This window comes from Plecotus auritus (assembly GCF_963455305.1).
Source record: "Plecotus auritus genome assembly, chromosome: 4".
Classification (NCBI taxonomy): domain Eukaryota; kingdom Metazoa; phylum Chordata; class Mammalia; order Chiroptera; family Vespertilionidae; genus Plecotus; species Plecotus auritus.
In genome coordinates this window covers 100,111,881-100,233,776 of record NC_137775.1, presented here as the reverse complement: position 1 = coordinate 100,233,776, position 121,896 = coordinate 100,111,881, and the positions used below count along the sequence as shown (strand labels likewise).

Sequence of the window (121,896 nt, the reverse complement as noted above, 5' to 3'; positions counted from 1 at the left end):
AACACCCTTACGGCTGAGATATCCCTACAGGACTTCAGCTACTGTGTGTGGGAGCCCAGCCAGCCCTTTCAAGACTCCGCACTTCCTACCAGTCTTTATGCTGTCTCCACTTTCCGTCCTTGGTTATCAGGGTTCTCTCCAGCTAGTCCTCAGTTGATTTTTCAGGGTAGTTTTTCTGTATTTTAGTTGTATTTCCAGTTTGGTCCTGGGACAGTGTCAGTGTAGCTTCCACTTACTCTGCTGCCATTTTGGAATCCCTTCCTTGGTTATTCTTGACCTGTGTTCATCCACATACATTTTGGAAACAGTTCATGGAGTCCAGAAGTAAAGTTACTGAGGATTTTTATTAAAATTGCATTAGGTGTATAGATGAAGTTGGGGAAAATTTGCTATCATTGTAATGACAGTCTTCTCATTCATGAACATGGTAAGTCTCTCTGTTTATTTAGTATATCCAGTAATATATCCAGTAACATATGTGAGCTTTCCTATCAATTCTGATGATGTGTTGGGTTTTCTATGTAGGCAATCAAATTCTTATAAACTATACAGTCATTATTTATGTGTTTTTTCCTTTTTCATTGTCAGATTAGCATTATACACACATATGCACATACATGCATGCACACACACATTGCTTAATTTGATTTCCATAAATTTTGTTGAGGATTTTTCTCATTTTGTCAATGAAATTAGCCTATAGGTTTTCTTTCTTGTTCTGTCTTGTTTAATGTCATTAAGGTTATATCAAATCTTTTAGATTGTTTGAAAGTATACTCTTTTATTTCTGAAAAAGTGTATGTTGCTGTTTTTCTTTTAAATGGATTTTTAGAGGGAGAGGAAGAGAAAGAGAAACATGGATGTGAGAGTGAAACATCAAAACATCTTTTGGCTGCCTCCTGCTCGCCCCCTGCTGGGTATCAAGCCGAAAGCAGGGCATGTGCCCCAACCAGAATTGAACTGGCAACCTTCCAGTCAATGCCCAACCAACTGAGCCACACTGGTCAGGGCATATATATATATATATATATATATATATATATATATATATATTTTTTTTTTTAATGTTGGTTATAACTCTGTATCCAAGTAATATTAATTTTATGAAGTATTTTTCTATGACCAGAAGCAATTTATATAAAACAGTGAGCCCTGCCCACTGGTGTGTCTCAGTTGGTTGAGTGTCGCCTTGCACCAGGAGGTGTCAGATCAATTCCTAGTCAGGGCACATGCTTGGGTTTCGGGCATGATCCCCAGGAGGCAACCAATCAGTGATTCTCTCTAATCCATGTTTCTATCTCTCCCTCTCTCTTCCTCTCTCTAAAATCAATTTAAAAAAACATTTAAAAATAATAAAATAGGCCCCAATAACTGAGCCATGTGGAGGACTCAGCAACCTCCCCCTTGAGCCTGCCTGGCTTTCCTGTGCTACACCCCCCCCGCCCACCCTCTCCTGCCGCAGCCTTCTGCAGGCCGTGTCCACTGAGCAAAAGGAATTGTATGTCCGCTATCCAGAACCTCCACTCTTTCGACCCCTTTGCTGATGCAAGTCCATGTGATGATCTGTTTCCTGCTGGCACTGAGTATTGTATCCATGTAAAAATTCTACAGAGAAACGTCAGGGAGACCCTTACTACTGTCCAAGGGATTGCTGATGATTACGATAAAAAGAAACTAGTGAAGGCCTTTAAGAAGAAATGTGCCTACCATGGGACTGTAATTGAGCATCCAGAATATGGAGAAGTAATTCAGCGGCAGGGTGACCAGCACAAGAACACATGCCAAAAAAAAAAAAAAAAAAAGAACACATGCCAGTTCCTCCTAGAGACTGGACAGGCTAAGGACACCTGCTGAAGGTTCATGGTTTTTTTTGTGTGTTTTTTTTTTAATATATTTTATTGATATTTCACAGAGAGGAAGGGAGAGCGACAGAGAGTTAGAAACATCGATGAGAGAGAAACATCGATCAGCTGCCTCCTGCACACCTCCCACTGAGGATGTGCCCGCAACCAAGGTACATGCCCTTGACCGGAATCGAACCCGGGACCCTTCAGTCCGCAGGCCGACGCTCTATCCACTGAGCCAAACTGGTTTCGGCAAGGTTCATGGTTTTTAAGTGCTTTTGGCTCACTGAAGCCTAAGTGAGGATTTCTCTGCAATGGGTAGAATTTCCCTTCTGTCCCTTGTCACAAGTTTAAAAACTTAACAGCTTGTATAATGTAAACATTTGAGGTCTGCTTTTAACTTGGACCAAGTGTAACTCCTTCATGCAATAAACTGAAAAAATAAAATCCTATATAGTAAAAGCCTAATATGCAAATTGTCCCCTCTACCAGGAGTTCCACTGCTTGCTATGATGTGTGCTGACCACCAGGGGGTGGCATGGAACATGGCGGGCAACTGCAATGCGTGCTGGCAATGGGTGGCAGTGGAGGCATTGCCAGCCCTGATGAGCCCCAACAAGAGCAGGACCATGGCAGGATGGTGGAGCAGGTGAGCGGTGGCGCCAGGCCAAGGTGGATGCGAGCAGGGGCCCAATCGCCCCACTGATCGCTCCCCGCAGAGGCAGGGGGTGGGGGTCACTGCCCGGCTTCCAGGCACTGAGGGAGCCAGGCGAGGGGGGGGGGGGTTCGGCCCCAACCGATCACCCTGCAGACGGCAGCCAGACTGGCAGGCCCTGATCACCCCAATGGGGCCGGGCCCTGGGCTGGGACAGGGAACTGGGGGTGGGTGGCACCTGGGCGGGGGGCGGGGGGCAGGGATGGAGGTGCGGTGAGAATGTGGTGTGTCCACCGAGCTCGCTCTCACTCCCCCTGCTTCCCTTTCCCGGGGTGCCAGGGCTTGCGCGCTCAGGTGCCATGCGCCCATGAGGAGCTCGCCCTGTACCTGTGTGACCTCTTTCAGGTGAGCAGGGCTGCAGGGACCATAGGGGCCGGTTGGGCTCTCCATGGGTTCATGCAGGAGCCAGTCTGCGAGGCCAGCCGGGAGAGAGCATGCTGCCCAACTGGCTTCTGTGCGGCACCCCTGGGTGGCCCAGAGGCCCATGCTGCACCCCGGCCCGCAGCGTCTGGCCGCACTCACCGCAACTCTATGTGGGGACTCAGGCGCCGTGACTTAGGTGGAGGGGGCACGTGGGGAGCCCGGAGGCCTAGGTGCTGCCCAGTGCCCAGAGGTCAGCTGGGACCTGCCCTTCCATGCCAGATGCTTGCACTTTGATTACCGGCCAGGCCTAGGGACTGTACCCGTGCACCAATGTCATGCACCGGGCCTCTAGTAAATAAAATAAAATCTAGAATAATAAAAGGGTAATATGTTAATTAGACCGGATGGCATTCCAGACTTCCTTCCTGACGAAGCCGGGCTGGAGGGAAGCAGCCCGGGTTCCAGGTGCCTGCTGGCGGCCGGAGGAGGGAAGCCCAGGTCCCAGGTACTGGAGGGAAGCCGGTGCCGGCAACCGGAAGAAGGAAGGCCTACTCTTGCACGAATTTTCGTGCATCGGACCTATAATAAAATAAACAAAGTAAAATAAAATAGTGAGCCTCTCAGACCCCACTATTTTACTGGGCTAATTTCTACTTATTGTGAACTTCACATCCTTTGAAAGCTCTTTGCTGTCTCACACTAGATTAGGTGTCCCTGTTCCATACCTCTCACAGCACATTTTATTTCCTCTCCCCTAACTCACTTCACACTTCATTGTAGTGTCTCACTAGATGTTAGTATTCTCAGCTGGACCACAAGCTGCAGAGGCAGGGACTTACTTTTAGGTTGCCACTACTCCAGTGCTTAGCACATGGATGGCACAGAGTTGGCCATCAATGAATATTTGTTGACTGTTTGATTAAGCAAGTGAGTGTAAGAAACAGCCTCAAAATGAGGCATGAGTCAAGTTATCCCTGGATGTGGGTACACGTGAGCTCCCTGTGAATACCTTCTACTTCAGAACAAGGAGAGGACAAGAACCAAAAAAGACAACAGCCCCAGCCATCGAAGTGGAGGCCTGTGGAGGAGGTGGGTATACCATCCTGGTCCCTCTGTGCAGGAGCCCAGTATGAAAAGACAGTGATGGGTCAGAGATGTGTCAGCACCAGGGACCCTGTCATCCGATGTCACTGGAGGTGTGCCAGAGCTCCAGGGGTTCTATCAGGGGTGGCCCTGGACACGTAGAGATTCTGGGATGGTGATCATGCTACCTGAGAGCTAGGTGTTAAGCAGGGACCCGGGGAAGAGACAGAGACTGGGGCTCGCACAGGGCTAGATTTTTCTTTATACTGCAGGCAGAGTCCCCAGAATATGTTTAAGTTTTTGTTTTTGTTTTTTCACGCTGTGACCAAATTGTATCCAAATCTGAGAAATTAGATAACACCTTGAAAATTCCCAAATCCTCTCAAGGCAGAGATGGCTGGGTGGCTTCTGGGAGCCCCTAGAGAAGCACCCTTGCCATGTCCTCACCCCTCTGACTCTTGCTTAGTGACCACGTGTATTCTGCATCTGCACCTCAGTCCCAGGGATGGAGTATGGGACAGTCCCCCACTGGAGAGACATGATAGCCTGAGTATCCTAGCTTATCTGTGTCTTGTGACTTTGACTAGTATCAGTTCACCCCCGGAACTTCAATAATGAATACAGTGGCAAAGAAACCTTTAGCCTTGCAGTGAGGATCCGCAGGCCCTGATCCCCTGTCCATCATTTACTATACCCTGCCTGAACACCTCCTGTGTGGGAGACCATGGTCAGTCAGTCCCAGGCACCAACCATTATTTCAAAGAGAATAAATGGGAGATGGAAGGAGGTGGTTGAGAGGGCTTGTTTGAAGTGTGTATCTTGATTAAATTGAATATAAGGGATTTGGTCAGGGTGACCTGGATGGCCATAAACAATATGATGAACCCTATAAGCCATTCCTAAGTCATAGGTCCCAGTGGACAGTCACCCAACCCCAAATGTGGGCCATTCTAATTCACACTATTTCTGCAAATCAAAACCATTAACCGACGTCCCGTAGTCTCCTCCGTGCCGTTTGAAGTCCTGAAAATTCTTAAGTAAACATTGTAAGGGGGTAGACATAGACGACTGGCCCTGACCCATTTAACAAAGACAAGGACAACAAAGACAAGACAAACCAGACACGTGCACCCTAAGGTCACACGTAACAGGGACCCCAGTCGCCGTCACGCCCAGGTGTCCGGACTCGGAGGCTCCACTGCATCCAGCCCTCCTGCAGTCCACCAGGGGAACGTTCCACAAACAGAAACCAGGTGCTTACCTCCCCACTGGAGGTCCAGGTGGCTCTTACTTTTCGGATTGCGAATTTTGGAGGAGACACTCCGCCTCCCTGGAACCCGGGAAGGAGACTGGAGTGTCCTCACCTGGGGCGTCCAGTGGCAACGTGGCCGGAGTATCTCGCTGGGGCCTCCAAATGTTGTGAGGCAACCTGCAAGAGACGACCACCAGAGACTGAGATCAAAATTTATGAGCCTTTACTAAGCTGGCCAGCGACTACAGTTGCAGCACTTCACCGCGGTAAAGGCCGAACTGCAATGCAGACCACAGGTGTTACAGTAGATTTATACTCGGGAACCACAAGAGGGAGTTAGGACAGTTACAATGACAACCCAAAGGTTACAAAAGCTATTTCAGCCATTTCTAAGAAGCTCAGGGCACAGGTGCAACGCCTGGGCATGCTTGGCCGGAGCATGAACCACTACTTCCCTCCAAACTCCAACCGACCCATTGTTCGGTGACCTACTGCACCTCCCTCTGTCTTAAGGCATCCTGCCTCCTGGCAACGGAGGGGCTGTGCAATGTTTGTGGCCCAGAACACAGACCACTGAAATAAAGTATTGCAATAATGCAAGTCACATGAATGTTTTACTTTCCCAGGGTATATACAAGTTATGGTTACATTATACTGTAGTCTGTTAAGTGTGCAATAGTAATATATCTAAAAAGCAATGTACAGCCCAGGCTGGTTTTGCTCAGTGGATAGAGCATCAGCTTGCGGACTGAAAGGTCCCAGGTTCGATTCTGGTCAACGGCATGTACCTTGGTTGCGGGCACATCCCCAGTAGGGGGTGTGCAGGAGGCAGCTAATTGATGTTTCTCTCTCTTCAGTGTTTCTGACTCTCTATCTTTCTCCTTTCCTCTCTGTAAAAAAAATCAATAAAATATAAAATAAAATTAAAATAAAAAGCAATGTACAGCCCTAACCAGTTTGACTCAGTGGATAGAGCATCGGCCCGTGGACTAACGGGTTTGATTCTGGTCAAGGACATGTATCTAGGTTGCAAGCTCCATCCCTGGCCCTGGTCAGGGCGCCTGCGGAAGGCAAGCCATCGATGTGTCTCTCTCACATCGATGTTTTGCTCTTTCTGTCTCCCCCTCCCTTCCACTCTCTCTCTAAAAATCAATGGAAAATTATCCTCAGTTGAGGATTAACAAAAAAATAAATAAAATAGAAACATTTGTACATATTTTAATTTAAAAATACTTAATTGCTAAAAAAAATGCTCACCATCATCTGAGCCATCAATTAATTGTAATCTTTTGCTGGTGGAAGGTCTTGCCTCGATGGTGATGGCTGTCGACTGATCAGGATGGTGGAGTGACTGTGGCAATTTCTTAAAATAAGACAATGAAATTTGCCACATTGATTGACTTCCTTTCATGAAGTATTTCTCTATAGCACTGAATAGGCTAGTAAGCCAGGACAAGCAGAATAGGGAAACAGAAGGTTAAACAAGCAGTTTGGCTCGGCCAGCGTGGCTCAGTGGTTGAGCGTCAACCTATGAACCAGGAGGTCACGGTTCAATTCCCAATCAGGGCACATGCCGAGGTTGCTGGCTCAGTCCCCAGTGTGGGGCCTGTAGGAGGCAGCCGATTAATGATTCTCTCATTAATGTTTCTATCTCTCACTCCCCCTCCCTTCCTTTCTGAAATAAATAAAAATATTTTTTAAAAAGGCAACTTGCAGCCCTCTAGTAAATCCTAGCTTCCCTAACCAAGGAAGAGTAAATGGTTTGCACTCCTTCCCAACCAGAGGGTAAAGAGCTTAAATCACCCTATTCAGGGGGACAGCAGAAATCCAATTAGTGCCACTTACCAACCACACCCACGGACAGATAAAGCCAGGGAAGTAAATGTCATTCTTGCATACAGCATAAAGCTACAGTATTGAAAATCCTGAGATCCTCCCCCGAGACCTCCCCTAAATGCCCAGTCTTCAAAACCCCTCAAAATGAAGCTGCTCACTCCCTCTCAGGAGCATGCCTGTGCCTTCCCCTTCCCCACAGGCATGCACCTCCTAACCTCTAAGGGACCCACAAGGCTTACAACCAGGGCAGCAGTGGGCAGCGCAGCTCATCCCAGGCAACCCCCTGAGCCTGTCTCCAAGGCCCCTTTTGCTCTGACTTCTTAGTGAGCCAGCGCAGCCCTGCCTCGGCCCATTTCCCCACGTAGCCTTCCTGTTATCCTCGGCCCTTCCTTGTTTCACTGTCCCCAGCTTTGATAAACGTCCTCTAAAATTCATCTGGGCTCCTGTTGTGAAAATTTTCCTGCACAAAGTGGAGAACCCCGCTACGGCCAGACTCCCTTTCGGGAACAGCAGGAGATGCTGTTTGATAGCACTTTATCCACAGAAGAACTTTCAACATTGGAGTCAATCCTCTCAGACCTGCTGCTGCCTGATCAACTAAGGTTACGATGTCAGCATGTATGTTAAATCCTTTGTGGTCATTTCAACATCTTCACCAAAAATAGTTTCTGTGTCAAGAATCCGCTTTCTGCCCTGCCTGTGTGGCTCAGTTGATTGAGCGTTGCCCTGTGCACTAAAAGGTCTTGGTTTGATTCCCAGTCAGGGGCATGCAGGAGGCAGCCAATCGTTGTTTCTTTCCCCCTCCCCCTCTCTTTAAAAACATACTAAATCAATAAAAACATTTAAAAAAAAGAAACCACTTTCTTTGCTCATCCATGGGAAGCAACTCCTCATCCGTTGAAGTTCTATCACGAGATGCAGCCACTCAGTCACATCTTCAAGCGGCTCCATGTGTAACTCTGGTTCTCTTGCTATTTCCACCACATCTGCAGTTGCTTCCTCCACTGAAGTCTTGATCCACTCAAAGTCATGCAGGAGGGTTGGAATCAACTTCTTCCAAACTCCTGTTAATGTTGATATTTTGACCTCTTTCCATGAACCAAGAACGTTCTTCTTTTTTTTTTTTTTTTTTGGTGCCCTTGACTAGAATCGAACCCAGGACCCTTCCATCTGCAGGCTGACGCTTCATCCACTGAGCCAAACCGGCTAGGGCAAGAATGTTCTTAATGGCATTTAGAATGGTGAATACTTTCCAGAAGTTTTCAATTTACTTTCCCAGATCCATCAGAGGAATCACTACCTGTGGCAGGTAAGCCTATGAAATGTATTTCTTTGTTTATTTTTTTGTTAATCCTTACTCGAGGATATTTTTCCAGTGATTTTTAGGGTGAGTAAAAGAGAGAAGGAAAGACAGAGAGAAACATCAATGTGAGAGAAACACATCAATTGGTTGCTTCCTGCACGAGCCCTGACCAGGGCCTGGGCCGGGGAGGAGCCTGCAACTAAGGTATGTGCCCTTGACTGGAATAAGACTTGAAAGTTGAAATTACTCCTTAATCCCTGGACTACAGAATGGGTATGTTACCCACTGTTTGCTTGCATGCAACAAACCTAATAAAATGGGAATAGGAGTTTGCAGCAAAGAGTAAAGGTTTATTTAAGACACTAGCACTGCCCTGGCTGGTTTGGCTCAGTGGATAGAGTGTTAGCCAGTGGACTGAAGGGTCCCAGGTTCAATTTCGGTCAAGAGTACGCGCCTGGGTTGCGGGCTCGATCCCCAGTAGGGGGTGTGCAGGAGGCAGCGGATCAATGATTCTCTCTCATCATTGATGTTTCTATCTCTCTCTCCCTCTCCCTTCCTCTCTGAAATCAATAAAAATATATTTTTAAAAAAAGAGGTGTTGGTACTTTTAAGTTTCCTGAACTTCTAGGAAAGAATTACCAATTTATACTCCCAGTAATAATGTGTGAGAGCACCAATTTGACAGGAAAACGTATTTCATTCTTCTCATTTCCTTTCAATCCTATTTATCTTACTGTGTAATATATTCATATGGTTCAAAATGTGAAAACTACCCCATGCCCGGCACACTTTGAGTATGTGGTCATCATGCCATCTTGGCCTTCACTTTCTACTCAGCTTTTCTCATCCCAAATACATCTTTCCTTACAGAATAAAAGACTGATGGTGCACCTCAGGCCTAATGGTAGTCACGCACCTTCCACAAAAGTGGACAGGAGACGCTGTTGGAATGAGATGGAGGGATGAAGGGTTGGCATCCTTCAGCAACCAAGGTCTTCACTGTGCGCCTGGACATCTGTGGAGAAACCTGCAAAGGGCTGAGCAGCAGAAAAGGCATCTGCCAGAGAAGCCAGGAAGAAAAGCAGGGGAAGGAGGGGATGAAAGGTTCAGGAATATAACTTTCAAGGCAAGAAATTCTCCCTGGCGTGTAGGAGTGATCTCTGGGTTGTGGGAAAAGACTGCCAAGGGCTACCCAATTCAGCCTGCTCCTGAGATGGGCAGATGGGAGAGACTCTAGCAAGACCAGGCATCAAGGACTCTGTCATCCTCTTTAGCCCAATACTGAGACCTTTGGGAGAATTGACATCTCTGCAATATCAGTCTTTCCCTGCAAGTACATAGTCTATGTTTCTGTCCACTTAGATTTTCTTTAATATCTTCCAGTAAAGCTTTATCATTTTCTCCACAAAGGGCTTGCACGCCTATTATTACATTTATTACTATTTTATATTTTGTTGCTATTGCAAATTGTATATTAAAATTTTTATTGCAGTATAACATAAAGTACACAAATCAAGTGTACAGCTTCTTTTATATATGTACTAGAAGCCTGTTGCCCGAAGAGATTCATACAATAAGCCTTCCTTCCCTTGGCTTCCAGCACCTGGGACCCAGGCCTTTGCTCCGGCCAGAGTCTGCCTTCCTCATCTTTGCTCCATCTCATAGCAGGTGTCCTGCCCCGCCTGGCCACTGGTGCCTGGAGCAGCTAGGCAGCCGCCATCTTTGGCCTTCTAATTTGCATACTCACTCTGATTGGCTGTGGGCGTAGCAGAGGTACAGTCAATTTCCATGTTTGTCTATTATTAGGTAAGATATTCATGTAACCAAATGATATCTTTTTAAAAAAATATATTTTATTGATTTTTTACAGAGAGGAAGGGAGTGGGATAGAGAGTTAGAAACATCGATGAGAGAGAAACATCAATCAGCTGCCTCCTGCACACTCCCCACTGGGTATGTGCCCGCAACCAAGGTACATGCCCTGATTGGAATCGAACCTGGGACCTTTCAGTCCGCAGGCCGACGCTCTATCCACTGAGCCAAACCGGTTAGGGCCAAATGGTATCTTTTTTAAAGTTATCCTTTCTAACTGATAGGTACTGATGATAGAAATGCAATAGATTTGTCTACTGATTTTTTTATATTGATCTTGATAGGTGAGTTTAGAAATAACCTTGCTAAACTCACTTATCAATTCTATTGAATTTTCTTTTGGGGTTGCTACACATGCAATAGTTTCATCTGAAAATACCGACATTCTTGTTTCTTTCCAATCCTTATATATTTTTCTAAATATATTTTTAATTGATTTCAGAGAGGAAGGGAGAGGAAGAAATAGAAACATCAATGATGAGAGAGAATCATCAATTGGCTGCCTCCTGCACTCCTCCTACTGGGTATAGAGCCCACAACCTGGGCATGCACCCTGACCGGAAATTGAACTGTGACCTCCTGGTTCATAGGTCGCTGCTCATCCATGGAGCCACACTGGCTGGGCCAATTCTTATATATTTTTGTTGTCATTTAGTGGACTGGCTAAAACTTCCATTATTGTATTGATTAGGATTATTGAGAGCAGGTGTACTTGACTTGTTCTTCATTTTAAGAGGCATGCTTTCACAAGACAAGTAACAACAAGTGTTGGACAGGTTGTAGAGAAAAAAAATGAGTAATGCTTTCCACATTTCAGCATTATTGTGATGTGTGCTAAAAGATTTTTGAAGATGTCCTTTATAAGATTATGGGTTTTTCTTTAATATCAATGGATGTTGAATATGCTGAGTATTTTTCTACATTAATAGAGATGAATAAACTTTTCCCCTTTAATGTACTAAAGGGTCCATATTTCTCCTAACATGTGTGTGTTGTTGTTTTTAACTTTTTAAATGCCTTTTGCTATACATTCCTTTTCAGGTTTCCTTTCTCAGTTCTCCCTCCCTACCCATCCATTAAGTGTTGGGCTTCTCCAGTTTCCTTTTTCACTCCTCACTCCTCTTCACACAGTCAGCTCCCCTCCACAAGCAGGTTTGCATTCTAGTTAAAGCACTGGATTAGGAGGTTGGTGGCTTGAATTTTGGTTCTGTCAGTCTCCAATTATGTACCAAGTCCCCTGCCTTTCAGTCTTAAATCCCTGTTCTGACTACCGCCACTCAGATGACTAAACTAGTAGAACCACGCTGCAAAGTATTCACAGGTTGTTTTTGTTACCAAGATAGTTACAGGTGGCCGGAGAGAACAGATACAGCTTGTGTTTAAAGCTAATGGGATCTAGACCCACTCAGTTAGTGACCCTGTTCTTACTGTGAAAAGACACAAATGGAGCCCCTCCCCCCCCCTTCCTTTGGAGCCATTGTTCCTTGAAACTTTGGACTGGGCTAAACCACTACTGTTTTTTTTCCCTCTTTTTTCAGTTTTTTTTTTTTAATTTCAAGAAAATAAATCACTATTGTTTACAAACATAAAGTCAGCAGGAAATTGGACATCCTGATCACAAGGGACTGATGATTATACACCTTCTATATGAAGAGAGAATCAGTAACCTACCCTGTGTAGCCCAGAGTAGCGCAGCTTGTCAGCACCAACAGGACTTTTTTTCATCTCATGTAATTATTCCGTTTCTCTCACGAAAACCGCTTGCTTTCACCCTGTAATTAGGACACTGTTTGGGTTTCTGCCTGAATCAGTCAGGAATTGCAATTCTTAGATTCCCGAGTGAACGCTCGACTCAACTGATTTTTTAGGCTGACATACTTAACCTTTCTAACCCTTCATCTAGCTTGCAGATAAGCTGTGCAAAGCACTTGACACGTAGTAAGAGCTCAGTGAACTCAGCGATTATTAAATGGAGACAATGCACGTGCAGATTACTCTGAAAAACATAAAATACCCCATAAACGAAAGCAGTGAACCCCGCTCTGGCGGCCCTAAATCCATTCTCCAGCACTAGTTAACGGCATCCAGGTACGGAGGAGGTCTGGTGAGGAGTCTGCAGAAAAAAATCCTCCTCTGAGCCTCGAATCCCCACTATCGAGTTTCCATGAAGCGTCAAGCTGCATCCCTTGTCCCTAAATTTGGTTAGAAATGCTAAGACCGGGGAATGGGCTGGCGCGGCCACTCTCACAGCCGCGTGAGGGCGCCGCTCCCACTCCCGGGGCCAGTGGCACTCTGCCGCCAACCAGCCGAATCCTCGGGCGCGAGTGCGCTCCCTACTTTAGTCGCTAGGGGCGCTCGTCCCGCCCGCGCCCCGCATTGGACCTAGTGTGCGCACGCGTGATTCCTGTCCACCAGCGTCCCGCCCCCAATTGCAGTGACGTCCGTGCGGCGTGTGCAGGCATCGTCTGACGTAGCGGGCGGCGGCGGGAGCAGCGCGACCGCAGCCAGAGGAGCCGGGGTTAGAGACGTGGGGCCGGAAGTGGGACTAATCCGCCGGCCAACCTGGCAGGAGAAGGCGCTGGCCCGACGGGTGTGGCCTCGGGAGGCGGAGGGCGCTGCGATTGGCCCTCGGTTGTGGCGGCGGCGACGATTGGCCCCTGCGTGCGGAGCGGGGTGAGTGGGGTAACAGCCGTTGGAATTCAAAAGTGGCGGGTGTGGCGCGGGTTTGGTGGCTGCCTGAACGCGGAGCGCCCGTGCTCTGCGTCGCGAGCGGGAGAGGGAACGCAGGTCCTGGGAGCCGCGGCGCCCTGTTCCCTTCATCGCGCCCCCTGGCACGTGTGGCAGGAGCTGGTCATGGAGCCGCAGGTGAGTAGGGCCGGCGTGGGTCTCCTGCCAGGGGCAGCGGGGCCGACGGACGGCCGCCCCCGGTGCTGACGAGCCCCCACCCTGGCCTACTTGGAGGACGAAGGTCAGTGCGTCCCTCAGTGATCGGGATGGCTTAGGAGAGAAATTGGGCACAGTGAGTACTAATAGGAAACACTTTTGAAGCGTTTTGCTGCAGAAGGCAACAAAAAAGGGAGTAGATGGCAGGAAAAGCAGAGTCAAGCTACGAGGCTGGAAGAAATAATAGCGTGTGTTGCATACTGATTGGAATTATTCAGGGGAGAACGAGAAGTTGATGTAGAGAAGGAAGGATCCTGAAGTTCGTGACTAGGCGAGGGGGTGGGATCTCATGCCTTAGGAGCCGAGTAGTGGGTATAGGAGGGGTTAGATGAATATCTGTTTTCGTTTGTCCGTTAATTTTTTTAATCCTCACCCAAGGATATTTTTTTCATTGATTTTTAGAGAGTGGAAGGGAGGGGGAGAGACAGAGAGAGAGAAACATCTATGTGAGAGAGACACATGATTCTTTGCCTCCCACCCCTGATTGAGGATGGAGCCTACAACCTATGTAGGTGCGCTTGAGTCCTTGGGCCACGTTCTAACCATTGAGCAAACTGGCTAGGGCTGAATATCTGTTTTTATAGGTTAAGTGCTCATGCTAATTGTACAAAGTTGAGAGTCATTGTGTCTAGCTTTATAGATGGGAGAAAAATAAATACTGTACTCTTGGAGTTGTCCTGAACGGAATAAACCTATGAACACATTTTCTGAACCCACACCAATTCCTGGATGGTAGGCCTTTGGTAGTAGAGAGACTGAAGGGCACAGGTTATAAAAAAAAATTACTATTTGAACTTGGAAAATTTAAAGAAATAAATATATTTTGTGTACATTTATGCAGGTGACGGGACCCTCCCCCCCCTTTATGTGTATGTAAGCCAATGATTTGGACATTGTGCAATTTAAGTATTCTCCTACTGATGGACATCTGATTTTATTCCTTTAAAAATGTACTGAGCCGTGCTACATAGCAGACATTGTACTCCACTCTGGTTATATAGTTGTGAACAAAACATATGTGTTCATGTTATGCTCACAATCTAATGTAAGGAAAGATAACAGACCAATAAACTAAAATGTAAGAAACCAGGGTATCAAGTGGTTTCAGACTTTTCTCTATAGTGATGCTCTGCTGTGAATATTGTGAATATATCTATTTATATCACAGGGAGTTCAAAGTCACTTTCCCAAAGCTGAACTTCCCAAACTAGCCCTTCAGATATTCTCAGATCTCTCCGTGTTATTTCTTACAACTGCATGTGAATCTACAATGACTTTATCATGAAAAGTTTAATTAAAAACAAAACCAGCTCTTCCTCTGGTGATCCTGATTAATGAAACCATGGCAGGTATCTTGGAGTCAGTCTGGACTCCTCCATCTCCCTCACTGCCTGCCCTCTATCTCTCTCCCCCAAGGCAACTCCCTGGTAGGTCAATATAGTGGTCCCTCTTATCTGAGATTTTGCTTTCCATGATTTCAGTTACCTATGGTCACCTGTGGTCCAAAAATATTAAATGGAAAATTCCAGAAACAAATAACTCATAAGTTTTAAATTGCATGCCATTCTGTCCATGCCTATCCTTTGGTCCTGCCCGGAACATGGATCATCCCTTTGTCCAGCATATAGTGCTGTGTAGGCCACCTGTCTGTTAGTCACTTAGTAGCCATCTTGGTTGTCAGGGTATCGCAGTGCTTGTGCTCAAGTTACCCTTATTTTACTTAGTAATGACTCCAAAGCCATTCACATACTTTCATTACAGTACTAGAGGCCCAGTGCACAAATTCATGCACCAGTGGGGTCCCTTGGCCTGGCCTGCGGGATCCAGCTGAAACTGGCTTTCCAACATCCCCCGAGGGGTCCCGGATTGCAAGAGGGCACAGGCCAGGCTGAGGGACCCCACCAGTGCATGATCAGGGCTGCATGATCAGGGATGGGGAGAGATGTGGGAGGTTGGCCAGGTGGGCATGGACTGCGGGAGGGCTCCAGGGCGTGTCTGGCCCTTCTCACTTAGTCCCGATCTGCCAGACCCCAGCAGCAAGCTAACCTGTCGGTCATAGTGTCTGCCCCCTGGTTGTCAGTGCACATCATAGCGAGTGGTTGAGCGGCCTTAGCATATCATTAGCATATTACACTTTGATTGGTTGAACAGCCGACCAGTCGACTGGACACTTAGCATATTAGGCTTTTATTATATAGGATGTTGTTAAAATTGTTCTGCTTGCTAGTTATAGTTATTAATCTCTAAATTAAACTTTACCATAGGTATGTGTGTGTATAGGAAAAACCATAGTATATATAGGATTCAGTACTGTCTGAGGTTTCAGGCATCCACTGGAGATCTTGGAAAGTATCTCCTGCAGATAAAAAGGGGCAAGGGGAACTACTGTGCTTGACTTTTATTTTTTATTTTTAAATATATTTTATTGATTTTTTACAGAGAGGAAGGGAGAGGGATAGAGAATTAGAAACATCGATGAGAGAGAAACATCGATCAGCTGCCTCCTGCATGCCCCCTACTGGGAATGTGCCCATAACCAAGGTATATGCCCTTGACCGGAATCGAACCCAGGACCCCTCAGTCCGCAGACCGATGCTCTATCCACTGAGCCAAACCGGTTAGAGCTGTGCTTGACTTTTAGTCAGCATGTAATGCAGTTCCTCTTTGGCCTTCTCGCAGATGGATTTCTACTTAGCACTTAGACCAAGCATGTCAAACTCAGCCTGGCAGGCCGCATTTGACATGCTTGACTTAGGCTCTTAGAACACTTGACTTAGACTCTTAGAACAGCCCCTCTCTATTGAGTTCCTTGAGAATTAAGCTCGAATGCCCTAATGCATCCTTTGTATCTAATGAGTTAACTTCTCTTTCAAGCAACTAAAATGTTCAGAGCTGTATACATTCTTGGGAGAACTGAGAAAATAGATCGTCTTCTGTAGAGTTTAGTTCTCTTGTGGTGCCCCAGTTTGGAAAGGCTGCCTTAGAAAATAGCTCTGGGAAGCAGAAACTTCATGTTCATTACTCGCCAGTACCTACAACAGCGCCTATTACAGAGCAGTCTGTCAACAATTCTTAGTGCAAAAATCCTTGTTGAGGCCAGCTGACGTGGCTCAGTGGTTGAGCATAGACCTATGAACCAGGAAATCACGGCTTGATTCCCAGTCGCATGCCCGTGTTGTGGGCTCGATCCCCAGTATGGGGCATGCAGGAGGCAGTCGATCAAAGATTCTCTCTCATCATTGATGTTTCTATCTCTTCCTCTCCCTTCCTCTCTGAAATCAATAAAAATATATATGTTTTTAAAAATCCTTGTTGAATGGGTGAATGAAGGAATGATGTAGTGTCTGCCTCTGATACCTCTCATATTCTAGTTCTATTCATTCTTCACTTTGTTCATAGTTCACTTCTTATGTACAAATCTAGTCATATTATTCTCCTGACTAAAAGTCAACAGGGTCCCTCTTTTTTTTTTTAAAAAAATACATTTTATTGATTTTTTACAGAGAGGAAGGGATAGGAATAGAGAATTAGAAACATTGATGAGAGAGAAACATCGATCAGCTGCCTCCTACACACCCCTACTGCGTATGTGCCTGCAACAAAGGTACATGCCCTTGATCGGAATTGAACCTGGGACCCTTGAGTCCGCAGGCCAACGCTCTATCCACTGATCCAAACCAGTTAGGGCAACAGGGTCCCTCTTGCCATCAGTAAACTCCAGGTTCTATTATGGAATACCAACCACCACAGTCTTTTCTCTTCTGCCTCTCTTCTCATCTCCCCACTTTTTGTTTGTTTGTTTTGTTTTTCATCTCCTCACTTTCTATGCAATTCCCTCTGTTCAGCTTAACAGAACAGCGTGTCACTTGTTGAATGCATTCTTCCTTGCTTTTTGCCTGGAATGCCCTTGGCCGAAACCCATCAAGCCAACTCTTTCTCACCCTCAAAGGCTCTGCCTAAAAATACTTTTTAGAAGTGTTCTCTGGCACATTTATACTAGATGCCCACCCCCCTCCTCTGGGATCCTTTTATGATAGCACTAAGTAAAGTTTTAATCATCTCTAAATGCTTCACTTCAACTGTCCCATGAGCTGCTTGAGGGCACAGACCACAGCTGTTACTCCAGAACCTAGATCATTTCCTGGCACTTAGAAGGCACATAGTAAACATTGAATGAATGAAGTAAACTGAAGGGGAGAGACTGGCCTTGGAATTAAGTTACCTCTAGTGAAAATCAAAAGTTGATCTATACACAGTGCTCTCCTGGTGGTGGGAATAGGAGTAGGGTGACTAATTTTCCCTGTTTGCATAGGAATGACCTAATTTTAGCACTGAAATTCCCATGTCCTCTAAGAAACCCCTCAGTTCTAGTCAAACCAGAATGGCTGGTAACCATGGGGTGAACATAATCCTCAGGCCCTAAATTGTGCTGCTTAAAGTGAGGTTCTTTCTTTCCCATTGCCCCCACCTCATGCCTCTATACTTCGGTGGTCTCCAAACTGGTCATGCTACTTGCTGGTCTTCCCTGCAAGTTGACAGCCTTCTTACAACTCATTCTTATTCTTTACAGTAGGCTCGTTTTAGCCCTAACTGGGTTGGCTCAGTGGATAGAGTATCAGCCTGTGCACTGAAAGGTCCCAGGTTCGATTCTGGTCAAGGGCATGCACCTTGGTTGCGGGCACATCCCCAGTAGGAGGTGTGCAGGAGGCAGCTGATCGAAGTTCCTAGCTCTCTATCCCTCTCCCTTCCTCTCTGTAAAAAATTAATAAAATACAGTAGGCTCGTTTGCATAGTTTTCAAATGCTTCATCAGAAAATGTGTCTGGATTTCCATGTATGCAGGGCTAAAGCCTAAACTCCTTAGCTTGGCATCAAAGCCCTAAAAGGCAGTGTTGCCTAGTGGTTAAAACATGGCCTTTAGAACAGACTGTCTAGATTCTAACCCTGGCTCTGCCTTCTATTGGCTGATGACCTTAGATAAGCTATTTTACCTCAGTACCACCTCTGGGCTGCTCTGAAGATTAAGTTGATACAGATACAGCATTTAAAACAGTTCCTAATAAATGTTACCTGCTCCTCCATCCCAGTTGGCAGCTTTATCTATCTTCCACTCTCTCCCTTACTTATCATTCTCAGCTCTAGCTAAAAGAGTGTGTTGGTTTCACAGTCATACCATGTGTGTGTTTGTTTTTGCCTTCTAAAAGAAGTGTCCATTTCTCTGCTTATTTAAGTACTACCCTTAGAGTTAGCTGAAGTCCAAAGTCCGCCTAGCTTCTCCCTTAAAGATTGTTCCCACTTCTCCATGCTTTTTAAAATTATTATTGACTAGAGGCCTGGTGCACAAAATTCGTGCATGGGTAGGGTCCTTAGGCCTGGCCAGCAATCAGGGCCGATCTGTGGGGTGACCGGCAGGGCAATCAGGGCCCCCACTTGCACCCGCCTTGGCCTGGCGCCGCCCACTCACCTCCTCTGCCGAGGTCTAGCGCCTCCACTGCCGCCCACAGCCAGCGCCACGTCGCTGATGCCCGCCATGTTCCACACCGCTCCCTAGTGGTCAGCGCAAGTCTAACTCCCAGTCAGTCGAACTCCCTCCCATGGGGACAATTGGCATATTAGCCTTTTATTATATAGAATTTCAGAGAGGAAGGGAGAGGGAGAGAGAGATAGAAACATCAATGAAGAGAGAGAGTCATTGATCGGCTGTTTCCTGCATGCCCCCTACGGGGGATCGAGCCTGCAACCAGGTATGTGCCCTTGACCAGAATTGAACCCAGGACCCTTCAGTCCTCTGGCCAATGCTCTTTCCACTGAGCCAAAACAGCTAGGGCCTCCATGCTTTTTGGCTGCCATATAATGTGGCACAAGAGGTCCAAAGTTAATGCTATTGGTGGTGATGTTGAGAATTAGGCTGGGGGGCCAAAAAGCAGAGGTCTTTGGACGTTTGGGTTCTTGGGTGATGTCTTAAGTGTCTTTCTTTTACCAGCAGAGGTCCCCTTTGTTGGAAGTGAAGGGTAACTTAGAGTTGAAGAGACCCCTGGTCAAGGCCCCTTCCCGGCTGCCTCTCTCAGGAAGCAGGTTTAAGAGGAGGCTTGACCAGATGGAGGATATCTTGGAGCCGGAGAAGGTGAGCTGGGTTTAGAAAGCTATACGTGTGTGTGTGTGTGTGTGTGTGTGTGTGTGTGTGAGACAGAAAGAGAGAGAGAGAGAATGTAAACCTATCAGGGAGGGTAACTATGGACCCTGTCCTTGTCTATTCCTAGAAAAGGACACGAGGCCTGGACACAACGACCAAATTTGCCACATCCCACCACAGAGCTCCGGTCATCACCACAGTGCCCCAGACACAAGGCCAGACTGCAGGTGGGCTCTGGGGGTGGACAGATCAGTGCTCTCCAACTCACTTTTCTTTTCTTTCAATTTTAGCTTAGTTTGAACAGGTAATATGTTTCACTTGTTCCAAAATTTCAAAGGCACAAAAGTTGTTATACTTCTGAAAAATCTCCCTCTTACTTCTGTCCCCTGGCCATCCATTTCCCCTTCCTAGGGACCACTGTGTGTACTTCAGGGATATTCTGTGGGTATTCAAGCAAATACATGTTCCCTAACATCTTTTTACATAGATGTAGCACACTTTTCATATGGTTCTGCCCCTGCTCTCTTTGCTTCTCCTGGTCCAGCTTGTTTCTTAGCATGTTCAGTAATTTCTGGTCCTGGGAAAGGAAATCTTTAGGAGCTGTCCAGACCTAGTGGAAGAGGAAAGTTTTCTAATTCCTAATCCTCAGTAAAAGCAACTGCTCTGCCCGTCGCCCAGCCAGAGTACATGCCGCCCTGAGAGTGATAGCTCTTTTCCTCTGTCCCGTTTCCCGACAGCTCCAAAAGTTCCCAAGAAGACAGGACCCCGATGTTCCACAGCTGTTGCCACAGGTAATTAGCCCTTAAGAGCCCTTACGGGCTGAGAAGGGGTTGGGGGTACATGTAAAGGGAGATGATGGAGGTGGAAGTTCACTGTGCTGGAATTCCTGATGTCAACTCCCCAATTCTCTAGTGTTGAAGAATCAGAAGGCGGGCCCCACTGCTCCTGCCCAGAAGCCTGGCAGTAGGTGACAAACATGACTGTTGGGTGAGAGGCTGGGATAGGAAAGGGGAGGTGGTGAGTACCCAGAAGAATCCATCTGGTCTCTTCCCTGTCTGGAGGAGAAGGAGATGTAGCATCAGGTGTGGAGGCCCTAAAGGTTAAGAGGGGGAGAGATAGGGAACCAAGACTTGACCTTTGTTTTTTCTGTGCCCATCTTAGCAGCAGCTGCTCCTCCTAAGCTGGGAGGGAAGAAACCCAGCAAACGTCCAGGCTGGGACTTAAAGGGTCAGTTATGTGACCTAAATGCAGAGCTGAAATGCTACCGTGAGAGGACTCAGACTTTGGACCAGGAGAACCAACAGCTGCGGGACCAGCTCAGGGAGGCCCAGCAGCAGGCTACGGCCCTGGGGGCAGAACGCAGGACACTAGAAGGGGAGTTGGCCAGGGTACAGGCCCAGGCCGAGCAGGGCCAACAGGAGCTGGAGAACCTGAGTGCCCGTGTCCTGGAGCTGGAAGAGCGGCTGGGCACGCAGGAAGGCTTGGTGCAAGAGCTCCAGAAAGAACAGTTGGGATTGCAGGCAGAGCGGAGGGAACTGGCCACTCGGCTGGAGGAGCAGGAGGTAAGGACCAACTTCTCACCAAATGCTGCTCCTGCTTTCCAGGTTTGGGCTTAGAATCCCTGATCACCTCTGTCAAGCAGCATACCTGTATCCTCTACCCTTCTTAAAAAAAAAAAAGCTTGTGTTTTTCCTACCAAAGATTATTTATTTATTTATTTATTATTATTTTTTTAATATATTTTATTGATTTTTTTTTTTACAGAGAGGAAGGGAGAGGGATAGAGAGTTAGAAACATCGATGGGAGAGAAACATCTATCAGCTGCCTCTTGCACACCTCCTACTGGGGATGTGCCCGCAACCAAGGTACATGCCCTTGACCGGAATCGAACCTGGGACCCTTCAGTCTGCAGGCTGACGCTCTATCCACTGAGCCAAACCGGTCAGGGCTTATTTTTTAGAGAGAGAGAAAGGGAGAGGGAGAGAGAGAAACATCTATTGACTGCCTCCTGCATGCCCCCTACCAGGAATTGAGCACACAACCCTGGCATGTGCTCTGACTGGGAATCGAACCGGCAAGCTTCAGCAAGGAATGGCGCCCAACCCACTGAGCCACACCAGCCAGGGCTGTCCTCTGTTTCCATAGCTCCTCCAATCTATATCTCCCCTATTCTTCCACCCCCCTCTCTTTCTGTGTCTTTCCTCATCAAAAATCCCCATGCACTTTTCTCCCTCTGCACATTTACTCCTTGGTGAGCATCCACTAGATTGAATTACTTGCAATCTCTTAAATGACTCCATTCTCGCCCAGGGGATTTTGCATATGCGCTTCCCTTTGTGGGATGCTCTTTCTGTACTCTCTCCTTCCCTTGGTTCACTCCTATACTTTTGGGTGTCAGCCTAGACATCATCTGCCTGTGCCTCTTCTGGATATGCCCATTGCTTCCTGTTTTACTACCGTGATTCCTATTTTTTATCTCGTTCTTTACCAGACTGTGAAGTCATAGTAGGCAAGGACCATCCCACCTCCACCCCCCACCCTATCATGACTTGTTCTGATTCTTGCTTTATCTTGCCCTCTCTATCTGTTTTGTTCTGGGCAGAGGAGGCTTCAGACATCAGAAGCAGCTCTGTCAGGTAGCCAAGCGGAGGTGGCATCTCTGCGCCAAGAGGCAGCAGCCCAGGCGACCTTACTGGCTGAGCGAGGAGAGCGTCTCCATGGGCTAGAGATGGAGCGCCGGAGACTGCACAACCAGCTACAGGAGCTCAAGGGCAACATCCGTGTGTTCTGTCGGGTCCGCCCTGTCCTTCCAGGAGAGCCCACCCCACCCCCTGGCTTCCTCCTGTTTCCCTCAGGCCCTGCTGGGTCTTCTGATCCTCCAACCCACCTCAGCCTCCTTCGGTGTGATGAGCGCCGTGGGACCCTGAGTGGGGTGCCAGCCCCCCCGACTCGCCACGACTTCTCCTTTGACCGGGTATTCCCGCCAGGGAGTGGACAGGACGAAGTGTTTGAGGAGATTGCCATGCTTGTCCAGTCAGCCCTGGATGGCTACCCAGTATGCATCTTTGCCTACGGCCAAACAGGAAGCGGCAAGACCTTCACAATGGAGGGTGGGCCTGCGGGAGACCCCCAGGTGGAGGGGCTAATCCCTAGGGCCCTGCGACACCTGTTCTCTGTAGCCCAAGAGCTGAGCGGCCAGGGCTGGACCTATAGCTTTGTGGCAAGCTATGTAGAGATCTACAATGAGACTGTCCGAGACCTCCTGGCCACCGGGACCCGGAAGGGCCAGGGGGGTGAGTGCGAGATTCGCCGGGCAGGGCCAGGGAGTGAGGAGCTTACTGTCACCAATGCCCGCTATGTTCCTGTCTCCTGTGAGAAAGAGGTGAGCGCTGGTGGACTGTGGCTGGAAAATGGGAGGAGTGGATGTGAGATGGAGGTGGATGAAGGGAAGGTGTGAGGATCAGTTGCCTATTGAGTGTGGGCTGGTCTGGGGTGGATCTGCCTTCATAACCACGGAGTGGGGAGGAGAGAGGCACTTGCTGAAGCAGGGCTATCGCTGGCACCCTGCCCACTGCCTCTCACCTCACTTATTGCTCTCCTTGCTCACTGTGCTGGAGCCATGTTCTAGCCCGTTCCTGAGCCCACAGGTCACACTGATCCTAGCAGGGTCGTGGTGCTTGCTGCTTCCTTTTGCCTCTGGAATGGCGTGCTCCCTCACTGCCTTAAGACCCGGCCATCCTGTCTAAAATTGCAACCCTCACCTCACTCTTACTCCTTATTTTTCTGTTTCATTTTACTCCTTAGTACTCTCAGACATGTTGTGTATTTTACTTACTTGTCTCTTCGCTGGCTAGAAAAAAAGCTCCCAGAGGGCAGGTGCTGACTCGTGTTCATTGCTATTCCTGACATTGCTCTGTACTAACTTCCTGCCTGCTTTTGCCCCTTGCTCTTCCCTCCCAGGTGGAGACTCTGCTCCTTCTCGCCCGCCAGAACCGGGCTGTAGCCCGCACAGCCCAGAATGAGCGGTCATCACGCAGCCATAGTGTGTTCCAGCTGCAGATCTCTGGGGAGCACGCTGGGCGAGGCTTACAGTGTGCGGCCCCCCTCAATCTTGTGGACCTGGCCGGGAGCGAGCGACTAGACCCTGGCTTAGCCCTCGGTCCTGGGGAGCGGGAGCGCCTTCGGGAAACACAGGCCATTAACAGCAGCCTGTCCACGCTGGGGCTCGTCATCATGGCCTTGAGCAACAAGGTGGGAATGGGGTTGGCGCAGGTGGGACCTGGGGCTGACGGCTGAACTCTGTCCAGTCCTAATCACTGCTCCCCCTCAACCTTCTAGGAGTCCCATGTACCATACCGGAACAGCAAGCTCACCTACCTGCTGCAGAACTCTCTGGGTGGCAGCGCTAAGATGTGAGTGGAAGGGGCCATGTGGGAACTGTAATGAGAGGGTCAGGTCGGAAAGGGGAAACAGTGGAGACCTGGTCCAGGCTCCACACGGCCACTAATGCTGGGATTTGGACCCCTCTCCTCTCTCCACAGGCTCATGTTTGTGAACATTTCTCCCCTAGAAGAGAACGTCTCCGAGTCCCTCAACTCCCTCCGCTTTGCCTCTAAGGTGTGGTTACCACCAAGCCCGGCCTTGTCAGGACCCCTGGCGACTGGGTTTCTGCATCCGCACCCTTTCTGTCCTTCAGGCCAGGGCACATTCATCCAGAAAGGACTTACAATGGCTAATCATCTGCAGCACACACCCATCTAGATAGATTTTTAACTCTTGGCTTTTGGGGATTTTTAATTAAGTTTTTAAAAATAGGTAAACTGCATAGGAAGCTATACACTACCCCATCCACCTTATTTTCCCCACCTGTCATTTTTATCATCTATCACTTTACTTATTCTAATGTCCCTTTTGCAAATACAAGCATGTGCTTATTCCCCTCCTCCTTATATAAAAGACATCTCTCTCCCTCTCTCTCTTATATGTTATTCTGCATTTTGTTTTGCTTAACAAGATAGCCTTAAGATTACTCCCCACCAGCACACAGAGATCATCCCATTGTTTTTACATCTGCCTAGGAACTGTGTAGATGGACTAAAGTTTATCCACCAGTTCCCTCTACTGGGCACTTGGATTGTTTCCACACTTTATTATAAACAAGGCCATGTTGACTAGTCTTTTATGTATTTCATTTCCTATTTGTTTAATTACATCTAATTATCTAGGGAAGGATGCCTTGAAATGCGATTGCTGGATCAAAAGAGACCTAAAGGTTTTTCAGACCATTCCAAATAGTGTGAGTTCAGGCTCCGAACCTCACGAGGGTCAGTGTGGCCGTGGCCATGAATTCTCTAGGACAGCAGTTGCCAACCTTCGGACCTCATGGACAACCGGTTGGCAACTGCTGCTCTAGGATACTTATACTCCCTCTACTAGAATTAAGTCAGAAAGTTTTTTTACTGCCTGCCTCTGAAGGGTAATTTTTTTTTCCTCTGGTCACTCATTTTCCTGAGGCTGTAGCCCTGTGGTGGGTTCTGGCTTTTTTCAGGGTCTCTGGTCAGGTGTGCCCTCCTGCTCCTTTGGGGCTTCAGCCTTTCTTGCTGCCATGGAAGTGGTCAGCCACCTTGGCACCCTTACCTGGTCTGCTTTGATCAGTATTTCTCTTGCTATCTGGTAATCCAATTAAAGTTATATCAACATCATTAACACCAAACAACATAAACTCTTTAATATCCTCTAATACCCAGTTTATATTACATTTCACCTGTCTCAGAAATGTCTTTTATACAGTAGGCTTGTTCCGATCAGGATTAAAGCAAGGGCCACTCAGATAATGTAGTTGAAATTATCTCTTAACTCTCTCTCTAACCTATAATAACCCCATCCCTTTTGATGGTATTTATTTGTTGAATAGGGTCATTTGTCCTACAGAATAACCATATTCTGGATTTTGGCTGATTGCTTCCTCTTTCCTTCATAATTTTTGTTGTCTTGTTTGTTGACTAGATTTGAATTGGGTTTAAATTTCTTAGAAAGTAAACTTCCATGAGGTGGTACGCTTTCTATCAAATCATATCAGGAAGCACCTAATATCTTTTAATGATACAAATATTGATCATTGGATTTGGGTGTTGTCAGCCTGATCTATCCAGTAAGAACTCCTGATCTACTTTTTCACCTAGTGATTTTATCAAACAGGGATCATATCCAGGTCCTATTTTATTAGGGAATGTTAAAATGGTGATTTTCTAATTTCCTCAGTTCTACATTTATTAGTCCAGAATCTTCTATAAAGTACTTCCCATTCCCATCTATTTGGTTACTCTGAAGTTCAGTCCATATAGGAAAGGCAGGATAAATGCTGGATTCTTTATCAATTTTCAGTATTATAAATTGATACCCCGGCAACTCCTAAAGGAGACCAGTGAGTTTTCATCAGGAGTTACAGATGGTTATGTATTTGATACGTGTTCTTTGCAGGTGTCATTCTTTCTGATGTGCAAATTGTACATCTTTTCCCATTGTGTGCTGCTTCGGTTTGGCTATGTCATTTAAAGGGTCCCCAATAGTCTTTATTCCAGGTTCATCTTGTACATTTTCTGCTCTAGACTTGAAATCACTGATTTTCCAAGGAGCCTTGGTTCCTAAGTGTTACTGTTCTATTTAGCTTATTAAACATTAGTGGTGGGAGGGCTAGAAATGAAAGCTCCTTCTGTCTCTGCATCTGTTCTTAGGCCTTTTCACCTCTTCCAGTCCCAGGCCTAGTGGAGAACTAACCATAACCGAGGCCAGCGTGAGCCTTATTTCAGTGTTCTCTGGGGCAGCCCTAATATTGGGGTTGGGGAATGATCTTCGGAAACCAGTTGCTCTGAAAACTTTTTTATTCTGTCTATAACCCTCTGCCCACAGGTGAACCAGTGTGTTATTGGTACTGCCCAGGCCAATAGGAAATGAAGACAGATCCAGATCTTCTGGGGGTGGAAGTAGGGCCAAGAGATGCTTTATTGGGGTAGGGGTGGTGCCCCATGTTACCCAGGCCTATCAAATAAAGAAAAGTTTTCTGTGTTGTTGCTTTTTCCCTTAAATAAAGGTTTTGTTAGCAGTTGCCCAAGAAGGATATTTTTCATATCTGTAAAAATGGGAACTGTGGATCTATCCACTCTACCCAGCATTTGTGTGTTTTTTAGGGCGAGAGCCACCTCTTTTCTCCTCGACAAGCCGTACCTTGGGGTCTGGGTGGCTTCAGCTCCCATACCCTTTACCCCCTTGTCCATATCTGGAGGTGTACCCACTAGTTCTCCACAGGCACCCTGAGAGGTGGGCACTGGAGCCCAAGGACGGGGCTGGTGCACCCTCCCACTCACTGCTGGCTCTTTCCTTCCGCCCTTTCCCGGTCCGCCCGTTCGAACGGCCTGGGCTGGCCCTGCCCGCTGCCCATTGGCCGGCTCTCGCGGCGTCACCGCCTCGGTACTAGCCTTCCTGCCCCGGGAGGGCAGGGCCCACGCAGGGCGGCTGACCCCTTGGCGCCAACTGACGACGGCCGCCGCCGCCCCAGAGAGGTGGGACTCGGCCCTCCCAGGTGCCGCGCGCGGGAGGGGTCACGCGTGCGCAGAAGCGCGGGGGAGGGGGAGAACTTGCACGGGGAGGGTGGGGCTGGGGCAAGGGCGGGCGCTGGAGGGAGGAGGGCGTGGTGGGGCCCAAGGGCAGGGTGAGTAGAGGGCGGGGTCCTGGACTGGAGGCGGGGCGGGACTTGGGGCGACCGGGGATTTGGGGGGGCAGTTAACCGATGTGGTATGGAACAGGGACCAGTCCAGAGACGGGCTGCCGGGAGGGGGGAGTCCCTCCTAACCCCAGGGCGGGTCTCCTTTCGGAGGCAGGGAGATTCGGGGCTTCGGGGATTCCCCTTCCCGCGGGTCCGCTTGTCCGCCAGCCCCAACCGCAGACAGGCCGCCGCAGGCTCCGCGCCCTCCGGGCCTGTCGGAGGTGAGGGAGGTGGGGTGAGGTGGTGCCCGTCCCCCGCCCCGGGCTCCTCCTCCCCCCAGTCCTCCCCTCCCACAGCCCTCCCCCTGAGCCGGCTCGTCCCTCTCTCTCCTCCCCTCCTTCCTCGGCCGCCTCCTCCTGCCGCTGCTTTGGCTGCTGCGTCATACGCCCCAGAGCCGCCGGGACGCAGGGGCTGGGCCTGGGGACCCCCCGGCCTCTGCCTGCACGCCCCCCGACGCCCAGACGTGCCCTCCCCGCGCGGGGCTTTTGCCTCGGTCTCCCGCGTCTGCCTCTGCCCGGCTCCCGGCGGCCCCAGCTGTCACTGGTGAGGAGGCGGCGGGAAGCGCTGGTGGGGTGGGGGAGGCGGCTGGGAGCCGGGGGTCGGCGCGCAGAGCGCGGGCGGGAGAACCTCGCCACCCTGGCGTCGGGTCGGGCTGGGCCGACTCCTGCCCCGGTTGGACTTGCGGTCATGGGTAGTGGAGCCCGGGACTGGGACACGCCCCCCTCCCGGGGCACTCAGGGAAGTTAACCCGAGGGTAGGGATCCCCGAATTTGAGGGTGACCTGACATAACCTGGTACCCGGATGATTATTCTAAATGAGACACGCGGGCCCGGGGAGCCAGCTGTTAATACTCTGGAAAAACATCTCCAAAAAAGCTCCCAAAATACATCTCTGGGTAACCCCAGTTATACCTCTAAACTGTAGGAGTGGTAACCTTTGCTTCTGCAATCATCGTTTCTGTTAAAATCTCAAGTCCAGGATAGAGTCCCAGGGGAGCTCTGGAAGCTGGGAAACTAGAGAACTAGGCTGGGGGTGGGCTGGTTAGGGAGAGAGACTAGTTGCAGAGCTGGAGTCCAGCTGAGGGGTTTCCTATCCAGCTGTCTCAGGGGTATGGAGACAGGGAGCGCAGTTGCTTGAGTCCTTGACAGAAAAATAGGCAAAGAAAGGAGTGTTTCTCAGCTTCCATAACCTCCTCACATTCTACTTCTGGCTAGGCCCCCCCCAAGGATGCAATGGCACAGCCCCCCCGGCTGAGCTGCTCCGGTGCCCCCCCACTTTGGGACCCAGCTTCCCCTGCTCCCACCTCAGGCCCCAGGCCTCGACTTTGGGAGGGTCAGGATGTGCTGGCCAGATGGACAGATGGGCTGCTATACTTGGGAACTATCAAGAAGGTAAGACCTTTGACCTCTGACCTGTCACCTTTCCCCCAGTCTCCTCATCTAGTTCTGATGCCCATTTTATCTTCTGTACTCACCCACTGCAGGTGGACAGTGCTCGGGAGGTGTGTCTGGTCCAGTTTGAGGATGACTCCCAGTTTCTGGTTCTATGGAAAGACATTAGCCCTGGTGAGACCCTAGAGGCCTGGGAGCGTGCATCCCATGGAAGACAGAAACCTGCCTAAAGGACAGGTCCATGACACTGTGTTCCCTCACAGCTGCCCTCCCTGGGGAGGAACTCCTCTGCTGTGTCTGTCGCTCAGAGGCTGTGGTCCCTGGGAACCGGTTGGTCAGCTGTGAGAAGTGTCGCCACGGTGAGAGCACAGGACACCTGAATGGTCTAGCTTGCCCTGGACATTCCAGGCTGCTCTGTCCCTTCCCACCAGCACTGGTCTTTATACCACCTGTTCTGGCCTGTCCCCCAGTCCTCCGCTCTAGCCAGTCTCTTCAACCCTGTAACCTCACTCCCTTCCCAACACAGGGAGAGGCAGCCATGGGGTGGGGATGTGTGAGCTTTGCAGGCAGAGGGTGGTTCAGATAATCTCTTAACCATATGGCCTTGGGCAAGTCTCAAAACTTCTAGGAGCCTCAGTTCCCTCACCTGTAAAATAAGGGTTAACCACCCTCCCCCCCAAACAGGACCATGGCCAAGAATTAAATGAGATAGATGACTCTTCCTCTCCCAGTACCTAGTACACAGAGGTTTACAATTCAGTAAGTGCTCTACCATCAATATCATTATTCAGCTTATCACCAGGACTGCCATGTTCCAAGGGCCCCAGCCCCTGGAGAGGGAGAGGGCACGTCCTGGGTCTGCCGCCAGTGCATCTTTGCCATCGCCACCAAGGTAAAGGCACCTTCCTTTTGGAGCTTCCCACCCACCGCCTCTCCCAAGCCTTTTCTTGCCCCACTTCTGAGGTGGCCTGTCCCTTCTGTCTCTGCAGAGGGGAGGAGCTCTGAAGAAGGGCCCCTATGCCCGGGCCATGCTGGGTATGAAGCTCTCTCTGCCGTACGGACTAAAGGGGCTGGACTGGGACGCTGGACATCTGAGCAACCGGCAGCAGAGCTACTGTTACTGTGGTGGTCCTGGGGAGTGAGTAATGAGGGGCAGGGGTTCAGGAACAAGTGATGCAGTGTGGTTGTGCAGGAATTCCCGGGGAATGGAGGAGAAAGAACAGGGTAAGCAGAGTGCTGAAGGGGAGGCAGTCGGTGGTGAGCAGGGTTTGGGGCAGTTAAGGGGGAGTGTCTGGAGGTCACTAGTCCTATGTGCCCCCTCAGGTGGAACCTGAAAATGCTGCAGTGCAGGAGCTGCTTGCAATGGTTCCATGAGGCCTGCACCCAGTGTCTGAGCAAGCCTCTCCTCTACGGGGACAGGTGAGACCAGGACAGACTCTCCGGGAGCCCAGAGAGCCCTCTTGATCTGCTCCACCCTCTCAGTTCCCCCACACCTGCCTGTCTCAGATCCATTCTCTTCACAGCCTCTGAAGTGTTGCTCACTAGTTCCCATCCTTGCTTTGTGAGCCCTACATAGCATGGTATAGTTTTCCCGTGTAAGTGTATTCTCTCTCTTGCCCACATCCAGGTTCTATGAGTTTGAATGCTGTGTGTGTCGGGGGGGCCCTGAGAAGGTCAGGAGGCTACAGCTTCGCTGGTGAGCTTGACCTCAGTGTAACTCCTCTCACCCTACCTGCCCCAACCTCCCACTCGGAACTCCCCTGGCTTTTGTAACGCTTCCACAACCATGACAACTCAATGTTTCTCCAGGGTGGATGTGGCCCATCTTGTCCTCTATCACCTCAGCGTTTGCTGTAAGAAGAAATACTTTGATTTTGACCGTGAGATCCTCCCCTTCACCTCTGAGAATTGGGACAGTTTGCTCCTTGGGGAGGTAAGGGGTGGTGGAGCTTTGAGGGTTATAGTGGAAGAGGAAGATGTGAAGAGAGGGGAGGAAGGGATCACTGCTTCCTTGACCCCATTTTCCCTCCTCTTCCCCAGCTCTCGGACACTCCCAAGGGAGAACGTTCTTCCAAGCTCCTCTCTGCACTCAACAGCCACAAGGACCGGTAAGTTGAAGGGAGGCTCCGAGAGACAATGTGGATATGGCAGCTTGGGAGGGAGGTGCTGCGATCCACCTGGACACCACCTCTGGAAAGGACGGAGGTCAGCAGAGGGGCCCTTTTCTATAACACTGACCTGTATCATTTCTCTCCTCACCCCAGTTTCATTTCAGGAAGGGAGATTAAGAAGAGGAAATGCTTGTTTGGTCTTCATGCTCGGATCCCTCCTCCTGTGGAGCCACCTACTGGAGATGGAGCCCCCACCAGGTCACTGGTCTAGGGAGGATGGGGAAATTCTCAGGGTATTAATCTGGGGGTAAATATATATGGAGGTGGGGGTCTTTGGGGTGTCCGGGAGGGGGCTGGGGGGATAAGGAGGCCTCTTACAGCTTCCCTTCAGGGCAGGGCCCTGGGGGAGGGGTTCCACGTCCCCTGGGGAAGCGCCGGAGGCCGGAGCCAGAGCCTCTGAGGCAGAAGGGGAAGATGGAGGAGCTGGGGCCATCCTCAGCAGTGCGCAGTCAGCCAGAGCTCCAGGAGCAGAGGCAGCGGGCCCCTCTGCAGAGGGCACTGCAGGTACAGAGGCAGAGGGAACCCCATGGGGCAAATGCTGGTATGGGGGATCAAGGGTTATCTCTCAGTCCTTTGCTCCTACTTCTAGGCCTCAGTGTCTCCACCACCCCCCAGCCCTAACCAGAGTTACCAGGGCAGCAGTGGCTACAACTTCCGGCCCACAGATGCCCGCTGCCTGCCCAGGTCAGTGCTTCTGCCCCCTCCAACCAGGTATGCTGCCCTAGAACCTCTCCTCTAATTGTCCACATCCTCTGGACTTTCTTACCCAGAATTCTCATTTGGCTACCCACTTTTTGTCCCAGAGAGACCTCTAGAACCAATGTCTTGTCCCCAGTATTGGTTGGGGATGGGGATTCCTCAGGGGTAGTGTTTAAGCTCTGCTGTTTTCAGGGGGAGAATGTCCTGTTCTGCTTCAGGTCCTGACTTTTCTCCCTCCCCAACCCTAGTAGTCCCATCCGGATGTTCGCTTCCTTCCACCCCTCTGCCAGTACTGCAGGGACCTCTGGGGATGGTGAACCCCCAGACAGGTGAGATTCTGCCCCTTTACCTGTGACACCCCTCTTTGCCTATGTGTTCTTAAGGTCCTCAGTCTCCAACCATTTCTTCATTCCCCTGATCTACTTGTGGTCTCCATTTCTGGTCAGTCCTTACCTGTCTAGCTGGACTCACAACTGCCTTCTCTCCCTAGGTCACCCCTGGAACTTCACATTGGTTTCCCCACAGACATCCCTAAAAGTGCCCCTCACTCGATGATTGCCTCATCACCCTCAGTCCCAGCGCCCTCCCCAGGTCTTCCTAGACGCTCAGCACTCTCTTCTTCCCTGTGCCGTAGTTTGTCTCCTGGGGCTGGGGGAGGAGTCCGAGGTGGGGTTGGCTATCTGTCCCGAGGGGACCCTGTCCGAGTCCTGGCTCGGAGAGTACGGCCTGATGGTTCTGTGCAGTACCTGGTGGAGTGGGGAGGTGGGGGCATCTTCTGAACAGCCTGCCTCTGCCCACCTCCCCATTCACACACACACACACCGGCACTTTTGTACCCTGACCTCAGACCTCACCTACAGCTGGGATGTACCTGGAGAGGTAGGGGGTAGTTTTCCTACTGCCCAGATGGAATCCAGGGGAGCGGGGGAGAAGAGGCTCTCTACTCCCTTCATGATTCCTGAGCTTTCCCCCACCCTGCTTCCCATTTCCTTTGATGTTATTTTGTTACAGCTTTTAAAATATTTTTAAAAATTATTTAACCCCTGGGGATGGAGACTGAGGAGGGGAAGGATGATAAAGGATACTGGGCTCTGTATGATTGAAATAAAGATAAACAAATCTGGCAGCTGAGTCATTCTGAAAGATGAGAACACAGGCACTAGAAGCACTTCAATCTTCCCAACCAAATTCACATACGTGACAAGAAAAGGCAAAGGCAGAAAGAACCAAAGGTAGGATTTATTAGGGGCCCAGTCATCTCTGCAAGTCAGAGGGCACTGACGTATATGAGGGGAACACGGCAGGAACAGGGCTCATCATGGTGGGACTGTGCTGGAGTCGGAAGCTGACTCTGTAACCTGGTGCACCCAATGCAGGTATGGGGAGTTCCCCTGCTCCACAGGCAGAGAGATCACCTCAGCCACTTCGTATGGGTGCACAGAGCTGTGAAATAGAGGGGGTGGGGTCATTCAAAGATTATCCAAAGGAGCCCAACGCCTCAGACTCCCCAGCAAGTCCAACCCCACATTACCCACCTTACCTCTGCCTGCCCCCCAGTTCAAAATTCTCACCGAACAAAATCTGTCAAAGCTGGAACCAAGGAACTTGGGGTTTTAATCATCTAAGGGGTGAAGACAAATGTGGTTGAATCCACCCATGGGGCTGATCTCAGGATCTCATGAAGGAGAGGGGTCAAAGAAGTCAGAGAATTGAGGTTTGGTGGGGTGGGGAAATGATTCTCACCATCAGCACCTCACTGTCCTCCTCAATCTTTCCTTTCCACTCATAGCTGAAAAGGTGAGAGCAAAGGTTTTCCCGCAAGGAAAAAGACCGCCAGTCAGCCCCTAGTGTTAGGTTAACCCCCAACTCCTCTGACTCACATGGATGTAATCTGAGGGATGAGGTTGACACAGGCTGCCAGGCGCTTCTCCACCACAGCCCTGAAGGTGAAGAGACACCCCATTCATAGCACACCACGACCCGGATTTTTGCACTGCCAGCCCAGGGTTTCCAAGCCCAGAGGCAGGAAGCGGCGGAGGGCGCCCTTCTTCAACAGCCCCAATTCTCCCTCATGGTCTTCCTCTTCCCACACTGGGGTCCCCACCTGGCGATCTCCTTGGCGACCTTCTCATTGGGGCAGGTAACAAAGGCTGCAGAGACCGAGCCAGGAACATAACCCGAATCCGAGGCCGGCGAGGGCTGGGCCGGGGGGCTTCCTGAAGCCATGGACAGCAGGGCTCGGGGTAGCGAGAGAAGGCGGGAGGCCACAGGCGGCAGCACCGGCATCCAAAGAAGCGACAGGAGCAGAGCGGCCTGGGAGCAGGCGGTGAATTCGGTGTCTCCCCACAAATACCACAGGCAACTGCACCCCAGAAACCCTTCGTTTGGACAGACACTCGGATTCTGCCCTCCCTCTTCTGCACCCCGAAGGAAAGGTCCCTGAAGCTGAGGGAGAAACGTGAAAAATTAACGCAAAGGCTCGGTTTATACTCTCTCCTTAGGGGCCAACCTCTGGGGTTTGGGTGCGGGTGGTGGTCCAGGCTTCCAGAACCGGAAGGGGCGGGGCCGGTCACTCACCCCTCCGCCGAGCAGGATCGCGGGAGCCCGCACCCCTCTCATGCAGCCTAAGCTAGTGGAGGAGGGTTGAATATCAAAGGCCACAAGTAACGCCGAGAAAGGGCCCCAAACCCAGGAAGAGTGGCCTCTACTTACCAGGGTGGTAGCCACGTGATAAGAAAACGTACACCACGTGACAGTGAGAGCTGCGCCTCCAGAGCCAGCCAATCCGGCCCTCGCATGACCCAATTTGCCCCGCCTCCTAGTGAGGGAGGAGCGAATGGGGAGCTGACCAATCCACAAAGGATCTGCAGCCGTGTACGGAAATGGCCCGCCCGTTTCCGGAACCGACCAATGGCAAGCTGAGGAGAGCCACGGCGGCGGTCCAATGTCATGTGAGGGGGGCGGTCCCCACGGACGGCGGTCTGTCAATGAGGTACATGAGGAAGCCATTCGCGGGCCAGCCCTGCAGGCCACGTGATGGAAGAGCTGGCGCTAGGAAAGCGGGGCTGGAGACCCCGCAGACTCGATGCGTCAAGTTGTAGAGTGGGGAGTCATCCTTAGTCCCCAGAGTGCACCTCACAACAGCCCCTACGCGGTTCCCGAGGCCTGAAGGTGGGAGGGTCTGAGAAGATTTACCCTCGGAGGGTGAAGAGAGCGCCCCCTGCCCTTTTGCTTAGGACTAACACTTGCCTGGGTTTGGGAATGAACAATGATAATCTGAGAAGAAGCCAGCTGTCCCTGGGTAGCGGGGAGTGATTAGGCCGGCACGGGCATGGCTAGACCATGGCTAGGTGAGGAAAGACGTCTTTTAGAAGGAGACCCTATAAATGGGATGGTGAAAATCGGGCTACAGGCGCCTCGGCCTTCTTAACTTGAAACCCCAAAGCTGGAGACAGACTGGTAAATCCGGGAAAAGTAGAGGTGAGGTTGGGGATATGGAGAGGACACCAAGAAGTAGTGATGGTCCCTTTGTCCCTATCCCCTTCCTATTTCACTCTCCAGGACTGGTCTACCTGTCAGCTTGGGTCTCCTTCCCTTAACTCATCCTCCTAGGAGCCAGGACCTGCCCTACATAACCTCCCTGGGGCGCAAGCACATCCTGTGACCCAAAAATGGAGAGGGGGGCCAATGAGAGGAGAGTGGTGGGAGGATGAAGCAGAGAAAAAGGCTCTTGCCACACCCTCTACCCAGAGACTCCCTCCAAGGTCCAGGGTCTCTGGCCAGCGGGGTGGGCATGACTGGCATTTCCCTGGCTGATACCAGAGTTCCTTCATGCCCACCTCTCTGGGGTTGGGTCTCCTTGAGAGCTGTCTCTGGTTTGGAGTTGTTTCTGAGATACATCTCTGTGGGGTCTTTTCCGTGTTTGCATTGGGGTTTCCTTTTGTTTTTATGTTTTAGGGATTTGTTTTCCTGGATCTGTAATCACTCTCTCTCCAAGGTTTTTCAAACTCTTCTTTATGAATCTGGGGTCGCCGAGTTCTCCATCTCTGCACTAGCTAAGTGTCTTCCTTCCTTCTTTCCTTCCTCCCTCCCTATCTCTAATCTCTTCCTTCCCCTTCTTCCCCGACTCCCACCCCAAGCCCGAGGTCTGCAGTTCTCTGTATCTGGGGTCTCTGATTGACATCTCTCTCTGCATCTGGGTCTAAGCCTCAGATCTTGGTCCCTGAAATAACCATTTGAGTCTACTGTCCAAGATTTCTGGGCTATGGAGAACTTTTTTGAGACTGGTTGCTCAGTTTTTGACCTTTCACCCCTTTCTCTAGGGGGTCTGTTTTTGCTTTTACAGAGGTTGAGGTCTGTTTTCCTCTAGATTTTGGACTTGTGTCTCAGATTAACACCTCCCCACACCTCACCTCCCTGGTGACAAGGTATCTTTCTCTGGGTCTGGGGTCTCTTGCTCTCAGGGTCTGGGATCTGCAGCTTTAAAACTGTTCTCTCTCCAGCGCGCGCGCTCTCTCTCTCTCTCTCTCTCTCAATCTCTCGTATTTCTGAGTCAGGGGTCTCTGTCTCTCTGATTCCCACTGGTAGGGGTGGGGGCTGCAGAGTCTCTCTCTCCTCCTCCTCCTGCTCTCTCCTCTCTCGCTCACTCCCCCGCCCCCCTCTCTCTCTCCCGGCTGCCGCTGCTGCCGTTGGCTCCCATTCTCCTCCTCCTCCTCCTCTCTCCTCCTCTCTGCTCCTCTCCGCTCCTCTCTCCTCCTCTCTCCTCCTCCTCTTCCACCTCCTCCTCCTTCTCCCCCTCTCTCTCCCCCTCTTTCTCTCTTCTCTTTCTCCCCCGTCCCCCGCCCCCTCCCTCCCAGGCCTGATGAGCAGGTCTCGCGCCTCCATCCATCGGGGGAGCATCCCCGCGATGTCCTATGCCCCCTTCAGAGGTATGGTGGTGAGGGGAAGGGGAGGGCCAGGGAGGGGAGGGGGAGGGCCAGTTAGGAGGGGTAAAGGGGGGAGGGGCAGGGGCAGGGCGGAGGAGGGGGCAGAGCCGAGGCCAAGGAGGGGAGCTGCTGAAATGGAGGGAGACAGGAGGACTAGGAAGACAGGATAGGAGCAGTGAGGAAGGAGGGATTGAAGGCCAGCGGACAGGGGAAATAGGGACCGGAGGGGCCAGGAAACAGGCCTTAGAGAGGGCTGAGGTGAAAATGAAGGGGAAAGAAGAGATCGCAAGAAAGGGTGGGAAGATAGGATAGGGTTGGATGAAGAGCTGCAGAAATAATTTTGAAGCTAAGAGATGAGGAAAATATCAAGGAAATAGAAGGGCAGAGTCAGGAGAGGGGCTGGGAGGGAGAAATGAAAACATAGGGTTGCAAAGAGGAGCCAAGAAGATGGGGGTCAGAATATGGTGGGGGTGGGGGGGGTCAGAGAATGGTATGGGATAGAAAAAGAGAGGAGGATGGAGGAAGAGAAGAAGGGGCCAGATGGAGAGAGAGGGAGGCAGTGTGTGTGGGGGGAGGAATAGAGGGTCCAGATGGAGGGAAGAGAGGAGAGGGAATGGGTTGGGGGAGGAGAGACCAGGGCAGGGGGAGGGCCAAATATGTGTGTGTTTTTGAGGGGGGAGGGGGAATACAAGTAAGATTGAGTGATGGGAGTAGTGGGGCAGGTTAGACTGCCCAAACCTCTTTAAGGCCCTTGACCAGGATAATGTAACCCCTGGGGTCTTATCTGCTTCATTCACTTCACCACTTTTACTCCCCTCCCCCATCTCCAATCCTTATTTCCATTTCCCCCTCCCTCCTCTGGTGTCCATCACCTATATCTTTCCCCCCATATGGTGTCCGTTCCTTATATGGGTCCCCCTTCTGTCCTTCCCCTTTATCAGTCACTTCTCTGGTGTCCTCTCTCTCCCTCTCTCCCACCTCTTCACCCCCTCCTTCTTGACCCCCTTGTTTTAGTACTCCTATTAGGTTCACTTCATTTCTTCTGCTCCAGGTCCAGTTGGGCCCTTCTGGTATATTTTCTTGCAGGGATTTGCCATCTTTCTACCTCCTCTTCTCCTCTATCCACCCGTGTTATTTGTCTCCCAGCCCATCCTCTATTGCCTACTCCGTTCCCCATCTTGTCACCACAAGCCTATGCCTACCCAAGTTCCCTTAACCTCTTATCATCCATTCTTTTTTACTTGTCTCCTCTACTTTTTGGAGTGTTGGAGATTTAGGGTGCAAAGACACAGGTTTTGATGGTTGGAACAGGGCCCACAAGCAACCCCCATCTGAGCCCTGTGGGATTTCTCATCCTAGTAAGCCTTTCCCCTTTCTCAGCTGTGTTCCTTTTGCATCTGCCTCCCAGACTCATCCTTACTTAAGTCCAGACAGTGTGTGTGTGTGTGTGTGTGTGTGTGTGTGTGTGTGTGTGTGTGTTTCCGGAGTTGCTCCTAAGCTAAGTTCCCTGTATCCTTCCCTGCTCCCAGGAAGAAGGTGCCCCCCTGAAGTCTAACCTGCCTCCCCGTGGCTGCAGTCCCTCCCATAATGACTATGTGTATCAACAGATTCCTCCTCTGGGGGTCCTCAGAGTCAGTGCAGTGGGCACGCTGCCTGCAGTGTCTGCAGCTCACAGCCTTGGTGATCTCTGGATCTAGAGGGGATCGCTTATAGAATCTCTGAGATGGCAGCGAGATAAGTGAGAGTTTCAAAGTGCTGGGGTTTCTAGATATCTATGTTCTGGGGATTCATCTCTGCCTCTGATCTGCAGGTTGGGTAAATTTGAAGACCATATTTGTAGACAGAAAGGGGCTAGATTTTTCAAAACTCTGCTATTCAGGGCATTCAGTTGGAATGAAGCTTAAAGATCAGATATTTTCCTGCAATATACCCATGAGTAATTACCCACAAGGTGACAGAATTTGATGTTTCTTCCTCTAAACTCTCTCACACTTGGATACCTTAAGCCTATTTTCTATCATTTTGATGTTACCAATTTGATTTTCCTCTTCCATTGGGCCTGTCCCCTGCGTCCCTGTGATGGTGTGCAGATGGGGGTTTAAAGAAGAGGCAGTTTGCAGGGATGGTAGCATGGGAAGAACATGGGCAACCCTTGGTCTGCTGTTCTTAGAAGTTTTGTCCCAGTTTTGGCCAGTCTTTGGAGCCCACTCTATGTCACAGGCCTGGATATTCCATTCTTTCCTCTCTTTCTTCTTCAAACTCCTCAACGTGCCTTGGGAAGGTTCCTAACCCTTGGGCTTGGCTTCCATCCTGTCCGTGGAGACTAGGTGGCGTGGCGGCAGGGCAGGGGGCCAGGGGCGCGTAATTAAATCTTTGATCTCTGAGCATGAAGTGGGGGAAGAGATCAATCCAGTTTCTATTCTCACTCCCCGGCCCCTTCACAGCCAGATGCTGACAAAACCCACTTAAAGAACCAGAACTTTTCCCAAATGTTGAGCAGGGTTGCGCTAGGAGAGGAGGGAGCAGAGCATAGAGGAAAGGCAGGAGGGGAGGCCTGCTCATGTCTCTGACTCTGAACAGGTAAGCTCTCTTTCTTCCCTTTCCAGATGTTTAGTTCTCAGAATCTTATGACCTACATGTTCCTACCCCCTCAGCTTTCCTCTTACTCTCTTGCAGGTGGGTCGTGCCACCTTTCAGGTTCTTGTCTTCTTTGGTTATTTGGTTGCACTCCCCCTTCCCAAACACCTGCCACCAACCTCTCTCTGTGTGTTTTTCTTCTGTCAGTTTAGCTGCCTCCACCTTTTTATTTTTTTGAAGTTGATGGAGAGTTCCTTCACTCTTTTCTGCCTTCAAATTTATACCCTTTGTCATGCTATAATTCCCCTCCTTGAACCACCCTTCCAATTTCTTTCTCCAAGTCGACAGAGCCCTGTGCTGATTCCCATTCCTCTTTTCCCCCAGACATAGAGGCTTATCTTCTGTTCTCTTACAGTTACCAGGTGCCTCACCCCCATCTGTGATCTCAAGGCAGGTGTGGTCCCCTTCTCCCACTTTGTGGACTCTCTTATTACCCATTTTAGGCCTCTGTCTCCCAAATGCTTAGAGCCTCCCTTACTGTTTCTGTGTGTCTCTGTCCCCCAGATGTACGGGGACCCCCTATGCACCGAACCCAATACGTTCATTCCCCATATGATCGTCCCGGTTGGAACCCTCGGTTCTGCATCATCTCTGGGAACCAGCTTCTCATGCTGGATGAGGACGAGGTGAGCAGGGTGGGAAGGTTGGAAAGACCACTGGGTAACATGGGGAATGTAGAGAGAAAGATGGGGAGAGCCCTCATTAGTGAAAGGGTGAGAGACACAGAGAAGACTGACAAAAGTGACATTGGCAAGCGGTGGAAGGAGGTTGGCCATTGAGATTTGGGCTGGGTTGTGAAAAGAGACAAGCATTCTCTCACCTTGGCTTGGGGGTCTTCGAGGGCCACATGAAGAGGAGACGAGGTTCTGAAGACTTGGGGGTGCCTCCTGTTTTCACCTGCCCACATTGTGGGATAGGTTAGGGTGGGAAAGAGAAACTGAAGGGTGAGGAAATGGGGATTGCTTTGGAGGGATCAGCTCCACAGTGATTCTCAGGAACCCTTCCTCTTCTACAATGAGCAAGACTCACTGCCTTCCAGTCCTTTTCCCATCATGGCGCAGCGTGCAGGGAGAGAGCCTTGAGGGACTCAGAGAAAAGGCAGGGGAGAGTGGGTTCTTTGGGAAACTGGGAGAGGCTGGAGGGTCCTGGGAGAGATGACAAAGGTCAGTGGATCTCGGTGGGGAGAGCGGTGAAGACTGGGAAGGCACCTGAGATCAGGGTTTAGAGAGGCACTGAGAGAGCTTTTGCCAGGGAATCAGGAAGGAACATAAGGGGGGGATGCCTGGAGACGAGGGGAACTGGGAGTAAGGGGAGTTGCCTAAAACAGTAAGTGAGATAGGGGCAGGGACTAGCCAGAGGGAAAGACATGACATGAAGAGAGGGTTCCTGTGGGAGGCGGTAGTCATGCAGGGTGATTAGAGAGCCAGGAGAGTGTGGGTTCAGATTTGGGAGCTGGGTCCACAGTGGAGGGTCCGTCAGAAGAAATGCCGGGGGGGGGGGGGCAAATGTGAAGGGTAGATGTCCAGATGTATGATTCAGGGAGTGGAGTGATTTGGGGGACCATCTTTAGAGAGTGAAAGGGTAGCTCACCAGACCAGAGAGGTGGTGAGAGATGTGCCCCAGAAGCTGTTGGGGAGGTTGTGTTTAGAACTGGAGTTGAAGTTAACCAGGGTTTCAAGGGATCTGTGGGGCAAGTGAGAGTGTAGAGAAATGGCTGGGTAGAAAGCTTTCAGGCCATGGAGTAAAGTCGAGGTATCGACTGGGGGAAGATGGTGACTTTAAAGGGAGCGGTGGTTTGGATAGTCGGTTTTAGGCATTGAGGGACATGAGTGACTCACTAGTGGTCACCAGTCTTGACCAAGGGTTTGGGGTCTGTAGGATGAATTGGAGAAACCAGAACCAATAATAGTGGGGACTATTGTGAGGTGTGAGGATGAAGAGGGAAGAAATGGATGGGGTAATGAAGGAATGAGAGGGGGGGACAGGTTGAGGGGACTTCGGGGACTGGTGGCCAGCAAGCTGAGGGGCAACAGGAGTGGCCAGAATCCAGTAGGAAGCGTGCGGGGGCAATGAACACGGTAGGGCCACAGGGTTGGGTTGTGGAACTGGGGCTGGGGCCTAGTGGGTGAGGAGGTTCCTTAGGGGCAGAGGAGATGGGAGGGTTGGAGAGGGGTAGGTTGGGAAGGAGGTGCAAGGGGGAGGTGGGGATGAGGTTCAGAGAGAAGAAAGGGAAGTGAGAGGTTGAGTTGGGGGTAATGGTAGAAGATGAAAGGTGGGGGGAGGTGACCAGGGCTTCCGGGGTGTGGAGAGGTTGGGTCCCAGCCTGGCCACAAGCCGGCCGTTCGGGCGTGGGAGGGAGACAAGCTGTGGATCCTGATTATAAATGCAGCTTCTGCTCCCCACCCGCTCCGTGACTGGCAGGGAGGGAGGGAAGGGAGTGCGGGAGGTGGGAGGTTGGGAGGAAAGCAGGGAGAATGGAGGACCTGAAGGTCAAGGGGAAAGTGCATGGAGTAGCAAAATCCGGAGAGCTAAGTGGGGTTTGGGAGAATTCCCTGGAGGATGTTTCAAAAGAAATGGAGGGAGAAGAGAGGAGAGTGGGACATGAGAGAGAGAGAGAGAGACTTGGGAGAGAAGGGAAGGAGAAGTTGGCTCACCCGGACACTTAAAGTGTCGTGGGGCAGGGGCAGAAGGTGAGCTGGCCTGAAGGCAGGGGAGGTGCAGCCTGCTTGGTGGGGGAGGGAAAGGGGGGGGGGACGGTCGGTGCCCGTGAGCTCTGACACATCCGCATCCCCTAGATACACCCGCTTCTGATCCGGGACCGGAGGAGCGACTCCAGCCGCAACAAACTGCTGAGACGCACAGTCTCCGTGCCGGTGGAGGGGCGGCCCCACGGCGAGCATGGTACGGCGGCCGAGCAGCTCTGGTGCCCCGGACAGTCGCGGGGAGAGAGCTGAAGGCAGACGGGGCTGCTGGGCGGAGGAAGTCGGGACCAAGGGAGCAGACTGGGGCTGGGAGGCAGCGGGGACAGTCTGGCGTCCAGCGAGTGGGAGCCTGGGCGGAAAAGGTGCCCTCCTCGGCTCGGGCGCGGGACGGGGCTGCGGGTGACAGTCCTTACTGTTTCGCTCCCTTTTTCCTCTCCAACTGCGAAGCATGACTTTTCCTGGTGCTTGTAAAAATAGTCTCCTTAGATCTTTAGCTTCCTGTTCGAGTGTGCCTGCCCCAGCCCCACCCAGGGCTCGGTCTGGGATCTTGGAGAGAATAACCCAGTTCCTGGCCTCCCCCACCTCTGCCCCACCCCCACGCTCCTGATTCTCTTTCCAGACCTTCTGGCCCGTAGGCCCTCCCTCTTTTCTTGCCCCCCCCCCTTCCTCTTCTCATCAACTGCTTCTATTTTCTGCAATTCTATCACCCCCTTTCTCTTTCCTCCTGATTTCTCTTATTTTCTCTACCCCTCTTAACTCCATCAGACCCCCATCTCATCTCCTGTCTGCCTGTCTGTCTGTCTGTAGAGCTCTCTGCTCAGTCTGTCTCTTCAACTCTCTCTCTCTCTCCATCTGTCTCTTCCCCTCCCTCTCTCTTTCTGCCCCCCTCCACCTCCCTCTTTAGTCATTTAAAAAAAGATTTTTGTCTTCCTGAGAAGTTAGCTTAAAAGGTTTCCATGGGAACAGTGAGGGGAGATGAAGGCAGAGAACAGAGATTTGCAGCCAAGGTGCAGAGAGACACCCCCAGCCCCGGAACCCCCCTTGTCACTGCCCCCTACCACTGCATTTCCCTTCCAGGACCAGGGATCCAGGTCCTCCATGTCCTCCCCACCCCCAACCCTAGGTGACTCCTTTCTTCCACCAGTTCCCCTTCCCTCGGGGATCCAGCTTCCAGTTTCTCTTCCTTAGAGAGAGCCAGTGGCCCATCTCCATCTCTTGGCTCCCTTCAGCCCTCTTCTGATAGGCTCAGAAGGCCCTTGGGGGTCAGCTCTGGGACCCTGGGTGGTTGGATGGCCAGGGATGTGTCATTGTCATGGAAACCTCTGACCATGGGTGGGTGTGGGTAGCACATATATGTGAGGCAAAGCCAGGTGGTGGTGTGTGTACAGAGAATGTGTGTGATTTCTGTTACATCTGTGTGTCATGTCCATGTCGGGGAAAGGTTTGTGTGTTTTTGTGCACGTGTGAGCACCTGTGTGTCCAGGCCAGCATGGGATATGTTTTTCATATGTCCGGTGGTTGATGTCTCTGCCCACTTATTCCCATCTTTCTCTTTACCCTGAGTCCTCAGGGTCTGGGGTCTCTGCTGTGGGTCTCCCGTGTGTCTCCTGTGTGCAGGCAGCCGAGTGTGTTTGGAGCTGGGAATGGCATGTGGAGGTTGAGTTGGAGGTTCAGTAGGGGTTGGGAGGGCGTCCAGAGGTATATATATTGGGGGAGGGTTTAGTGAAAGAGTTGATGACTGGTGGACGTGTGGGTTTTTCAGGGAGACGTGGACTGTGTAGAGGGCATGGAGGATGTGCAGGGGACATAAAGCCCGCGAAGGTGTGCTGAGGCCGTGGGTGTTCGAGCCCAGGAAGGGTCCCGACCTCTGAGGGCATTGGAATCCAGGGCTCCCCTCTGCTGGGTGGAGCCGCCGCCCCTCGTTCTCTCCGCGGTTTGGGGTAGGGGTTGTGCTTCGGAGGGCGATGGTGGGAGGCCCGGCCGGTTTAGGGGGTCCCCTCACCCCCCTCCCCCAGTCTCTCTCGCGCTGTCTCCGGGCGACGGGGCTCGTGACAGAGGCGGCCACGGCAGCAGCGGTCGCCTAGCAACGGCGGCGGGGCCCGGGCAACGGCGGCAGCGGCGGCAGCGGCGGCGGAAGGAGCCGTTCCCGCGGCCGTCACTGCGCGGCCGTCCGGGCCGTCCCGGGCCCGCCGCCGCCCCCACCGTTTCGGGCGGTGCGAGCCGGGCCGCACCGCCCCCTGTCCCGCCGCACCCCGCCCCTCCCCCGCGCCGGGGCGGAGCCCCTCCCTCACCGGGGACCCCCCAGGGGCTGTGCAAGGTAAGGGCGGGACCGCGCCGAAGAGGAGCGCGCGTGGGGGGCGCGTGGGGCGGGGGCGCGCGTGTGCGTGGGCTCGGGGAGGGGGTGGGGAAGCCGCGGCGGCGGCGGCAGCTGCTCCCTCTGCATGTTCTCGCTGCATCTTCCGAGTGGGGGGAGTTATGGTAACTGGAGAGGGGGCAGCGGAGGTCCGCGGGGTGGGGAGAGTGTCGGGGATCGGTCTTGGCCTCGTGGGGGACAGAGTCTCATGCGCGCGGGGGCGGCCGGTGTGGGGTGGTCGTGGAGCTCCTCTGTGGAGGCGGCAGCCTGTGTGTCCACGTTGGTGTTCGTGCTCATACCCGTGTCCCCTGTGTGTCGGTGCCATGTGCACACGGGGGCCCAGTTACTCCTGCACACATGTGCATCCAGCCAAGTGCAAACCTGTCAACCTGTCCTGTCTTATCCTGCCTCTGCCGCGTTCCTGGCTAGGGAGCCGCTGGGCTGGCCACTGGCTTGTGGGGCAGTCCGTGACCATACTGATACATGTCACCTCTGACCCTGAGCATGCATGTCTCTGGCTGGGACTCACCTTTAGTCTTTCTCCTGTGTGTGGGGATGTGTGGCTGCATGAACAGGATTTCTGTGTCCCTGCTGGCAGGTGTGTGTCTTTGCATGTGTGTTCTGTCATTGATCTAGGTATCTGTGTCAGTCCCAGCATGGGTGTCCAGGGTGTGTCTGGATGTAGGTGGTGTGCAAGGCGGGGAGGGAGTAAGTGTGTGTGTGCTCCTTGGAATCCTACTGTATATGAAACACCTTTGGGCTAGGCAGGTATGAGCCCCTACTTGTCAGGGCGTGGGGACAGAGAAGCTGAAAGTGGAGGAAAGAGGAAAAGTGGGGAGAAAGAGGGAGAGAAGGGGTGAGAGAGGCTTGGAGGGGAGGAAAGAGAGAAAGAGTAGCTAGAGAGACACGCAGATTTGGAAGAGAGAAGAGAGGGTAAGAGAGCTTAGGATGGGGAACTGGATGGAGACTTGGGAGAAGGGGCCTGGGAAATGAGGAGGAGAAGTCAGGCCTTTCAGTAAAGGGGTCTCTGGGAGAGAAAAGCAGGAGAGAGAAGATGGCACCTGTTCACGTGGGCCCTGTTGGATCAGGGAGGCCACTCAGGCTCAGAGGCTGGCTCATCGAGGCCTGTCATTCAGGGACCGTCATTAGAGGTTCCTGTCCTGGTGTAGAGTTTTGCACCCCATTTCTCTGCTCTCTGTCCAACTCTAATCCTCACCATGTTCTGCCAACCTCCCTCCCTTGGCGCCCCATGTGAGCTGCCAGCTGGGTGTGACAAGGAAGAAAGGGCACAGGCACAGTTCCTGGGTTAGGGGATTGCAAGGTGGGGAGATGGCAAGATTCCAGAGGCTGAAGAGGTGGGAGTTCAAGCTCTTGCTGTGTGCATGTGAGAGCAATTGTGTGTGGATACAGGGTGTACACATGTGTGGGTGTATGCACAATGCCTGGGTTACAGGCCTGTGTAGGTGGCTGTTATGTGTGTGCATGCATATATACGTCGTGCAAGAATGGGCCATGGAGACCCAGTAATCACAATATGAGGATCAGGTTTGCTGTGTGTGTGTACAGGGGTGTGTGCTGTGCTTTCTATACATGTCACTGCATGCAGCATTAATAATAGGATGTCCCAAGTTCCTGTCACTCTTCCCCCTTTTCCTAAGTGTTTCTGCTATTCTTAGCCTAGTGACTGTGAGTTTTTGTAAGCCTGTGTGTATGTGGCCAGCTCCGTACCTGTGACTTATGTGTGAGCTCCTGGATCTTAGTTTCTGGTGATATGTGTAAGGTTATATTACTTCCAAGAACCAAGCGAACCAATTAGCACATTAGTTCTCCTTCTGTTAATTCTTTAGTTCCAAAGCAAAATTTTAGTGGATTTCAAGTTAGGCTTTATGCCTTTATTAGAGGAGCCCACATTTGAAAATCATGGCTGAGCTAGGCTCCCTGGAATGAGAGGGAGGCAGCTATACCTGAGAAACGCAGAGACTCGGACAAAGGTATCCGGAGTCCTTAGGTGCGTTGAGTGTGTAACAGAAGGATAATGAACACATTTGCTCCTTGTTTTTTCTTTATCTTGGTAGCAGTCACGGAAGCCTTTGTTGGGGTCAGGGAAGGGCTGGGAGAGAGGAGTTGTCCTGAGATGTAATTGTTCTTTTCATGTGAATGAACGATGTTTGTGCTTGTGGGATTTGGGGGTACCTTGATGTGGTCGGAACCCTGGTGTACTCAAGCATGTATCATGGTCGTGTGTGTGTCTCAGGGTAAATGTCCACTTCTGTAATGTGCTGCCTACATGATTGCCCAAGGGACTCGAGCCACACGTCCACACCAGCAACTCTCATGTGAGTGTCGGTCCAAGTATGTCCGCCCCTGTTGTGGTGCTCACACGTGTCTAAGCATGCACCAGTGGGGTATGTGGGCCTGAGCATCTGATTGTGGGTCAGCAGCACCTCCCTGCTCACAGTTGTCTCTACACCTTCTAAGCACCTAGATCCCTGTGTAGCTTTGCATTGTGGTTCTCATATACATGTACCTCCACAGCTCAGCGTATGTTTCTGTGTTTACACATGTATTCCTGAGAGACTGACAAGGGCTCCTGTGTCATAGGATCCACATTTTTGTGTGCAGATCTCCGAACACTTGGGTTTTAGAGGCAAAGGGAACTTGGGGACTGGTTCTAGGACAATTTGCAATTCTGGAAGCAGACAGTGAAAATGTAGCTGTGGCACACCCTTGCTTTGGAATCTAGAGGGTTAACTGGCAGCTCTTCCGGTCCAACCCCCTCCATCCTGTAGCTTCTTGTTGCTGTGGAGATGATAGCCCCGCCCCTGATGCAGTACCTGCCCCCCCATTGGCTGCAGTGGTGACTGGGGCTGAGGGGGGAGCCCAGGCCTGAGCAGCCATTCTGGAGCTGGAGCCGGAGCTTGGCATCCCCCCACTTTCATTCTCCTCTAGCCCCTCGCCCCCCTAAATTCCCTGCTAGCAGAGCCTCAGCTTCCCTCCTCCAAGCTGCCACCTCTCTAAGACTCTTGGCAGTCCCAAGCTTCATCTGCAGTCACCTCCTTTCCTCCCTACCCTCACTTGGGAGTCCCCCAACCCCCACTGCCCCTTTCCCCACTCCCTTGCATTCTTCTCTCTTCCCTTTCCCTCCTTCCCTTCTGAGTCCCTGCCACTGCAGTGCACGTGGAACCAGCCCCTACTCCCCTCCCCCTACCTGGCCCTTCCTTGAATTTTCTGTCCCTGGGATTCTTCCCTTACCACTCCTCACAGGTCTCTTCCCAGACTTCCCCCTCCAGTCCAGGGAGGGGGTCATGGGAGGCAGCCCAGGCCCTCCTGATAGACCCAGCTTCCAGCAGGAGGGGGGCAGGTGGGAGATGCACCCAGCTGAGGGAAGAGTAAAGATTGCCTATGGGCAATGACCTTAACCCAGCTTCCCCCCCCCAGCTAGCCTCCTCCTGGGGGGGTGGGCACCAAGGACCTATCTTTTGTGGAACTGTGTCCTTTATTATTCGGGTTTTACTGACCCTCTCAGCCATGCCCCTTGGCTGATTGCCAGCCCCAGTCATGGGCCTAAGGCCTCCCACTCCGTCCCCCTCGGGGGGCTCCGGTTCGGGTTCCTTGCCCCCTTCTTCCCGCCGCCAGCCTCTCCGCCGCCGCTGCTCTTCCTGCTGCTTTCCAGGGGGTAGGTGAGGCTGGAGTGAGGGACGGAGGGAGGTGGGTGAGTGTGCTGGGGCCAGGGGTGGAAACCTGGGCTGACAGCGACCCCTCCCCAACTTCCCTCTGCCCTTTCCTTTCCTCCAGAGTACCACTTGGGTCGCTCGAGGAGGAAGAGTGTCCCTGGGGGAAAGCAATACAGCATGGAGGCCGCCCCCGCTGCGCCCTTCCGGCCCTCGGTGAGTGAAGGTGCTGCCAAATGTGGCTCAGCTGCCCCTCCCCCCACCGTCCCAGCTGGAGCCCAGGATTCTGAAAAAGGGACCAGAGCGGGAGGGATGGAGGAAAAAGAGAGACACTCCCCACCTCTTTGGTTTCCCCCTTCTTGGCTCTGCCCCCCTGCTTCTCAGACCAGCCCTCCCACCTTCTGCAAGCTGGTGTGTGTTTGTGTATGCGCTCGAACCCGTGGGAGCAAAGGAAGACAGACCAGTAGCAGGGTTTTTCTCCCCCTTTCCTCGCCTCTAAAGACTCCCCATCCTCCCCTTCCCACCTTCAGCTGAGGGCTGAGCTGGTGGAACTGACCCTGCCCCAACCACCCCATCCCCACTTCCCTCCCCCAGCAAGGCTTCCTGAGCCGGAGGCTAAAAAGCTCCATCAAACGCACGAAGTCCCAACCCAAACTTGACCGGACCAGCAGCTTTCGCCAGATCCTGCCTCGCTTCCGAAGTGCTGACCATGACCGGTATGGGCTGGGGCGGGGCGGGGAAGCCTTGATTGCCATATAGGGGGCCCTACAGTGAGATCCGAGAAGTGGGCGTCCTCTGATGCCGAGGTTGGAGGCCTCAGGGTGGCTGAGGGATGTTATGGGGTAGGGACAGGGAGAGGTCAAGCCAAGGAGGGACTGCTGGCTCCAGGATTGAAGGAGTGCTGGCGCTATTGGGGAAGCCAGGGGAGGGGGGTTCAGGGAGGAGCAGTGTGATCTAGGTAGAAGGGCTTGAGGGAAGGGCAGAGGGATGGAGTGGGGCTGGGTCTGGCAGATGCTAATGGATGAGGGAAGGGACAGCTGAGAGCATGGCTGCGAAGGGGGAGGGGAGCTACAGGGTTAATCCAGGGACTGAAGCTGAGGAGGAAGTCCAGAGTGCACTGTCACTGAGGCTGGGATTAAGGGACATGTCATGTCTGCTCCTATTGTCTGCTTCTTGGGGTTCCTCTTTGGGCTTCCCCCTCACCCAGTCACTCCCCAGGAAGAACCCTGTCCTTCCTCCCCGCCCCCCATCTGGCCTCCCTCAGGATTGGGCAGGTAGGGAGGTTGGGATAGGTGAGTCACACCTTCCCTTGCCCCCCTCCCATGTCACCGGAGCTGGATTTGGGGCTGGCAGTGGGGGGGTGAGGGCATGGTATTCCTGGCCGCGGGGGCGGTGGGCTGGGGGAGCATGGTGCTGACGACAATGGAGCCCAATGACGGGGCTGCTATAAATAGCTCTGTGGAGGCTCCCACACCCGAGCTCCCCCTCCTGCTTTCCTACTGCTCTCTACTCTTCATCCCTAGCCATCCTCATTCTGCTCACTCTCCTGTTCCTATTCCTGGGCCCGGGCCCCATCCCTGGCTCCCTCAGCCCCTTTCTCTTTTCTCCCTGGATTTCCTCCTGTCTTACTCCCATCTCTATTCCCATGTCCCTCGCTGCAGTTATACCTCCTCACCTTCTCCCATCCTCTTATTTCTGCACATGCCTTTGCCTCCCCCTTTTCTCCTTCCTGCTCCAGCTCCCCCTCTTCCCCAGTCCCCATTTCAGTCTCTCCATTCTCACGTTCTGCCCGCAGCTTCCTCCTATGTCTTGCGATTTCCCCTCTGAGTTTCCTCGGCTGCTGTAACAAATTACCATAAACCCTGATTCTGCTAGAGTGTCCTCCTACCTCATTCATTCATTCTCTGAATTATTGGATGTTTTGTAAGCACTAGCGTGTGCCAGGCCCAGATGTACATCTTTGCATTCTGGTTCTTCACCTCCACGTTTCCTCCCTTATTCCGAGGCTCTGGATGTTGGAGGTCACCTGGAGGTGTCCCAAGCCCACCTGTTCGCCTTTTTTCTCTGCCATGGTCCATTTCTGGGTTGAGATATTCCTCAGTGTCCCCAGTCCTCACAACCCCTTAGGTGTGAATTGAGGGCGAGGGGATTTCTTTAAGGAGTCTTGCTTCTCTCACATCCCTTGTGTCCTTCCCCAGGGATAGGCTGGTTTCTGTCTGTCTGTCTGCCTGTCTGTGTCCGTGTGGGAAGGGAGTTCAGGAGGCACTTTCCCCAAGTCTCCATCCTGGAGCCAGACTGATGACGCAGGCCCTGGTGTGTAAGAGGAGTGGGGCCCTGATCCTCTCTCCTGACCCTCCCGCCCTCTAGGGCCCGGCTGATGCAGAGCTTTAAGGAGTCACATTCTCACGAGTCCTTGCTGAGTCCTAGCAGTGCAGCTGAGGCCTTAGAGCTCAACTTGGATGAGGATTCCATTATCAAGCCCGTGCACAGCTCCATCCTGGGCCAGGAGTTCTGTTTTGAGGTATTGGGTCTAGTGTGCTGGGTGATGGAGGGTGAGAACAGAGAGGCCTCAAGAAAGTGGCACCGGTGGGGATGTCGAGAAAACCGAAACCTTGGGGGCTGGAGAAAGGCGGGGAAGGAGGAGATGGTGGTGGAGTCTCCGGTCCTCAGGAGTCATCTCCCCTCTTCAGCCCCATCTCAACTCCACACCCCTCTCCAGGTAACAACATCATCAGGAACAAAATGTTTTGCCTGTCGTTCTGCGGCCGAAAGGGACAAATGGATCGAGAATCTCCAGAGAGCAGTAAAACCCAACAAGGTATCAGGAGTACAGGGGGCAAGGTAGAGGTCAGGCCACCGGGTGTCTAGGGACCTAGTGGGGAAGGAGTTAAGGAGCGGAGGCTTGGGGGAAGAGGGAACTAAGGTGGAGGGGCCATGGATGAAAAGGAGGTGACCCCCATTTTTCTCCGAGTCCTTCATTTCTTTCCCCCTTTCTTTCTACCTCCTGATCTGTTTCCCTGCTATAGAAATCATAGACTTACGGAGTGGCTGGGGCTCCAAAGTGCTCTGGGCTATGTCTCCTGCAAGCAGAACTGCCCACCGATCCCCTGACAGGTGCTACCCAGCCCCTGCTTGCCGTGTTTCTGTAGGACACACACCACTGCCAGTTAGTGTAGTCTAGCCCTCAGTTTGCCCTCTTTGAAACTGGTGGCCGTGGAGTTGGACCACATGATCTCTAAGGTCCCTTGGCTCACAAGTTCTACGAGTTGGTTCTTCCCAAGACATATTTCCCAGGAGAAATGCTCCCGGTTCCATCAGCTGTTCTCTGTACCCCATTTTTCAGTGATTTCACAGGCTGGTGGCCCTCCTGAGGGAACCCTTGTTTCTCAGTGTCCTTCTTAAAGAATTAGACCCAAGAAGCTGATGCGCCTTGGCTGGTTAGCTCAGTGGTTAGAATGCCAGCCTGAGGAATGAAGAGTCACGGCCTCGATGCTGGTCAAGGGCATGTACCTCAGTTGTAGGCTCGATCCCTGGCCCCGGTCGGGGCACATTCAGGAGGCAACCAATTGATGTGTCTCTCTCACATCAGTGTTTCTCTCTGTCTCTCCCCATCCCTTCCACTCTCTCTAAAAATCACTGGAAAAGATATCCTCGGGTCCAGATTAACAACAAGAACAAAAAAAAAGATGCTGGATGTGGTCTAACCCTGCAGAGCACCCCCCCACCCCCCCAATGGTGCAGGTCACCTCAGCCTCCCAGGCTCAGGTGTCAGTTGTACCCTCAGGCCCTTTCACACAGCTGTGTTGCCTCCCCCATCCTGTACTTATGCAGTTCTTTTATTGTTTAAAAAATAAGTTCTGATTGTCTTTGAAGGACTTCCCAGTTCTTCCCTTCAAATTCTACTTTAATGTTTTTGGCTTATTATTCTAGCTTTTAAAATCTTTCCCGATACTGATGCCATTTCTTAGGTCTGCTGTAACAAATTACCACAAGTGGGCCGCTTAAAACAACACAACTTTATTCTCTCACAGTTCAGGAGGCTAAAAATCCAAAGTCAAGGTGTTGGCAGGGCCTTGCTCCCTCTGAAGTTCTAGAAAGAATCCTTCCTGGTCTCTTCTGAGCTCTGTGGTCACCGACGGCCTCTGCATTCCTTGACTTGAGCTGCATCTGTCCAGTTTCTGCTGCCACTGACCTCCCATGGCCATCTTCCCTCTGTGTGTCTCTGGTTTCCACGGCTCCCTCTCCATATGGACGCCAGTCTAGGGTCTAGGGCCCACTCTAACCCTGTGGGACACTTCTCAGTGTGGTCATATCTGCAAGGACCCCATTTCCAAATAAGGCCCCCTTCGCAGGTTCCAAGTGAACGTGAGCTCCTCAGCTTTACGATTGCTGCCTCACACAGACTCCCTCTCACTTCCTCACTGTATCTCCTCTTTCAATGTCTCTGTCCCTCTGCCCCTTCCCCTTTATCCGCCATGCCCACCCCACCTTGCCAGGACAACAGCCGCCGGGTGGACAATGTGTTGAAGCTGTGGATCATAGAGGCCCGGGAGCTGCCCCCCAAGAAACGGTATTACTGTGAGCTCTGCCTGGACGACATGCTGTATGCGCGCACGACCTCCAAGCCCCGCTCGGCGTCGGGGGACACCGTCTTCTGGGGCGAGCACTTCGAGTTTAACAACCTGCCAGCTGTCCGAGCCCTGCGGCTGCATCTGTACCGTGACTCAGACAAAAAGCGCAAGAAGGACAAGGCGGGCTATGTGGGCCTGGTGACTGTGCCCGTGGCCACCCTGGCTGGGCGCCACTTCACAGAGCAGTGGTACCCCGTAACCCTGCCGACAGGCAGTGGGGGCTCTGGGGGCATGGGGGGCTCAGGAGGGGGCGGGGGCTCAGGGGGTGGGTCAGGGGGCAAGGGCAAAGGAGGTTGCCCAGCTGTGCGGCTGAAAGCACGTTACCAGACAATGAGCATCCTGCCCATGGAGCTGTACAAGGAGTTTGCAGAGTATGTTACCAACCATTATCGCATGCTGTGTGCAGTCCTGGAGCCCGCCCTGAATGTCAAGGGCAAGGAGGAGGTAGCCAGTGCACTGGTTCACATCCTGCAGAGTACGGGCAAGGCCAAGGTGAGTGCTGTGCCGGCGGGAAAAGGTAACCTGGGAGCGGGCACTTCTGTCTTTGTGAGGCTGGTTGTACGGAGGCTGACCCTTGGATTTTCCCGGGCCCTAGGACTTCCTTTCAGACATGGCCATGTCTGAGGTGGACAGGTTCATGGAACGGGAGCACCTCATATTCCGCGAGAACACGCTCGCCACTAAAGCCATAGAAGAGTACATGAGACTGATTGGTCAGAAATACCTCAAGGATGCCATTGGTATGGCCCACCCTCAGGTCTCTTCTTCCTAACCCTACCAGATGTCCATCCAGCCCTAAAGCTCTCTACTCCAGACCCCAAGTCCACCCTTCCTCAGGCTTGATGCCTCTGAACCCAGAGTTTCTGGGTACCAGCATCCAACTGCCTGGTTCTGAGATTTCTCCACCCAGCAGCCCCTGTCCCTGCCCCGGAGTGTGACCCCGTTGTGCTCCGCAGGGGAATTTATCCGAGCTCTGTATGAGTCTGAGGAGAACTGTGAGGTGGACCCCATCAAGTGTACGGCGTCCAGTCTGGCAGAGCACCAGGCCAACCTGCGAATGTGCTGTGAGTTGGCCCTGTGCAAGGTGGTCAACTCGCATTGGTGAGACTGGGAACGCTGGGTTGGGGGGGCGGGGGAGCCGTGTGTTCATTTGTTCATCCATCTGTCCATCCTCAGGGAGGACTGAGGACCAGTTATGGGCAAAGCATTGGGCTGGGTGCTGTAAAAGCAGGCAGAGGAATGAGGCCTGGCCCCTGCCTTCAGAGGACCTCCCTGGGAGGAGTAGGGACAGATGAGATACATAAGAGCTGCAAAACAGTTGTAGGCTGTGTTAAGTGCCAAGTGAGGGTCCCCCCATGTAATATAAGGTCAGGAAGGCAGGGCTTTTAGATAAAGCAGGGAAGGATTCGTAGAGGAGGTGCCCCCGGGGCTGGGCTTTGAAAAGTGGGTCAAGTTCTGATGTTTGGATCTGGTGGGGAAAAGAAGACTTTTCAGGAGGGGCTGTGGATGAAGGTGCATGCATGGTGGGCAGGCCCAGGAGCTTCCAGAAGACAGCAGTTGGCACAGTTTGGTGGAGCACATGGCTCCTAATGGAGAGTGGTGGGACAGGTGTCTGGACAGAGGGATTGGAACTAGAATCTGGAAGACCTCGGTTGCCAGGTTAAGGAGTTTGAGTTCATTCGTAGTTGATGGGATGTTGTAGGTGATGGGATGCCGTTAATGTTGCTGGTGCCAAGAAGTATGGTGACTGAGAAGTAGGCAGAGTGGGGGTGGAGATGCCTTGAGCAGGAAGAAGGAAGTCCAGAGTAGTTGGGGCTACAGTTGACCGGTCAGGCATGGGGATCAGATCCCGATGGGGTGTGGCAGGATAGTGGAGAAGGGCTGCAGGAAAGACCCTCCGAGGAAAGGATCAGCAGCAGTTGTCAGCGATTGGAAAGGAGGCTCGTGTTTGGGAGACCTGTGGCCTCACTGACAGAAGCGTGGAAGTCGGGGGCCAGTCGGAGGTGTGGGAGTGATGGTGAGCCCTGCTTTACCAGAGGCAGAGTTCAAGGTGTTAGTGGGACATTAAAGTGGAGCATGGAGCAGGAGATGGGGGGCAGTGAGCTCTGAGCCATTGTAGGGGCTGGGATCATGCCTCATTTCCCTGGAATTCAGAGGAGTTGGGGGGTCCGAGCTCCCTGTACCTCAAGTGACCTCCATCTCTCTCCCATCTCTGTCTCTCCCTGGTGTCTGTTTTTCTTCTCCTCTGCTCGTCTCTCTCACATGACCCCTGTCTCCCATGTGTCTCTCTCCCCTTGCCTTTTCTGCCCCTCCGTTTCTCTCCCCTGATCTGTCTGTCCCCTCTGCCATAGCCCTCTTCTCCCAGCAGCCACCTGTCTTCTCGCTGCGGTCCCTCCCTGCCTGTCTCTCACCTGTTTCCACACCCGCACCTCCTGCCACCTCCTCGGCATGTTCCCTGGAAGCTGAGGGTCTCTGGGGCTCAGTCCTGGTCTCTCTCTTTCTTTCTCTTTCTCTCTGTCTCCCCACCCCTTCCCCCCAGCGTGTTCCCGAGGGAGCTGAAGGAGGTGTTTGCATCTTGGCGACTGCGCTGCGCAGAGCGGGGTCGGGAGGACATCGCTGACCGGCTGATTAGCGCCTCGCTCTTCCTGCGATTCCTCTGCCCAGCCATCATGTCGCCCAGTCTCTTCGGGCTCATGCAGGAGTATCCAGATGAGCAGACCTCACGAACCCTCACCCTCATCGCCAAGGTCATCCAGAACCTGGCCAACTTTTCCAAGTGAGGAGGGTTCGGGCTGGGGTGGGCAGCCAGGGTGTCCTGCGTGCCAGAGGCCTGAGACACAGTGGGTGTATGGCCTTCAGTGTGTGTGACCTCTGCCTGGATGCCTCGACAGGTTTACCTCAAAGGAGGACTTTCTGGGGTTCATGAACGAGTTTCTGGAGCTGGAGTGGGGTTCCATGCAGCAGTTCCTGTATGAGATCTCCAACCTGGACACGCTGACCAACAGCAGTAGCTTTGAGGGCTACATCGACTTGGGCCGCGAGCTCTCCACACTGCATGCCCTGCTCTGGGAGGTGCTGCCCCAACTCAGCAAGGTCAGCAGACGCCCCTCTGTCCTGTCCCAGTTGTCTGCAGAGGCTCCTGTGGCGTGAGAGCCCACCCCCTGCATAGCATGTCCCCCCTGCCTGCCCCCAGCTCAGCCCCCTCCTCCTCTGAGGCCCTTGGAGAGCTGGGCCCTTAGCCCCCAGGTAACAGCCTTCCCCTTCCAGGAAGCCCTCCTGAAGCTGGGCCCACTGCCCCGGCTCCTCAATGACATCAGCACAGCTCTGCGGAACCCCAATATCCAAAGGCAGCCGAGCCGCCAGAGCGAGCGGCCACGGCCTCAGCCCGTGGTGCTGCGGGGCCCGTCGGCCGAGATGCAGGGCTACATGATGCGGGACCTCAACAGGTGAGCACTGTGGGACCCCACACCTGTGTCCTGGGACCCCCACCATTCTGTTTCCAATACACTTCACTGGGCTCCACGTGCGCCTCTGTGGGGCTTGAGAGAAAGAGGAGCAGGTGTCGGAGAAAACGGGAAGGAGGCAGGTCCAGGCAGTGGCTAGGCTGGGAGAGCCCTCCAAAGTCAGGCGGAGCAAGCACTGGGGGCCCCAGGGGAGTGAGCCAGCCCTGGGAGTCCACTGCCAGCGCTGACCTGCTTTGTCCTGCGCCCATGCCCGTCCCTGAGCTGAGGTTCAGCCAGTGCATGTCGGATCAGCCATGTGGTGTCCAGTCGGCCGATCCAAAATACCTCTGTAAGAATTGGAAAGAAGCACTGCCCCAGCCCCCACCAGCCCCCACAGACCTCGCCACAACCCAGGGCTGGGGAAGACACACCTGGTCCCAGCAGGTCTTCCCGAGCCACCCCTCCGAAGGGTGGCGCTCGCCTCAGCGGCTGCTCATGGTGATGGCCACCCTGCTCATTCCTTGCCTGCCTCTCCCTCCATGACGCCACATCCGTGCCATATTCCCCACCTCTCTCCTTCTCTGTCTGTGCTTGCCCCTCTTTCCATCTCTCTCCAGCTCCATCGACCTTCAGTCCTTCATGGCGCGAGGCCTCAACAGGTGAGGGGCTCTCCCCTCCCCCGCCCTCCTCTCCTGTCTCCCACTCCAGTGGCCTCCACCTTCCTTCTCTCCTCTCCTCCTCCATGCACCCTCATCTCCTCCATATCTGCCCAGACCTGCCCCTCATCCCTCCACTTGCTGCCCCCATCTCCCCTCCTCTAGGCCTCCCTCCCTCCCGACAGGGATCTTGTCCTTTCCTTTCCCTTCCCCACGTCCCCCTCCCATCCTCCCTGCCTCCCTGCCCAGAGCTGTTGCGCCAGCTCTTAGCCCTTCCCTGGAGGGTCCCACTTTTCACTTCAGGGTCTGTGCCAGCCCACAGCTGGCTCCATTGCCAGATGCCTTGGCCTCACCTCCTGCTGTGTGCCCCTTCCCTTCTGACAGCTCTATGGACATGGCTCGCCTCCCCTCCCCAACCAAGGAAAAGCCTCCCCCACCACCGCCTGGTGGGGGGAAAGACCTGTTCTATGTGAGCCGCCCACCCCTGGCCCGGTCCTCGCCAGCATACTGCACGAGCAGCTCGGACATCACAGAGCCAGAGCAGAAGATGCTGAGTGTCAACAAGAGTGTCTCCATGCTGGATCTGCAGGGGGACGGGCCCGGGGGCCGCCTCAACAGCAGCAGCGTGTCCAACCTGGCCGCTGTCGGGGACCTGCTGCACTCCAGCCAGGCCTCCCTGACCGCCGCCCTGGGGCTGCGGCCTGCACCTGCCGGGCGCCTCTCCCAGGGGAGCGGCTCGTCCATCACAGCGGCTGGCATGCGCCTCAGCCAGATGGGTGTCACCACGGACGGTGTTCCTGCCCAGCAACTGCGCATCCCCCTCTCCTTCCAGAACCCTCTCTTCCACATGGCTGCTGATGGGCCAGGCCCCCCAGGGGGCCACGGAGGGGGCGGTAGCCACGGTCCACCTTCCTCCCATCACCACCATCACCACCATCACCACCACCGAGGTGGAGAGCCCCCAGGGGACACCTTCGCCCCATTCCATGGCTATAGCAAGAGTGAGGACCTCTCCTCAGGGGTCCCCAAGCCCCCTGCCGCTTCCATCCTTCACAGTCACAGCTACAGTGATGAGTTCGGACCCTCTGGTACTGACTTCACCCGTCGGCAGCTCTCACTACAGGACAACCTGCAGCACATGCTGTCCCCTCCCCAGATCACCATTGGTCCCCAGAGGCCTGCCCCCTCAGGGCCTGGAGGTGGGAGCGGCGGAGGGGGCAGTGGCGGGAGTGGTGGGGGCCAGCCGCCTCCATTGCAGAGGGGCAAGTCTCAGCAGTTGACAGTCAGCGCTGCCCAGAAACCCCGGCCATCCAGCGGGAATCTATTGCAGTCGCCGGAGCCAAGTTATGGCCCTGCCCGTCCACGGCAACAGAGCCTCAGCAAGGAGGGCAGCATTGGGGGCAGCGGGGGCAGCGGTGGCGGAGGGGGTGGGGGGCTCAAGCCCTCCATCACCAAGCAGGTAGGTGAGGCTGGGAGGAAGGCAGGGAGGGAAGAAGGAAACGGGTTGGGGAGGTAGAGGTAGATTAGAGTTTGTGGTCTGAACTTACAATTTTCTCACCTCCTTCCACTTGTTACACAAGTGTGTGCGAGTGCCTGCAGTGTGCTGTGTGCTGCTCTGGGCACTGATTTGGCAGTGAACAGTAGACAAAGGACCCTGCCCGCAGGGAGCTCGCACTCGGGAGGCGCGATAGAGAACTTGCCTAGCAGTCACAGGTGGTCAGAGCTTGAGCAGGGAAACGGGGCTGGGGCCTATCTCCTGGCCGTGCTTACTCGAAATACCCCCTGCCTTCTCCCACCTTCCCTCTCTCTGCCCCCACCTGCCCTGTCCCAGCATTCTCAAACGCCATCCACGCTGAACCCCACAATGCCAGCCTCTGAGCGGACAGTGGCCTGGGTCTCCAATATGCCTCACCTGTCGGCTGACATCGAGAGTGCCCACATCGAGCGGGAGGAGTACAAGCTCAAGGAGTACTCCAAGTCAATGGATGAGAGCCGGCTGGACAGGGTACGCCAGCCCCACCAGCCCCAAGCCCTGCCCTGCCCTTGTCATTGCCAAGGGAAACAGCCAGAATCAGGTAGTTGTGGTGGGAAAAAAAGAAAGACTTGACCCCCTGTCTTGAGAAGCCTTCAGTCTGTTAGGGGAGACCAAATACAATCAGTCTGTTGAGAATTCAGTTCCAACTCTGATTTGTGGGTTATACACAGCATAGCCCATCTGGGGAGAAACAGGCTCTGTAGTAGGCGTCCCCCCATGCTCTTGCCCAGGGAGAACATCATCGGGGCTCCTGTGACTGCTCAGGAGTGGAAAGTCACTTCACTAGCAGCGAGCTGATCAGCTGGGCGGGGTAGAGGGGCTGAGATGCACTATAAGCGACGTCCGCTTTGCCCAGTCACTGCCCTGGGCAGAGGTGACAGAGGGTTGGTGCTGTAAAGTAGTGTATCTGCCCGTGTGTGAAAAGACCATCCAGACTCCCAACTGGTGGTTGCCCAGAGCAAAAGACAGCAAGAGCTCTGGGCACACATGGTAGCTTAGCAGCACATTCCCTGATGAAGCCATTGCTCCAAGAACCTTGAAGGAGAGCGTGGCTGCAGGGTTAGGTTATAGGTAGAGAGCGTATGGCTGCAACTGGGGGAGTAGAGAGAAGTTTCTCGGGGGAATCGGTGTTTGACGTAGGAAATGTTGGGACCGAGATGGACTTGGTTAGCAAGCCCTGGGAGAGAATGAGCCCTGCTGGCGGGGAGTAGCATCCCTCCTTACCCAGGACGCCTGGCTGTGGGTGTGTGCTCCGCAGAGGACGGGAAGACCATCTCTCAGATCAGTGTTTCTGTTGGCGGTTCGGGTGAGGAGTCTGTTGAGGAAAGCTCTCGACTGGAACCGTCCAGTAGAATTTTCCACAGTGGTGGAAATGTTCTGTGGTCTCCACTGTCCAATATGGTGGCCACGGGCCACGTGGCTGGTGCAGTTGGGGAAATGAAGTTTTAATTTTTAGTAGTTACTGTATTGGACAGCACAGCTCCAGACTTTAGAGCCAGTAGGGCAGATAGAATGACTCTTCCGAGCCCTTCCAGCCTCGAATCCCACTTCATTATCAACAGAGAGGCATTCGTAGCTTCTCAGCCGGGACTCCCCTGAAGCCCAGACCCTCTGGCCCAGGGTGCATCCTTCCTCTCCCCAGTCAGTTTCTTCCCCAGCTCTGTGGCCTGGGGTAGGGCTGAGGAGTTCCCTTAGCTTTAAATTCAGGTTGTGTCTGTGAGTCTGTTTAGGTTCCTGAGTGGGGCCTCACGTGTCCAGGTGCACGTGTGAGGACATGTATATACCTCTCGGGGTGTGGGAGTCTGTGACCATGATCCATTGTAAGGGAACTTCAGCTCCATGGTGGGGCCTTCAAAAAAGTGGGTGTGTATATGATCAATGGCAGGGAAAGGGCTGGAGGAGGTGGTTGGGATGTCATCCTCAACCTGGCAGCAGCTGTTCCTGGCAGGCAGGGGGAGGGCGGGGTAGTGGGGTGAGGGCAGGGCGCCCCTCACAGTGCGGGGTCGTGTGCCCGGCGGGCAGGTGAAGGAGTACGAGGAGGAGATCCACTCACTGAAGGAGCGGCTGCACATGTCCAACCGGAAGCTGGAAGAGTATGAGCGGAGACTGCTGTCCCAGGAAGAACAGACCAGCAAAATCCTGATGCAGTATCAGGCCCGACTGGAGCAGAGTGAGAAGAGGCTAAGGCAGCAGCAGGTGGAGAAGGATTCGCAGATCAAGAGCATCATTGGCAGGTGAGGGGCGGCCCTGGGAGGGGTAGCAAGGGAGAGCTTGAGGTTGAAGAGAGCCCCCAGACCCCAACTCCAGACACTGTGAAGAAAGCCCACCCCTACACTTACCCCACCAGTAGGGAAGAAGCCCCTTGCTTAGTGTAGTAAGTGTCCCTGATAGAGTAACTTCTGAAGACCTTGGAAAATGTGCCTGTTATTGTCCAACCACCACTGTGTTACTTTCCACCCAGGCCATGATAGTCACCTCAAACCTAGTCAGGGATCCTTGTCCAGAGCAGCCTCTGACCATGCCATCCTGGGCCCAGGCTTGGAAGGGTGTTCGGTAGAAGAGGAACGCCCTTCTTTTATAAAGTCTGTGCACATTCTCAGCTGCTCTGTGGAGCCCTGGGCTCCATCCAACGGAGGTGTCTCAGCACGGGGCTCAGTTATCCTGAGAACTGGGAGGGACCCTGGGCCTCACTCCATTCAGCGCCAGCTCCATTTTGATTCATTCTTAAAGTGTTTTTGAGTAACATTAATTAGAAGAACAAGGCTTCATTGGAAACTTTTTTGAAAACCACTGCTCTAATTGCTGTCCGTTAACAGAAATCACCTTGAGGATCTCTACCAAAAGCAGAGAGATGCTGGAATAATAATGATTGTAGAGGACCTTTTGGGTGAGGGGCATCAGGGGCTACACAGGAGGTGGAATGGGGGACATGAGAGCCAGATCTTCAGCCACAGGGGGTCTGGGAGGGTGCTGCCCTGAATGGAAGCAGGCGGCCTGGGGTATGTGGATAGTAGACGCTCAGAAAGCTGTCCTTAGGGGGACGTGAGGGTCCCTGAGCGGAGGGTTAGTAACGGACAGTGGAATTCTGGGGCAGGGGAGGAGAGTGCCCGAGAGCTGCATGGTGCCCGGGTCAGGAGTTCCCTGGGCAGTTAGTGCCCGCCACTAACCCCACTGAAGCCCGTCCCTTCAGGCTGATGCTGGTGGAGGAGGAGCTGCGCCGGGACCACCCCACCATGGCTGAGCCACTGCCCGAGCCCAAGAAGAGGCTGCTCGACGCTCAGGTGGAAATTACAATGTCATTTATCTTCTCCGTGTCCCATCCCCATCCATCCCACGGTCCTTCGTGCTCTCACTGCACCAGCTCCCCAGCCCCATTGACGTCTGTCTCTCCCATTGTCGTCCGTGTGTCCACTGGCTGCCCCCAGCAGCCCCTCAGTGACCCCATCTTCATCCCATCGTCTGTGCCTTTGTCACTCCTGGCCGTGTCAGCCCTACCCCCTGTGCCTTCCCACCCTGTCTTTCCCACTTCTGTCTGCGAGAACCTCACTCTCCGCCCCAGACCACACCCAGCTCCTGGAAGCCTTGCCCTCCTGGGCCCGCTCCTGTCCATCTGGGAGTTCAGCTTCCTTGGAGCTCTTCTTGGTGGGTGGCTAGCCCTGGCCTAGACGCTGCATTTCACTAGAATAGAGCACCAGGCACATGACTGCTAGTTCCCCCAGGCTCTGGATGAGGCCCTGGGGACGTGGGGGTCTCCATCCTCTGTTCTCTTGGCTCCCCAGTTTTCCTGACTCCTGGGCAGCCCCTGCATAGTCCTCCTGGCTCTTCAGAACTTGAACCCTCCCACCCTGTAATCTCTTCCACCCTGGGGGTTTAAGTCCAGCCACCTCTGGCCCTCACAAATGACTAGCTCTCCACCTCTCTGCTGCCCTCCCTCTTCTCACCAGCCAGCTTTAGGACCTCCCTCCTGCACTCTTGCCCCTTGCTCTCCCCGAAGTCTGCTCACGTTCCCACCACGCTCTTCCTCCTGCTCCTCCGGCCAGGCTTCCCACCCCCCCAGGCTCCTGACCCCATGACCCCACTCTCTCCCCCTGCAGCTCCTCATCAGGTAGTTCTCCTGGTTGCTCTTTGACCACGGGCGGAGGACACAGGGGGAGGTGACTCCGGACCACTGCAGGTTGGTCACTCCTGAAGCCCACTCCCCTCTGACTCTCCACAGCCTTCCCCCTCACTGCAGCCCGACACCTGGGAACCTCCACAGGCCCTGCCCTCTGATACCTCCTGCATAGACCACCTCCCAAGGCGCTGCCCAGAGAGTGCTTCCCGCTGCCTCCCTGTCGGTCGGCTAGGTGACACCTTCAAGTGCCAGGCATCTGCCCTGGCGGCAGTACATTCCCAGATCACAATCCCTTTCCCACCAAACCCATCCCCAGCCTCCTCTTAACTGTCAGCCTCTTCCTCTTCCTCTCCAGTGTATGTCTGTCACCCCCCATTTCACCAGAGCGTCCTTGGGGGTTGGGCTGTTGGGCATGGGGCTTGTTAAGGGGGAGCAGTGATGATGGGTTGGGGCACCCTTGCTAGAGGGGCTGTTCTGACCACAGCAGGTAGGTTGGGGTTTCCTCTTCCTTACCTAACCTTCGTTCTCTACCCTCCTTCCACCTCTCACCCACTTCTCTCTCTTCCTTCTCCTTGCAGCTGTGAGGTAGAAGGCATCTGGGCTCCTATTCATCCCTATTAGGTGGGAATTAGGAGGAGCTCGTTAATTCAGGGAGCCCCTGGGGGACCTGGAAAGACTGCTGTTCAGATGTCAGGGCAGTAGGCAGGGTGAGTGGAGCAGGAGGAGCAAGGAGCCATGACAGGTGTTAGCACACCGACTGGCCCGTGTGGCGTGCAGCTCGCAGTGGGCTGAGACTGCTTCTAGATAAGATCATGGGCTCCGTGGCCATGTTGATTCCCAAACAGGGGTGCCAGGAGCATCATGTTAAATAGCCTGTGTTCTTCCTGTCAGAGCTCACATCCCAGGTGGCTAATGCCACTCCCTCCCCCTCTCCCGCCACCCAGTGGACTTGCAGACACAATCCTACCTAAAAAGCTAGTCAAGGGAACCTGTTGGCCACTGACATCATTTCTGAGCGCCTTATTTTCTGTGGGCTTGGTCTGCAGCGGGCAGTGCCTCCTTGCACTGTCACTAGCTCTGCCTGCCCAGCCTCTCTGTCAAAGTCTTAGTGGTCTGTAAACATACGCTGAAAGGCACCAGGGGACCTCACCATGGAAAGGACTCCTGCAGCAAAAATAAATAATGGCACCCCAATTTATCTACTTTCTAAATCGGGTCCTTGGGGGTGTGGGGGCATGCCCAGCAGCCACTCAGAGGGACAGGCATCTAAGGTTTCTTTCCCGACTGCCCGCCATCCCTCCCTTGCTGACTGTGGAAAGTGAGTGAGGCGAGTGAGGCAGCTTTGCTTATGGCTGGGGTTCTGGTGGCTTCTGAGAGGGGAATCTTTGATTTGGGAGGGAGAGCTGAGTTGGGAGCTTTTACCTGGGAGGATGTTGTATCCTTTAGAGAGAAGGTCAGACATAACTGGGGGCCAGGCCTAAATGCCCTGTGGCCCAGGAAATAATTTGGAAGCTTTTGTTAAAGCACTTTTAGGTATTGGCCCCTCTACAGCTCAGCCATTAATTTAAAAATTAATTCTGTGCCTGTGTTTTATTTTTTGGTTGACGGAAACAAAATTTATTGGGGGATAGACTGACTTCCTGCTGCAAGAGGGCAGGAGGCAGGGGCCCAAAGCGGGCTATCCTGTGCTTGTATTTGTTAGGCAAGTGAGCAGTCAGAAGCCTCGTGCCTTCTCCTCTCCCAGCAGAGGGCCGGAGCCAGGCCGAGGGCCGGAGCAGGAGCTGGGCTGGAGCAGCAGGGGTGGTATAGGACCAGGGATGGGAGTAGGATCTGGTACCCTCACCTTTAATGGAGCCCAGGGAGAGGGAGTGAAAGGAACGCGGGCGTGGGAAGGAATGAAGCGTTTGTGCTTCCTGTGGCTGCAGAGGTTGGGGCCTGCTGTGTCTGCAGGGCTCCCAGGCTGTTGTGGTTAGAGAGAGAGGGAGAGAGAGAGAGGCAGCCCTCCCACGTCACTTCCCTGAATCCCCTTCCTTTCCCCCCAGTACAGTTAAACCTCTCTAATTTGGAATGTTATATTTGAGAAGATGGCTACTCTGAATAAGTGACAAAACTGAATGACAGTGTCTATTTAATGAAATGCATGTCTTCAAATATATACAGTAAGTAAACTTCAATGAATAGGCTTTTCTCCTCGCGCCCTCAGGGAGCATGCGTTAATGAATAGATAGGACTGAAAAGTCTGTTTTCTGGTATAGGTTAAATATTCCTCCCACAGACACATTGCCACTATTAATTTGCTTAGCACACCCTTTCTTCATAGATAAAGGAAAACTCAAGCCCCGTTTTTATTCAAATTATGAAAAAATTCCAAATCCATGGGGGTTTGGATTAATGAGGTTTTGCTGTACTGCCTCCCCTTGTTTCCTCAACACAAAGTTCCTACCTTGGATTGGGGGTGGGCTGGGAGAAGGCTCCCAGAGGAGGAGGTGGGCTGGGCAGGAGGAACAAGGGGTGGGTGAGACATTGCTTTTGAACTGGTGTCCAGCCGTGACTCCTGGGTTGAAGGCCCTATTAGGAGTCTGGGGTAAGATTCCTTCTCCCTGATCCCAGAAGAAGTAACTTCTACTGAAGGTGAGAAATGCAACAGGAGCGGGTGTGCGGTGGTCCTGGGGGAAGAGGATGGGGCGCAGCTTATGGCGTGGGCTGGCTTTGGGGGAGGCCACTGCGAGGGGACTGGCACCCAGGCTACTGCGATGCGTCTCAATAAGTCCGCGCTCTCCTCTTTGGTGTCTTGCAGGAGAGGCAGCTTCCCCCCTTGGGTCCAACAAACCCGCGTGTGACGCTGGCCCCACCTTGGAACGGCCTGGCCCCCCCAGCCCCGCCCCCCCCACCCCGGCTGCAGATCACCGAGAACGGCGAGTTCCGAAACACCGCAGACCACTAGCCCACCCAGCATCACAGACCTCCTTGCCCATCACCCCACCCTGGACGACACCGACCACCGGGACTGGACGTCGCCGAAGGACAGCGGGACTGCCTCCCTGAATGCTTCCTGGGGGCACCAGTCCCCCACCCCCACTGCACCGTTTCCAGGAAGGAGAGCGGGGACCCTTAGCTGCCCCTCTTTTCTTCCTGTTGGGGTGCTGCCCTTGTGATCCCCGAGGACCCTTGCCCCAGGACACCACCTACCCCACACTGACCCCTTCACTCCGGGGTGCTATCCCCACCCTCTGCCTCATCGTTCCCCTGAGCACTGGGGGACAGACCCTCGCCCCCACCCTGGGGGTGTGGCACCTCCAAACTTTCAACTTCAGGGTGATTTTTTAGCAGTAACCAGAGCTGACAATCTAACTCCCCTCCATTGCCCCATTTTGGCCTCCCCTGTCCCCCTTGTTATGGGGAGAGGACCCCGGGTGAGGGGGCCCTACTACCCCTTGATTTCTCAGGAGCGTCTGGGGGGGCTCAGCACGCACAAACTCCTTCTCATCCTACCACTCTTAAATTTACTCCCTCCCCACTCAGAACCCAGATGGGGTGGAGGGGCCACCGGGGCAGGGTGGGGGCGGCAAGGGGGGAATGGGAGTTGTCTCCCCTTCCTCCCACACCTGATCTGCTCTTGGCTGGTCCCAGAGCGGGGTGAGGGGGCTAATGCCCCCCCCTCCCCCAGTGTGTTGGGTGGGGTGGAATTGAGGTTAGGGTGAGGGTTAGGGTTTAGGAGGGTGTGTATGTTGGGGAGGACAGACTAGCTGATCTGCCCTACCATGACACACAGTCCCCCCTGCCCCTCCCCTCTCTCTTCATGGTCTCTACTCCCAGGGGGATGGGGGAACTTACTCTAGGAAAAGCCATGTCTCTCTCCCCCAGGGTGGGGGGACCTGTGTGGAAGAGGGGTGTTGGGGGCCTCTTTCCATGACTCTGTCCCCTGGGGGAGGTAGGACAGGGCTGGGCTACCCTCTCTTCTCCCCCTCTCCCAATCTCCCTCCACCTCCCTCCCTCCCGCCAGCTCCACAATTTTTCGGTGTTTCTCTGTACATAGCTCTCTGGCGGGATAGGGGAGGTAGGATGGATGGGGTTTGGGGTGGGTAGGTCATGAGAGGGGAGAACCCCCTTCTTGACACCCCTCTTCCTTGACTGCTATCCCCTACCCAGCCTTGCCCCCTCATCCCTTGCGTTTGGTATTGAGACTTCGCAGACCCCACCCTTTTTTCTTTTGTATGGACAGTTCCCCTTCAGTCCCTCCCCCTAATCACATACACCCAGCCGGGGCCAAATTTATACTTATATAAAAGTTGTAAATATGTGAAATTTTATCCCTGTGCCCTTTCCTTGCTTTCCCAACCTCAGACCCTACCTGGGATCCCCCTTTCTCCTCTTATTTGGCTGTTGTAATTATCTGGGGTTTGTACTGTACATATCTGGGGTGTGTGTGGGGGGGCTGGGGGCAACCCCTGTGTACAGAGCTTCCTAGCCCCCTCCCCCATGCTACCCTCCCCACCCACCACCCTAAGGGTAGGGAGATGCATCTCCCTATCAGTTTTATTTTGTTTTCTCGTTTTCCCTCCCTACCCAACCCCACCCCCAGCCTTCTCTACCCCTACCACTGTCCCTTTTTCTCCACTCCCAGCCCCATTTCCTTTTTTTCTGGAGTGTGTGGTGAAACTGAAAAATCATGTTTAATAAACGGAGATTGTTCTTTTATTTCACTGCTGACTTTCCTAAGCTGGGACTTCCAGAAGGACCAACCTGCTTTTTGAAAGGAGACCCACACACAGCCCAGGAGAAACTATCCCTGTGCAAGACACAGTCACCTCCTGGAGTATCACTCTCCCAGCCAGCCAGGCTTCCTGTTTTAGAGCAGGGTGTTAAAAAAAGACCACACACAAAATTCGACTTGAGTAAATGTAAAGATCTAATTGGCTTTATTCACTGGTTCATGAATTGGGCAGCATCCCATCCAGCAAATAGCTCAGCCCAGCTGCAGAAAAGAAATGGTTTTAAAGGTGGAAAAGGGTAGAAAAGGAAATTATTGGCTAAAAACGCATTGTTTTAGACAAGGTCGCCCTCCTAAGCAGCACGGAAGGGGTCTATTAGGTAACCCCCGGCAATAGTTAAAGGTTACATTCCAGGGAGAAAGTGAAACTGCAGTTAGGTTAAGTATTAAGTCTTCGTTTGAGACATGGGCTTGGCACAAATGACTCCATTTGGGACTTGCTGTCTGTTTAATAGGGTTTTGCACTGGCCAAACCCAGTCTAGCTCTCCCCTCCCCACTGCCCCACTTAACCCCAAGTAAAGAGGCCAAGGAACAGGAGCATTATCTGGTAAGATTCCAAGTCTCTATCTACAAGCATCCTTTAAAGAAAATAATTACCACCTGGCAGGCATGGCTCAGTAGTTGAGCATGGACTTATCAAGCAGGAGGTCACGGTTTGATTCCCCGGCTGTGGCGGAGTCGTGGGCTTCATCCCCGGTGTGGGGCCTGCAGGCCGCAGTCAATCAATGATTCTCCCTTCCTCTCTGAAATTAAAAAAAAAACAAAAAACATTAAATAAAAAATAGAGAAAGTAATTACCTAGAAATAAGGTTTCATTGCTGGTTAAAATGTCCCCAGGCGGAAGGGAGGAAAGAACATGGTTCCTTAGCGAATTGGGTTCCAATCCCAGACTTGCCAACCGGAGGAAACAAATGACAACACCTATCTCGCAGGGCGGGGGTAAGATCGGGGGTGATGTGGACAATGCCTAGCCTACACAGCAGGTGCCCACTTAATCTCGCCCTCTTAGCACCGAGCGGGGCGCAGGCACTACCCTTAACACCAGGCGGCTCACCAGTCACCCCTCCGACTGCGCTCGGCTCCTCGGAGGCTACTCGCCGCTGAGCGGCCAGCACCGCCTCTCAGCACCGCCCTCTCTCCGGCGCAGCCTATCAACACGGGGCTCGTGGGCTCCAATTGGCTGCTTCTAGTCCCGCCCACCGCATCCGGCGTTAGCGTCGGGGAAGGCGCGGCTTCCGGCCGGGACGGCGCGGTAGCTACTGAGGTGCCGTGGCTGCTCTACGGTGCTTGCGGCTACCCGGGAGCTGGGCCCTGTGGGCAACGCAGCGGCAACGGAGCGGCGGGCCAGTCGGGCTCTGGCTGGAGGACCTCCCCATCTTCTTACGGGCCCTGGAATTAAAGCCGGTTGGTATTGGTTGCTTGTTTTGTTCGTGGGGGAGTGCGCGGGACTGGTCTGACTGAAAAGTTTACGCGGGTGGCGGGGGGGGTGGGTAGGGAAGGCAGGTGGTGTTTGAGGCAACGCGCTCTCCTTATTTAGAGCTGCTGTGACCCCCGTCTCTTTCATCCACAGCCTTCATCCGGCGTGAGGTCTACCCTTGCCCCTCATCTCCTGGATTCGATCCTCAGGCCATGGATACCTCGACACCTTTGCCTCCCGTCCCCCCGTCCCCGAACTGCAACCCAGCCCCACGGACCATCCAGATCGAGTTCCCTCAGCATAGCTCAATGCTTCTGGAAGCCCTGAACCGTCACAGGCTAGAGGGGAAGTTCTGTGATGTGTCCCTCCTGGTGCAGGGCCGGGAACTTAGGGCTCACAAAGCAGTGTTGGCTGCTGCCTCTCCTTACTTCCACGACAAACTTCTTCTGGGGGATGCCCCACGTCTCACCCTGCCCAGCGTCATTGAAGCTGATGCCTTCGAGGGGCTGCTCCAGCTCATTTATTCAGGGCGCCTGCGCCTGCCACTGGATGCTCTCCCTGCCCACCTCCTTGTGGCCAGTGGCCTCCAGATGTGGCAAGTAGTAGATCAGTGCTCAGAGATTCTTAGAGAATTAGAAACCTCAGGTGGTGGAATTGCAGCCCGTGGAGCGACCCCTTATCACACACTTCTTTCCACTACATCATCAACAGGAGGTTGGTCCATTCGCTCTTCCTCTTTCCAGACTCCTGTGCAGTCTTCTGCTTCTACCCAGAACCCTGTTGGAGGGGAGGGGAGTGAACTGGGAGAGGTGTTACAGATTCAAGTTGAGGAGGAGGAGGAGGAGGAAGAAGATGATGATGAAGACCAGGGGTCAGCAGCACTTTCTCAGACTCCTCAACCTGCCAGAGTATCAGGGGTTCCCCACTCTCTTGGGTCCCACTCACTGCCCATATCTGCTACTCCCCGTAGGCTTCCAGAGGAGGAGAGTGCACCACTTGAACCTCCTGCCATTTCTTCTGCTGCACCGCCCCCCAAAATCTTCTACATTAAGCAGGAACCCTTTGAGCCTAAGGAGGACATAACGGGAAGTGGAACTCAGTCTGGAGGAGTAACGGAGGAGACCACAGTGTTTCCTAGAGGAGGCACTGAAGGGAGCGAAGAGCTGGGGTTCTTGCCGCCCTCAGGAGTAGGGGCAACCTCTGGAGGAGGAGGTCCATCCTGGAAACCAGTGGATCTTCATGGGAATGAAATCCTGTCAGGGGGTGGGGGACCTGGGGGTGCGGGGCAGGCTGTTCATGGGCCTGTGAAACTAGGGGGGACACCCCCTGCAGATGGAAAATGTTTTGGTTGCTTGTGTGGGAAGCGGTTTGCAGTGAAACCAAAGCGTGACCGGCACATTATGCTGACATTCAGCCTCCGGCCCTTTGGCTGTGGGATCTGCAACAAGCGCTTCAAGCTGAAGCACCATCTGACAGAGCATATGAAGACCCATGCCGGAGCCTTGCATGCCTGTCCCCACTGCGGTCGTAGGTTCCGAGTCCATGCCTGTTTCCTTCGTCACAGGGACCTGTGCAAGGGCCAGGGCTGGGCCACTGCTCACTGGACTTACAAGTGACTGTGAGGCCATATACTAACTTCTAGGACAAGAGAGCCGCTACTGCTGATGGATACTTACCCTCACTACCATGGCACCCCAATCATGGATCTTATAATCATGCCAGGGGGATATATTATGGACCTCTTGTTCTTGGGTATGGACCTCAACCTGTCAGATTTGGAAACTCAGAATTCTCATCTTAACTGCAGGTTTTTACTAATCACATTACAGAAAAGTGGTTTACAGGCCATATGTAAATTGGTCACTTGCTCATAATAGACCTTTTCATACAGGAAACCAGATTTCAGATTAGAAATTTAATTGAAGAGAGAAGAGTTAAAACAAAAAAGACATAATGATAAATGTTTCATTCAGTCTCCATGAGGAGTTAAAGGAGCTGGTCTCCATCTAGGGATATGTTTGATTTTGAGTTCTAGTGATTCAGGGACTGAGCTCTAAGTTTTTCTTTCCCTTATCATTGCTGAAATGTGAGTAGAGTTCTTTTTTATGTACTTTCCTGATTATGTCTTTCCAGAAGCCCCTCAGATCATAACTTGCTTTTTTACCAGTAGATATCTTCCCAACACCTTTATTTTTATGTTGTAGTTGAGCACTTTAACAAATTGAGCATTCCATGTGTCATTACTAGAACTCTCTTTAACAGAGGGTATTCCTTTAACAGCCTGTGCCTCTTGTCTACTTTTGACCATCACTGATCACTCATATATTGATCACAGTGATTGAAATGTGACCAGGGAACTCAGGAGATGGCCACTGACCTAAAATGCTCTCAAGGTAGCACCACTACTCTGAACAAGTGGCTTTGGTCAGAGACGGGCTGAGACAGCACATACTGAAGGCTAGAGAGTAACTGCATAGTGGGACCACACCCCCACCCTTTCCATCCCTACTCGCACATGACAAATAAACTTTGTCCTGGAATTGAGAACTGACGGTGGACTGGACTGAGTAATTTATGTGGGAGAGACAATGTGAAAACAGAGTTGCCAAGACTTGGATATGTTTTGCAGCTGGGTTATGCTGATGGGGAAAGAATGGGATAGTCTCACACTGGTGCAGAGAAAACTATTCTGGATTTCAGTGGGCTAGATTCTAGGCCCAGACCTGCCACTGAATAACCTCTGGTAAGCTACCTTACCTTTCAGAGTCTGAACTGTTATTTTTATTTTTCTTTCTGGGGTGGTATTTCCGAACTGGTTCTCTGTCTTTTTTTTTTTTTTTTTAATATATTTTTATTGATTTCAGAGAGGAAGGAGAGGAAGAGAAAATAGAAACATAAATGTTGAGAGAAAATTATTGATCGGCTGCTTCCTCCATGCCCCATACTGGGGATCAAGCCTGCAACCCAAGCATGTGCCCTGACCGGGAATCAAACTGGCCTCCTGAGCCACACCAGCTGGGCCCTCTTCCTTTTTTTTTTTTAAAGGGCTTGGTTCACATGATCTTTACCTATAATGTTCTCCAATTTCATATATATTGTATAATGTTTAGTTTGCTCTACAAACATTTAGTGCAAAGCACTGTGCCAGACCCTGCTTTATACTTTGCTCTCGAGGAGTTCACAGCTACTACTGAAGCTAGACAAATAATGACAGTGTAGTGGGATGAGTTCATATAGCGGACAGGACAAATTCCTGTAGTCGCACAAAGGAAACTGAGCCAAGACCTGTTAGAGGTCAGCAGAGGTTTCACAAAGAACTCCATGTGCCAGACTAGTATGGCAATGGTGTGGATGGCTGAACTAATGTAGAATTGGTGAACATGAGTTCAAGTCACAGCTTTATTTCCCTAAAGCATGTTCCTCAAAAGCGGCTAAAAAATGTGACTTTATGGCTGAAAAGGTAAATTGTAGCTGGTATCTATCAGCCTCTCTAAAGGAGCCATGCCATGGTACCATTAAGGACTGAACACATTGGGAAAGGGGTCAAGGAGTAGGCTCCAATCTTCAATCTATTGCAATCCCACCCACCTGTCATTCTTTTGGCACATATCCTATTGGTGGCTATATTTATTGGCCAGGATCCTCAGGTTGCATGCAATGGAAGCTGGCTCTAACTAACTTTATCAAAACAGGAATCTATGAAAGGATGTGGGTGGCTCCTGAAATGGAAGGAAGGGATGAAGGACCAGCCTTTGGATGGATAAGACCTGGGTCAGATCTGAGAGTCCAGGGAGCAGGAACTCCTGGAAGTCTCTTTAGGTCATATGTTTTGGGGTGATGAACTAGTCATTCTTATTTCTTGTGTCACTCAAGATTAAATTTCCCAGATGACAACTGTGAGCCTCAGATCCACTCTCTGGCCAGAGCACCTTGATCATGTGTTCCCTCTAAGTAACAGAGTGGGCATGGAATCCTCAAGGGGCAATTGAAGTCATGGGATAGAAGAGTAGGGAATAGTTGCTGATCAGACCACAGGAACAGAGACCCACCCCAGACAGTCTCCACATGTTGCCCACTTTGGGGTCCTTAAAGCCTCAGATATACCTGGCACTTAATAGGTATTCAAGATGTGTGAACCTGCCCTGGCAGGTTTGGCTCAATAGAGCGGTTTATGGACCAAAGGGTCACAGGTTTGATTCCTGGTCAAGGGCATGTACTTCAGTTGCAGGTTCAATCCCCTGCCCCAGTTGGGCACATTCGGGAGGCAACCAATTGATGTCTCTCTCTCCCTCCACCCCCTTTCCACTCTCTCTTTAAAAAAAAAATCAATGGAAAAAATATCCTCAGGTGAAGATTAAAAAAAAAAAAAAAAAAGATATGTGAATCTGCCCAATTTCCACCTCTGCCCTCTGCACTGAAGGCAGAATTGTTTCCTCCCTCTCCTTAATCCCTGTAGCACTTTGTTATTACTCTATAAAGCCAGTTACAGCACCATGTTAGCCCTGGCTGGTGTTCCTCAGTGGTTAGAGTGTTGGCCCCCACACTAAAGGGTTTGAGTCCCTGGCCCTGGGAGGCAACCAATCAATGTGTCTCCCTTCCACTCTCTAAAAATCAATGGGAAAAAAATCCTTGGGTGAGGATTAACAAAATACAAACAAACATACAAACATGTCAGAGTTTTATTTCAAAAGTTATTAGGTATTGTACCCTGGCCCATGTGGCTCGGTTGGGTGTCACCCTGTGCACTGGGGGGGTTGCCGGTTCCATTCCGGTCAGGGCACGTGTCCAGGGTGCAGGCTTGGTCCCCAGTGCAGGAGGCGGCCAATTGATGTTGCATTCTCACATTGATGCTTTTTTCTAAAAATCAATTTTAAAATCTTTTTAAAAGAGTTTAGGTGTTGAACAGAAAACAGTTTCCATGATGAAAGAGTTCGTTTTAAACAGATAAACGTACTTTTCTACCTCTGTCCTTTCCTCCTTTAGTGGAAGAGATGTTCCTACTGTTCAAGGCTCGCCTCCTCCCAGAACCTTGGCTCTTGTACTTATCCCCTCCTTCTTGTATCTTCACTCTGTGTAGTTGCCATTTGCAGTTAATGATGCTCATAAAGTGTAACAATACATGTAAAATGCTTAGGACAATGCTTTGCACTCAGTAAACTCAATAAATGTTAACTATTATTATGAAAGAACATTAGTCAGTTACACCTTTACTGGGGTCAGTTCTCTCAGGGAGGAATCACATAAAGAGAAAATGTTTTCAACTAAAAGGGAAAGGAGGCATACAGCACTCAATAAGGATTAGATATTATCATTGTTATTACCTTTTTCATAAGTGTTAGAGTTCTTCAAGGCTCTTTCACCCTCTTCTAACTTTATACACTCCTTGGTGATTTTTATCCTTTTAAATACTGATGACTCTTAATTTTATATATCCAGTTTTTCTGACCCCCAGACCCACTTAGATTTCTTTTTTCCGTCCTTCAACAATAAATGCAAAAGGTATCATAAGGGCTTGGGCCTTGGACTATCACTTTAAGAGACAAATATTTAAACCAGCTATGTAGATACTTCATAGACATCTCAAGCTCAACATGACTAAAATGCTTGGCCCCACCTCCAGCCAGCTGTTTTGCTGTTCCTTCCAGGTTTAGTTCTACCATCTACCCAAATGTCCAAGACTGAAACCTAGGAGTGTTCCTGAACATGTCTCACCTTCCATACCTGTCCTACTAGTGCTGTTTCCCAAATATTTCCAATTGATGCATTCCTTCATTCTCACTACTGCTACTATAACCTAACTCATCTTCTGTCTTTCTTCCCTCTATTTTTCACTCTACAACAATGGCCAGAGTGATCTTTCTAAAGCAAGTAAGTACTGTTACACCAACTTTTCAGCTGAAACCTTTCATTTGCTTCCTCTTGCTCTTTCATAGTCTCCTCACTCATTACTTTCTCCCCTTGGCCTCTGCTCTTTTCCTCTGCTCCTCATGCTCATCTCTCTACCTAGAATAGTTACCTACCTAGAAATAGCCTCAGTGGGCTAATTCCTCTTTTTTTTTTTTTTTAAATAAATCTTTATTCAGATTATTACAATTATTTCTCCTTTTCCCCCCCCCCATAGCTCCCCTCCACCCATTTCCCACCCCACCTTCTGCCCTTACCTCCCCCACACTGTCCTCATCCATAGGTGTATGATTTTTGTCCAGTCACTTCATGAACCCCCCCATACCCCTTTCCCCCTGAGAATTATCAGTCCACTCCCTTTCTATGCCCCTGATTCTGTTATATTCACCAGATTATTCTGTTCCTCAGGTTTTTAATTCACTTGATTTTTAGGTTCACTTGTTGATAGATATGTATTTGTTGTTCATAATTTTTATCTTTACTTTTTTCTTCTTCCTCTTCTTTAAGAATACCTTTCAGCATTTCATATAATACTGGTTTGGTGGTGATGAACTCCTTTAGCTTTTTCTTATCTGTGAAGCTCTTTATCTTCCCTTCAATTCTGAATGATAGCTTTGCTGGGTAGAGTAATCTTGGTTGTAGGTTCTTGCTATTCATCACATTGAAAATTTCTTGCCACTCCCTTCTGGCCTGCATAGTTTCTGTTGAGAAATCAGCTGACAGTCGTATGGGTGCTCCCTTGTAGGTAATTAACTGTTTTTCTCTTGCTGCTTTTAATATTCTCTCTTTGTCTTTTGCTCTTGGCATTTTAATTATGATGTGTCTTGGTGTGGTCCTCTTTGGATTCCTTTTGTTTGGGGTTCTGTGCGCTTCCTGGATTTGTAAGTCTATTTCTTTCACCAGGTGGGGGAAGTTTTCGGTCATTATTTCTTCAAATAGGTTTTCAGTATCTTGCTCTCTCTCTTCTTCTGGCACCCCCATAATTCTGATGTTGGTACGCTTGAAGTTGTCCCAGAGTCTTCTTACACTATCTTCAACTTTTTGGATTTTTTTTTTTGCTATTTGCTTTTTCGGTTGAGTGTTTTTTGCTTCTTTGTGTTTCAATTCTTTGACTTGATTTTTGTGTTCCTCTTGTCTGTTTTTGGGTCTCTGTATAATATTTTTTATTTCAGTCAGTGTATGTTTAATTTCTAGTTGGTCCTTTTTCATATCTTCGAGGGTCTCGTTATATTTATTGGCCTTTTCTAGGATATTCTTGAAAAGCCTTATAACTGTGGTTTTGAATTCTATATCCAGTCGTTTGTTTTCCTCCATTTCTTTCGTTTGTGATCTATTCTTTGACGCCGCATTTTCACTGCTTCCCTGAGTTGGTAAGGTAGATTTGTGTGCTAGGTTTCCAATATGGCCCAGTGGGTCTGCCTCCCCAGTTAACCTGAGGTGGACACTCTTGGTGCACCCCTTTGTGGACTGTGTGTACAGCCTTGTTGTAATTAAGTCTTGATTGTTGTTGGTATCACTGGGAAGAATTGACCTCCAGGCCAGTTGGCTGTAAGGATCAGCTGTGTCTATGCTGGGAGAAGTTCGGTGCTGGAGACAGCCTTATAGGATTAGACTTGCCAAATTGCAATAGCCTCTGTGCTCAGCTTGGATGGGGTGGAGTCTCAGTCTTGGCTTCCTGTCAGCCTTACCCTTGCGCGCACGTGCGCGCCTTCAGACCTCCACCTTCCCTGGCTCCTGAGTCTCTGCCCGAGAGTCCAGACTCCCCCCACAAGAGCGTGGGTCCCCAGGGGCTCGCCTGGAACCGGGGTTCAGTGCAGTCAGGAACCTCCGACTCCCTTCCACTAGGGAAAGCCTGTGGCAACCTCCGCAGCCTTTGTGCGCACTGGCATGCGCGTGCGCACGCTTTCAGTCCTCCGCCTTCCCCGGCTCCGGAGTCTCCGCCCGAGAGTACAGACTCCCCCCACAAGAGCGTGGGTCCCAGGGGCTCGCCTGGAACTGGGGTTCACTGCAGTCGGAACTGGGGTTCACTGCAGTCAGAACTGGGGCTCAGTGCATTCAGGAGCCTCTGACTCCCTTCCACTAGGGAAAGCCTGTGGCAACCTCCACAGCCTTTGTGCGCACTGGCGTGCGCGTGCGCGCGCTTTCAGTCCTCCGCCTTCCCCGGCTCCCGAGTCTCCACCCGAGAGTCCAGACTCCCCCCACAAGAGCGTGAGTCCCCAGGGGCTCGCCTGGAACTGGGGTTCAGTGCAGTCAGAACTGGGGTTCAGTGCGGTCGGGGGCTTCCTTCCCCCTTCCGCCAGAGAAAGTCAGCCAGGCTCTCAGCTGCCCTTCCTCTCTGCGCGCACAAAGACCCTTTGCCGTACCTCCAATTCTCTGTGAGCTTTTCTCTTTCCTTCTAGTTGTAGAATTTTCACTCAGCCAGCTTTCCTGTGGTTCTGGATGGTGTCCGTTCTGTCTTTTAGTTGTAGTTTTGAAATTGTTGTGTGAGGCAGCAGTTTAGGTGCTTACCTATGCCGCCATCTTGGTTTCTCCTCTGGGCTAATTCCTCTTGTTAGTTATCAGCTTAAACATCACTTCCTCTAGAAAATCATCCTTATCATTAGGGCCTCTGCTATGTGCTCCACTAGCTCTTATTTTCCCATATCATGAGATTCTTGGAATTTTCATTATTCAGTAAAATCCACGATTACTCATATGTAGGTGCTGTTTTAGGCATGGCGGACATTGCTTGCATCATAAGATTACATTCCAGTGCAGTAAAGGAAATAAACCAGGTAATAAGGTGGAGAGTAACAGAAAAGGAAGGCATACTGTGCACATTGATCTAGTATCCAAAGGAAAAGAAAGACCCAGAGCTGCAAAGCTGGGCAAGGAAGGTGTCCCATTAAAGTGTTTAGCAGATGCAAAGGCCAAGAAAGAAAGGAGTTGGATGTTTGACAAGGAATCCAGTGAACCTGGAGAGGAATGAGCCGTCTTAAGTTTGGGCTGCTGTAACACTACATAGACTGTGCTTATAAACAACAGAAGTTTATATCTCACAGTTCTGGAGGCTGGGAATTCCAGGATCAAGTACCCGCAGATTCTATGCTGTGAGGACCTGCTTGATGGTTCATAGACTGCCATGTTCTCGTTGTATCCTCACATGGCAGAAAGAGAAAGGGAGTTATCTGGGGTATCTTTATAAAAGCACCCATCCTATTCATGAGGGCTCCACCTTCATGACCTAATCACTTCCCAAAGGCACCGCCTCTTAATACTATCACATTGGATGTTAGGAATTCAACATATAAATTGGGATGGGGGGATACAATCATTAAGTCCATTGCAGATTGATTGAAGAGGTAGGCTGGGGCTGGATTATCTAAAGCCCTTCAGATTGTGATGAGGAATTTGGATTTTATTCTAAATGCAATGGAAAGGTAATAAGGAGTTTAAAGTAGCCCTAGCTGGTTTGGCTCAGTGGATAGAGCGTCAACCTGTGGACTGAAGGGTCCCAGGTTTGTCTGGTCAAGGGCACATACCCAGGTTGTTGGCTCGATCCCCAGTAGGGGGCATGCAGGAGGCAGTTGATCAATGATTTTTTTCTCGTCGATGTTTCTATCTCTCTCCCCCTCTCTCTTCAGTCTGAAATCAATAAATATTTATTTTTAAAAGAAAGAGTTTAAAGTAACACTTTAAAGAGTTTCCTCTGGTTACAGAATGAATATTGGATCATTAGGGGACAAGAGTGGAAACAGGGAGACCAATTAAGCTATTTCAGTAGTGCAGAGGTGGTTAAAAGCAGATATGGAGAGAAGTAGATGGATTAAAACTATTATATTTGGAGGCAGGACTGACAGGACATTCTAACAGATTAATAGAGACATTGTGGGAAAGTAAAAAATCAAGGAAGACTTCTAGAGCTTTGGCTTGAACAATTGAACTAGAGGCAATTTAATGAGTAGAAGATGGGAATAGAAGAACTTGGGAGTGGATCCAGGTTTTTGTTTGAATGTCTAGGAGTATCCAGTGGGCAGCCCAATGTATTGTCCAGTATTCTTCTAGACCATTGTTGGCAAACTTATTCTATAGGGGAGGAGATACATAATATTAGATTTTGCATGCCAAGAAGCAAAATCAAGGATATTATGTAATCCCATAATAATTAAAGAAAACAAATCACAAATTTTTTATTGACAGAATTCAAAATATAACTGAGTACATTTCTTTTTTGGTAATACAGGTCTGCTGCTTAATTGGGATTCAAAGTTAGTGTTCCCTATCATCAAAGCCAATTGCAAATGTTTATCTGTTAATGCTGATCTGTAATGAGATCTTACATATTTCATCTTTGAAAATGTCTTCACACAGATAGGACTGCCAAATACTGATATCCAAGAGCATATGATCTTTTTTAATCCTCACCCAAGGATATTTTTCCATTGATTTTTTCCCCCCATCCATTGATTTTTTTAGAGAGAATGAAAGGGAAGGAGGAGGGGTGGGTGAAAGAGAAACATTGATGTGAGAGAAACATGATTGGTTGCCTCCCACACTCGCCCTGACCCAGGCCAGTGATTGAACCTGTAACCAAGGTATGTGCCCTTGACTGGGAATCGAACCCATGACACTTAGGTCCGTAGGGTGATGCTCTAACCACCGAGATAAACTGGCTAGGGCCACGAGCATATGGTTTTAATTGAGCATATTCAACACTTGAAGGGCATTTATAGAACTTTGTTATATTCTTCTCTTGATACTTGCCTTTTATCATTACATTGTAGATTAATCACATCCAATTGATGGTTAGATGGAAACTCCTCAATTGTGAAATTAAATATAGAATTATTTTTGCACTTGCAGTGAAGTCCAGAAAACACTGCTGGGACTATAGTCTGAGCTCAGAAAAATCTATCTGCTGCAAATTTCTGTGGGAATGGAGATCTTGCTTTTTGTTTTAACCTTTGATAGCACAGGAAGTGTGCATAATAGCTTGATAATATCTGCAATTTAAACAACTTTAATGACTTGGCTGCAATATGTTTCACATATAACCACTGTTTTGTAATTTTAGATTAAATTCATTAAGAAACATTACCACATCTGCATCAAGTGTGCACTAACAGATGAATGGATAAACAAAGTGATATAGACATAAAATGGAATGTTATTTGCTGGAAGCTAATTCCAGCATGTCATAATAAATGCAAGAAGTTCATCAAAAGGTTGGTGGACCTTGAGCCTTCAACAAGGGCTGAAAATACATATTATTGCCTACTGGATTGGCCGCAAGCATTTCCCCAAACCTGAAAAAGACGCATAAATGATTGCTTGCTGCCAGACAGCTGAGGGCATTTCAATCTACATGTTATTACCAGCTGCTGGCCAAACAGCTGAGCAGCTGAAGGCAGTTCCTCCCCAGGGGTCCTCAAACTTTTTAAACAGGGGGCCAGTTCACTGTCCCTCAGACCGTTGGAGGGCCGGACTATAGTTTAAAAAAACAACTATGAACAAATTCCTATGCGCACTGCGGGCCCGGGACGAGTTGGCTGCTAAGCAGGACAGGCAGCAGCACACCGCAGGCCGGATAAATGTCCTCGGTGGGCCGCATGTGGCCCGCGGGCCGTAGTTTGAGGACCCCTGCTCCAGACTGACAATGCCTACTGTATACCAAACCTTAACCTTTGATATGTATATCTACTTTGCTATAGGGCAAAATGTGGGACTAAAAAGAGCCCTGGTCCGGAGATAGAGAGAACTTAGCTACTACAGCAAAGCTTCCTCTGGCTCCCCCATGGATTACAAATTTATATTATATTTATAGTCTCTTTATTAATTTACTTGTAGCCTTTCTCCAGATTCCTGAACCCTTCTAGATGCTGGATATCACCCCGGCATTAGTTATTGAATCTTAAAAAGGGAGAATATCCTAGCCCTGGCTGGTGTGGTTCAGTTGGTTGGAGCCTCGTCCTGTGCACCGAAAGGTGGCAGGTTCAATTCCTGGTCAAGGCACATGCCCCTTTATGAGCCCAATTCCTGATCGGGGTGTGTGTGGGAAGCAATCGATCCCTATCTCTATCTCCCTTTCTCTCTCTAAAATCAATAAATAAAAGAAAAGGAAGGAAATTCTGAAAGAAAGGAAATTCTTATATATGCTACAATATGAATGAATCTTGAAGACATTATGCTAAGCAAAATAAGCCAGCCACAAAAGGACAAATACTTTATGAATCCGCTTATACAAAGGATAGAGAGCAGTCATGTTCATAGAGACAGAAAGTAGCATGGTGGTTGCCAGGGGCTGGGCAGAGGAAAATGAGTTATTGTTTAATGGGTACAGAGTTTCAGTTCCGAAAGATGAAAAAAGTTCTGCAGAGGATGATGGTGATGGTTGCACAACAATGTGAATGAACTTAATGAACTATACCCTTAAAAATGGTTTAAGCCCTGACCAGGTAGGTCAGTTGGTTAGAGCGTTGCCCCGATACACCAAGGTTGTAGGTTCGATCTGGTTCAATCCTTAGGGCACATACAAGAATCAACCAATGACTTCATAAATAAAGGGTACAACAAATCAATGTTTCCTCTCTCCCTCCCTCTCTCTTCTCTCTCAAACCAATAAATAAAAGTTTTAAAATGGTTTAAATGTTAAGTTTTATGTTATATATATTTTGCAAAAATGGAAATAAATAAGTAAATGAACCACTAATGATCTAAAGGATCTAGGTTTTGGGCATTAGTGGCTGCTAGTACCACAAAAAAGAAACAGCCAGACATTATTTGCTTCTTATAAAAAACACCACCACCACCTATTAATTAGTCTGGCCCAAAATATCGAACTTGAATGTTCGAGTCTCAAGGTATAGCTACCAATTCACAGAAAGTGCAGAGGGTAGGGAAACGTTAAACCACACCACCATGATCAATCTGCAAAACAGACTGTAAGAAATGCCAAGGATTTCTTAGTATTTATACTAATGCATTCTCTCTCTTTCTCTCTCTCTCTCTCTCTCTCTCTCTCTCTCTCTCTCTCTCTCTCTCTTTCTCTGTTAATCCTTACCTGAGGATATTTTTCCATTGATTTTTAGAGAGATACATCCTCCATTGGTTGCTTCCCACGTGGGGATTGAGCCTGCAGCTGAGGTACCTGCCCTTGACCATAGTCAATCCTGGGACCTTTCAGTCTGCAGGCTGAGCCAAACTGGCTAGGGCGACAATGCATTTTTTTTTTTTCATTAAAAAAATTGCAAGGGGAAAAAGGGATGGAGAGAAACCTATAGTTTGAAATATTTTAAAAGACATATTAACCAATTATATTGTGTGGACCTTACTTGGATCATAGTTTTTTTTTAAAAATCTAAAGAAAATGTATGGCTTTTATGAGACAACTGGGGACACAACCACTGACTGGACATTTGATGATATTAGGAGTTACTGTTAAAATTTTTAGTTGTAGAAAAGAAAAAAAATTATTTTAGTTGTAATTATTTAGTTATTGTGGTTAAGGTTTAAAAAGGGCCCTTTTTTATGGCATTGATTATTTGTGATTAGATAAATGTATCCATAGTTATGGATTGAATAAAAATGCCAAATATGTGAGCTCTAGATAACTATATAAACTAAATGGTACCTTGTCTATATAAAGTCCATTTTTAAGAGATTGAGAAATAAATTCAGAAATAGCTATACACTTTAAGAATGTCTATTTAGGTATTTTATACTACAAATACATTCTGGTTTGTGTTCTCGTCCAAGTTAATAAAACTTTCTGTTTGACTCTTAAAATAATCATTGTTCCATGTATTGATGTAGAAAGATATCCAGCATATAGTGAGTGAAAGAAGCAAAGTGCAGAATAGTATATAAAGCATGCTATGTTTTTTTTTTTTCATTTTAAACAAGAAGTTTATTTAAACAACAAGACACTTGACTTCAAGGAAAAACTATCTAGGATTCATTTTTTTAGAGTAATTTATCCCTACTTAAAGACATATTTCCCTACATGTAACAGCTACGTACAAAAAAGTTATAAAATTGTCCTTGGTTTTACAACGATAAATGAAAAACATTAAAATTCTCCAATCAAACAAGGTATGCAAGAATTTTTATGTTGTTCTTTTTTTTGTTAAACAGTGAGAGCAAAATAACTTACTGGAATATAAAGATAAGAGCTGAATGAGCATGCCGCTAATGGAGAAAGGGGGTGTTTTCACAGAACCAGTATTTTTCCCCATCCCATCTCCATTTGATGTCGATCAAAACATGCCATTGGCCATTTAGTTAAAATATGCAAATGCTTGTGCACATACATCAGTTACTTTATGTACAATAAAGGCATGGGGAAGGGGAAAATGAAAGAATAGAGAAAACTATACTGTAGTAGTCAGATGTGTTGAAACCAAATTGCAGTTTTCTAATTGAGAATGTCTTCTTGGTCTGGAGGAACAGAGTTCTGGAGTAAAGTAGCAGGTTCCCTTCTTAGTAGACACCTCCTGTCTGCTGCTGGAACACATCAGTTGTATCTTCATCCTCCATTTCCAACTGTGCAGGTGTGTCTGTTTCATTGATTGGCTGCCCGTCAAATCGGAATCTGATCTGCCTCATTGACAAACCCTGTCGTTCACAATAGGCTTTCCTTAGTTTACTAAGTGGTGTATACCTCTTAATCTTAAACTGCACCACAGAACCATCCTGCCCCGCCACCTTCAAATTAATATGATCGTTGTTCTCAGTCTTGACTCCTTCCTTGGGCTTTTCATCGGCCATGGTGAGCGCTGGAGTCTCCTCAGCTGCCGCTTCACAAAAGAGGTATCAGGTCCGCACCAAATGAGCACACAAGCAGCACCAGGAGCGACAGAAGAAGCAAGCATGCTATGTTTTGTATGAAAGACAGTAAGGATTGGGAGGAAAGATTTGCTTACATTTGCAAGAAAAAAGCACTGCTAGAATATGCAAGAAACCAATAAAAATGGGGAAAGAAGTTAGGTAAGGCCAGAAACAAGACTAGTGTACACTAAGACCCCTCTATGTATACTTTGAATGATGTATTCCATAACTTAAACTATAATAATAAAAGTGTAATATTCTAATTAGACCGGATGTCGTTCCAGACATCCTTCCTTCTGGACAAAGCCGCAGTGGGCGGGGGCTGTGGTGGCAGTGGGCGGGGGCTGGGGCCAAGGCCCTTGCACAAATTTCGGGCATCAGGCCTCTAGTCAAAAATAAAAGAAAAAATTTTAATTCTATTAATTTAAGCACAGATGAACCATATTAACTTGGCAACGTAATCACATAGAGCTAACTATAAAGATTTTATATGCTTAATGGGATGTACTATAAGGACAAAAATCTCCAAATGAAATTTCAAACTTTAAACCCTTAAATATGAATTATAATTGTTTAAATTTTAAACTTCTCTCAGAAGTTATATTGTTTGTAGTATTACCAATACTGAAATTTTGAAAATACAGTATTTTCTTATAAATAGGTTAAAGGGCATCAGTGATTATATTAGTAAGAAATCAATATTTTAGAATAAAAGATATGCTATTATACAACCAAAGAAACTAAGTGAAAACATAATAGTATTAACAAAAAATCAATAAAGAGAATCCAGATATCGACCCAAACCACTATACCCAATTAATATTTGACAAAGGGGCATGAACATACAATGGAGTCAAGACAGTCTCTTCAATAAATGGTGTTGGGCCGAAACCGGTTTGGCTCAGTGGATAGAGCGTCAGCCTGCGGACTGAAAGGTCCTGGGTTCGATTCCGGTCAAGGGCATGTACCTTGGTTGCGGGCACAACCCCAGTAGGAGGTGTGCAGGAGGCAGCTGATCGATGTTTCTCTCTCATCGATGTTTCTAACTCTCTATCCCTCTCCTTTCCTCTCTGTGAAAAATCAATAAAACATATTTAAAAAAAAAAAAAAAAAAAAAAAAAAAAAAAAAAATAAATGGTGTTGGGAAAATTGGACAGATACATGCAAAAAAATGAAACTAGTTCACCAACTTACACCATACACAAAAATAAACTCAAAATGGATACAGGACTTAAACATAAGACGGGAAACCATAAAAATACTAGAGGAATCCACAGGCAGCAAAATCTCAGACATATGCTGAAAGAACTTCTTCACTGATACTGCCCCTAGGGCAATGGAAGCCAAAGAGAAAATAAACAAATGGGACTACATCAAAATAAAAAGCTTTTGCACAGCAAAAGAAACCATCAACAAAACAACAAGAAACCCCACTGTATGGGAGAACATATTTGCAAATGTTATCACTGATAAAGGTTTAATCTCCAACATCTACAGGCAGCTTATACAACTTAATAAAAGGAAGATAAATGATCCAATTAAAAAATGGGCAACGGAACTAAATAGAATCTTTTCGAAAGACAGAAGGAAGGCCAAGAGACACATGAAAACATGCTCAAAGTCACTAATTATCCGAGAGATGCAAATCAAAACGGCAATGCGATACCATCTCACACCTGTCAGAATGGATATCATCAACAAATCAACAAACGACAATTGTTGGCGAGGATGCGGAGAAAAAGGAACCCTCGTGCACTGCTGGTGGGAATGCAGACTGGTGCAGCCACTGTGGAGAACAGTATGGCGTTTCCTCAAAAAACTGAAAATGGAACTCCCATTTGACCCAGTAATCCCACTCCTAGGAATATATCCTAAGAAACTAGAAACACCAATCAGAAAGGATATATGCACCCCTATGTTCATAGCAGCACAATTTACAATAGCTAAGATTTGGAAACAGCCTAGGTGCCCGTCAGCAGATGACTGGATCAGAAAACTATGGGACATCTACACAATGGAATACTATGCTGCCACAAAAAAGAAGGAATTATTGCCATTTGTAGGAACCTGGATGGAATTAGAGAACATTATGCTAAGTGAAATAAGCCAGTCAATGAAAGAAAAATACCACATGATCTCACTCATTTGTGGGTAATAAAAAACATTATAAACTGATGAACAAAAAGATAGATACAGAGGCAGTAAGGCATCAAACAGACTGTCAAATTACAGGAAGGTTAGGGAGAGGTGGGGGAAATAAGAGATCAACCGAAGGACTTGTATGCATGCATATAAGAGTAACCAACGGATGCAAAACATTGGGGGGTGAGGGCATGTATGGGAGTGGGATGGGGAGGGCAATGGTAAGATATGTACACATATAATACTTTAATAAAAAATATGTAAAAAAAATAATAATTAAAAAAAATAAATGGAACTGTTTGTGACCAGGAAAAAAAAATCAATATGAATTCATCAATTGAAATGGATATCTGATGGTGGGGCAAAGATGTATTGGCCACCAAAACGAGAAGGTACCTTCAGACTGAAAGATGAAGCAGGCAACTCCATAGAATGCAACAGAATTTATTACAGGGTAATATACTTACAGGAAGATTGCGCTGGAGCAGACTGACAGTCCAGCAGTTTAGCACAAATTATTCTCCTCTAATTATACTTGTAAAATAGTATAACCTGGGTACTAATGAATGACAAAACAAAGGGACAAAGAATGCAGGACCTCCTGGTGGTCTTGTAATAGATGATTGTTTATAATCCACAGTCTTTGAAATTTATGTTGGTTGTCATGCCATTCTGGGTGTTACTAACAATAATATTCATGGCTACATCTTAAGGAACACAGATAGTCAACTAGCAAGCTTTGGGGTTCTTGCTAAGGACAGTGAGGTTGCTCAAAGATCACAGCATAAAAGGACAAAGATAGAGATGGTTTTGTTCACATCGACTTCTATACAATGGACTAGAAGCAGTGAGCAGTCCTAGTGCCCATGTTATAATCTCTAATCCCATTTTCCATTACAACAAAGTATGGATTCTTCCAGAAATCTCTGATTCCAGGTCTAGAGCAGGCACTTTATAAGATATACCTAGGACACTTCTTTTGTGTTAAGAAGCCAGAAAGCTTTTGAAGATAATGTCATGTCACAAGGACCCAGAAGCCCATATGAAAGTGTCCCTACTGAGCAAAATTGTGACAATCTGAGAAACTAAAAGAATAATTATTATATTGAACACATTGAATCAATGAACATTCATTAGTTTATATTGAGACTCAAAATGAGAGTAAGTCAAGAAGTCTCATTTGTTACCATCTGAGGCAACTATTAAAACAGGAACTTATTTTGAAAATTGTCAATTAAACAATATTAAGCATTTATTTTACTCTCCCAATAAAAATGTATTTTAGGATAACCAAAAGTTTTAGTTAATAAAGAAAAAAGTCACAGAATTCTAGTTAAACAATATAAGAGAAATACTGGTAAAAGAGGAACCAAGATGGTGGTGTACGTAAAAGCCTGTACTCACCACCTCCTACAACTATATTAAAATTACAAGTAAAATACAGAACAACCACCGTTCAGAACCACCTGAAATCTGGCTGAATAGAAATCCTACAACTAGAGAAGTAAAGAAGAAAACACATTGAGACTAGTAGGAGGGACAGAGAGGCAGAATGGGCTGGTCCGACATTCACATGTGGCCTTTTTTTAATTGGGAGGGATATCTTCAAGACTTCCTGTGAGAAGCAGGGTCTCAACCACACACCATACCCCCAGCCCAGGGTTCCAGAGCTGAGAAGAGAAGTCTCCGTAATTTTGGGCTGTAAAAACCGCTGGGATTGTGGCCTGCACACAAACTTATACGGTCTCACTTCCTCTGAGCTCCAGCTCCAGGTAGAGGCTTTGAGGGAATCCAGGGACATATGAGGAGGAAATGAACTGTCTGACATGGGGCAGGAACTCAGGGGCAGCTTTCTCCATGCAAGCATGGGTCATTGTTCCTGTGCTAGGACCTCTCCCATCACAGAGATGACTGGCAGCCATATCTGAGTTTCCATCAGCATGGCCCACACTATTCACTCTGCCCTGGTGATTCCTAAGCCCTGCCCCATCCATTCTGCAGCCCCACCCAAGCTGTTTGCAGCTGCTTTTACATATGAATGGCCTGTTCTATCTCAGGCTTCAGACTTTGCTAAAATCTCTTAAACAAGCAGCAACTGCAATCACTGGGCCCCAAACCTATCAATAAAAGGCCCAAGACCTGGCACTAGCACCAGCCTGCTTTGCTTCACAACTGGGCCTCGCCTGGGCACTTCCTAACCCAATACAAATAGCAGCCATCTGCAGATCTCTCTGTAGCTCTTGCCAGGTGGCCCCAGGCAGTAATTGATTTTGCACCTCCTGGTAGGCCCCAGAGCCAGTGCACCCAGCAGACAACTTCAGACCATACCAGATTAAAACTCTACACATCCACAAGCGACGCACTCAAAGGGCAGACTCAGTGAGGATCAAAGCCCCATAGGCTGCTCTATAGGAGTGTCTCCTGCACAGCAGCTCTTCTACTATAGTCACAAATGGTCCTCACAGCCAATTGGCCTGAAGGTCAATTCCTCCCAGTGACACCAACAGCAATCAAGGCTCAATCTCAACAAGACTGTGCACACAGCCCACACAGGGGTGCATGTAGAGTGCCCAGCTCAGGTGACTGGGGAGAGTGAGCCACTGGGCCCTACAGGATACCTAAAACACAGGCTACTCTACCAATTCCAGGAGACATAACAGCTCTACCTAACACATAGAAACAAACATAGGGAAGCAGCCAAAATGCAGAGACAAAGAAACATGTTACAAATGAAAAAAATGGGAGCAAGCAAACTACTGGATACAGAGTTCAAAACCATGGTTATAAGGTTACTCAAGGACCTTAATAAAAGCTTCAAGGGACTTAATGAAAGCCTCAAGGGAATTAATGAGAGCATCAAGGGACTTAGTGAGACCAAAGGATTTTAGTGAGAATGTCAAAAACATGAAAAATGACCAGTCAGAAATTAAGCATACACTAACTGAAATAAGAATTTACAGGGATTCCATAATAGAGTAGAGGATTCCAAGAATCAAACCAATGATTTGGAATATGAGGAAGCAAAAACACCCAATCAGAAGAGCAAAAAGAAAAAAGAATCCTAAAATTTGAAGATAGTGTGAGGAGCCTCTAGGACAACTTCAAGCATACCAATATTCACATTATGGGGGCACCAGAAGGAGAAGAGAGAGACCAAGATATTGGAAACCTATTTGAAGAAATAATGACAGAAAACTTCCTCTTCCTGGTGAAAGAAATAGACTTACAAGTCCAGGAAGCTCAGGTAGTCCCAAACAACAGGACTGAAAAAGTCTCACACCAAGACACATCATAATTAAAATGCCAAGTGTTGAAGACAAAGAGAGAATCTTAAAAGCATCAAGAGAAAAGCAGTTAGTTACCTACAAGGGAGCACCCTTACGACTATCAGCTGATTTCTCAACAGAAACTTTGAAGGCCAGAAGGGAGTGGCAAGAAATATTCAAAGTGATGAATAGCAAGGACTACGACCAAGATTACTCTATCTAGCAAAGCTATCATTTAGAATTGAAGGTCAGATAAAGAGCTTCCCAGACAAGAAAAAGCTAAAGGAGTTTATCACCAATATTACATGAGATGTTGAAGGATATTCTTTAAAAAGAGGAAGATAATGAAGAAGAGAAAGATAAAAAATATGAACAATAAAATGGCAATAAATACATATCTATCAACAATTGAATAAAAAAATTATAATAAGCAAACAAAATCTAATGAATGCCCAGGACCTGCAGGTTCATGGGTCAATACTCAACCACTGAGCCACACTGGCCAGGCCTGTACAGCATTATTTTATTTTATTTATTTATTTATTTATTGTACAGCATTATTTTAAATGGGGAAAATAATAATGTATTCCCAGCACATCTAAAAACCCCAACCAATTTCCCTCAGTACTTGAAACACTCTAAAATATATATGTAATGATCAGCCAGGTATTTCTGCTTAATATAAGGCCTTAAAACACCAGTTACCTAATTGGTCAACACTTAATTGACTCACTAATGAGTTTATTTGTGCAAGAACATAACAGGATACAAATCATGTTTTCCTTTTAAGTGCAACAAATGTGTGCCATAATGTAAATGAACAGTGAAATAATGCTGAAGACACATAATGAAGGCAAATAACACTTAGCAACAATAAAATAAACAAGGCAAGGTTTTAAACATGGTTACTGAGATTGCAGTGTTTCCTGGGTGAGGTTTGGAGGTGAGAGGGGATGAAGCTGTAGTCGATGCTGCCAGTTGAGCGGTGGGAAAAGAGGTGAATGAGCTTCGGGAGTGAGTGAATGATCAATGTCAGGTTCGCCCATGTCCGGATCCAGGAAGCTGGTGGATGGTCTGCTTGCCTCAGCAATGGAGTCTTCAGAAGCGAATCACCTTGTGAAAGTACTGACAAAGCATGATGAGAAACTCAAAACGGTCCAAATGGGCAAGTGTTACACTCCCCTTGCTCATGCTATGCTTCTGAGAACCCTAGACTGTGCTGGAAATTGCATTTCTTAATATGATTTTTCTGCTCTTGTCACAATTATGATCTTTTGCAAGCCACAGAAATCATTCTGTCTACACGATCTAAAATTTCCTTGAAACATTTTTTTGTCAAGTATTAGTCTGTAGGGCTGCCATTACAAATGACCACAGGCTGTGCGGCCTAAACAGCAGATATTTACTTTCTCACAGTTCTGGAGACCGGAAATTCAAGATCAAGATGCTGGCAAACCTGAGACTTGCAGACCACCGCCTTCTCACTGGGTCCTCACGTGGCCTTTCTCTGTGCGTGGACACTCGTGGTATCTCTATTCTTATGCGGACATCAATCCTGTTGGATTAGGGCCCACCGTTGGGGCCTCATTTAGCCTCACTTACCTCTCTAAAGGCCCTGTTTCTAAATGCAGTCACATTGAGCGTTACAGGGCTTCAACACATGAATTGTGTGGGGACACAACTCAGTCCATGACATTCCTCTCCTTCCAACTTAGTTCTTTCCAGTATTATTCCTCCCAATGGAATGTGTTTCTTGGAAGGATCTTGATAAACTTTCCATGATCAACTTCATTTAAATAATGTTTTTATTTTCTCACACACAGGAAGTAAGGTATTCATAGTAATGAAATTGTGTGCCTGGCCATGTATATGTCTTTTTATGCTTTCACCTCTTAAACTTTATCACTTTCAATATAGATGTACTCTCGTGCCTTTCCCTTCTCTCTCTTCTTCCCCCACAGGCATGCATCTCCTGAACTCCCACAAGACTTGCAATCAGGGGAGCAATGGACAGTGGCAACTTGTCTCAGGCTAATCCCCTGAACCTGTCCCCAAGGCCCTTTTCTCTGACTTCTCAGTGAGCCAAAGCAGCCCAGCCTAACTCACCTGTTGCTTCTTCTGTCCTAAGTCCTTCCTTGTTTCACTGTCCCCAGCTTTCATAAACATCCTCTCAAAATCACCTGGACTCAGGTGAAACTTTTCCTTAACGAAGTCAAGAACCCACACACTACTCAGGGTCACCTGGGCAGACCTACTCAGGGCAAGGTAGGTCCCCTTGCTGGTAACAAAAGTTTGTGTATACTATACATTGTATAGTGTATTAGTACTTCATACATTTTTATGTATGAATAATCTATACTAATAAAAGGGTAACATGCTAATTAGGGTGGACATCTTCCGGACGTCCTTCTGGACAAAGCCCCAGTGGTTGCGAGAGCCAAGGCTCAGGCAGCTGTGGGTGGCTGCAAAGGGCCCAGGCTCAGGCCAGCAGCGGGGTAATGGGGGTGGCGCCTTCCCCTGATCTGCCAGGTTGCCTTCCGCAGAGGGAGGCCAGACTGCTGCTTAGGCTGGGACAGAGGCAGAGGCAGTTAGGGGTCATCAGGCCAGCAGGGGGGCAAGGTAGGGGCGATTAGGCTGGCGGGGGGCAAGGTAGGGGCAATCAGACTGGCAGGGGGGCAAGGTAGGGCCAATCAGTCCAGCAGGGGGACAAGGTAGGAGTGATCACGCTGGCAGGCAGAGGCAGTTAGGGGTGATCAGGCAGGCAGGCAAGCAGAGAGGTTAGGGGCAATCAGGCAGGCAGGCAGGCAAGTGGTTAGGAGCCAGCGGTCCCAGATTGTGAGAGAGATGTTCGACTGCTGGGACATCCCCCGAGGGGTCCCAGATTGGAGAGGGTGCAAGCTGGGCTGAGGAACCCCCCTCCCCACCCCCATGCACAAATTTCATGTACCGGCTCTCTAGTCCTATATAATAAAAGGCTAATATGCAAATTGTCCCCTTGGGAGTTTGACTGACAGGGAGTTCGACCACTGGCTATGATGTGCACTGACCACCAGGAGATGGCGCGGAATGAAGGAAGGCCTTGGCCGGCAGCCAGAAGGCCCCATTCAGCCCTGATCGCTGGCCAGGCCTAGGGACCCTACTCGTGCATGAATTTCATGCACTGAGCCTTTAGTACATAAAATAAATACATAAGAACAATACATTTTTAAAAAATTTCTTTATTGATTAAGGTGTTACATATGTGTCCTTATTCCCCCATTACCCCCCCATCCCCCCACTCATGCCTTCACCCCCGTGTTGTCTGTGTCCATTGGTTAGGCCCATATGCATGCATACAAGTCCTTTAGTTGATCTCTCCCCCTTACCCCCACCCTCCCCTACCTTCCCTCCGAAGTTTGATGGTCTGATCCATGTTTCTCTGTCTCTGGAACTGTTTTTGTTCATCAGTTTATGTTGTTCATTATATTCCACAAATGAGTTAGATCATGTGATACTTATCTTTCTCTGACTGGCTTATTTCACTTAGCATAATGCTCTCCAGTTCCATCCATGTTGTTGCAAATGGTAGGAATTCCTTCTTTTTAGCGCAGCGTAGTATTCCATTGTGTAGATGTACCAGTTTTTTAATCCACTCATCTGCTGATGGGCACTTAGGCTGTTTCCAAATCTTAGCTATGGTGAATTGTGCTGCTATGAACATAGGGGTGCATATATCCTTTCTGATTCGTGTTTCTAGTTTCTTGGGATATATTCCTAGAAGTGGGATCACTGGGTCAAATGGGAGTTCCATTTTTAGTTTTTTGAGGAAACTCCATACTGTTCTCCACAGTGGCTGCACCAGCCTGCATTCCCACCAGCAGTGCACCAGGGTTCCTTTTTCTCCGCATCCTCGCCAGCACTTGTCGTTTGTTGATTTGTTGATGATTGCCATTCTGACAGGTGTGAGATGGTATCGCATTGTCGTTTTGATTTGCATCTCTCGGATAATTAGTGACTTTGAGTATGTTTTCATATGTCTCTTGGCCTTCCTTCTGTCTTCTTTCGAAAAGTTTCTATTTAGGTCCATTGCCCATTTCTTGATTGGATTGTTTAACCTTCCTTTTGTTGAGTTGTATGAGTTCCCTGTAAATGTTGGAGATTAAACCCTTATCAGTGATAACATTGGCAAATATGTTCTCCCATGTAGTGGTCTTTCTTGTTGTTTTGTTGATGGTTTCTTTTGCTGTGCAAAAGCTTTTTATTTTGATGTGTTCCCATTTGTTTATTTTCTCTTTATTTTCCATTGCCCTAGGAGCAGTATCAGTGAAGAAGTTCCTTCAGCATATGTCTGAGATTTTGCTGCCTGTGGATTCCTCTAGTATTTTTATGGTTTCCCGTCTTATGTTTAAGTCCTTTATCCATTTTGAGTTTACTTTTGTGTATGGTGTAAGTTGGTGGTCTAGTTTCATTTTTTTGCATGTATCTGTCCAATTTTCCCAACACCATTTATTGAAGAGACTGTCTTGACTCCATTTTATGTTCATGCCTTCTTTGTCGAATATTAATTTGGCATAGTGATTTGGGTCGATTTCTGGATTCTCTATTCTGTTCCATTGATCTATATGTCTGTTCTTGTGCTAGTACCAGGCTGTTTTGAGAACAGTGGCTTTGTAATACAGCTCGATATCTTGTATTGAGATCCCACCTACTTTGTTTTTCTTCCTCAGGATTGCTGCAGCTATTCGGGGTCTTTTTTTATTCCAGATGAATTTTTGGAGAGTTCGTTCTAGTTCTGTGAAATATGCCGTTGGTATTTTAATGGGGATTGCATTGAATCTATAGATTGCTTTGGGTAGAATGGACATTTTGATGATGTTGATTTTACCAATCCATGAACATGGTATGTTCTTCCATCTGTTTATATCTTCCTCTATCTCTTTTTTCAGTGTCCTGTAGTTTTCCGCGTATAGGTCTTTTACCTCTTTAGTTAAGTTTATTCCTAGGTATCTTAATTTTTTTGGTACGATGGTGAATGGGATTACTTTTTTATTTTATTTATTTTTTTATTTTAATAAATCTTTATTCAGCTTATTACAATTGTTTCTCCTTTTTCCCCCCATAGCTCCCCTCCACCCAGTTCCCACCCCACCTTCTACCCTTACCTCCCCCACACTGTCCTCATCCATAGGTGTATGATTTTTGTCCAGTCTCTTCATGAACCCCCCATACCCCTTTCTCCCTGAGAATTATCAGTCCACTCCCTTTCTATGCCCCTGATTCTATTATATTCACCAGATTATTCTGTTCCTCAGGTTTTTAATTCACTTGATTTTTAGGTTCACTTGTTGATAGATATGTATTTGTTGTTCATAATTTTTATCTTTACTTTTTTCTTCTTCCTCTTCTTTAAGAATACCTTTCAGCATTTCATATAATACTGGTTTGGTGGTGATGAACTCCTTCAGCTTTTTCTTATCTGTGAAGCTCTTTATCTTCCCTTCAATTCTGAATGATAGCTTTGCTGGGTAGAGTAATCTTGGTTGTAGGTTCTTGCTATTCAACACTTTGAAAATTTCTTGCCACTCCCTTCTGGCCTGCATAGTTTCTGTTGAGAAATCAGCTGACAGTCGTATGGGTGCTCCCTTGTAGGTAATTAACTGTTTTTCTCTTGCTGCTTTTAATATTCTCTCTTTGTCTTTTGCTCTTGGCATTTTAATTATGATGTGTCTTGGTGTGGTCCTCTTTGGATTCCTTTTGTTTGGGGTTCTGTGCGCTTCCTGGACTTGTAAGTCTATTTCTTTCACCAGGTGGGGGAAGTTTTCGGTCATTATTTCTTCAAATAGGTTTTCAGTATCTTGCTCTCTCTCTTCTTCTGGCACCCCCATAATTCTGATGTTGGTACACTTGAAGTTGTCCCAGAGCCTTCTTACACTATCTTCAACTTTTTGGATTTTTTTTTTCTTTTTGCTTTTTCAGTTGAGTGTTTTTTGCTTCTTTGTATTTCAATTCTTTGACTTGATTTTTGTGTTCCTCTAGTCTGTTGTTGGGTCTCTGTATAATATTTTTTATTTCAGTCAGTGTATGTTTAATTTCTAGTTGGTCCTTTTTCATATCTTCGAGGGTCTCGTTATATTTATTGGCCTTTTCTAGGATATTCTTGAAAAGCCTTATAACTGTGGTTTTGAATTCTATATCCAGTCGTTTGTTTTCCTCCATTTCTTTTGTTTGTGATCTGTATCTTTGAAGCCGCATTTTCACTGCTTCCCTGAGTTGGTAAGGTAGATTTGTGTGCTAGGTTTCCAATATGGCCCAGTGGGTCTGCCTCCCCAGTTAACCTGAGGTGGACACTCTTGGTGCACCCCTTTGTGGACTGTGTGTACAGCCTTGTTGTAATTAAGTCTTGATTGTTGTTGGTATCACTGGGAAGAATTGACCTCCAGGCCAGTTGGCTGTAAGGATCAGCTGTGTCTATGCTGGGAGAAGTTCGGTGCTGGAGACAGCCTTATAGGATTAGACTTGCCAAATTGCAATAGCCTCTGTGCTCAGCTTGGATGGGGTGGAGTCTCAGTATTGGCTTCCCGTCAGCCTTGCCCTTGTGCGCGTGCGCACCTGCAGACCTCTGCCTTCCCTGGCTCCCGAGTCTCCGCCCGAGAGTCCAGATTCCCCCTACAAGAGTGTGGGTCCCCAGGGGCTCGCCTGGAACTGGGGTTCAGTGCAGTCAGAACTGGGGCTCAGTGCAGTCAGGAACTTCTGACTCCCTTCCACTAGGGAAAGCCTGTGGCAACCTCTGCAGCCTTTGTGCGCACTGGCGTGCGCGTGCGCGCACTTTCAGTCCTCTGCCTTCCCGGCTCCCGAGTCTCCGCCTGAGAGTCCAGATTCCCCCCCGTAAGAGCGCGTGTCTCCCCAGGGGCTCGCCTGGAACTGGGGTTCAGTGCAGTCAGAATTGGGGTTCAGTGCAGTCAGGAGCTTCGGACTCCCTTTGCTAGGGAAAGCCTGTGGCAACCTCTGCAGCCTTTGTGCACACGTGCGCGCGCCTCTGGAACCCTTCCTGCCGGTGCTCCCCCGGGTCTCCGAGTCTCCGGGTGCCTTTCTCTCTACCTGACAGTCCAGACCCCTCCTGTATGAGCCTGGGTCCACGGGGTTTCACCCGGGACTGGGGGTTCAGTGCAGTAAGAACTGGGGTTCAGTGCGGTTGGGGGCTTCCTTCCCCCTTCCGCCAGAGAAAGTCAGCCAGGCTCTCAGCTGCCCTTCCTCTCTGCGCGCACAAAGACCCTTTGCCGTACCTCCAATTCTCTGTGAGCTTTTCTCTTTCCTTCTAGTTGTAGAATTTTCACTCAGCCAGCTTTCCTGTGGTTCTGGATGGTGTCCGTTCTGTCTTTTAGTTGTAGTTTTGAAATTGTTGTGCAAGGCAGCAGTTTAGGTGTTTACCTATGCCGCCATCTTGGTTTCTCCTTGACATCTTTCTTTAAGTGTTTGTTTGTTGTCTGTGTTCCCTCACTACAATGTGAGCTTCACGAGAATGGGCAGTTGATTGTCTTGTGATGCTAGGACCTGAAACAGGCTGGTATATAGTAGGGCATCGATAAATATTTTTAGAGGGAAAGGATCCAAGATGGCGGCATAGGTAAACACCTAAACTGCTGCCTCGCACAACAATTTCAAAACTACAACTAAAAGACAAAACATCTATCACCCAGAACCACGGGAAAGCTGGCTGAGTGGAAGTTCTACAAGTAGAAGGAAAGAGCAAACAGCATTGAGGGGTGCACAAGCGCTGAAAAGCTGAGGTACGGAGGCGCACGAATCGGGCTGGCTACAGGCGACTGGGAGTGCTGCTTTTTTCAACCCGAAGGGAGACAAGCTCCCAATTACTCCGAACCCCAGTTTCTGGGGAGACGTGGGGGACCCAAACTCCTATGGGGAGAAGCTAGACTGTCTGCCGTGGGGTCGGAAAGTGAGGGTGGCTTGCTTGCAGGGCTGCGCGCAGAAATAATTGTTTACTGTGCTGAGGCGCGGGACACGGGGACACGGTAGGAGACGCAGAGCCGGCTTACTGGCAGCCATCGCTGTTTGCCACGTCCTAGCCTAGTCACGCCCTGAGACCCCGCCCCGTACAATCTACAAAGCCACCCAAGCTCCAAGCAGTGGCTTTAGCATATGAATGACCTGCCCTAGCGCAGCTTAACCTAGCAAACTCGCAGCCCAGGTCAGACAGCTCCAAAACCTCCAAACCCCAAGCAAAGAGGAGAAAACTGTAGTTCTCGCTGTAGCGCCTGCTGGGTAGCCTCAGACAGTAGCTGACCTGCACCCCATTGGAGATCCAGAAGCCAGTGTACCTAGTGGTCAGTGTGAGACACCAGATTTCAACTCCTCACATCCATAAGTGACACACTCAAGAGGCAGACTCAGTGAGCACCAAAGCCCCACTGAAACAAGTCCTACACCATAAGCGTGTCTCCAGCACAGCAGTTCTTCCGTTATAGACACAGCGGGTCCTCACAGCCAATTGGCCTAGAGGTCAATTCCTCCCAGTGTACCAATAGCAATCAAGGCTTAACTACACCAAGACTTTGCACTCAGCCCACAAAGGGGTGTACCAAAGGCGTCCACCTCAGGTGATTGGGGAGGCTGAGCTACTGGCCCCTATAGGTCACCTACCACACAAAGCCACTCCATCAACACAAGGAAGCAGCAAAATGCAGAGACAAAGAAACATGTCACGAATGAAAGAAATGGAGGAAAGCAAACTACTGGACGACATAGAGTTCAGAACCACATTTATAAGGTTACTCAAGAATCTTCTAAAAACCGCTGAGGAACTTAGTGAGACCTTTAAGGATCTTAATGAGAATGCCAAAAAAATGGAAAAGGACCAGTCAGAAATTAAGCATACACTGTCTGAAATAAAGAATATACAGAAACTCAACTGTAGATCACCGTACCCCAAGAATCAAACCAAAGATCTGAAATATGAGGAAACAAAAAACACCCAACCAGAAAAACAAAAAGAAAAAATACAAAAATATGAAGATAGTGTAAGGAGCCTCTGGGACAACTTTAAGTGTACCAACATCTGAATTTTTGGGGTGCCAGAAGAAGAGAGAGAGCAAAATATTGAAAACCTATTAGAAGAAATAATGACAGAAAACTTTCCTCTCCTGGTGAAAGAAATAGACTTACAAGTTCAGGAAGCGCACAGAACCCCATACAAGAGGAATCCAAAGAGGACCACACCAAGACACATAATAATTAAAATGCCAAGGGCAAAAGACAAAGAGAGACTCTTGAAAGCAGCAAGAGAAAAACGGTTAGTTACCTACAAGGGAGCACCCATACGTCTGTCAGCTGATTTCTTGGCAGAAACTATGCAGGCCAGAAGGGAGTGGCAAGAAATTTTCAAAGTGATGAACAGCAAGAACCTACAACCAAGATTACTCTACCCAGCAAAGCTATCATTCAGAGTTGAAGGTCAGATAAAGAGCTTCACAGACAAGAAAAAGCTAAAGGAGTTCATCACCACCAAACCAGGATTACATGAAATGCTGAAGGGTATTCTTTAAGAAGAGGAAGAAGAAGAAAAAGGTAAAGATAAAAATTATGAACAACAAAATGACATCAAATACATACCTACCAACAAGTGAATCTAAAAATCTGAAGAACAGAATGGACTGGTGAATATAATAGAATCAGGGACATAGAAAGGGAGTGGACTGACAATTCTCAGGGGGAAGGGGGTGTGAGGGGTGCAGGAAGAGATTGGACAAAAATCTTACACCTATGGATGAAGACAGTGGTGGGGGGTGGGGTAAGGGCATGGGGTGGGGTGGGGAATCAGGTGGAGGGGAGCTATGGGGGGAAAAAAGAGGAACACCTGTAATAATCTGAACAATAAAGATTTATTAAAAAAAAAAAGATAAATATTTTTAAACTAGATGTGCATGGTGGGGGAAAGGGGGTTCCCTTCAGCCCGGCCTGCGCCCACTCTCAATCTGGGACATCTCTCTTGCAATCTGCAACGGCTCACCCCTAACTGCTCGCCTGTCTGCCTGCCTGCTCACCCCTAACTGCTCGCCTGCCTGCCTGCCTGCCTGCCTGCTCAGTGCATGTCATAGCGACTGGTTGTTCTGGTTGTTCCAGTCGTTCCACTGTAAGGGTTGCTTAGGCTTTTATATATATAGATATTATAGTAGCCTTACAAATAAGTTGTAAAAAACATACCTTCTTTTCTTTTTTTCTGGACCTGCTTATATAAACACTATAGGATAGTGGTTGAGAGCACATGCCAATTATCTGTTTATTAACTCTCAGCTCCAAATTTGTGCTTCAGTGCTTGCTCTGCAGTAATGCACTGGACTGTGTAAGCATTTCTTCTCTGTAGTGAGCATGATGGAGTGGGCACAGGAGGACTGTGCAGGAGGAAGAGAGTTTTTCTTCCTGGTTCCAATGCAATTTGCTTTCTGCTAATTGGTCTATCAGCAATGTGAACATGTGTGTGTTTGGAGGCAGGGGAACCAGCCAGGCATGCTCTGCTCTAGCCGTGTACTAGGCAATGCAGGCCCTCAGCCACCATGAAGCCCCAGTGAGGGCCACGTGATCTCTTGCTGCTGCCCTCCCAATGCAGATACAGCACACTGCCGGCCTCATGCCCAGGGTGGTGCCCTTACTCCCTCTGCGTGCCCACCCACCAACCTCAGCTCACTGCACCCTGGAGGGTTGTTTCCTGTTTGCTATGTGATTGCTAACTAGCTCTGGCCTGGGCAGCCCAGCACACTTTTCTGCCATCCAGTGAGCTGCAAACATACCTTCTCCATTAGGGCCTGACCCACAGCCTTGGAGACACTCCCTCCGCTCTAAGATACTTTTAGAATCTCCTTCACATCTTTATTGTTACTATCTTATTGTTTAACAATTCTTTATATTAAACTACACTGTTTCAATTACTATGTGGTTTCTGTCTCTTAATTGGACACAGATTACTAAAGAATTGATTCCAGGAATGTCCCAGGAAACAGACCCCTAAAGGTGGGATTTGGGCATTGTTCTGGTTGTGCCCTTGGGCCTGAGCACAGTCTGACCTCTTTGTCAATGGAAAATAGGAGCCAGCTCTGGCTGGGTGGCCTGGTTAGTCGGAGCACCATCCCATACACCGAAAGGTTGCAGGTTTGATTCCCCGTCAGGGCACATAACTAGTTTCAGGTCCTATCCCAGGTCGGGGCACATACGGGAGGCAGTCGACCGATGTTTCTCTCTCTAAATTCAGTGAATATATCCTGGGGTGAGGATAAAAGTAAAAGAGGGCCAGTAATCCATGCCAAGCAGTGGCGTCACCGCATATCAGACTGCCACCTGGGTTGCTTGTGACGAGGTGCCATGTGCCTTGGGAGCGTGCAGCTGCCGCCCTTCTCTGTTAGGGAAGCAGTGGGGACCATACCACCTGTGGCATGAGACAGGGAATTATAAGGAGAAATGTCATGTTCAGGCCTCTTAACTCTCAGCTCTAGTCAGGGGACGGAACCAGAGAGCTTCTGTGAGAGCCTGGAAAGAACTTCTCCGGAGAGTGCTCCAGGGGAGTGCTCCAGGAGAGTGCTCCAGGGGAGTGCTCCAGGAGAGTGCTCCAGGAGAGTGCTCCAGGGGAGTGCTCCAGGGGAGTGCTCCAGGGGAGTGCTCCAGGAGAGTGCTCCAGGGGAGTGCTCCAGGGGAGTGCTCCAGGGGTGCTCCAGGAGAGTGCTCCAGGGGAGTGCTCCAGGAGAGTGCTCCAGGAGAGTGCTCCAGGGGAGTGCTCCAGGAGAGTGCTCCAGGGGAGTGCTCCAGGGGAGTGCTCCAGGGGAGTGCTCCAGGAGAGTGCTGAAAAGCAAAGCAGCCGTGTAGGTTGCTGAACTATAATTCCTGTTGAATTAACAACTTTCCCAGGGTTTTCATGGGAAACTTAGGGCACTGGTCAGGAAAGAATAGGGCCTGAACTCTGAAATTGAGACATCGCAAATGAACCAAGAATCCAAAGGAAGCTGATCATCTTGAACTCTCAAGTCACTCTGAGGCCCCTTCCCAGGGGAAGCAGTTTGCCCTCTGGTGTCTGAGGGCACAGTTTACTCCACTTGAAGACCCTGTGACATCCTCAACATTCTCCTGGGGACCGGCCACAGCCATCCCCCGTTGCCATGAGGCCCACACAGAGTGTCAAACCTTGGCATGCTCTAGACCAGTGGTCAGCAAACTGCCGCTCTGTTGACTAATGAGTTTGCTGACCACTGCTCTAGACAGGACACCACGTGACCCAGGAGGAAAGAGCTTAGGCACCAAAAGAGTTGTAGGACTTTGCTAATGTATATTGGCAGTAACCTGGGGAACATGTACAGGAATGGATTCTGAGGTTGGTAGATCAAGGAGGAAAAAATATAACACCAAAGCAGGCCACAGGTGTAATGTGTTAGCCTGTGCAGCCAGAGGCGGCTCTAACTTCTTATTTGGTTGGCTGACTGAAACTCGAATTCAATATTCAAGTTTAATGAAGTTGAATTTAATGTAGTGAAGATGCCGGCGCTTTCCTGGCGTGCTGTAGAGGAGGGAATCCGAAGGTGTGGGGAGATTGCAATGTCAGTTTGGATGCCTGTGTGTGACCTATCCCTAGCTGATTCTATGTGAGGGCCTGAGAAGACACCCCCTTTACTAAGGCATTGACAAGTACATTAGTGAGGGGACCCCACATCCTTGGAAGGCTGCTCCCTGTTATAGGCCAGTTAGGGGTGTAGGAGCCGCTTAAAGATGGGCTCTATTCCACCATAGCACAGGCCAGTGGAAGCACTTAACCATCAGAGACAGGTGGGCACACCACCCCTAGAGGGCAGCCGGGATGTCTCCTACTCAGCTCATCTGTGCTTGCAGAGATCTCCAGTGGTAGCTCACTCATCATGGCGTCCCTAGCAATGAACCAGAGAGTCAGCCTACTAGGATATTGCTTGATCTCTATAACGAGAAAAACTCTAGGTGTGGTGCCAAAAACCTGACTTGAGTCCCCAGAGTGGAGAATGACACCCTCTTACCCAGGTTCCAGACTTAAGTCAGTTCATAGACCCAGAGCCCTTTGCATACATCAGCTTCCCTTGAAGAGGGATCTTGCGCCACCTTTTTAAGTAAACACTCTAATCTTCCTCCAGCCTCCCCAGGGGACCTGGGCCAGTTAACGGAGTAAGTGTGCCCTGGGGGAAGGGAAACACCCAGACCTGTCAGGGTTACGAGACACTGGCTCTGAACCAATGCCAGTTCCTTGCAGCTCAAAATGCCACTGTGGCTACCACTCAGAGGAGGGGTCTGTGGTGGACAGGAAAGAGATAGGATCTCAACCAAAGTCTGACTCTCTCTGGCCCAGTTGGCCACGGACTCACCCTGTGGTTAGTTCCCTAGTTACTGAAAGTGTAATTGGAATAGATGCACGTGGCAATTCACAGAATCCCCCCTCCCCCCGCTGGCTCTGCCCTAGGCGGTCATTATGGTAGGCAGGGCTAAGTGGAAGCCTCTGGAACTTCCTCTACCCTTGCCAAGATGGTAACTAAAGCAATACTGCACTCTTGGGAGAAATGCAGACATTAACACCCCCACCAAAGACTTGAAAGAAGCAGGGCTAGTGATTCCTAACCCTTCGCATTTACTCAGAAAAATGACTGGGACTAATGTAAATTTAATCTGGTGGTGACTCTGCCTGCAGCTGCTGTCCAGATGTAAGATGTAGTCTCTTTACTGGAGGATCTTTCACTTTAGGTAATAATTGGCTTTAAAATCTCCAAGTTGTTAAGATATAATAAATAGATGTAACTAAAATGAGGGATTTATGATAAAGCTTTTCAGTAATAATTATAAATATTCTATATAATAAAAGGCTAATATGCAAATTGTCCCCTCGACCTGGTATTTTACCAGGATTTTGACCAGGGGGGCGGGGCCAGCTGGCCAACCTCCCATGTCCCCTCCCCGCAGCTGGCCGGACTCCACCCATGCATGAATTTGTGCCCTGGGCCTCTAGTGTTAATAATGAAAGTTCAGTCGCTCAAGAGGAGATTGACTGTGCTCTCTGTTGGAGGAAGGGGCCAATTGTCCTTCTCCCTGTAAAGGCAGAGAAGCCTAAAAGAGAACAAGGGCAGACAGAGAAGGGGGATCTCTTGCCTTGCTGTCCCTTCCCTATTCAACCTGGGGACAATCTAAGGGAACATCCAAGATGGTGATTTACAATCCAACCCTGCCCCTCAGGAGGAGGGCTGTCCTGATAAGGCTCCAACTGGCCCTGAGGCCTCTGCACCACTAGGAACCAGCTTTGTGAAAGGAGTTGGAGCAGTGGGGGGGGGGGGGGGGAGAGTTAAAGCCTCTGCTGGAGGAACCACGTGGCTCAGCTGACCAGCCAGCCCCATTTTTGGGCCCACAAGTGTATATATAAACCTGAGTTAATGTCTATCTTGGGAATACTATTCTCAGGAAAAGAAGGGGAAATGATTCAAAAGTCGGGTATGGCTATCTGGGAAAGGGAGCATATGGGTCATGGAGAAAAAGGAAGGGACCCCTTACTGAGCCTTTAGATCCCAAGGCCACATTCTCACTCCCTTCCCAAAGAACAGTTTCTTTACTCAACAGTCCTGATACTGTCAGAAGCTGAACTCACTATCACCCAAACCTTAGGGTGTTATCACTAAGGAAAAATGTGGCAGTTTTGAGCCCAAGCAGCTTGAGGTCTGGGAATAGGCTGCAGGGCCTGTTCCCTTCTCCCCTCAACATTTTCTTCAGCCTCACAGGCCTATACATAATTTTCCAAAGGCTTTGGAGCATTGCTGGGTTAAATGATAAACATCTAAATATTTTGAAATAACAGGATACCGAAACATTAATTAATTTGAGTTTGCCTCTTAGGGAAAATATAGAGGATGGATTTGAATCTATTAATGAATAAGTCTTGTATTTTATTTGAAACTAGTGACCCAGAATGCAAAATCATGCAAGACTCAGACCCGCGGGAATTTGCGCAAGACCCGGACTCCCCCAAGTCCCACCGCGCCGCGAGACCCAGAGTCAAGTCCCGCCATGCCGTGGGACCCAAAGTCAAGTCCTCACCCACCCACGCGCACGCCCCGCCACCTGCATGCGCCTTGCCATGCACGCAACCTCCTGGTGACCTGTCATTATGGTGTTAGAGCCACTGTGTTTTCATAATATAGATATCTCTTAAAATGTGAAGTATTGCTAATCTGAGGAATATTAATTACTTACATGCAACCTAAAAATAAAGGTTTCTAAGGGTTAAGAATTCTAAAATTATGGAAAGAAATTATGATTTTGCTATCATAGAAAAAGCATGAGGTATGAAAATGCATTTTGAAGGAGAAAGAAAGTGGTTTCTAAAGCTGGTCATTTCTGAAAGTTGTAAGGTTTCTAAAGAAAGATTTGTGAAAGTTATAGAATGTTTGTAAAGAAAAATATTGAAAAGAAGTTGAGTAAATGACATAGGCCTGTAAGCCAGGATAAGTAGCATAGGGAAATTGAAATAAAGCAATTTGGAGCCACCTAGTAAATCCTATCTTCCCTAAACCAAGGACCCTTAAGAGTAAATGATTTGCATTTTGCCTCCCAAAACAGAGAGTAAATAGCTTATAACAATGTACTCAGGGAGACTGATAGCAGAAATCCAATTAGTGTCATTTGCTGACTGAACCCAAGGACAAATAAAGTTAGAAAACAAAGCTTATTTTGGTTAGCCCTTTTCTGAAGCAAAAGTTCTATAAATTATTATATGTTATACTAATCAGGTATTTAAAAAAGTAATCTTAGTTATAGGAACTGAAGTTTTACTAGCTTATGTTTGTGTTTAATACCCTCTTGTCACTTTGAATGCTATATAATCTCTTGGTAGAATGGGTTTGACAAACTTCCTAGGGTTTAAATTTTAAGAAAAGTTCTTTTTTTGTTTTTTTTACCTAGAGTTGGCTATAGGTGATTCCAATAGGCCCAGGAATGCCTCAAGATCTTCCTACAATGGAAACTAGGGGCCAATTTCTTAAGAACTGTGTACTGGGTATCTCTTCTACTTTAATCTCTCTCAGGTTAGAAGGCCTCCTGACCCAAGGCCCTCTTGATTTTCCGGTTCATCGCCATCGACTGGAAGACTATGTTTGTTCTAATCAAGACTTGGAAGGGAAGCAAGTTGGAACCCTCCTGGAAGGACCTTACCTGTCCTGCTTACCACAGAGACTGCTGTTTGGAATACAGAGTGAGGTTGGGCCCATCACACAGAGGTAAGGGCGGGCACATCTCAACTTGAACAGCCATACCAGGACATATCCCCTTGAAATTGATGCTAAAAACTGTGAACTGTCTTAATAACCATCATGTACTGGGCTCTACTTGCTTAAGGAATCTGACAAATTGCAGGGGCTTATAATGTGGACTGGAGAAAGGTGTACAATCTGGATCATGTTTATCCAGTTATTGATTATAGATAACTTGAATGGCTTGGATATTTCAGCTTTTAGGTCAAAAGATTGACTAGGACTAGATTTAGGAATAGATGTCACAGGACAAGATCCCCTAGGCCACTGCCACCACCATGAAAATAGAAGTAGGATAGCCCTAGCCAGTTTGGCCCAGTGGATAGAGCATCGGCCTACGGACTGAAGGGTCCAGGTTCGATTCCGGCCAAGGGCACATGCCTGGGTTGTGGGGTCGATCCCCAGTAGGGGGCATGCAGGAGGCAGTCGATCAATGATTCTCTCTCATCATTGATGTTTCTATCTCTCTATCCCTCTCCCTTCCTCTCTAAAATCAATAAAAATATATTTAAAAAAAGAAGTAGGATATAAGGGAACAAATGCCTGGGTGGAATGGATTAACTCTTCTGTACGTGCCCTAAATAAAAGCTACTGTTACGCTTGCGCAGCAGAAAGGCTAGAGTCCCAGTTGGTCCCATTTTCATTCAGACAGTAATGGGATGGAGTATGTGCTTGCCTTGTACCAGGAGGAAACTGCCTGGGGAAACGCTTCCTGTAAGACTTTTGCCCTGTTGTTCCCATCCAACAGAGGTAAAGAAGAAGGACCCCCCAAAATGATCCAGCCCCCGTCCTCCCACGTAAACTATGCCTCCTGCCTTTCAAGTGGGGGATAGTGCTCAGAGTTTATGAGAAATTTTTCTGGATGCATAAATGACCGAGTATCCTCAGAAGCCCATCATGCTGCACTGTCGGTAGAATGTGGTGGATTAATTATATTTACTATCACCAGCAAAGGCTTGTTAACTAAGCTTGAGATGCAGCTAAAGGGATACTAGCTGAACAGCTAGATGCCAGCAGCAGGATGATGGGGGAGAACAGGCTGGCATTGGATACGATTCTGGCAGAAGAAGGAGGAAGATGTGTAATGTTGGGGCCAGTGCTGCACATTCATCCCTGACAACACAGCACACAGTCACTGAGCCTAAGGCATCGGCAGCTTTAGTGACAAGTGACCTGGGCCCTGGATCGAGGCTCCTTTCTCCGATTCACTAGAGCGATGGTGTCCACACTCACCCCTTTGATTAGGAGTTGAAGTGATGGGTTGTCACATCATCCCATGTCTTATCAAAGTCAATGAATGTCAGCCGAATTTGAAGAAAAGAGTTTAAATAGAGAAAAGGGGGGAATTGTGAGAATAAACAAGTCATCTTTTCTGTCAAAGAACAGTTTAGACAGCCACCATTTTGGACTGCGTGACTTGGCAGCTGTCATGTTGGCCGCATGACTTGCAGCTCCCCTGGGGGCCGCCATCTTGAAACAGCAAAGGCCAACCCCTCCCTTTGAATTAGCCAATTGGGAAAGGCTGTGTGCCTGAGCTCCAATCAAGAGTGAGGGACAGGCCCTAACTGGTTTGGCTCAGTGGATAAAGCGTCGGACTGCAGACTGAAAGGTCCCAGGTTCGATTCCGGTCAAGGGCATGTACCTTGGTTTCGGGCACATCCCCAGTAGGGGGCATGCAGGAGGCAGCTGATCAATGTTTCTCTCTCATCGATGTTTCTAACTCTCTATCCCTCTCCCTTCCTCTCTGTAAAGAAATCAATAAAATAAAAAAATAAAAAGAGTGAGGGACAGGCCCTGGCTGGTTTGGCTCAGTGGATAGAGCATCGGCCTGTGGACTGAAGGGTCCCGGGTTCGATTCCAGTCAAGGGCACATGCCAGGGGTTTCAGGCTTGATCCCCAGTAGGGGGCGAGCAGGAGGCAGCCAATCAATGAATGATTCTCTCTCATCATTGATGTTTCTATCTCTCCCTTCTCCCTTCCTCTCTGAAATCAATAAATAATATATATTTTTAAATAGTCCAAACACACACACACACACACACACACACACACACACACACACACACCTCGGAGAGAATGTAAGTAAATCTAAACAGGACTTGCCTGTATACTGTGGCTTGTGCAGGTCACCTTCATTCTCGAGTGATGGCTTAGCTGGTTAAGTTGCCAGATATTTCCCTAAGAACTGTGAAGACAGTGTTCCTATGTCTTCTACTTTTCATAGTTGTTGAGAAATTTGCTATTTGTCTGGGTATCGTTGCTTTGTGGAAAGCATTTATTTTCTTTCTGGTTTCTTTTCAAATATTCCTACACCTTTGAGTTCTTCAGTTTCTCTCTGATGTGTCTGGGTGAGGGTTCAGTGTATCATGTGATTCATTTCCTGAGACTGAGATTTCTTGTCCAAAGTCAGTTCTGGAAGATGATCAGCCATAATCTCTTCTCATCAGCTCTTTATCTGTTGTAAGATCCTAAAATAGTGCCTGGCACACATGAGGTGTTTATGAACAGTTGTTGAATAAATTTGTAAATAATGGGAATTTTCTACATCCCCCCTCAGTCTCTCTATCTTCTCCTGCCAAATTTTTTCAGACATTTGTTAGAACAGCTCATTCTATTCACCATGCCTCTTCCTCTCTCTTACACCTTTTTCATCTCTTTATCTTTCTGTGCTACATTTTTTATAATTTTGTCCTTTATCTTTCAGTGCCCAATTCTAACCTCAGCTACTTCTAATCTTCTGTTTAACCCATCCATTGAGTATATAATAATCATTTGTAATCATTGACACCTGTGTGATCTTTTTTTTATTGTATCCCATTCATTTCTCATTATTTTGATTACTTGTTTTATGACTTTAATAATTTTTGTTGTTGTTGTTAATCCTCATCCAAGGATATTTTTTTTCCATTGATTTTTAGAGAGAGTGGAAGGGAGGAAGGAAGGGGAGAGAGAGAGAGAGAGAGAGAAACATGTATGTGAGAGAGACGCATCGATTGGTTGCCTCCCATGCATGCCCTGACAGAGGCCAGAGATAGACCTGCAACCCAGGTATGTGCCCTTAATGGGGACTCAAACCCGCAGTGCTTCCGTGTGCTGGCCAGTGCTCTAACCACTGAGCACACCAGCCAGGGGGACTTCAATGCTTTAAAAAAATATTGTTATTGATTTCAGAGAGGAAGGGAGCGGGAAAGAGAAAAAACATTGGTGATAGAATCATTGATTGGCTACTGCCTGCATGTCCCTCACTGGGGATTAAGCCCTCAATCAGGTTATGTGCCCTGACTGGGAATTGAACGGTGACCTTCTTCTGGTTCATAGGCCAGCACTCAAACACTGAACCACGCTGACTGGGAAAGGACTTTGATAATTTTTCACATACTTGTAGCTTGAATCTTGTAATTCCATTATATGAAGTGCTTGAGGGTCTAACCCTGCCTGTTTGTTATGTAAACAAACTCTCATTCATGGTGGATTAATTCCTTGTGGGTTTTCTAATTCTGGATTGTGAGTTCTGTCCATGGCCTTGATGTAGACCCTCATAGGCTGTGGTGAAGATCAGATAAATGAACTCATATGAAGGTATGTCTCAAGGCCAGGTGAAAATAAAATCACAATGAAAAGAATACATAAAGGGCAGAACAGTCTACCAGTCATGCTATGTGTAAAGACAAAAACAAAACCAAACCCCATAAGAGTGACATGCTTAAACCATCAATGTCTGGCAAGAATTACACAAGGGAGTGATATTAAAAACTCTCTTCCATGGACCAGGCACTTTGCTCATATTATCTTCAACCTGCATAACAATGGCAAGGGAGGTGACAGTCCCGTTTCACACACAAAACGGCAACAAGGTCATCATTTACAGCTCATTGGGGAAGCCCCTTTAACCCAGATCCGAATGATTGTAAAGTTCATGCTCTTTCAAATCCACCTCATTGTCCCTCAGAACTGTTATGAGGCTGGGGGGGGGGGGGGGGGGGGAGGCGGGGGGGGGGGGCGGTGGAGTAGGGGGGAGAAATTCACCATTATTTTTTCCCAGTTTCCGTTTTAATTTAGGCCAGTTACCCTAATGGATCATAAGAATGTGTTAAATAATTAACAATAAAGGAAAAAAGAATGCATAAAAGTACAAAAGAATTGCATTTTAAGCAGAGACATTTTAGTTTTTAATTTTCTTTCATTTTTCCAATTAGCATTTTGTTTGTGTACAAAAAAAGGCAATTAACAGGAAGCTTACTTATGAGAAACCTCTAGAGTTCCCAGAATCCAATAAAAATGTATCTGAGCTGAGCGTTCCAAGTGCAACACAGCAAACCAGTGTAAATTCCAGCCCTTAACGAGGCGCTGGTGCCTGTAGCTTTAATACAAGCAATTTTACTCAACAAACCGGAAACATTAGGGCCGATTGGTGGCAAGATGTTTCAGTAGTCAGGCCTGTGACCCAGGCGCAGGCAGGCTGCTGGGAGGTGTGGAATGTTAGGGCCTGGGCTGTGGTGCGCCCCAGGATGAGATTCCGACCAGCCAGGGTGTTCAGCAATTGCCAGCTGCGTTAAATAGCATCAGCATAAATTACACCTAGCGTTTGGAGTTAGATCTGTGTTTTTTTGTTGTTGTTTTTTTAAACCTCACCCTAGGTCCTGACTGGGAATTGAACCGTGACCTTCTTCTGGTTCATAGGCCAGTACTCAACCACTGAACCATGCTGGCTGGGAAAGGACTTTGATAATTTTTCACATACTTGTAGCTTGAATCTTGTAATTCCATTATATGAAGTGCTTGAGGGTCTAACCCTGCCTGTTTGTTATGTAAACAAACCCTAGGGCCTAGGACATGCTTAGAGAGAGAGGAAGGGGCCGGGGGCGGGGAGAGATTGATGTGAGAGAAACATCGATGTGAGAGAAAAACATGGATCGGTTGCCTTCCGTGTGGGCCCCAATGGGGGACTAAACCTGCAACCCAGGTATATGCTTGGACTGGGAATTGAACTGGCAACTTTTGGTGCACAGGACAACGCTCAACCAACTGAGCCACTCCGACTGGGCTAGGAGATGTACTACCGTGTTTCCCTGAAAATAAGACAGTGTCTTATATTAATTTTTGCCCCCAAAGACACGCTAGGTCTTATTTTCAGGGGATGTCTTATTTTTCCATGAAGAAGAATACGGTACACATTTATTGTTAAATGAAATTAAAGGAAATTTATTACCTGTATACGGTACGGTAGTATGGTAGTTGTCAACACAAACCAGACAAACTGTGAATCCTACAGTATCAAGAATTTACTCATTTATTCAATGACAATCATGTTATCATCTTCTGGAACATCATCATAACAATCCAATTCCTGAATTTCCTGGTGAATTTCTTGTGACTCCATTTCTTTCAGAATCGGTGGACCAAATCTCTCATGTTTAGCAATAGCACTGTCTTTAAATGAGTACTTCTTGTCAAGGTAGCCTGCTCGCAGTGCATTTGCAATGCAACTGTCAGTGATTTTCTCCCATGAATTCTTCACCCAAGTCACTACTTCTTGCAGTTTAGGTTTCACAAAGTTTCCATGCTGATTTCTCTCCATTCTATTTTCAATGTAGTCATCAATTTCCATGCGCAAATTGTCTTTGAATGGCTTGTTTATTGCAATATCAAGAGTCTGGAGATAGGCCGTCATTCCTGCGGGAATCATTATCTGATCTATTTTTCTTTCGTGAAGAAATGTCTTCATGTCTTTAGCGCGGTGAGTGCTGGCTGCATCCCAGACTAGCAGACCTCTTTGGCTCCCTCGCATAACAAGCGGCAGCATTAAATCGACCCACTTCCTTATAACTGCTTGTGTGGCCCAGGCTTTTTCAGTTTCAGGAATAAAAACGCCTAAAACACGTTCAATCTTTTCCTTCTTGCCCTTAGAAATGATTAAAGGTGGGATTTTAGTGCCATCCAGACGAATTGCCAAAATACAGGAAACACGTGCACTTTCGTAAGCAGTGGAGGGAATGTATGCTAAGGAGGCACCCCGCTGTTCAATTGTTGTTTGAGATGATTGGCCCATAAACACTGCAGTTTCATCCATAGCAATCATGTTGGAAAGATTGTATTTAGAGAAGTCAGCATCATCCATAAAGGACTTGAATGCAAGTGCTCGCTTAATAACTTGAGTATCTTCCAACCTAAACAATGTTGTAGATCTTCTTAAAGACAGTTCACTTCGCTGAAGAAAATTATCCAGCCAGTGTTGTGATGCTTTGAAGTCTTCGGGGGCTATGTCAAAGTGTGGTGCCATTGCAAGGGCAAATTCTTGAATCTGAGCCCTATTCACAACCAAAGCCTTTGCTCTCCTGTCAACAACCCATTCACAGATCAGGTCTTCCAGCTCAGAAAATAATGGTTGCCGACCTGATCCACACTTGCACTTTTTAGCATTTCCCTTGTCCACTTGTTCAATGAGGTTACCATACTCTGCTCACCATTTTTGGACCAATCAGATACTCAACATCTTCTCTTTGCAGAAAGCAGTAAGATTTTGGCCCCAAGAGTCTTCCACGATTCCTTTCTTGTACTCCACAGAGTAGCTTTTTCTTTTTGCTCTCATTTCTAGGGGTAAAAAAAAAGGAATTGGGGTATCAAGGTGGGGGGAGGGGGATCACTCAAAATGACACAGGGGGGATCAGTGGGGGGAATCAAAATGGCACAGGAGAATCAGAGGGGGGATTACCATTTTAGTAACCCCTTTTGATCCTCCTGTGTCATTTTGATTGCCCCCTCTGATCCTCCTGTGTCATTTTAACTGATCCCCCTCCCCCCACCCCTGTGCCACTGAACACCTTCACCAGACATCCCCCCTACTCCTTTATCAGACATTTACCCCCTGGGGCCTGCCTGGGGACTGTCACTGGGCTTGCTGGGGCCTGGATCTGGGCTGGAGCAGGGTCTTCCAATGACTGAGAACCTTCAGTCATCATGAAGGCGGCCGCGAGCATCAGGTAGTGTCACCAGAGACAGACCAGCACTCACCACCTTCGCCGCGTCCCGTCCGTTCTAATCCTCCTGTTCTTCTACACGCATCTGCGAAAGTCTCCTCCTCTCTCCTGCCCTGCGCTCACCGCTCACTGCGACCTCCGCTCCGCCTCCACACAGCAGTGACGTCAGGACTCCGCGTAACGTCACTGGTTGCTAGACGCCAGTCGGGGCGGCCCTAGCGACCAGTTTACAGTAAATTAATTTTCATTCTGAGACAGAGCCTGGGGCCTTATTTTTGGGGGATGCCTTATATTTCACTCAGAAGGAAACCTGTAAGTAGGTCTTATTTTCGGAGGATGTTTTATTTTCGGGGAAACACGGTATTAATAAGGTAGATTCAACTCACTGTTTAAAACATATGGTCTGAGCCCTGGCCCTGGCCCTCGCCCTCTCCGTGGGGTGCTGAGGCCTCCGGCCACTCCAATGGCCCTCAGCACTCACCCCCCCCCCCCCCCCCCCGCCCATGACCTCTGAGGTAGTGGGGCACCTGTGCAGTGAATCCGTATTTAGTTTACAACCTGGGGCCGTAGAAGGAACACCGGCTTTGCAGTCAGACCAGACATCTCTACAGCTTACTGGCTTGTATGATTTGGGCTCTTTGGTCTCACATAGCAACAAAATCTTGTATTTCCTAACAAGTATCTGATGATGAACAGAGAAAACATTCCTTCTTTACCTATGTCTGGCCATGTTGGTTTTGACAGTTTGCCTGATCAACTGGTCAACAGATCCATTCAGCAAGGCTTCTGTTTTCATATTCTCTGTGTTGGGGAGGCTGGAATTGAAAAACCAGTGCTGTCTGGCCAGCGTGGCTCAGTGGTTGAGCGTCGACCTATGAACCTGGAGGCCAATGGTTCGATTCCTGGTCAGGGCACATGCCAGGGTTGCAGGCTCAATCCCCAGTGTGGGGCATGCAGGAGGCAGCCAATCAATGATTCTCTCTCATCATTGATGTTTCTCTTTCTTCCTCTGAAATCAATAAAAATATTTAAAAAAAAAAACAAACCAGTGCTGATTGATATATTTATTTCTGTGTGTATGTATTTTTAAAAATGTTTTTATTGATTTCAGAGAGAGGAAGGGAGAGGGAGAGAGACAGGAACATCAATGATAAGAGAGAATCATTGTTCGGCTGCCTCCTACACCCCCCATACACACACTGGGAATTGAGCCCACAACCCAGGCATGTGCCCTGACCAGGAATTGAACCATGACCTCCTGGTTCATGGGTCGACACTCAATCACTGAGCCACACTGGCCAGGCTGATATAAATATAAATATAAAAATGTAGCACAGAAAGATAAAGAGATGAAAAAGGTGTAAAAGAGAGGAAGAGGCATGGTGAATAGAATAAGATGTCCTAACAAATGTCTGTCCCCCCCCCCCCCGAGAATCATTGATCAGCTGCCTCCTGCACGCCCCCAACTGGGGATCTAGCCTGCAACCTGGGCATATACCCTTGACCGGAATCGAACCCGGGACCCTTCAGTCTGCAGGCTGACACTCTGTCCACTGAGCCAAACCAGCCAGGGCAAAGCAGGTGCAGTTTCTAAAACTGAACTACAGAAGTTTTAGATCAAGCTCAGCAGTGAAATGGCCCTCACTGGTGTCTACATATGCCCATTCCCAGCAGAGGATGAAACTATTGCTAAGTCAGTGCTCTCCGCTAGCTGTGGTGGGAAGTAGGATAAGGTGAAAGTAGGAAATAAGATGGCCAAAGTCGGCCAGCACCTGGGGTGTTGCACAAGTGGAAAATGAAAATCGCTGCGACTTTATAAAGCCCCGGGAAATGCTCAGTGGTACCAACACGGAGGATCTGTGCGAACAGGTGCACACCAGCGCAATGAACTGGGCAGGTGTTGCAAAATGGGGGACATGGGCTTCCCTGATGTGGACCCAGAGAATACGCTGCCCAGGCCTGGAGACCTACTAAGCCAAGGACACCAATTCTATGGGAATATCTCTGGAAGGAAGAAAGGAAGCAGATGTTTGTTCAGTAAGTCAGAGAGAAAGCAGCCAGCTGCAAGAAGCCGTGAGAGAGCTGCAGGCTGAATCTGAACACCGTAAGAGGGTTCACCAGGAAGAGAGAATGAAACTGGAAGAGAAGAGTAGACTTTTGAAAGAAGAAATAATCTCTTTCTCTAAAGAGAAAGCTACCTCCATATATTCTAAGAATCCTGAAACACCAACCAGAAAGAATGCATGCACCCCTATGTTCATAGCAGCACAATTTACAACAGCTAAGATCTGGAAACAGCTCAAGTGCCCATCAGCAGATGAGTGGGTAAAAAGCTGTGGTACATTTATACTATGGAATAATATGCAGCCGTAAAAAAGGATCTCTTACCTTTTGAGACAGCATGGAGGGACCTGGAGAGTATTATGCTGAGTGAGATAAGCCAGTCAGAAAAAGACAAGTATCACATGATCTCACTCATATGTGGAATCAAAGTAACAAAATAAACTGACAAACAAAATACATCCAGAGATGTAAGCATGCAACAGACTGACAAATCTCCGAGGGAAAGGGGGATGAGGGATGGAAAAAGACTAACCAAAGGATTTATATGCATATATAAGGACAATAGTTCAGTGAAGGCCTGGAAGGGGGGACGGGGTGGAGGGGTCAATGAGGGAAAAGAGGGGGAATATCTGTAATACTTTCAACAATAAAGGTAATTTTTTTAAAAAGCTACTTCCAAGATATACCAGAACAAACAAACAAACAAACCAGATATAGCAGAACCAGACCTATGTGCAATCCGTGGGGACCTGGAGAACCAGGGCCCTAAGAACTCCATTTTACGTAGAACAAGGGTTCCCGGTCACAGAGGTCACCACAAGCAAAGGTTGCTAAAATGTTGGAAGTTCTTGCTGTTTCTATCTGCTGTATCACTTACTCTGTACCGGCTCCTGCCATTTGTGGAAAAATACTTTTAAGGATGAGGTCAATACGTAATCCAGAGTGGGTGTCCACTACTGTTAGGTTTTAAGGTGAATCTAGATCGTTTCTCCTGCCGCCCACTTACTGTGCCTCTGCCGAGAGCTACAGGTCAGAGCAGTGTCAGCGCCTAACTCATCCACATCATGGCCCATTGGATTATATCCCAAGATGAACCTTTTTTGTGTGCACACTAAAGGTAAAATTTTGGGAATATGTTTTAAAATGTATTATGAACTGGAAACTCTAACCTCTCAATAAATAGTCTTATAGAACTTTTTTTTTGGTATACTTATCCAGTGGTAACATGATCCTAAGCTTTTGTATCAAATTTTAGATAACATGATGGCTTTTCCATGCTTCGGTATGCCTGATTGTGGTTGAAGAAACAAAATATGTCTACAAGTGAAAACATCCGAGTATATATAAGCCCTTTTGCTAGTGATAAGTACTTTTGAACCTGGGTGTTATCATAGTATTTTCATTAAGATATATTATAAACTTGATGCTTAAAACTGTCTTCCAGAGGGGAAAAATTAATAAGATTAAATCATGTTATTAAAAAATATTTCTTAAGAAAATAGTTATGGACATCTGAGTATTAAAGACATAAAATTTAGATATTGTCTACCTTAAAAATATTTTTTAATTGACTTGAGAGAGAGCCTGGCTGGTGTGGCTCAGTGGTTGAGCATCGACCCGTGACCCAAGAGATCACTGGTTCGATTCCCAGTCAGGGCACAGGCCCTGGTTGTGGGCTTGATCTTTAGTAGGGGGTCCTGCAGGAGGCAGCCAATCAATATTTCTCTCTCATTAATTTTTCTATCTCTCTACCCCTCTCCTTTCCTCTCTCTCTAAAATCAATAAAAACATATGTATTTTTTAATTGAATTGATAAAGATTTATTGTTCCACTTATTTTTTAAAATATATTTTTATTGATTTCAGAGAAGAAGGGAGAGGGAGAGAGAGATAGAAAGATCAATGATGAGAGAGAATCATTGATTGGTTGCCTCCTGCATGCCTCCCACTGGGCATATGCTTTGACCAGGAATTGACTGTGACCTGCTGGTTCATAGGTCGACGCTCAACCACTGAACCATACCGGCTGGGCTCAACCTATTTCTTAAAAATAGTGAACTTATTTTATAATCTGTATCAGATAGCTCCAATATCTAAAGTCTTTAGATGTCGTTGCCCATAGGCCATAGGACACCTTAATGCAAATTAGAAAAAGTGGCCCTTCTTCAAGCACATGTTTTAAAAAGTTAGAATATTATCACAAAACCTGACCATATCTGCCAGGGAGAACGCCAGCACCCTCGTGGCACCCACATGTACCCACACTGTGACCTACTCCAGGACCCCTAGCTGCTGGGGCGCACAGCTGCTGATGGCCACCCTCTGCCACAACTGCCCCCAGGTGTCCGATTTGGAGTCTGGGAGCCACTGAAATTGGGCTTCTGAGGCAGCGGGTTGGAGCCCAATTTTCTTATCCCGAGTTACCTTTGACTATATGCTGGTCATTACACTCGAACAATTATTCTGGCCAGGGTGGCTGAGTTGGTTGAAGGTGTGCTGAAAGGTTTTGGGTTTGAAGAACACATACCTGGGTTTCAGGTTCAGTCGGGTTCATACAGAAGAAAGCCAATCCATTTCTCTATCACATCTCTCGTCTCTCTCTCTTTCTCCCTTCCTCTCTCTAAGCATGATGTCAGGTGAGGATTTAAAAAAAATTATTTATAGGAATAATTTGAGGGCCAGGATGGCAGTAATTTCCCCCACAGAGAATTTGTGTGGGCTTCTCCCAGGAGCCCGGGCATTGCCAGGCTGAGCTACCCAAAGTCAAGGCTTGGGAATCCCTGAGTCCCCCAGGCAGACAGAGGCAGGCTGCAATGCTGGCAGGCTGGTCCACTTCTGCTTCACTCTCACCCAGGTTTATTGGGGGGAAGGGGTCTCCTGGTAGACTTCCCCTCCGCCTGGGGCAGGCCCTGGCTGTGATGGAGACCAAGCCACCTGCAGGGACCATGGACAGGGGCTCCCCCTCCCCTGTGGGCAGAGGTGGAGGGAGAGCCCTCTCCCCTCCTAGGCTCCTGTGACCTGCAGAGCGATGCTGTCCCCCCTGTCAGTTCCTCACGGAGGATGCTGACACAGGCCACCCTGCTATTTCCAGGGTTTCAGCAGGAGGGTTGCTGGAGGGCGTGTCCTGCTATTACCAGGAAGAGAAGTCCTGTTGTATTAATTGCATTTCTTTGATTAGCGGTGGATCTCAGCGTCTCTTCTGACTGGGTAGCGTTCCAGTTTGCTCTCTTGTGAAATGCCAGTGCGCCCCGGGTTCCTCTTCCCGGCTCCCTGCTTTTCTCTCTGACTTGCAGGTGTTCCTGAAAACTCTAGCCACTAACTCTGTGTTCATTTTATATAATGCCTTTTCCTAGTCTGATACCCATCCAGTCACTACCTCTATGGTGCTCTTTGCTGAACAGAAATCCTGTATTTCGATGCAGGCAAATTCAACATATTGTTCTCCTCGGGAGGTTTGAAATGTGTCAATATGGCCCTTCGCGAGGCCAAGGGTCTCCGCGCCCCTGTGCTCCGGGCTGTTTTCCCAGGCGGCGGCGCCTGCCAGCGCCCAGGGAAGCCCAGCCCTCGCAGGTGCTGCTGTGACTCGGACTTAGGAAGCTGTTTCAGATCTCGGGGTGGGTGCAGCTCTGCCATCTCCATCTTGCTTCTGCCCGCCTGCCAGGCTGCTGGGTTATTTTTGGACACCGATTCTGCCATCCAGCGCGTTGGTTGTCCTAGTTTTTACCACCGGAAACTTTGATAAATACTATGTCATGCACTCCCCTGTCCAAGTAACTGGTAAGATGTGGGACGCGAGAGGACGAAGGCCCAAGCCCTGGAGGGGACCTGGGCTGGCGCCCCTTGGGGCATCCCATTCCACCCAGTTCCTGAGGAGATGACCACGCCCCGTCAGTGCGGGGAGACAGGTGCCAAAGGAAAGAGAGGGCGCAATGAAGTCCGCGATGGAAATGCGACTTAGCTCGCTCAGTGTTTTTGGTCTCACAGAGCTCCCTCAAGGCTGTCTTTCTTGAGCCCTCCTTGCTCCTTGGGAGAGGGAACACACCTACTTGCCCACGGACCACCTGCGCGTCCCGGCTGCCCTTGGGTGATGAGGAAATAAGTCAAATGCCTCGCTGAAATGCGGGCGCACCGTGTCCACAGTCCTCGGAGGAATTTCTCACAGGAGCGAGCAACCTGTGGGAATGCGCCCTGGGAATGTGTGCGGCTCCCCACCGCGTGCTGGGGATGCGCTCAGCGCGGCACTCTGCCTCCGAGGCCCCGCTCCTCAGGACCAGAGACGCAAGAACAGGAGCTGAGGTTCCCCTTGTTTATCGCAGGAGGTATTTACCCTTCGCCCAGCAGTCCTGGGGAGCCTGGGGACTCCCTCTTCTGGGTCCACTGCCGGATGGCAACGCAGTGTTTCCACCACGGGGTCCTGTCCGGTGGATGAATGATGGAATGCATTTAGCAGGTCATGACCAGCAGCCTTTTAAATAAAATAGAACGAATAGAATACAAAGTATTCGGTAGGTAGTACACTGTAGGCAATAAAGGTACGTACAAACTGTTTTATAAAAATTTCCTCTCATATATTACTAGAGGCCCGATGCATGAAATTCATGCAAAAGTAGGCCTTCCTTCCTCCCCCGCCCCAGCTGCCGGCACCAGGGACCCGGGCTTCCCTCACAGAGGAAGGCCTCACCCACCCTGCCTGTAGGTGGCCTGGGCCTCCCTCTTTGGGGCAATGGTGGAGCCCTCCGATTGATCACCCTGTCGGCCAGTGGCCTGGGCCTCCCTCTGTGGGGCATCATGGGGCAATGGCGGGGCCCTGACCAATCACATTGCACCCACCTTGGCTGGCCTGGTGCCAGTGGGTGTCATAGTGTGGTCCAGGATTGTCATCCGATGGTCGTTCCGCTGTTCTGCCATTCAGTTGACTTGCATATTAAATTTTTATTATATAGGAGGAGGATATGTATGTGTGCTGGGCTAAGTTCTAAAATATAGGGTGTCCCAAGCAAAATAAGCCAGTCAGAGAAAGACAAGTATCACATGATCTCACTCAAATGTGGAATCTAATGAACAAAATAAACTGATGAACAAAATAGACCCAGAGACATGGAAGCACAGAACAGACTGCAGAATCTCGGAGGGAAGGCGGGGGTGGATGGGTAGAGATTAACCAAAGAACTTATATGCATGTGTGAACACCCCATGGATACAGACAATAGTGTGGCGAAGGCCTGGGGGTGGGGGTGGGGACAGGTGTGGGGTGGAGGGGATCAAAGGGGGAAAAAAGGGAGACATCTATAATACTTTCAACAAAAGATAGGCTTTAAAAAATAAAAAAGTATAGGGTGTCCCAAAAAATGTATACACACACTTTGAGTAATTATAAAAGTGTTTATTAAAATATGTTTCATTTTCAAAATTGAGCTATCAGCTGTTAAGGTAGTATACATTTTTGGAGACACCCTGTACATCTCTTACTGTGGGTCTTGGTCAAATTTAAGTTTGAACGCTGCTGGCATAGTGATTACATTCGTCCTCTTGAATCAGCTACAACCGGGTTCAACTGTGTGACTTTGAGCAAGTAACCTACAGGAATTTCCTCCATAAAACAAGATGGCAGTACCTACCTCTTTGGGTTGCTATGAGGATAAAATTAAGCAATAAGTGCAAATTGCCCAGTTTAGCACCTGGAATGGAAAGTGTGGTTATTGCCAAAGTTGTTATAGGGGGACTTGTAATTGGATAGATAGAGCACCTAAATTAATCTGAAAATAATCATATTATTATTTTTTTAATATATTTTTATTGATTTCAGTCAGGAAGGGAGAGGGAGAGAGAGTTAGAAACATCAATGATAAGAGAGAATCATTGATCGGCTGCCTCCTGCACAGCCCTACTGGGGATTGAACCCACAACTCTGGCATGTGCCCTTGACTGGAATAGAACCCAGGACCCTTCAGTCCACAGGCTGTCGACTGTCTTTTTGTATCTAAGATGACATAACCTTGAAATGTCAGAGTAATCTTCTCTTCCAGGCCCCTTAGGAGACAGCTGGGACCCTAGCATAGGAGACCACAGAACCCCTCACTGTTATCTTGTTCCCCCAATACCATCTCCATGTGCTGTAAATGTTAATGACCCTGTACCCACCAATGTAGAAGTGTGTGTCTCTCTGTTTTACTCTTTATCCAATCTCAGCGATTTTTCTCCCCATTTTGCTTTCTCCCACCCCCTTAATCTACCAAATCTACCACCAATGGATTTCAGGTAACCCTCTCCCCTTACAGTCCTCCTTTAGTCTAATGTATAAAATAAGCTCAAAACTGCCACTCTCTGGAGCATTTACTTTATTTTTCTTTATTCTTTGTTAGTCCTCACCCGAGGATATTTTTCCATTGATTTTTGGAGAGAGTGGAAAGGAGGGGGAGAGACACACAGAGAGAAGCATTGACACATCAATTGGTTACCTTCCACACACCCTGACCAGGGCCGGGGATCGAGCCTGCAGCCAACGCTGGTTCCTTGACCGGAATTGAACCTGGGACCCTTCAGTCCTTGGGCCAACGCTCTATCCACTGAACCAATCCAGCTAGGGCTCTGGAGCATTTTCTTAATCCAAAGAGATTTTGCTTCTCAGCAATTGTCAATTTGGCTCAGATAAACTCATAAAAATTCACTACAGGCCCTAGCCTGTTTTGCTTAGTGGATGGAATGTTGGCCCAAGGACTGAAGGGTTCTGGGTTTGATTCCAGTCAAGGGGACATACCTGGGTTGCATGCTTGATCTCCAGCCCCAGTCAGGGCGTTTGCAGGAGGCAACCAATCAATGAGTCTCTCTCACATTGATGTTTCTCTCTCTGTTTCTCCCCCTCCCTTTCTCTCTCTCTCTCTCTCTCTCAAAAATAAATAAATCCTATTTAATAAAGAGGTAATATGCAAATTAACCCTCATGCCCTCACAAGATGGCTATCTATGACCAGGCCAGCAGGGGGGTTAGTGAGGGACGACCAAACGACTGAACAAGCAGGCTGCATGTGGTGACCAGGCTGGTGGGGGTGGGGGGGAAGGGACGGCTGTGAGGGGTGACCAGGCCGGCAAGGGGGGCAGTTGTGGGCAACCAGGCTGGTGGGGGGGGGGAGTTGGGAGCAATTAGGTTGGCAGGGGGGCAGTGAGGGGCAACTAGGCTGGTGGGGGGAAGTTGGGGGCAACCAGGCCAGCATAGGGGGCAGTTAGGGGCAACCAGGCAGGGGGGACAGTAAGGGGTGACCAGGCCGGCGGGGGCAGGCAATTAGGAGCGACCAGGCCCACATGGGAGGCAGTTAGGGGCTATCAGGACGGCACGCAGAGGCAGTGAGGGGCAATCAGGCCGGTGGGAGGGGGCAGTTAGGGGCGACCAGGCAGGCAGGCAGGTGAGCGATTAGGAGCCAGCAGTCCAGGATTGTGAGAGGAATGTCCGACTGCCGGTTTAGGCTCAATCCCCGGGATCAGGCCTAAACTGGCAGTCAGACATCCCCTGAGGGGTCTCAGATTGAAGAGGGTGCAGGCTGGGCTGAGGGGACTCCCCCGTGCACAAATTTTGTGCACCAGGCCTCTAGTAAATAAATAAATAAATAAATAAATAAATAAATAAATAAATAAATAAATAAGTAAATAAATAAATAAATAAATAATCAATCAATGGAGTCCTCGCTGGTTTGGCTCAGTGGATAGAGTATTGGCCTGCAGACTCAAGGGTCCCCGGTTCAATTCCAGTCAAAGGAACTTGTGTAGGTTGCGGTTGGATCCCCAGTGGGGGTGTGCAGGAGGCAGCCGATCAATGATTCTCTGTCATCGTTGATGTTTCTATCTCTCTCTCTCCCTTCCTCTCTGAAATCAATAAAAATATATTTTAAAAAAATCAATGGAAATAATATTTTCGGGTGAGGATTAACAACAACAAGAAAGTCACTCCAGGTGTAATCGTCCTTCAAAATCAGTGTCTGGAGCCCAGCCTTTGGAGTTCTGCCAGCACTTCTGTCTATGCTGGTGCCCTCAGAAGTGCCATGCTTTAGGGCTGGTTCCACGTCCTGGTTCTGCTCTCACCTTGTGAGAAATAAAACACGCGTCCTGATCCCCATTCTGAGCAAAAGCAACTTGAGAAGAACGGAGTGATCACCTATAACAAGGCGAGATGGTGGTGCCGCCCCACCGCTATCCTCACAACCGCAACAGCAATGCAGGGAGTGGACGGAGGGACACCCCAT

The 121,896-nt window shown here is 49.2% G+C and overlaps 7 protein-coding genes and 1 long non-coding RNA gene across 40 annotated transcripts; 5 read left to right on the top strand and 3 right to left on the bottom strand.

Annotated features, from left to right (window-relative positions):
- Window positions 1-1,500: 1,500 nt before the first annotated feature.
- On the top strand, window positions 1,501-1,854 carry LOC308247372 (eukaryotic translation initiation factor 1-like; the record flags this gene model as incomplete). The annotated part of the gene is made up of 1 exon (XM_080666376.1): window positions 1,501-1,854. The coding sequence occupies one exon, from the start codon at window positions 1,501-1,503 to the stop codon at window positions 1,852-1,854; it is 354 nt and encodes a 117-aa protein (XP_080522502.1).
- A 10,881-nt stretch (window positions 1,855-12,735) lies between these two features.
- Window positions 12,736-26,453, top strand: KIFC1 (kinesin family member C1). 6 transcript variants are annotated; one of them, XM_080665517.1, is made up of 11 exons: window positions 12,736-12,941; window positions 19,197-19,334; window positions 19,471-19,570; window positions 20,081-20,134; window positions 20,256-20,306; window positions 20,505-20,905; window positions 21,947-22,726; window positions 23,305-23,595; window positions 23,683-23,756; window positions 23,886-23,961; window positions 26,254-26,453. In XM_080665517.1, the coding sequence occupies exons 2-11, from the start codon at window positions 19,308-19,310 to the stop codon at window positions 26,296-26,298; spliced, it is 1,899 nt and encodes a 632-aa protein (XP_080521643.1). In that variant the 5' UTR covers window positions 12,736-12,941; window positions 19,197-19,307; the 3' UTR covers window positions 26,299-26,453. The 6 variants fall into 6 exon arrangements, with proteins under 6 accessions (XP_080521643.1, XP_080521644.1, XP_080521641.1 ...); XM_080665515.1 differs by lacking the exon at window positions 12,736-12,941 and adding an exon at window positions 12,950-13,133; XM_080665518.1 differs by lacking the exon at window positions 23,886-23,961 and having other exon boundaries at window positions 12,754-12,941; window positions 26,254-26,411.
- Window positions 26,454-26,831: 378 nt separating this feature from the next.
- Window positions 26,832-32,491, top strand: PHF1 (PHD finger protein 1). 2 transcript variants are annotated; one of them, XM_080664866.1, is made up of 16 exons: window positions 26,832-26,903; window positions 27,499-27,649; window positions 28,322-28,498; window positions 28,591-28,672; window positions 28,762-28,857; window positions 29,290-29,390; window positions 29,488-29,636; window positions 29,822-29,917; window positions 30,126-30,194; window positions 30,308-30,431; window positions 30,539-30,606; window positions 30,763-30,867; window positions 30,990-31,173; window positions 31,259-31,353; window positions 31,617-31,697; window positions 31,859-32,491. In XM_080664866.1, the coding sequence occupies exons 3-16, from the start codon at window positions 28,340-28,342 to the stop codon at window positions 32,145-32,147; spliced, it is 1,698 nt and encodes a 565-aa protein (XP_080520992.1). In that variant the 5' UTR covers window positions 26,832-26,903; window positions 27,499-27,649; window positions 28,322-28,339; the 3' UTR covers window positions 32,148-32,491. The 2 variants fall into 2 exon arrangements, with proteins under 2 accessions (XP_080520992.1, XP_080520993.1); XM_080664867.1 differs by lacking the exons at window positions 26,832-26,903; window positions 30,990-31,173.
- A 94-nt stretch (window positions 32,492-32,585) lies between these two features.
- Window positions 32,586-34,185, bottom strand: CUTA (cutA divalent cation tolerance homolog). 14 transcript variants are annotated; one of them, XM_080666871.1, is made up of 7 exons: window positions 34,081-34,185; window positions 33,946-33,997; window positions 33,473-33,813; window positions 33,249-33,308; window positions 33,112-33,157; window positions 32,909-32,989; window positions 32,586-32,811 (listed from the first exon to the last, which is right to left on the bottom strand). In XM_080666871.1, the coding sequence occupies exons 1-6, from the start codon at window positions 34,164-34,166 to the stop codon at window positions 32,936-32,938; spliced, it is 639 nt and encodes a 212-aa protein (XP_080522997.1). In that variant the 5' UTR covers window positions 34,167-34,185; the 3' UTR covers window positions 32,586-32,811; window positions 32,909-32,935. The 14 variants fall into 14 exon arrangements, with proteins under 14 accessions (XP_080522997.1, XP_080522989.1, XP_080523001.1 ...); XM_080666863.1 differs by having other exon boundaries at window positions 32,940-32,989; XM_080666875.1 differs by having other exon boundaries at window positions 33,473-33,681.
- Window positions 34,186-36,194: 2,009 nt separating this feature from the next.
- SYNGAP1 (synaptic Ras GTPase activating protein 1) lies at window positions 36,195-66,732 on the top strand. 14 transcript variants are annotated; one of them, XR_013960522.1, is made up of 20 exons: window positions 36,195-36,296; window positions 39,435-39,556; window positions 41,726-41,831; window positions 47,781-47,872; window positions 48,251-48,372; window positions 50,024-50,177; window positions 50,376-50,474; window positions 52,153-52,779; window positions 52,883-53,027; window positions 53,244-53,388; window positions 54,827-55,063; window positions 55,179-55,380; window positions 55,555-55,733; window positions 56,348-56,389; window positions 56,771-57,845; window positions 58,218-58,391; window positions 59,943-60,154; window positions 61,111-61,201; window positions 64,077-64,193; window positions 64,832-64,968. XR_013960522.1 is itself a non-coding variant. In XM_080666838.1 (19 exons), exons 1-19 carry the CDS (start codon window positions 36,230-36,232, stop codon window positions 64,976-64,978), a joined length of 4,032 nt encoding a protein of 1,343 aa, XP_080522964.1. In that variant the 5' UTR covers window positions 36,195-36,229; the 3' UTR covers window positions 64,979-66,732. The 14 variants fall into 14 exon arrangements, 10 of the variants coding, with proteins under 10 accessions (XP_080522964.1, XP_080522958.1, XP_080522967.1 ...); XR_013960523.1 differs by having other exon boundaries at window positions 61,098-61,201; XR_013960524.1 differs by lacking the exon at window positions 64,077-64,193 and adding an exon at window positions 62,015-62,094 and having other exon boundaries at window positions 64,832-64,943.
- Window positions 66,733-66,919: 187 nt separating this feature from the next.
- On the bottom strand, window positions 66,920-67,932 carry LOC308247554. Its single transcript, XR_013960521.1, has 3 exons — window positions 67,861-67,932; window positions 67,407-67,549; window positions 66,920-67,009 (listed from the first exon to the last, which is right to left on the bottom strand). It is a non-coding gene; the product is annotated as an uncharacterized lncRNA (long non-coding RNA).
- A 114-nt stretch (window positions 67,933-68,046) lies between these two features.
- On the top strand, window positions 68,047-72,573 carry ZBTB9 (zinc finger and BTB domain containing 9). Its single transcript, XM_080664540.1, has 2 exons — window positions 68,047-68,210; window positions 68,377-72,573. The coding sequence occupies exon 2, from the start codon at window positions 68,436-68,438 to the stop codon at window positions 69,837-69,839; it is 1,404 nt and encodes a 467-aa protein (XP_080520666.1). The 5' UTR covers window positions 68,047-68,210; window positions 68,377-68,435; the 3' UTR covers window positions 69,840-72,573.
- A 10,011-nt stretch (window positions 72,574-82,584) lies between these two features.
- LOC308247370 (small ubiquitin-related modifier 2-like) lies at window positions 82,585-82,872 on the bottom strand (the record flags this gene model as incomplete). The annotated part of the gene is made up of 1 exon (XM_080666375.1): window positions 82,585-82,872. One exon carries the CDS (start codon window positions 82,870-82,872, stop codon window positions 82,585-82,587), a length of 288 nt encoding a protein of 95 aa, XP_080522501.1.
- Window positions 82,873-121,896: the final 39,024 nt, after the last annotated feature.

What these genes read in the sequence shown, in the direction of transcription:
- KIFC1 (XM_080665513.1), top strand. An exon ending in TTCCACAGCTGTTGCCACAG is followed by an intron (nt 20,135 to 20,255) that starts GTAATTAGCCCT and finishes CCAATTCTCTAG; the next exon opens with TGTTGAAGAATCAGAAGGCG. An exon ending in CTGTCTCCTGTGAGAAAGAG is followed by an intron (nt 22,727 to 23,304) that starts GTGAGCGCTGGT and finishes CTTCCCTCCCAG; the next exon opens with GTGGAGACTCTGCTCCTTCT.
- ZBTB9 (XM_080664540.1), top strand. Translation starts at nt 68,436, where the DNA reads ATGGATACCTCGACACCTTTGCCTCCCGTCCCCCCGTCCCCGAACTGC.
- PHF1 (XM_080664866.1), top strand. Translation starts at nt 28,340, where the DNA reads ATGGCACAGCCCCCCCGGCTGAGCTGCTCCGGTGCCCCCCCACTTTGG. An exon ending in CCTCTCCTCTACGGGGACAG is followed by an intron (nt 29,918 to 30,125) that starts GTGAGACCAGGA and finishes GCCCACATCCAG; the next exon opens with GTTCTATGAGTTTGAATGCT. An exon ending in CTCTGCAGAGGGCACTGCAG is followed by an intron (nt 31,174 to 31,258) that starts GTACAGAGGCAG and finishes TCCTACTTCTAG; the next exon opens with GCCTCAGTGTCTCCACCACC.
- SYNGAP1 (XM_080666832.1), top strand. Translation starts at nt 36,230, where the DNA reads ATGAGCAGGTCTCGCGCCTCCATCCATCGGGGGAGCATCCCCGCGATG. An exon ending in AGCCCTCCATCACCAAGCAG is followed by an intron (nt 57,846 to 58,217) that starts GTAGGTGAGGCT and finishes GCCCTGTCCCAG; the next exon opens with CATTCTCAAACGCCATCCAC. An exon ending in AGAGGCTGCTCGACGCTCAG is followed by an intron (nt 61,202 to 64,831) that starts GTGGAAATTACA and finishes GGTGTCTTGCAG; the next exon opens with GAGAGGCAGCTTCCCCCCTT.
- CUTA (XM_080666863.1), bottom strand. Translation starts at nt 34,166, where the DNA reads ATGCGAGGGCCGGATTGGCTGGCTCTGGAGGCGCAGCTCTCACTGTCA. An exon ending in CGATCCTGCTCGGCGGAGGG is followed by an intron (nt 33,814 to 33,945) that starts GTGAGTGACCGG and finishes TTTCTCCCTCAG; the next exon opens with CTTCAGGGACCTTTCCTTCG. An exon ending in GCTTTGACAGATTTTGTTCG is followed by an intron (nt 32,812 to 32,939) that starts GTGAGAATTTTG and finishes TCTATTTCACAG; the next exon opens with CTCTGTGCACCCATACGAAG.